The following is a 144,179-nucleotide window of genomic DNA, read 5'->3' on the forward strand; positions in this document are numbered from 1 at the left end:
ATTTAATTTCCCTCGTTTACCAAATCGAACAACGCCTTTCCAAGGTGAAACTTTAAGCATGACCATCTCTCCAATTTCAAATTCTATATCTTTTCTTTTAATGTCAGCGTAGCTCTTTTGTCGACTTTGGGCGGTTTTCAACCGTTGTTGAATTTGGATGATCTTCTCGGTAGTTTCTTGTATAATCTCCGGACCCGTAATCTGTCTATCCCCCACCTCACTCCAACAAATCGGAGACCTGCACTTTCTACCATAAAGTGCTTCAAACGGCGCCATCTCAATGCTTGAATGGTAGCTGTTGTTGTAGGAAAATTCTGCTAACGGTAGATGTCGATCCCAACTGTTTCCGAAATCAATAACACATGCTCGTAGCATGTCTTCAAGCGTTTGTATCGTCCTTTCGCTCTGCCCATCAGTTTGTGGATGATAGGCAGTACTCATGTCTAGACGAGTTCCTAATGCTTGCTGTAATGTCTGCCAGAATCTTGAAATAAATCTGCCATCCCTATCAGAGATAATAGAGATTGGTATTCCATGTCTGGAGACGACTTCCTTCAAATACAGTCGTGCTAACTTCTCCATCTTGTCATCTTCTCTTATTGGTAGGAAGTGTGCTGATTTGGTGAGACGATCAACTATTACCCAAATAGTATCAAAACCACTTGCAGTCCTTGGCAATTTAGTGATGAAATCCATGGTAATGTTTTCCCATTTCCATTCCGGGATTTCGGGTTGTTGAAGTAGACCTGATGGTTTCTGATGCTCAGCTTTGACCTTAGAACACGTCAAACATTCTCCTACGTATTTAGCAACATCGGCTTTCATACCCGGCCACCAAAAATGTTTCTTGAGATCCTTGTACATCTTCCCCGTTCCAGGATGTATTGAGTATCTGGTTTTATGAGCTTCTCTAAGTACCATTTCTCTCATATCTCCAAATTTTGGTACCCAAATCCTTTCAGCCCTATACCGGGTTCCGTCTTCCCGAATATTAAGATGTTTCTCCGATCCTTTGGGTATTTCATCCTTTAAATTTCCCTCTTTTAAAACTCCTTGTTGTGCCTCCTTTATTTGAGTAGTAATGTTATTATGAATCATTATATTCATAGATTTTACTCGAATGGGTTCTCTATCCTTCCTGCTCAAGGCATCGGCTACCACATTTGCCTTCCCCGGGTGGCAACGAATCTCAAAATCGTAATCATTCAATAATTCAATCCACCTACGCTGCCTCATATTCAGTTGTTTCTGATTAAATATGTGTTGAAGACTTTTGTGGTCGGTATATATAATACTTTTGACCCCATATAAGTAGTGCCTCCAAGTCTTTAATGCAAAAACAACCGCGCCTAATTCCAAATCATGCGTCGTATAATTTTGTTCGTGAATCTTCAATTGTCTAGACGCATAAGCAATCACCTTCGTTCGTTGCATTAATACACAACCGAGACCTTGCTTTGATGCGTCACAATAAATCACAAAATCATCATTCCCTTCAGGCAATGACAATATAGGTGCCGTAGTTAGCTTTTTCTTCAATAACTGAAACGCTTTCTCTTGTTCATCATTCCATTCAAATTTCTTCCCTTTATGCGTTAATGCAGTCAAGGGTTTTGCTATTCTGGAAAAGTCTTGGATGAACCTTCTGTAGTAACCAGCTAGTCCTAAAAACTGGCGTATGTGTTTCGGAGTTTTCGGGGTTTCCCACTTTTCAACAGTTTCTATCTTTGCCGGATCCACCTTAATACCTTCTTTGTTCACTATGTGACCGAGGAATTGAACTTCTTCCAACCAAAATGCACACTTTGAAAACTTAGCGTACAATTCTTCCTTCCTCAATACTTCTAACACTTTTCTCAAATGTTCACCGTGTTCTTGGTCATTCTTTGAGTAAATAAGTATGTCATCAATGAAAACAATGACAAACTTGTCAAGGTATGGTCCACACACTCGGTTCATAAGGTCCATGAACACAGCTGGTGCATTAGTTAAACCAAACGGCATGACCATAAACTCGTAATGACCGTAACGTGTTCTGAAAGCAGTCTTTGGAATATCATCTTCTTTCACCCGCATTTGATGATACCCGGAACGTAAGTCAATCTTTGAATAAACAGACGAGCCTTGTAGTTGATCAAATAAGTCGTCGATTCTCGGTAGTGGGTAGCGGTTCTTGATGGTAAGTTTGTTCAACTCTCGGTAGTCGATACACAACCTGAATGTACCATCTTTCTTCTTGACAAACAAAACAGGAGCTCCCCACGGTGATGTGCTTGGTCGAATGAAACCACGCTCTAAAAGTTCTTGTAATTGGCTTTGCAGTTCTTTCATCTCACTGGGTGCGAGTCTGTAAGGAGCACGAGCTATTGGTGCAGCTCCTGGTACAAGATCTATTTGAAATTTAACGGATCGATGTGGGGGTAATCCCGGTAATTCTTTCGGAAATACATCGGGAAATTCTTTTGCAATGGGAACATCATTGATGCTCTTTTCTTCAGTTTGTACTTTCTCGACGTGTGCTAGAACAGCATAGCAACCTTTTCTTATTAGTTTTTGTGCCTTCAAATTACTAATAAGATGTAGCTTCGTGTTGCCCTTTTCTCCGTACACCATTAAGGGTTTTCCTTTTTCTCGTATAATGCGAATTGCATTTTTGTAACAAACGATCTCCGCTTTCACTTCTTTCAACCAGTCCATACCGATTATCACATCAAAACTCCCTAACTCTACTGGTATCAAATCAATCTTAAATGTTTCGCTAACCAGTTTAATTTCTCGATTCCGACATATATTATCTGCTGAAATTAATTTACCATTTGCTAATTCGAGTAAAAATTTACTATCCAAAGGCGTCAATGGACAACTTAATTTAGCACAAAAATCTCTACTCATATAGCTTCTATCCGCACCCGAATCAAATAAAACGTAAGCAGATTTATTGTCAATAAGAAACGTACCCGTAACAAGCTCCGGGTCTTCCTGTGCCTCTACCGCATTAATATTGAAAACTCTTCCACGGCCTTGTCCATTCGTGTTCTCCTGGTTCGGGCAATTTCTAATAATGTGGCCTGGTTTTCCACATTTATAACAAACTACATTGGCATAACTTGCTCCGACACTACTTGCTCCGCCATTACTCGTTCCGACACCATTTGTTCCTTTCGTTCTATTAACCCCTGGTCCGTAGACCTCACACTTCGCCGCGCTATGACCATTTCTTTTACACTTGTTGCAAAATTTGGTGCAGAACCCCGAGTGATTCTTTTCACACCTTTGGCATAGTTGCTTCTGATTGTTGTTGTTGTTGCGGTTATTATTGTTGTTGGGATGATTGTTGTAGTTGTTGTTGTTGTTGTTGTTGTTGTTGTTGTTGTTGGGCCGTTTGTTGTAGTTGCGATTGATGTTGCGATTGTTGGGATAATTGTTGCGATTATTGTTGTAATTGCTGTTGTTGTTGTATTGGTGATTCTTATCACCGTTTTCCTCCCACTTTCTTTTGACTTACTTCACATTGGCCTCTTCAGCAGTCTGTTCTTTAATTCTTTCTTCAATCTGGTTCACTAGTTTGTGAGCCATTCTACATGCCTGTTGTATGGAGGCGGGCTCGTGTGAACTTATATCTTCTTGGATTCTTTCCGGTAATCCTTTCACAAACGCGTCGATCTTCTCTTCCTCATCTTCGAATGCTCCCGGACACAATAGGCACAATTCTGTGAATCGTCTTTCGTACGTGGTAATATCAAATCCTTGGGTTCGTAACCCTCTAAGTTCTGTCTTGAGCTTATTGACCTCGGTTCTGGGACGGTACTTCTCGTTCATCAAGTGCTTGAATGCTGACCACGGTAGTGCGTACGCATCATCTTGTCCCACTTGCTCTAGATAGGTATTCCACCATGTTAACGCAGAACCTGTGAAGGTATGCGTAGCGTACTTCACTTTGTCCTCTTCAGTACACTTACTTATGGCAAACACCGATTCAACCTTCTCGGTCCACCGTTTCAATCCGATCGGTCCTTCGGTTCCATCAAATTCCAAAGGTTTGCAGGCAGTGAATTCTTTGTAGGTGCATCCTACACGATTTCCTGTACTGCTAGATCCAAGGTTATTGTTGGTATGTAGCGCAGCCTGTACTGCGGCTATGTTTGAAGCTAGAAAAGTACGGAATTCCTCTTCATTCATATTCACGGTGTGTCTAGTAGTCGGTGCCATTTCCTTCAAAATAGTTAAATGGAACAAGTTAATCATACAGAATATTAAGAGTAGTTAATAGTATTTCGTAGCATAATATGAACTCATTTATAAAAGCTTTTTCTTCATATTAGCGTTTTATAAGTTTAAATTCGGGTAGTACCTACCCGTTAAGTTCATACTTAGTAGCTAATATACAATTCAACTACTACAATTCTATATGAAAAACTGATTATAATAATATTTCGCGTTCAAACTTTTATACAATATTTTACAAACTTACAATACCGCTTATTTTACATAAAGCATGAAATATAGCACACAATAACTTTGATACAAGATAGTTGTGAAGACAATTCTAGCTAGTACACAAGTCGTTCAGCAAAGGCAATAAATACACGTAATTCATACGTCTAGAAACAAGTCATGCATTCTGGTTTTACTAGGACTACTTCCCATCCTTGGTCTTGTGCAACATAACCGTTATGGCCGTTGATAAGACAGCGTGTTGTAACGTCATCAAAGGGACGAGGGTTACGTAATGTCCAACAGTCCCGTAATAATCTAAAAACCTCATTTCTTACCCCAATTACCGACTCCGTCACTTGTGGAAACGTTTTGTTTAATAGTTGTAGCCCGATGTTCTTGTTCTCACTTTGGTGAGAAGCGAACATTACTAATCCGTAAGCATAACATGCTTCTTTATGTTGCATGTTAGCCGCTTTTTCTAAATCACGAAGTCCAATATTCGGATATATTGAGTCAAAATAATTTCTTAACCCGTTGCGTAAAATAGCATTTGGGTTCCCCGCAATATATGCGTCAAAGTAAACACATCGTAACTTATGGGTTTCCCAATGTGATATCCCCCATCTTTCAAACGAAAGTCTCTTATAAACCAAGACATTCTTGGAACGTTCTTCGAATGTCTTACAAACTGATCTCGCCTTAAATAGTTGTGCCGAAGAATTCTGGCCGACTCTAGACAAGATTTCATCAATCATGTCTCCGGGTAGGTCTCTTAAAATATTGGGTTGTCTATCCATTTTGTATTTTTAAACTGTAAAATAGACAAGAGTTAGATTCATAAAAAAAAATACTTATTAATACAAGCAATTTTTACATATATCATAAAGCATAAGAACACTATATTCCATATATTACACCACACGAATACAACTATCTTATTCCGACTCGCTCGTTTCTTCTTCTTCGGTTTTGGTTCGTTTTGCCAAGTTTCTAGGGATATATGATGTTCCCCTAATACGAACCGTCGTTGTCCACATTGGTTTAGAAAAACCTGGTGGTTTAGAGGTTCCCGGGTCATTGTTACAACTTAAGGACTTCGGGGGTTGACGATACATATAAAGTTCATCGGGGTTGGAATTAGATTTCTCTATTTTTATGCCCTTTCCCTTATTATTTTCTTTTGCCTTTTTAAATTCAGTTGGGGTAATTTCTATAACATCATCGGAATTCTCGTCGGAATCCGATTCATCGGAGAATTGGTAATCCTCCCAATATTTTGCTTCCTTGGCGGAAACACCATTGACCATAATTAACTTTGGTCGGTTGGTTGAGGATTTTCTTTTACTTAACCGTTTTATTATTTCCCCCACCGGTTCTATTTCTTCATCCGGTTCCGATTCTTCTTCCGGTTCCGATTCTTCTTCCGGTTCCGACTCTTCTTCCGGTTCCTCTTCGGGAACTTGTGAATCAGTCCACAAATTATTCCAATTTACATTTGACTCTTCATTATTATTAGGTGAGTCAATGGGACTTGTTCTAGAGGTAGACATCTATCACATAATATCAAACACGTTAAGAGATTAATATATCACATAATATTCATATGTTAAAAATATATAGTTTCCAACAAAAATGTTAAGCAATCATTTTTAAAGAAAACACGGTCGAAGTCCAGACTCACTAATGCATCCTAACAAACTCGATAAGACACACTAATGCAAATTTTCTGGTTCTCTAAGACCAACGCTCGGATACCAACTGAAATGTCCCGTTCTTATTGATTAAAAACGTTCCATATTAATTGATTTCGTTGCGAGGTTTTGACCTCTATATGAGACGTTTTTCAAAGACTGCATTCATTTTTAAACAAACCATAACCTTTATTTCATCAATAAAGGTTTAAAAAGCTTTACGTAGATTATCAAATAATGATAATCTAATATATCCTGTTTACACACGACCATTACATAATGGTTTACAATACAAATATGTTACAACAAAATAAGTTTCTTGAATGCAGTTTTTACACAATATCATACAAGCATGGACTCCAAATCTTGTCCTTATTTAAGTATGCGACAGCGGAAGCTCTTAATAATCACCTGAGAATAAACATGCTTAAAACGTCAACAAAAATGTTGGTGAGTTATAGGTTTAACCTATATATATCAAATCGTAACAATAGACCACAAGATTTCATATTTCAATACACATCCCATACATAGAGATAAAAATCATTCATATGGTGAACACCTGGTAACCGACAATAACAAGATGCATATATAAGAATATCCCCATCATTCCGGGACACCCTTCGGATATGATATAAATTTCGAAGTACTAAAGCATCCGGTACTTTGGATGGGGTTTGTTAGGCCCAATAGATCTATCTTTAGGATTCGCGTCAATTAGGGTGTCTGTTCCCTAATTCTTAGATTACCAGACTTAATAAAAAGGGGCATATTCGATTTCGATAATTCAACCATAGAATGTAATTTCACGTACTTGTGTCTATTTTGTAAAACATTTATAAAACCTGCATGTATTCTCATCCCAAAAATATTAGATTTTAAAAGTGGGACTATAACTCACTTTCACAGATTTTTACTTCGTCGGGAAGTAAGACTTTGCCACTGGTTGATTCACGAACCTATAACAATATATACATATATATCAAAGTATGTTCAAAATATATTTACAACACTTTTAATATATTTTGATGTTTTAAGTTTATTAAGTCAGCTGTCCTCGTTAGTAACCTACAACTAGTTGTCCACAGTTAGATGTACAGAAATAAATCGATAAATATTATCTTGAATCAATCCACGACCCAGTGTATACGTATCTCAGTATTGATCACAACTCAAACTATATATATTTTGGAATCAACCTCAACCCTGTATAGCTAACTCCAACATTCACATATAGAGTGTCTATGGTTGTTCCGAAATATATATAGATGTGTCGACATGATAGGTCGAAACATTGTATACGTGTCTATGGTATCTCAAGATTACATAATATATAATACAAGTTGATTAAGTTATGGTTGGAATAGATTTGTTACCAATTTTCACGTAGCTAAAATGAGAAAAATTATCCAATCTTGTTTTACCCATAACTTCTTCATTTTAAATCCGTTTTGAGTGAATCAAATTGCTATGGTTTCATATTGAACTCTATTTTATGAATCTAAACAAAAAAAGTATAGGTTTCTAGTCGGAAAAATAAGTTACAAGTCGTTTTTGTAAAGGTAGTCATTTCAGTCGAAAGAACGACGTCTAGATGACCATTTTAGAAAACATACTTCCACTTTGAGTTTAACCATAATTTTTGGATATAGTTTCATGTTCATAATAAAAATCATTTTCTCAGAATAACAACTTTTAAATCAAAGTTTATCATAGTTTTTAATTAACTAACCCAAAACAGCCCGCGGTGTTACTACGACGGCGTAAATCCGGTTTTACGGTGTTTTTCGTGTTTCCAGGTTTTAAATCATTAAGTTAGCATATCATATAGATATAGAACATGTGTTTAGTTGATTTTAAAAGTCAAGTTAGAAGGATTAACTTTTGTTTGCGAACAAGTTTAGAATTAACTAAACTATGTTCTAGTGATTACAAGTTTAAACCTTCGAATAAGATAGCTTTATATGTATGAATCGAATGATGTTATGAACATCATTACTACCTTAAGTTCCTTGGATGAACCTACTGGAAAAGAGAAAAATGGATCTAGCTTCAATGGATCCTTGGATGGCTCAAAGTTCTTGAAGCAAAATCATGACACGAAAACAAGTTCAAGTAAGATCATCACTTGAAATAAGATTGTTATAGTTATAGAAATTAAACCAAAGTTTGAATATGATTATTACCTTGTATTAGAATGATAACCTACTGTAAGAAACAAATATTTCTTGAGGTTGGATGATCACCTTACAAGATTGGAAGTGAGCTAGCAAACTTGAAAGTATTCTTGATTTTATGAAACTAGAACTTTTGGAATTTATGAAGAACACTTAGAACTTGAAGATAGAACTTGAGAGAGTTCAATTAGATGAAGAAAATTGAAGAATGAAAGTGTTTGTAGGTGTTTTTGGTCGTTGGTGTATGGATTAGATATAAAGGATATGTAATTTTGTTTTCATGTAAATAAGTCATGAATGATTACTCATATTTTTGTAATCTTATGAGATATTTCATGCTAGTTGCCAAATGATGGTTCCCACATGTGTTAGGTGACTCACATGGGCTGCTAAGAGCTGATCATTGGAGTGTATATACCAATAGTACATACATCTAAAAGCTGTGTATTGTACGAGTACGAATACGGGTGCATACGAGTAGAATTGTTGATGAAACTGAACGAGAATGTAATTGTAAGCATTTTTGTTAAGTAGAAGTATTTTGATAAGTGTATTGAAGTCTTTCAAAAGTGTATAAATACATATTAAAACACTACATGTATATACATTTTAACTGAGTCGTTAAGTCATCGTTAGTCGTTACATGTAAGTGTTGTTTTGAAACCTTTAGGTTAACGATCTTGTTAAATGTTGTTAACCCAATGTTTATAATAACAAAAGAGATTTTAAATTATTATATTATCATGATATTATGATGTACGAATATCTCTTAATATGATATATATACATTAAATGTCGTTACAACGATAAACGTTACATATATGTCTCGTTTCAAAATCATTAAGTTAGTAGTCTTGTTTTTACATATGTAGTTCATTGTTAATATAATTAATGATATGTTTACTTATCATAATATCATGTTAACTATATATATAACCATATATATGTCATCATATAGTTTTTTTACAAGTTTTAACGTTCGTGAATCACCGGTCAACTTGGGTGGTCAATTGTCTATATGAAACCTATTTCAATTAATCAAGTCTTAACAAGTTTGATTGCTTAACATGTTGGAAACATTTAATCATGTAAACATCAATCTCAATTAATATATATAAACATGGAAAAGTTCGGGTCACTATAGAATACCAATCTCTATTATCTCTGATAGGGATGGCAGATTTATTTCAAGATTCTGGCAGACATTACAGCAAGCATTAGGAACTCGTCTAGACATGAGTACTACCTATCATCCACAAACTGATGGGAAGAGTTAAAGGACGATACAAACGCTTGAAGAAATGCTACGAGCATGTATTATTTATTTCGGAAACAGTTGGGATCGTCATCTACCGTTAGCAGAATTTTCCTACAACAACAGCTATCATTCAAGCATTGAGATGGCGCCGTTTGAAGTACTTTATGGTAGAAAGTGCAGGTCTTCGATTTGTTCTCCGATTTGTTGGAGTGAAGTGGGGGATAGACAGATTACGGGTCCGGAGATAATACAAGAAACTACCGAGAAGATCATCCAAATTCAACAACGGTTGAAAACCGCCCAAATTCGACAAAAGAGCTACGCCGACATTAAAAGAAAAGACATAGAATTTGAAATTAGAGAAATGGTCATGCTTAAGGTTGCACCTTGGAAAGGTGTTGTTCGATTTGGTAAACGGGGGAAATTAAATCCAAGGTATATTGGACCATTCAAGATTATTGATCATGTCGGACCAGTAGCTTACCGACTTGAGTTACCTCAACAACTTGCGAATGTACATAACACTTTCCACGTCTTGAATTTGTAGAAATGTTTTGCTAAAGAAGATCTCACTATTCTGTTGGACAAAATCCAAATCAATGAAAAACTTCAATTCATTGAAGAACCCGTCAAAATAATGGATCGTGAGGTTAAGAGACTTAAACAAAACAAGATACCGATTGTTAAGGTTCAATGGAATGCTCGTAGAGGACTCGAGTTCACCTGGGAGTGTGAAGATCAGATGAAGAAGAAATACCCGCATTTATTTCTGGAAGATACGTCAACACCTCTAACTGCTTAAAATTTCGGGATGAAATTTATTTAACGGGTAGGTACTGTAGTGACCCAAACTTTTACATGTTTATATATATATTAAATGAAATTGTTATTCACATGATTAAGTGTTTCCAACATGTTAAGCAATCAAACTTTTTAAGACTTGATTAATTGAAATAGGTTTCATATAGACAATTGACCACCCAAGTTGACCGGCGATTCACGAACGTTAAAACTTGTAAAAACTATATGATGACATATATATAGATATATATATAGTTAACATGATATTATGATAAGTAAACATATCATTAAGTATATTAACAATGAACTACATATGTAAAAACAAGACTACTAACTTAATGATTTTGAAACGAGACATATATGTAACGATTATCGTTGTAACGACATTTAATGTATATATATCATATTAAGAGATATTCGTACATCATAATATCATGATAATGTAATAATTTAACATCTCATTTGATTTAATAAACAATGGATTAACAACATTTAACAAGATCGTTAACCTAAAGGTTTCAAAACAACACTTACATGTAACGACTAACGATGACTTAATGACTCAGTTAAAATGTATATACATGTAGTGTTTTAATATGTATTCATACACTTTTGAAAGACTTCAAGACACTTATCAAAATACTTCTACTTAACAAAAATGCTTACAATTACATCCTCGTTCAGTTTCATCAACAATTCTACTCGTATGCACCTGTATTCGTACTCGTACAATACACAGCTTTTAGATGTATGTACTATTGGTATACACTCTAATGATAAGCTCTTAGTAGCCCATGTGAGTCACCTAACATATGTGGGAACCATCATTTGGCAACTAGCATGAAATATCTCATAAAATTACATAAATATGAGTAATCATTCATGACTTATTTACATGAAAACAAAATTACATATCCTTTATATCTAATCCATACACCAACGACCAAAAACACCTACAAACACTTCCATTCTTCAATTTTCTTCATCTAATTGATCTCTCTCAAGTTCTATCTTCAAGTTCTAAGTGTTCTTCATAAATTCTACAAGTTCTAGTTTCATAAAATCAAGAATACTTCCAAGTTTGCTAGCTTACTTCCAATCTTGTAGAGTGATCATCCAACCTCAAGAAATCTTTCTTATTTATATTAAGATATCTTTCTAATACAAGGTAATACTCATATTCAAACTTTGATTCAATTTCTATAACTATAACAATCTTATTTCGAGTGGAAATCTTACTTGAACTTGTTTTTCGTGTCATGATTCTGCTTCAAGAACTTTCAAGCCATCCAAGGATCCTTTGAAGCTTGATCCATTTTTCTCATTTCCAGTAGCTTTATCCAGAAAACTTGAGGTAGTAATGATATTCATAACATCATTCGATTCATACATATAAAGCTATCTTATTCGAAGGTTTAAACTTGTAATCACTAGAACATAGTTTAGTTAATTCTAAACTTGTTCGCAAACAAAAGTTAATCCTTCTAACTTGACTTTTAAAATCAACTAAACACATGTTCTATATCTATATGATATGCTAACTTTATGATTTAAAACCTGGAAACACGAAGAACACTGTAAAACCAGACATACGCTGTCGTAATAAAACCACGGGCTGTTTTGGGTTAGTTAATTAAAAACTATGATAAACTTTGATTTAAAAGTTGTTCTTCTGGGAAAATGATTTTTCTTATGAACATAAAACTATATCCAAAAATTATGGTTAAACTCAAAGTGGAAGTTTGTTTTCTAAAATGGTCATCTAGACGTCGTTCTTTCGACTGAAATGACTACCTTTACAAAAACGACTTTTAACTTATATTTCCGGCTATAAACCGATACTTTTTCTGTTTAGATTCATAAAATAGAGTTCAATATGAAACCATAGCAATTTGATTCACTCAAAACGGATTTAAAATGAAGAAGTTATGGGTAAAACAAGATTGGATAATTTTTCTTGTTGTAGCAACGTGAAAATTGGTAACAAATCAATATTAATCATATCCTAGCTAACTTATATTGTATTATACATGTATTCTAATATATTATGTAATCTTGGGATACCATAGACACGTATGCAAATGTTTTGACATATCATATCTGAAATGTCCCGTTCTTATTGATTAAAAACGTTCCATATTAATTGATTTCGTTGCGAGGTTTTGACCTCTATATGAGACGTTTTTCAAAGACTGCATTCATTTTAAAATAAACCATAACCTTTATTTCATCAATAAAGATTTAAAAAGCTTTACGTAGATTATCAAATAATGATAATCTAAAATATACTGTTTACACACGACCATTACATAATGGTTTACAATACAAATATGTTACAACAAAATAAGTTTCTTGAATGCAGTTTTTACACAATATCATACAAGCATGGACTCCAAATCTCGTCCTTATTTAAGTATGTGACAGCGGAAGCTCTTAATAATCACCTGAGAATAAACATGCTTAAAACGTCAACAAAAATGTTGGTGAGTTATAGGTTTAACCTATATATATCAAATCATAATAATAGACCACAAGATTTCATATTTCAATACACATCCCATACATAGAGATAAAAATCATTCATATGGTGAACACCTGGTAACCGACATTAACAAGATGTATATATAAGAATATCCCCATCATTCCGGGACACCCTTCGGATATGATATAAATTTCGAAGTACTAAAGCATCCGGTACTTTGGATGGGGTTTGTTAGGCCCAATAGATCTATCTTTAGGATTCGCGTCAATTAGGGTGTCTGTTCCCTAATTCTTAGATTACCAGACTTAATAAAAAGGGGCATATTCAATTTCGATAATTCAACCATAGAATGTAGTTTCACGTACTTGTGTCTATTTTGTAAATCATTTATAAAACCTGCATGTATTCTCATCCCAAAAATATTAGATTTTAAAAGTGGGACTATAACTCACTTTCACAGATTTTTACTTCGTCGGGAAGTAAGACTTGGCCACTGGTTGATTCACGAACCTATAACAATATATACATATATATCAAAGTATGTTCAAAATATATTTACAACACTTTTAATATATTTTGATGTTTTAAGTTTATTAAGTCAGCTGTCCTCGTTAGTAACCTACAACTTGTTGTCCACAGTTAGATGTACAGAAATAAATCGATAAATATTATCTTGAATCAATCCACGACCCAGTGTATACGTATCTCAGTATTGATCACAACTCAAACTATATATATTTTGGAATCAACCTCAACCCTGTATAGCTAACTCCAACATTCACATATAGAGTGTCTATGGTTGTTCCGAAATATATATAGATGTGTCGACATGATAGGTCGAAACATTGTATACGTGTCTATGGTATCTCAAGATTATATAATATACAATACAAGTTGATTAAGTTATGGTTGGAATAGATTTGTTACCAATTTTCACGTAGCTAAAATGAGAAAAATTATCCAATCTTGTTTTACCCATAACTTCTTCATTTTAAATCCGTTTTGAGTGAATCAAATTGCTATGGTTTCATATTGAACTCTATTTTATGAATCTAAACAGAAAAAGTATAGGTTTATAGTCGGAAAAATAAGTTACAAGTCGTTTTTGTAAAGGTAGTCATTTCAGTCGAAAGAACGACGTCTAGATGACCATTTTAGAAAACATACTTCCACTTTGAGTTTAACCATAATTTTCGGATATAGTTTCATGTTCATAATAAAAATCATTTTCTCAGAATAACAACTTTTAAATCAAAGTTTATCATAGTTTTTAATTAACTAACCCAAAACAGCCCGCGGTGTTACTACGACGGCGTAAATCCAGTTTTACGGTGTTTTTCGTGTTTCCAGGTTTTAAATCATTAAGTTAGCATATCATATAGATATAGAACATGTGTTTAGTTGATTTTAAAAGTCAAGTTAGAAGGATTAACTTTTGTTTGCGAACAAGTTTAGAATTAACTAAACTATGTTCTAGTGATTACAAGTTTAAACCTTCGAATAAGATAGCTTTATATGCATGAATCGAATGATGTTATGAACATCATTACTACCTTAAGTTCCTTGGATAAACCTACTGGAAAAGAGAAAAATGGATCTAGCTTCAACGGATCCTTGGATGGCTCGAAGTTCTTGAAGCAGAATCATGACACGAAAACAAGTTCAAGTAAGATCATCACTTGAAATAAGATTGTAATAGTTATAGAAATTGAACCAAAGTTTGAATATGATTATTACCTTGTATTAGAATGATAACCTACTGTAAGTAACAAAGGTTTCTTGATCTTGGAGGATTACTTGGAATGGATTTAGAAAACTTTGAAGTAAACTTGCAATCATGGAAGTATTCTTGATTTTATGAAACTAGAACTTTTGGAATTTATGAAGAACACTTAGAACATGAAGATAGAACTTGAGAGAGATCAATTAGATGAATAAAATTGAAGAATGAAAGTGTTTGTAGGTGTTTTTGGTCGTTGGTGTATGGATTAGATATAAAGGATATGTAATTTTGTTTTCATGTAAATAAGTCATGAATGATTACTCATATTTTTGTAATTTTATGAGATATTTCATGCTAGTTGCCAAATGATGGTTCCCAAATGTGTTAGGTGACTCACATGGGCTGCTAAGAGCTGATCATTTGAGTGTATATACCAATAGTACATACATCTAAAAGCTGTGTATTGTACGAGTACGAATACGGGTGCATACGAGTAGAATTGTTGATGAAACTGAACGAGGATGTAATTGTAAGCATTTTTGTTAAGTAGAAGTATTTTGATAAGTGTCTTGAAGTCTTCCAAAAGTGTATGAATACATATTAAAACACTACATGTATATACATTTTAACTGAGTCGTTAAGTCATCGTTAGTCGTTACATGTAAATGTTGTTTTGAAACCTTTAGGTTAACGATCTTGTTGAATGTTGTTAACCCATTGTTTATTATAACAAATGAGATGTTAAATTGTTATATTATCATGATATTATGATATATAATATATCTTTGTATGATATATATACAGTTAAATGTCGTTACAACGATAATCGTTACATATATGTCTCGTTTCGAAATCATTAAGTTAGTAGTCTTATTTTTACATATGTATTTCATTGTTAATACACTTAATAATATATTTACTTATCATTTAATATAATTAACCAAGTGTATCAATATCTTAATATGATTCATATGTACCTAGTAAGACGTTGTTATAACGATAATCGTTATATATATTGTTTTCGAGTTTCTTAAATTAATAGTCTCATTTTTATGTATATAACTCATTGGTAAAATACCTAATGAGATACATACTTATAATAAAATCATGTTAACTATATATATAACCATATATATGTCATCGTATAGTTTTTGCAAGTTTTAACGTTCGTGAATCACCGGTCAACTTGGGTGGTCAATTGTCTATATGAAACCTATTTCAATTAATCAAGTCTTAAAAAGTTTGATTGCTTAACATGTTGGAAACATTTAATCATGTAAATATCAATCTCAATTAATATATATAAACATGGAAAAATTCGGGTCACTACAGTACCTACCCGTTAAATAAATTTCGTCCCGAAATTTTAAGCTGTTGAAGGTGTTGACGAATCTTCTGGAAATAGATACGGGTATTTCTTCTTCATCTGATCTTCACGCTCCCAGATGAACTCGGGTCCTCTACGAGCATTCCATCGAACCTTAACAATTGGTATCATGTTTTGCTTAAGTCTTTTAACCTCACAATCCATTATTTCGACGGGTTCTTCGATGAATTGAAGTTTTTCGTTGATTTGGATTTCATCTAACGGAATAGTGAGATCTTCTTTAGCAAAACATTTCTTTAAATTCGAGACGTGAAAAGTGTTATGTACAGCCGCGAGTTGTTGAGGTAACTCAAGTCGGTAAGCTACTGGTCCGACACGATCAATAATCTTGAATGGTCCAATATACCTTGGATTTAGTTTCCCTCGTTTACCAAATCGAACAACGCCTTTCCAAGGTGCAACTTTAAGCATGACCATCTCTCCAATTTCAAATTCTATATCTTTTCTTTTAATGTCAGCGTAGCACTTTTGTCGACTTTGGGCGGTTTTCAACCGTTGTTGAATTTGGATGATCTTCTCGGTAGTTTCTTGTATAATCTCCGGACCCGTAATCTGTCTATCCCTCACTTCACTCCAACAAATCGGAGACCTGCACTTTCTACCATAAAGTGCTTCAAATGGCGCCATCTCAATGCTTGAATGGTAGCTGTTGTTGTAGGAAAATTCTGCTAACGGTAGATGTCGATCCCAACTGTTTACGAAATCAATAACACATGCTCGTAGCATGTCTTCAAGCATTTGTATCGTCCTTTCGCTCTGCCCATCAGTTTGTGGATGATAGGCAGTACTCATGTCTAGACGAGTTCCCAATGCTTGCTGTAATGTCTGCCAGAATCTTGAAATAAATCTGCCATCCCTATCAGAGATAATAGAGATTGGTATTCCATGTCTGGAGACGACTTCCTTCAAATACAGTCGTGCTAACTTCTCCATCTTGTCATCTTCTCTTATTGGCAGGAAGTGTGCTGACTTGGTGAGACGATCAACTATTACCCAAATAGTATCATAACCACTTGCAGTCCTTGGCAATTTAGTAATGAAATCCATGGTAATGTTTTCCCATTTCCATTCTGGGATTTCAGGTTGTTGTAGTAGACCTGATGGTTTCTGATGTTCAGCTTTGACCTTAGAACACATCAAACATTCTCCTACATATTTAGCAATATCGGCTTTCATACCTGGCCACCAAAAATGTTTCTTAAGATCCTTGTACATCTTCCCCGTTCCAGGATGTATTGAGTATCTGGTTTTATGAGCTTCTCTAAGTACCATTTCTCTCATATCTCCAAATTTTGGTACCCAAATTCTTTCAGCCCTATACCGGGTTCCGTCTTCCCGAATATTAAGATGCTTCTCCGATCCTTTGGGTATTTCATCCTTTAAATTTCCCTCTTTTAAAACTCCTTGTTGCGCCTCCTTTATTTGAGTAGTAAGGTTATTATGAATCATTATATTCATAGATTTTACTCGAATGGGTTCTCTGTCCTTCCTGCTCAAGGCATCGGCTACCACATTTGCCTTCCCCTGGTGGTAACGAATCTCAAAGTCGTAATCATTCAATAATTCAATCCACCTACGCTGCCTCATATTCAGTTGTTTCTGATTAAATATGTGTTGAAGACTTTTGTGGTCGGTATATATAATACTTTTGACCCCATATAAGTAGTGCCTCCAAGTCTTTAATGCAAAAACAACCGCGCCTAATTCCAAATCATGCGTCGTATAATTTTGTTCGTGAATCTTCAATTGTCTAGACGCATAAGCAATCACCTTCGTTCGTTGCATTAATACACAACCGAGACCTTACTTTGATGCGTCACAATAAATCATAAAATCATCATTCCCTTCAGGCAATGACAATATAGGTGCCGTAGTTAGCTTTTTCTTCAATAACTGAAAGTTTTCTCTTGTTCATCATTCCATTCAAATTTCTTCCCTTTATGCGTTAATGCAGTCAAGGGTTTTGCTATTCTGGAAAAGTCTTGGATGAACCTTCTGTAGTAACCAGCTAGTCCTAAAAACTGGCGTATGTGTTTCGGAGTTTTCGGGGTTTCCCACTTTTCAACAGTTTCTATCTTTGCCGGATCCACCTTAATACCTTCTTTGTTCACTATGTGACCGAGGAATTGAACTTCTTCCAACCAAAATGCACACTTTGAAAACTTAGCGTACAATTCTTCCTTCCTCAATACTTCTAACACCTTTCTCAAATGTTCACCGTGTTCTTGGTCATTCTTTGAGTAAATAAGTATGTCATCAATGAAAACAATGACAAACTTGTCAAGGTATGGTCCACACACTCGGTTCATAAGGTCCATGAACACAGCTGGTGCATTAGTTAAACCAAACGGCATGACCATAAACTCGTAATGACCGTAACGTGTTCTGAAAGCAGTCTTTGGAATATCATCTTCTTTCACCCGCATTTGATGATACCCGGAACGTAAGTCAATCTTTGAATAAACAGACGAGCCTTGTAGTTGATCAAATAAGTAGTCGATTCTCGGTAGTGGGTAGAAGTTCTTGATGGTAAGTTTGTTCAACTCTCAGTAGTCGATACACAACCTGAATGTACCATCTTTCTTCTTGACAAACAAAACAGGAGCTCCCCACAGTGATGTGCTTGGTCAAATGAAACCACGCTCTAAAAGTTCTTGTAATTGGCTTTGCAGTTCTTTCATCTCGCTGAGTGCGAGTCTGTAAGGAGCACGAGCTATTGGTGCAGCTCCTGGTACAAGATCTATTTGAAATTCAACGGATCGATGTGGGGGCAATCCCGGTAATTCTTTCGGAAATACATCGGGAAATTCTTTTGCAATGGGAACATCATTGATGCTCTTTTCTTCAGTTTGTACTTTCTCGACGTGTGCTAGAACAGCATAGCAACCTTTTCTTATTAGTTTTTGTGCCTTCAAATTACTAATAAGATGTAGCTTCGTGTTGCCCTTTTCTCCGTACACCATTAAGGGTTTTCCTTTTTCTCGTATAATGCGAATTGCATTTTTGTAACAAACGATCTCTGCTTTCACTTCTTTCAACCAGTCCATACCGATTATCACATCAAAACTCCCTAACTCTACTGGTATCAAATCAATCTTAAATGTTTTGCTAACCAGTTTAATTTCTCGATTCCGACATATATTATCTGCTGAAATTAATTTACCATTTGCTAATTCGAGTAAAAATTTACTATCCAAAGGCGTCAATGGACAACTTAATTTAGCACAAAAATCTCTACTCATATAGCTTCTATCCGCACCCGAATCAAATAAAACGTAAGCGGATTTATTATCAATAAGAAACGTACCCGTAACAAGCTCCGGGTCTTCCTGTGCCTCTGCCGCATTAATATTGAAAACTCTTCCGCGGCCTTGTCCATTCATGTTCTCCTGGTTCGGGCAATTTCTAATAATGTGGCCCGGTTTTCCACATTTATAACAAACTACATTGGCATAACTTGCTCCGACACTACTTGCTCCGCCATTACTCGTTCTGACACCATTTGTTCCTTTCGTTCTATTAACCCCTGGTCCGTAGACCTCACACTTCGTCGCGCTATGACCATTTCTTTTACACTTATTGCAAAATTTGGTGCAGAACCCCGAGTGATACTTTTCACACCTTTGGCATAGATGCTTCTGATTGTTGTTGTTGTTGCGGTTATTATTGTTGTTGGGATGATTGTTGTAGTTGCTGTTGTTTTTGTTGTTGTTGTTGGGCCGTTTGTTGTAGTTGCGATTGATGTTGCGATTGTTGGGATAATTGTTGTGATTATTGTTGTAATTACTGTTGTTGTTGTATTGGTGATTCTTATCACCGTTTTCCTCCCACTTTCTTTTGACTTGCTTCACATTGGCCTCTTTAGCAGTCTGTTCTTTAATTCTTTCTTCAATCTGGTTCACTAGTTTGTGAGCCATTCTACATGCCTGTTGTATGGAGGCGGGCTCGTGTGAACTTATATCTTCTTGGATTCTTTCCGGTAATCCTTTCACAAATGCGTCGATCTTCTATTCCTCATCTTCAAACGCTCCCGGACACAATAGGCATAATTTCGTGAATCGTCTTTCGTACGTGGTAATATCAAATCCTTGGGTTCGTAACCCTCTAAGTTCTGTCTTGAGCTTATTGACCTCGGTTCTGGGATGGTACTTCTCGTTCATCAAGTGCTTGAATGCTGACCATGGTAGTGCGTACGCATCGTCTTGTCCCACTTGCTCTAGATAGGTATTCCACCATGTTAACGCAGAACCTGTGAAGGTATGCGTAGCGTACTTCACTTTGTCCTCTTCAGTACACTTACTTATGGCAAACACCGATTCGACCTTCTCGGTCCACCGTTTCAATCCGATCGGTCCTTCGGTTCCATCAAATTCCAAAGGTTTGCAGGCAGTGAATTCTTTGTAGGTGCATCCTACACGATTTCCTGTACTGCTAGATCCAAGGTTATTGTTGGTATGTAGCGCAGCCTGTACTGCGGCTATGTTTGAAGCTAGAAAAGTACGGAATTCCTCTTCATTCATATTCACGGTGTGTCGAGTAGTCGGTGCCATTTCCTTCAAAATAGTCAAATGGAACAAGTTAATCATACAGAATATTAAGAGTAGTTAATAGTATTTCGTAGCATAATATGAACTCATTTATAAAAGCTTTTTCTTCATATTAGCGTTTTATAAGTTTAAATTCGGGTAGTACCTACCCGTTAAGTTCATACTTAGTAGCTAATATACAATTCAACTACTACAATTCTATATGAAAAACTGATTATAATAATATTTCGCGTTCAAACTTTTACACAGTATTTTACAAACTTACAATACCGCTTATTTTACATATAGCATGAAATATAGCACACAATAAATTTGATACAAGATGGTTGTGAAGATAATTCTAGCTAGTACACAAGTCGTTCAGCAAAGGCAATAAAGACACGTAATTCATACGTCCAGAAACAAGTCATTCATTCTGGTTTTACTAGGATTACTTCCCATCCTTGGTCTTATGGAACATAACCGTTATGGCCGTTGATAAGACAGCGTGTTGTAACGTCGTCAAAGGGACGAGGGTTACGTAATGTCCAACAGTCCCGTAACAATCTAAAAACCTCATTTCTTACCCCAATTACCGACTCCGTCACTTGTGGGAACGTTTTGTTTAATAGTTGTAGCCCGATGTTCTTGTTCTCACTTTGGTGAGAAGCGAACATTACTAATCCGTAAGCATAACATGCTTCTTTATGTTGCATGTTAGCCGCTTTTTCTAAATCACGAAGTCTAATATTCGGATATATTGAGTCAAAATAATTTCTTAACCCATTGCATAAAATAGCATTTGGGTTCCCCGCAATATATGCGTCAAAGTAAACACATCGTAACTTATGGATTTTCCAATGTGATATCCCCCATCTTTCGAACGAAAGCCTTTTATAAACCAAGGCATTCTTGGAACGTTCTTCGAATGTCTTACAAACTGATCTCGCCTTAAATAGTTGTGCCGAAGAATTCTGACCGACTCTAGACAAGATTTCATCAATCATGTCTCCGGGTAGGTCTCTTAAAATATTGGGTTGTCTATCCATTTTGTGTTTTTATACTGTAAAATAGACAAGAGTTAGATTCATAAAAAAAATACTTATTAATACAAGCAATTTTTACATATATCATAAAGCATAAGCACAATATATTACATATATTACACCACACGAATACAACTATCTTATTCCGACTCGCTTGTTTCTTCTTCTTCGGTTTTGGTTCGATTTTCCTAGTTTCTAGGGATATATGATGTTCCCCTAATACGAGCCGTAGTTTTCCACATTGGTTTAGAAAAACCTGGTGGTTTAGAGGTTCCCGGGTCATTGTTACAACTTAAGGACTTCGGGGGTTGACGATACATATAAAGTTCATCGGGGTTGGAATTAGATTTCTCTATTTTTATGCCCTTTCCCTTATTATTTTCTTTTGCCTTTTTAAATTCAGTTGGGGTAATTTCTATAACATCATCGGAATTCTCGTCGGAATCCGATTCATCGGAGAATTGGTAATCCTCCCAATATTTTGCTTCCTTGGCGGAAACACCATTGACCATAATTAACCTTGGTCGGTTGGTTGAGGATTTTCTTTTACTTAACCGTTTTATTATTTCCCCCACCGGTTCTATTTCTTCATTCGGTTCCGATTCTTCTTCCGGTTCCGATTCTTCTTCCGGTTCCGACTCTTCTTCCGGTTCCTCTTCGGGAACTTGTGGATCTGTCCACGAATCATTCCAATTTACATTTGACTCTTCATTATTATTAGGTGAGTCAATGGGACTTGTTCTAGAGGTAGACATCTATCACATAATATCAAACGCGTTAAGAGATTAATATATCACATAATATTCACATTTTAAAAATATATAGTTTCCAACAAAATTTGTTAAGCAATCATTTTTCAAGTAAACACGGTCGAAGTCCAGACTCACTAATGCATCCTAACAAACTCGATAAGACACACTAATGCAAAATTCTGGTTCTCTAAGACCAACGCTCGGATACCAACTGAAATGTCCCGTTCTTATTGATTAAAAACGTTCCATATTAATTGATTTCGTTGCGAGGTTTTGACCTCTATATGAGACGTTTTTCAAAGACTGCATTCATTTTAAAACAAACCATAACCTTTATTTCATCAATAAAGATTTAAAAAGCTTTACGTAGATTATCAAATAATGATAATCTAAAATATCCTGTTTACACACGACCATTACATAATGGTTTACAATACAAATATGTTACAACAAAATAAGTTTCTTGAATAATATCATACAAGCATGGACTCCAAATCTCGTCCTTATTTAAGTATGCAACAGCGGAAGCTCTTAATAATCACCTGAGAATAAACATGCTTAAAACGTCAACAAAAATGTTGGTGAGTTATAGGTTTAACCTATATATATCAAATCATAATAATAGACCACAAGATTTCATATTTCAATACACATCCCATACATAGAGATAAAAATCATTCATATGGTGAACACCTGGTAACCGACATTAACAAGATGCATATATAAGAATATCCCCATCATTCCGGGATACCCTTCGGATATGATATAAATTTCGAAGTACTACAGCATCCGGTTCTTTGGATGGGGTTTGTTAGGCCCAATAGATCTATCTTTAGGATTCGCGTCAATTAGGGTGTCTGTTCCCTAATTCTTAGATTATCAGACTTAATAAAAAGGGGCATATTCAATTTCGATAATTCAACCATAGAATGTAGTTTCACGTACTTGTGTCTATTTTGTAAATCATTTATAAAACCTGCATGTATTCTCATCCCAAAAATATTAGATTTTAAAAGTGGGACTATAACTCACTTTCACAGATTTTTACTTCGTCGGGAAGTAAGACTTGGCTACTGGTTAATTCACGAACCTATAACAATATATACATATATATATCAAAGTATGTTCAAAATATATTTACAACACTTTTAATATATTTTGATGTTTTAAGTTTATTAAGTCAGCTGTCCTCGTTAGTAACCTACAACTAGTTGTCCACAGTTAGATGTACAGAAATAAATCGATAAATATTATCTTGAATCAATCCACGACCCAATGTATACGTATCTCAGTATTGATCACAACTCAAACTATATATATTTTGGAATCAACCTCAACCCTGTATAGCTAACTCCAACATTCACATATAGAGTGTCTATGGTTGTTCCGAAATATATATAGATGTGTCGACATGATAGGTCGAAACATTGTATACGTGTCTATGGTATCTCAAGATTACATAATATACAATACAAGTTGATTAAGTTATGGTTGGAATAGATTTGTTACCAATTTTCACGTAGCTAAAATGAGAAAAATTATCCAATCTTGTTTTACCCATAACTTCTTCATTTTAAATCCGTTTTGAGTGAATCAAATCGCTATGGTTTCATATTGAACTCTATTTTATGAATATAAACAGAAAAAGTATAGGTTTATTGTCAGAAAAATAAGTTACAAGTCATTTTTGTAAAGGTAGTCATTTCAGTCGAAAGAACGACGTCTAGATGACCATTTTAGAAAACATACTTCCACTTTGAGTTTAACCATAATTTTCGGATATAGTTTCATGTTCATAATAAAAATCATTTTCTCAGAATAACAACTTTTAAATCAAAGTTTATCATAGTTTTTAATTAACTAACCCAAAACAGCCCGCGGTGTTACTACGACGGCGTAAATCCGGTTTTACGGTGTTTTTCGTGTTTCCAGGTTTTAAATCATTAAGTTAGCATATCATATAGATATAGAACATGTGTTTAGTTGATTTTAAAAGTCAAGTTAGAAGGATTAACTTTTGTTTGCGAACAAGTTTAGAATTAACTAAACTATGTTCTAGTGATTACAAGTTTAAACCTTCGAATAAGATAGCTTTATATGCATGAATCGAATGATGTTATGAACATCATTACTACCTTAAGTTCCTTGGATAAACCTACTGGAAAAGAAAAAAATGGATCTAGCTTCAACAGATCCTTGGATGGCTCGAAGTTCTTGAAGCAGAATCATGACACGAAAACAAGTTCAAGTAAGATCATCACTTGAAATAAGATTGTTATAGTTATAGAAATTGAACCAAAGTTTGAATATGATTATTACCTTGTATTAGAATGATAACCTACTGTAAGTAACAAAGGTTTCTTGATCTTGGAGGATTACTTGGAATGGATTTAGAAAACTTGGAAGTAAACTTGCAATCATGGAAGTATTCTTGATTTTATGAAACTAGAACTTTTGGAATTTATGAAGAACACTTAGAACTTGAAGATAGAACTTGAGAGAGATCAATTAGATGAATAAAATTGAAGAATGAAAGTGTTTGTAGGTGTTTTTGGTCGTTGTTGTATGGATTAGATATAAAGGATATGTAATTTTGTTTTCATGTAAATAAGTCATGAATTATTACTCATATTTTTGTAATTTTATGAGATATTTCATGCTAGTTGCCAAATGATGGTTCCCACATGTGTTAGGTGACTCACATGGGCTGCTAAGATCTGATCATTTGAGTGTATATACCAATAGTACATACATCTAAAAGCTGTGTATTGTACGAGTACGAATACGGGTGCATACGAGTAGAATTGTTGATGAAACTGAACGAGGATGTAATTGTAAGCATTTTTGTTAAGTAGAAGTATTTTGATAAGTGTCTTGAAGTCTTTCAAAAGTGTATGAATACATATTAAAACACTACATGTATATACATTTTAACTGAGTCGTTAAGTCATCGTTAGTCGTTACATGTAAATGTTGTTTTGAAACCTTTAGGTTAACGATCTTGTTGAATGTTGTTAACCCATTGTTTATTATAACAAATGAGATGTTAAATTGTTATATTATCATGATATTATGATATATAATATATCTTAGTATGATATATATACAGTTAAATGTCGTTACAACGATAATCGTTACATATATGTCTCGTTTCGAAATCATTAAGTTAGTAGTCTTATTTTTACATATGTATTTCATTGTTAATACACTTAATAATATATTTACTTATCATTTAATATAATTAACCAAGTGTATCAATATCTTAATATGATTCATATGTCTAACGACCCGTCCTAATCCACAAGGACGAATACATTACATTTGGTTACATTGCGAGGTACTAGACCTCTATATGATACATTTTACAAACATTGCATTCGTTTTTGAAAAGACAATCTTTCATTACATCAAAATTTGACGGCATGCATACCATTTTATAATATATCTAACTATAATTGACTTAATAATAATCTTGATGAACTCAACGACTCGAATGCAACGTATTTTGAAATATGTCCTGAATGACTCCAAGTAATGTCTCTAAAATGAGCAAGTGCACAGCGGAAGATTTCTTTCATACCTGAGAATAAACATGCTTTAAAGTGTCAACCAAAAGGTTGGTGAGTTCATTAGTTTAACATAAATAATCCTTTCCTAATTTTAATAGACCACAAGATTTCATACTTCCATTTCTCATAATCATACGTCCCATGCATAGAGACAAAAATATCATTCATATGGATTGAACACCTGGTAACCGACATTCACAATATGTATATAAGAATATCCCCATCATTCCGGGATCCTCCTTCGGACATGATATAAATTTCGAAGTACTAAAGCATCCGGTACTTTGGATGGGGCTTGTTGGGCCCGATAGATCTATCTTTAGAGTTCGCGTCAATTAGGGTGTCTGTTCCCTAATTCTTAGATTACCAGACTTAATAAAAAGGGGCATATTCGATTTCGATCATTCAACCATATAATGTAGTTTCGATTACTTGTGTCTATTTCGTAAAACATTTATAAAAGCGCATGCATTCTCAGTCCCAAAAATATATATTGCAAAAGCATTTAAAAAGGGAGTGATGAAACTCACTATAATGTATTTTGTAGTAAAAATACATATGACGACATTGAACAATGCAGGGTTGGCCTCGGATTCACGAACCTATATCAAGTATTAACACATTATAGTATAAATCAATTAAGTTTATATATTTGTTATGTATTAATTATTCTTATAATATATTATGATACTTATTTGATATTTAATTAATGTTATATCAATAATATTAGTTGAAACATAATTTTTATGTAATATTAGTATATTTTATGTTATAATATATTTACATATATATCTTTTGTTTTGCAAAATTAATAATCGTAGAAATACCTGACTAAGGGTAATAATAATACTAATAGTATGATACTAGTAATAATAATGATAATAATGATTATCATACTTATATGGTGATAATAATATTTATAATACTAATAATAACAATCATAATAACAATACTATTAAATGATCATAAATTCTTATTTTAGTAATAATAATAGTAATAATTATATTACTACTAATAATAACAATAATAATAATAATAATATTAATTTTAGAAATGAGAACTACCTTCAAAGAGCTTTTTTAAAAAAAACTGCCCCAAACAGGGCTCGAACTCGAGACCTCTCGCCCACCCACAAACACCCTTAACCATTCTGCCATCCATGTTTTTTTGACTTATAAGGCAACCCAAACATATATATCTAGTATTTCTTTCATCTTAGTTCATCATCTTCTTCACCAAGTTTAAAATCAAACGGGGGCAAAAACTCAACAACAATCGAACGGGTTTTCATTTATGACTTGTGAACAACATGAAACAAAAAAAATGTGTTCATGATATAAAAAAAATGAGAAAAAAAAACACAAAAAATCCTACTGCTTGCCGGTAGCTAGAAAAAAAAAAATTTTGTTTTCAATTTTGAGTTCGTTTTGGACAATCTTTACAACATGAAACATGTTTCAAATCATTCCTAAAATCTATCAAAATCATCATCATCAATTTAACTTAAAACATCAAAACAAGCTCTAATTTCTCCAAGAACAAAACAGTTGACTTTTGACAATTTAACTTTGACTCGCAAATTCGAATTCGTTATTAAGAATTGGAACTTGAGATTTTGCAGGAAGTTTAAGTAAATGATTCCTAACAACTCTGCATTTTTAGTTTTTGAAATTTGTTTCGAATTTACGTTAGTGTATATTACTGTGAAGAACTCAAGAACTCAAAAATTGATTTTTAGATTAAGAGTGTTATATGTTATGATTACAACATGAATTGTGTTGCAAATCATTCCTATAATCTTTATGGATCATCAAATTAACTGGAGATATCAAAACAAACTCGAATTTGATTCAAGAACACTTAGTTGACTTTTAAAACCAAAACTTTGACTCCAAAATTAGAGATTAATAGAAAGAATTGAGGATTGAAAACTTACAGATAGCTTAGATAGATGATTTCTAACAAGACTGTATTATTACATTTTGAAAATTCATTCAAAATCAAAATATGATGAAAAAGATAAATGTACAGAGTGTGGAGCTTATTTTCTGGGTTTTTCAGTTTTATTTAATCAGTGAATGCAATAGACAATATATAGCAAAGGATTTCTGTTTTGAATTGTGATTGAAGCAGACTCATAACAAACTCCGACAGATACAAAAATCATATACAGTAGGGATGTGGATGTGAAACTGAATGGTACTAGTTCTTGATTTTATTTTTTTTATAATTAAATTAATATTAATAATTGATAATATATTAATAATAATAATTATTATATAAGTACTAATGATACAAAATTCATAAAAATGATAATAATAATACTATTAGTGTTAATAATAATAAATTGTATTAGTTTCTAATAATTTGTACGTTGTCACCCGTCTTACGTCCCGGTTCCGATTTCTCGAACGCATTTTCGTATGCTTAGAAAACTGATACCTTACATTTCGCGAATTGTACCTTTATTAATAATTAGTCTTAAATTAATGGAAAACTAACCCACTCAAAGTGTAACTTAATCTTTTGAGTGTTTTGGTCATTTACTTCTATAAATCATAGTCTCTATTTATCAAAGCATATTTAATAATATTAAATCAAAACGTTTTATGACTAATTTGATATTATTATTCATCACTTTGTAAAATAAAAATATATTTTCATTTAAAATATAAACTTGTACATACCGTATATAATGGAAATATTAATGTAATAATATAATATTTAGTTTTTCAAAACTAATAATAGTTCAAAAGTTTATTTTAAATTCGTTTAGAAAATCTTATAACACGTAACGTTTATACTTTAAACTTAATTTGATATAATTCATTTATGCGCCAACGTTTAGTTTAATTTCCTTAAACTTTCTAAATAATATATCTTAATATCGATCAAATCAAATAACAAGTGTTGCTATCGTTTACATAAATAATTTGTAATCAGATATGTATTTAATATACATAAACACGTTTTAAATACACGTTGCAAGTTATTTAAATATATCTTAACAATTAATATTCAACTTACGTTATTTAACAAAGACATTTTAATAACCAAGTTATATTACATTGGAAAACGTTTTCGCACGTTTGTAAATAGATCAATCAAGTAATATGAAATTCAATTCTCCACTAACATTTGTCTGACACTAGATAAGTGATACTTTGTTTTCATTTGAAAATCACTTTATCATTTATTCCGAATACCGTTAAAAACAAACGATTTCTCAAATCAACGTGGACCTCATAACAGAGACTCGTAATCATAATTCAATGTATCTGATAATTCAATCATATGATATTATCTTTTAATTTCGTCAATAACTATATTAACTTATATTGAAACAAAATACGTTCATGTAAAGTATTATATGTCTAATACTTTGTTAACATTTTCAACTAATAAGTATATATTATATATACATATCAATATACACATAAATGTTCGTGAATCGTTGAGCATAGTCAAAGGGTAATTGATTACATGAATATAGATTTCAAAACTTTCGAGACTCAACATTACAGATTTTGCTTATCGTATCGGAAACATATAAAGATTAAAGTTTAAATTTGATCGGAAATTTTCGGGTCATCACAGTACCTACCCGTTAAAGAAATTTCGTCCCGAAATTTGATCGAGGTCGTCATGCTAACTATAAAAATGTCTTCATGACGAATATGAGTCGATGAATAGAGTTTTATCATCATTGAGTAATATAGATAAAACAATTTGATTATGTGAAGAGTATAAGGGAAGCTATCGCAGGAGAGTGAAATGAGTAATTGTATATTCGTTTTAACCGATGACGTAGTTATGATTTGTTTCCGGATTTCATGGAATTTAAATAAAATCTTTGCGATAAGATTTGGTTCTTCGGAGATTAAGGAAATTTGGATCTTCTTTGATTAAATGCAATAATTTGTTGCGATCGCTCTGCCGGATATTTTACTATAAATCCATCCCCTTTGTTTCCTTATTTTTACAACTCACAACTTTTATTCTTTCTCCTCAATTCATACTTTAAAATATTCGTCAATATGCTCCATCCCGTTTTGATTCTTGATATACTCTTAACTTTCATATCTATCATTCTTCTTTTCCATCCACTGCCGGAAGAATCTATTCACTTATAATATACTCTGGGTTTTATAGTGTTCTTAGTTCTCCCGTGTCTTTATATTGCTATATGCATCGATATATACGATTTATAAATTCTGGGTGGTTGTTGGGTTTTATATCTTTTCTTATATTTCGATGTCCCTACTTCTGTCTCCCCTAATCATTGTCATCCATTGTTAATGCTCTCTCCTATTTGCTGCGATTTATACCCCAATTTCTATTTCAGAGTTTTGTCCTTTCGTTTCTTCTTCTTGTGATTAAGCACCGCTTGTAATGGTCCAGAATTTGCAGATATGAATTTTGGAATGAACATTGTTAATGTTCTAAGAAGAAAATCGTAATGGTACGATCTTAATTTGATAAATTACCAGAATATCCGGAAAGATAGAACTATCAAGAAGATATGTTCTTAATATGTTTAGAGATTGGGTAGAATGTAAGAGTCGTGTAAATGGCACATGATGACGATATGTTCTGTGAATTATCACGTTCCATTAGAAACTCAGCATGAATTACTGTAATATAATCACGTTGATCAAATGTCATTATATTATACTAACTCATGCTTCAGTTCCCAACACTACTTCAAAATCATTTATATTTTCTACTCGAAGGTTTTAGAATTTAGAAACTAAAATAGTTTCTTTTATGATGTAACACAGATAACACGAAGAGATAAACAATTTCGGATAAGAAGAGTTTTGAAAATATCCTCAGAAATATCAAAGATATTTATGATGATATTTTCAGAATTTCTAAGATCAAAGGTTGATGAAGAAAGATTTTCCACAAGATTTAATATGAGTATAGAGCAAGGTTTTCTCTAAAGATTTCATTGGATACAGAATTATCTAGATTCTTTGAATATAGGGTTTGGTCCTTGTATTTATCCTTGGCCTCCTTCATGGTTAGCTCAATCCGTTTTCCAGTTTCAACTTTTCTGAGCTTTTCCAACATGCTATTCTTTATTATCAAACTTCTAGCTGTTAAGATCGTTTACAGTTTTTAATGCTTCATTCAGCTTTTTCAACATTTCGAGTATTGATTCGTAGACTGGGTGCTTTTCATAATTTCAGAATGGAAGGTCATAATTCTAAGAGATAAAGGTTATATGTATACCTATAACTGTTGTTGTAGAATTGTTGCGGGATTCAAAATACTGATTACTGGTTCCCGGTAATTGGTATAACAATACTCGTTACAAGATGCAGACGAATATATGATAAGGTTTTAATGAACAGATATAATGGTTCTTCGAAGGGACTTAAGACAACGTGTAATGAAGTTGCTGGTAAGTTTACTGCTAATGTGGCAGAATATAAAAGGTTCCCCAACAACGATGGCGAAAGGCATATTTATATATCAAGGCTATAATAAGGCTAATCCGAATGAAAGTCGAAGTTGACTTGCTGGAGCTGTGACAAAATTGTTAATTGGGAAAGAGATTGCAAAGTTATTTTCGGCAATAACAACGTTAAAGGAATTAGCACAGCTACGTGTTAAATGTTTACTCAGTTTTCGAGAGTTTTCAGGTGCATAACTATACGCATCAATCTTTTCTTCCGTAGACGAAGTGCGGTTGCTTCATCCTCTCAATTGAGGTGTTTTCAAGAAATATGAAATGTTTGAACGCAGATTGGAATCGTCAAGATACAAACGAGGTTTAAGATGAAATCAAGTGGCAACTTGAAGAATTGTTTAGTTTCATAGGTTATAATCAATATTTTAATTCATTTTAATTGTCCAATGTTTTTAGTCCACAGTCGATAGTCCACAGTTAACAATCCACTGATTCATATATAGTTTAATATATAATATTCGAATTAATTAATAAATATCGTGACCCGTATACGTCTCAGACTCGATCACAACTTAAACTATATATATTATTATAGAATCAACCTCGACCCTGTATAGCTAACTCCCGCATTACTGCATATAGAGTGTCTATGGTTACTCCAAATAATATATATAGATGCGTCGATATGATATGTCAAAACCTTGTATACGTGTCTCGATATTTAAAGTGCGTAAAATAAATAACAGAAATTAAATGACGATAAATAAAGTGCGTAAAGTAAATAACAGAAATTAAATGACGATAAATAAAATTGCGAGAATGTAATTTGCGATAATTAAATTGCGATAAATAAAGTGTAATCAGTTAGCTGGGAACAATTAGTTAGGAACAGTTAGCGTGGATTCTTAACAAAATTTCTCATAGTTAATTTGTTTGTTTCTAACAAATTTTATTTTGTCCAATGTTTTCTTCATTATGCCACTTGTTGGATTATGATAAATCAAAATCCAAATATGAAATTGGATGAATGTGGTTATTCTGTGGTGAACGGATTTGTATATCGGTGGACGTAAGTAGGATAGTAAACGACTGTTGAATTAGATTCGAAGAATGTACAGTGTAACTTATTAATGTGAAATCTAAATATTCCTCGGGTATTACCTACCCGTTAAAATATTTTCACCATTAACAGTTTGTACACAAGAAATTTTTTTTTTATTTACAATCTTTATGAAAATATATATACATATATATCTTCTTTAGATGTAATCATGGATTTAATGAGTCAATATGATATTAAACTCATTTGATTTACCGTTGGAACAAGAATATATAATCTCTAAAACATTAGAGATTACATAATCGCCATGTCGAACGAAGATAAATGATGTAGAACGATACGTAGAATGATAATTATAACAAGGTATAGAATGAGACGTCGACGCATGGGTTGTTGATGGCACTGGTGTTGTTATTGATGGTACTGTTGGTGCCGGTGATATTGTTGAAGCTGGTAATTTTTGCACCATATTCTCCAGATTGATTACTCGAGCGCGAAGTTCATTGACTTCTTCTATTATTTCGGGATGATTGTCGGTCGGCACGAGCGGATGAATAAGGTTTAGAATTTTAGATAGAATATAATCGTGGTGAGATATTTGGGAAATGGGGGTGAAAATGGTGTTTCAGACTGGTTCGCCGGTAAGTGCTTCAGGTTCATTGCCAAGAGGTAAATTCGGTTGGTGGGTGGAAAGGATCGCCTTCCTCTCGTCTCCATCGGTTAAGTCGACTACGAACCCATCAGATGAATTGGGGATGATTGATTGGTTGATTCATTCTGATGACGTTGCCTCTGGAGCTTAGGTGAACATCCGTGTCGGAATAGCTATCGGAATAACTATCGGATTAGCTATCGAAGTCTGAGGGACTCGAACTGGTTGAGGGATTCATATCGTACGATCAGATGAAGTATTTTCGATAAGAAACAGATTATAGGATGTAGATTAGTACCCTGCAATACATAATTCACATATGCGTATACAATACTAAAATCCCATATGTTACGGAGGAATCTACGGAAGTTGTCAGACAAAGTCTACAGTACAAGATATGCTAAGATATGAATTAGCAGATATGCTAAGATACGAATTTTGTCTATACACTATTCATGCAATCATTACAGTAAGATGTGTCTAGACTAAGAATGATAAGCAGGTAATTTCCTAAGGATGATAAATAGATGATTTTCGACAAAAAATGATAAGCAAAACTTTTGACATGCAGCCACGGTCGAAGTCCAGACTCACTATTGCATCCTAACGACTATCAGTTAGACTCACTAATGCAAGACCTGGTTCGCTAAGACCACCGCTCTGATACCAACTCTAACGACCCGTCCTAATCCACAAGGACGAATACATTACATTTGGTTACATTGCGAGGTACTAGACCTCTATATGATACATTTTACAAACATTGCATTCGTTTTTGAAAAGACAATCTTTCATTACATCGAAAGTTGACGGCATGCATACCATTTTATAATATATCTAACTATAATTGACTTAATAATAATCTTGATGAACTCAACGACTCGAATGCAACGTATTTCGAAATATGTCCTGAATGACTCCAAGTAATGTCTCTAAAATGAGCAAGTGCACAGCGGAAGATTTCTTTCATACCTGAGAATAAACATGCTTTAAAGTGTCAACCAAAAGGTTGGTGAGTTCATTAGTTTAACATAAATAATCCTTTCCTAATTTTAATAGACCACAAGATTTCATACTTCCATTTCTCATAATCATACGTCCCATGCATAGAGACAAAAATATCATTCATATGGATTGTACACCTGGTAACCGACATTCACAATATGTATATAAGAATATCCCCATCATTCCGGGATCCTCCTTCGGACATGATATAAATTTCGAAGTACTAAAGCATCCGGTACTTTGGATGGGGCTTGTTGGGCCCGATAGATCAATCTTTAGCGTTCGCGTCAATTAGGGTGTCTGTTCCCTAATTCTTAGATTACCAGACTTAATAAAAAGGGGCATATTCGATTTCGATCATTCAACCATATAATGTAGTTTCGATTACTTGTGTCTATTTCGTAAAACATTTATAAAAGCGCATGCATTCTCAGTCCCAAAAATATATATTGCAAAAGCATTTAAAAAGGGAGTGATGAAACTCACTATAATGTATTTTGTAGTAAAAATACATATGACGACATTGAACAATGCAGGGTTGGCCTCGGATTCACGAACCTATTGTAACATCCCGCGTTTTTCCGTTAAATTTAATTTTAACACCGTCTTTTTTTTTTTAAACATAATCTTTCGTATTTAAATTAATAGTTTCCGTGAGTAACGTTCATTATATTCCCGCTATTTAATTTTGACATCACCCGTTTACTCGAGCGTTTTAAAAATATTCGATCGGTTAAATCCCGCACCCGCTTTGAAACTCGAGGGACCGGAGTTGCCAAATGGGCAAACTAGTTGACTAGGTCAACTAGTCAACCCATTTTTCCACCATTCAATCACCTCCATCTCTCTCTCTTTCTTTCTTTTTTTCTCTCAAGAACACAAACATAATTCATCATCTAAATTCGGATCGGGAAGCAAACTTCAAAACAAATTACATATTCGTGATCCTCTCATCATCCTCTTCGATTTGGTACCAACTTCATCTCGTTTGGGTAACATTTCTAAAACTCTAGATTTCTCTAAATTCGTGTTTTTGATTTGAAATGGTGTTAGTTAGTGTCTATGGCTCGTGTCTAGCATGAATATATGATTTACTTGCTCGATTTGTTGTTTTGAGTAACTAGTTTGAACATTTGAAATGGGTTTGCTTAATCCTTGATTTTGGATGAGTTAATGTTGTTAGATTGTTAAAGTGCATGTTTTAATTGTGTTACTAGTATCATTAGCCACATTTTGATGTGTAGGTTGATTAAGAAAACTTCAAAAACCCGATTAATGATTTTGTGATGTTTGACTAGGGTTTGATAGTTCTTGACATGAACTCTTGATGCTTGAATGCCATGGAATGTTAATTGTTAGTGATTAGTTGTAATGTATGCTTAATTACCTTCGAAACGGCATATCGTATGTGTAAATTGGATTCCCGAATCATAAAATACGTTTTACGAACTTGAAACTTTGAAAATAAACCTTTCTTGATCAATTGACGAGTTTTCGGTTATTGTAAATGATGTTTTTGATTGATGATATGTGGTTAGTTGTATTTCTCGTCAAAATACCTTTTCGACTATATATGATAGGCATTATAAGTGTTTGCGGGTCAAGAGTTGGGTTGGAAAATGTTTTGGTTCGTGCATACTTTGAAAAACTGACCAGAAATCTCTGCTCAGATGGTGGCGCGGCGCGCCCCATCCCCGCGCGGCGCGCGGATTGGCCTGGCCAGATTCTGCTCACTTTGTCGCATTTCACGCGAAATGTTTGACTAGCTATCGACCTCCGATTCACATGAAACTTGTTTTAATATACTTGTATATGAATATTTAGCATAGAAAAATAGTCCGGGACCTGACCCGAACGCGTTGATTTTTTTTCGTTGACTTTGACCAAGTTTGACTTTTAGTCAAACTTAACCAAACTTTTATACAATCATTCTGACATGCTTTTATACTTGATTCTTGCATGAAACTTGACAACGTGATTCACATGCTATACTATTCGAGTCGTAACGAGCCATAGGACTAATTGAACACATTTCACTCGACCTTGTATCGTAACCGGTTAATTGATACAACTTACTTGTTTAGGTCAAGGCTAAGCAACTTTCATGCATACGTTACTTTGTGAAGTACTTTTATACTCGTGCACTCGAGGTGAGATCATAGTCCCACCTTTTCAACAATTTTTTTATACTTTTAAATTGTGGGCTGAGAAACATATACTTTGTTACATTTTGTACTACTTACTTTTATACTTTGAACACAAGTACAAGGAAAACAAACATTCCACAGCGAGTTAGAACAAAAATCCTCAATTCGATTATCATTAGTTACACTTGCAGGGTGTAAGCGAGAACTTATATTGTGTGGCCATACGGGTTTGACAAACCCTCATTACGGACGGTTCGCTACCGTCTACGGATGAAATATATTTTCGAGAAACAGTGTATGTTCTAACACTATTGTGATGGGGTTCTATGGAAGGAAACGTTAAGTCTTGATAATTGGGTGCTCGCGAACAATACTTTTGGAATGCAAACGATTTTGATAATCAACTATGGGAATACTAAATCTTGTGGTTCAAAAACAACGTTTATTACAAACACCTATGATTTCACCAACGTTTTTCGTTGACAGTTTTCTATATGTTTCTCAGGTTCATACTTGGCTATTTGATACATGCTTCCGCGTACACTCATACTTGCTTGGAGTCGAGCATACATGCATACACTCTGATTTCTTGCTTGGGGTCAAGCATACATACATACATACGCTAGGGATAGTACTTTTGGATTCAAACTTTTGTTTACATACTTACGCTATTTATAGCAACTGTGTTTTTCAACTTATATTATGTCGCAAGTTATTTCATTTATACTTTATGACTTTTGTAAACTTAGACTTGTTGTCGAACGGTTTTGTAAACTAAACTTGCAAGTCTTGTACCTTTCAAATGAATGCGACATAATTTTGGTCAAACGAGTCTCATGTAGGGACTACGACCACGCAACGGGACCTAAGTTAACGGCGCCGTCAATGACGATTTGGTCGGGTCGTTACAGATGGTATCAGAGCGTTGGTTGTAGGGAACTAGAACGTGCATTAGTGTGTCTAACAGAGTCGTTAGGACGCATTAGTGAGTCTAGACTACAACCGGATAGTTAGCCATTGCATTCTGACATACATTTGCTATAGATAGCACTTACTTGAATACTTGTGCATTAGGCAAACTTTTTAATGGTACCCAACCTTCATCATACGAACTCGTATTCCGCCACTTTTTGGTAACACACGTGAATTCAAGGTTTATACGCGTACGGATGACCACGACTTCGTTAGTCACTCTAGTTCGGAAATTCTGACTCCTTGGTTGTTATCCACCCCGTCTCAGCTTACTATCCACAAGTGTTGTAAAGTCACTGTCACTACTCTAGGTGAGTATCGTCATCACCATTTATCGCCACGGTTGCGTATTACTTGTTATCATGACTCGTTACTCTTTTCATACCTAAATACAATGTTGTCTGACTCGAACCACATTGACGTGAACAATCATTTATACACTTCCCACGGGGAAACGCTTCTTTAGAGTTGTAGAAACTCTTTCGATTTAATACGAGTCACGTTTGAGACGTCGTTACATTTTGTTCATTTTAGATTTTCGCGATTACACGAACTTGAATCTATAGAGTGATGTGGGAATGGAGGTATGAGTTAGCGTAATATAACGACACTCGATCAACGTGGTTATATTACGGTAAGATATACCAAAGTTCTAGTGACGCGTGATGGTGGTTAGACTCGATCAACCTAAACACCACCATGTGCCATGTACATGACTTCATCTTTTCAGGTTTGGACATCCGAAAACTCCGAGAATATTTATAACAACCATACCGGGGACACACCTTCAATTATTGTCAAATTATATTTATGCTTCCGAATGAATTACCGATTCCATTCGACTTCAACCGTATGTCACACGGGTATACTAGCTCGTCCTCGCGCAGTCTTATTGACTAACTACAATTTACTCGTTATGCTCACATCGGGGCGGAAACTTCTCTTGCATCACCCTCGTACTTCCGGTTCAGGAGGTCCTTATTCTAAATTCTCAATGGAGAGAGACTCTTCACGTCATACAAGTATTCGCCGCGAGGGTGGATAGTCCTAACAATCGTTTTCAAAACCCGATAAGAACTTGCCCCGACGAACGTTTTGGGAAACCGATAAATCTTCCGCGACGCGAATTTTCTTGAGAAACTTGTCCTAGCTAACGTTTTCAATTCCTAGCAAACTTGTTCAATATGCCTTAGGGAAATGTACCCCGTTTCGGATCGAGATCCTCGTTTCACTTCTAGATTTTGGAGTACCTTACAAAAAGCCTCGGGACCGCGTTTAGACATGAGTACCGCGTACCATCCACAGCCCGACGGACCGAACAAACATACGATTTAAACCTTAGAATCCATAATACGAGTTGTATTACTAACTTCAAATTTACTTGAGAAAAGTATTTTCCTTTAGCTTAATCCTCGTACTACAATGATTTTCATTCGAGTTTTAACGTCACACCTTTTGAAACCACATGTGACCGGAAACATCATCCTCCTTTTTGTCGAAACCAAGTAAACGATGATCAATTCACCGGGGCCGAGGTTATTCATGAGCAACCGAGAAAATTTATTCATATTCAAGTAAAACCCTACGCGACTCGTAATCACCAAGAGCTACGCCGATGTTAGACGTAAACATTTCAAATTCCACGTGGGAAACCGCGTCACGTTAAGAGTCGTGCCTTGGAAAGGTGCAATCCGTTTTGGGAAAACGTAGGAAGCTAAATCCGCGATATTTTGATCCTTTAAATTCTTGGGGCGTTTTGGACCCGTCGCTAGCCGTTTAGACTTTTCCGACTCATTTTGGGTCTCCGTTTATCCTACATTCGATGTATCAACTTAAAGACGTGTTTTGTGAAACGAGAACTTATTATCTCCTTTGATGAACTCACTATCGACGATAACCCTCACTTCCTAGGAGGACCGGTTGAAACCATAAATCGTGAAGCCAAACCTTAAAACAACATATGATCCCGACCGTCAAAAATTCGTTGAAATACCCTAGGACGTACTTCTCCCTCACTCGTAGAATTGGCAACGCAAGATCTCGAGGAAGATTCAACAACTACTACTTCCAACTAAATTTCGGGACGAAATTTCTTTTGAGGTGTGGATAATGTAACATCCCGCGTTTTTCCGTTAAATTTAATTTTAACACCGTCTTTTTTTTTTTTAAACATAATCTTTCGTATTTAAATTAATAGTTTCCGTGAGTAACGTTCATTATATTCCCGCTATTTAATTTTGACATCACCCGTTTACTCGAGCGTTTTAAAAATATTCGATCGGTTAAATCCCGCACCCGCTTTGAAACTCGAGGGACCGGAGTTGCCAAATGGGCAAACTAGTTGACTAGGTCAACTAGTCAACCCATTTTTCCACCATTCAATCACCTCCATCTCTCTCTCTTTCTTTCTTTTTTTCTCTCAAGAACACAAACATAATTCATCATCTAAATTCGGATCGGGAAGCAAACTTCAAAACAAATTACATATTCGTGATCCTCTCATCATCCTCTTCGATTTGGTACCAACTTCATCTCGTTTGGGTAACATTTCTAAAACTCTAGATTTCTCTAAATTCGTGTTTTTGATTTGAAATGGTGTTAGTTAGTGTCTATGGCTCGTGTCTAGCATGAATATATGATTTACTTGCTCGATTTGTTGTTTTGAGTAACTAGTTTGAACATTTGAAATGGGTTTGCTTAATCCTTGATTTTGGATGAGTTAATGTTGTTAGATTGTTAAAGTGCATGTTTTAATTGTGTTACTAGTATCATTAGCCACATTTTGATGTGTAGGTTGATTAAGAAAACTTCAAAAACCCGATTAATGATTTTGTGATGTTTGACTAGGGTTTGATAGTTCTTGACATGAACTCTTGATGCTTGAATGCCATGGAATGTTAATTGTTAGTGATTAGTTGTAATGTATGCTTAATTACCTTCGAAACGGCATATCGTATGTGTAAATTGGATTCCCGAATCATAAAATACGTTTTACGAACTTGAAACTTTGAAAATAAACCTTTCTTGATCAATTGACGAGTTTTCGGTTATTGTAAATGATGTTTTTGATTGATGATATGTGGTTAGTTGTATTTCTCGTCAAAATACCTTTTCGACTATATATGATAGGCATTATAAGTGTTTGCGGGTCAAGAGTTGGGTTGGAAAATGTTTTGGTTCGTGCATACTTTGAAAAACTGACCAGAAATCTCTGCCCAGATGGTGGCGCGGCGCGCCCCATCCCCGCGCGGCGCGCGGATTGGCCTGGCCAGATTCTGCTCACTTTGTCGCATTTCACGCGAAATGTTTGACTAGCTATCGACCTCCGATTCACATGAAACTTGTTTTAATATACTTGTATATGAATATTTAGCATAGAAAAATAGTCCGGGACCCGACCCGAACGCGTTGATTTTTTTTCGTTGACTTTGACCAAGTTTGACTTTTAGTCAAACTTAACCAAACTTTTATACAATCATTCTGACATGCTTTTATACTTGATTCTTGCATGAAACTTGACAACATGATTCACATGCTATACTATTCGAGTCGTAACGAGCCATAGGACTAATTGAACACATTTCACTCGACCTTGTATCGTAACCGGTTAATTGATACAACTTACTTGTTTAGGTCAAGGCTAAGCAACTTTCATGCATACGTTACTTTGTGAAGTACTTTTATACTCGTGCACTCGAGGTGAGATCATAGTCCCACCTTTTCAACAATTTTTTTATACTTTTAAATTGTGGGCTGAGAAACATATACTTTGTTACATTTTGTACTACTTACTTTTATACTTTGAACACAAGTACAAGGAAAACAAACATTCCACAGCGAGTTAGAACAAAAATCCTCAATTCGATTATCATTAGTTACACTTGCAGGGTGTAAGCGAGAACTTATATTGTGTGGCCATACGGGTTTGACAAACCCTCATTACGGACGGTTCGCTACCGTCTACGGATGAAATATATTTTCGAGAAACAGTGTATGTTCTAACACTATTGTGATGGGGTTCTATGGAAGGAAACGTTAAGTCTTGATAATTGGGTGCTCGCGAACAATACTTTTGGAATGCAAACGATTTTGATAATCAACTATGGGAATACTAAATTTTGTGGTTCAAAAACAACGTTTATTACAAACACCTATGATTTCACCAACGTTTTTCGTTGACAGTTTTCTATATGTTTCTCAGGTTCATACTTGGCTATTTGATACATGCTTCCGCGTACACTCATACTTGCTTGGAGTCGAGCATACATGCATACACTCTGATTTCTTGCTTGGGGTCAAGCATACATACATACATACGCTAGGGATAGTACTTTTGGATTCAAACTTTTGTTTACATACTTATGCTATTTATAGCAACTGTGTTTTTCAACTTATATTATGTCGCAAGTTATTTCATTTATACTTTATGACTTTTGTAAACTTAGACTTGTTGTCGAACGGTTTTGTAAACTAAACTTGCAAGTCTTGTACCTTTCAAATGAATGCGACATAATTTTGGTCAAACGAGTCTCATGTAGGGACTACGACCACGCAACGGGACCTAAGTTAACGGCGCCGTCAATGACGATTTGGTCGGGTCGTTACACCTATATCAAGTATTAACACATTATAGTATAAATCAATTAAGTTTATATATTTGTTATGTATTAATTATTCTTATAATATATTATGATACTTATTTGATATTTAATTAATGTTATATCAATAATATTAGTTGAAACATAATTTTTATGTAATATTAGTATATTTTATGTTATAATATATTTACATATATATATCTTTTGTTTTGCAAAATTAATAATCGTAGAAATACCTGACTAAGGGTAATAACAATAATACTAATAGTATGATACTTGTAATAATAATGATAATAATGATTATCATACTTATATGGTGATAATAATATTTATAATACTAATAATAACAATCATAATAACAATACTATTAAATGATCATAAATTCTTATTTTAGTAATAATAATAGTAATAATTATATTACTACTAATAATAACAATAATAATAATAATAATATTAATTTTAGAAATGAGAACTACCTTCAAAGAGCTTTTTTAAAAAAAACCACCCCAAACAGGGCTCGAACTCGAGACCTCTCGCCCACCCGCAAACACCCTTAACCATTCTGCCATCCATGTTTTTCTGACTTATAAGGCAACCCAAACATATATATCTAGTATTTCTTTCATCTTAGTTCATCATCTTCTTCACCAAGTTTAAAATCAAACGGGGGCAAAAACTCAACAACAATCGAACGGGTTTTCATTTATGACTTGTAAACAACATGAAACAAAAAAAAATGTGTTCATGATATAAAAAAAAATGAGAAAAAAAAACACAAAAAATCCTACTGCTTGCTCGTAGCTAGAAAAAAAAATTTGTTTTCAATTTTGAGTTCGTTTTGGACAATCTTTACAACATGAAACATGTTTCAAATCATTCCTAAAATCTATCAAAATCATCAGTTTAACTTAAAACATCAAAACAAGCTCTAATTTCTCCAAGAACAAAACAGTTGACTTTTGACAATTTAACTTTGACTCGCAAATTCGAATTCGTTATTAAGAATTGGAACTTGAGATTTTGCAGGAAGTTTAAGTAAATGATTCCTAACAACTCTGCATTTTTAGTTTTTGAAATTTGTTTCGAATTTACGTTAGTGTATATTACTGTGAAGAACTCAAGAACTCAAAAATTGATTTTTAGATTAAGAGTGTTATATGTTATGATTACAACATGAATTGTGTTGCAAATCATTCCTATAATCTTTATGGATCATCAAATTAACTGGAGATATCAAAACAAACTCGAATTTGATTCAAGAACACTTAGTTGACTTTTAAAACCAAAACTTTGACTCCAAAATTAGAGATTAATAGAAAGAATTGAGGATTGAAAACTTACAGATAGCTTAGATAGATGATTCCTAACAAGACTGTATTATTACATTTTGAAAATTCATTCAAAATCAAAATATGATGAAAAAGATAAATGTACAGAGTGTGGAGCTTATTTTCTGGGTTTTTCAGTTTTATTCAATCACTGAATGCAATAGACAATATATAGCAAAGGATTTCTGTTTTGAATTGTGATTGAAGCAGACTCATAACAAACTCCGACAGATACAAAAATCATATACAGTAGGGATGTGGATGTGAAACTGAATGGTACTAGTTCTTGATTTTATTTTATTTATAATTAAATTAATATTAATAATTGATAATATATTAATAATAATTATTATTATATAAGTACTAATGATACAAAATTCATAAAAATGATAATAATAATACTATTAGTGTTAATAATAATAAATTGTATTAGTTTCTAATAATTTGTACGTTGTCACCCGTCTTACGTCCCGGTTCCGGTTTCTCGAACGCATTTTCGTATGCTTAGAAAACTGATACCTTACATTTCGCGAATTGTACCTTTATTAATAATTAGACTTAAATTAATGGAAAACTAACCCACTCAAAGTGTAACTTAATCTTTTGAGTGTTTTGGTCATTTACTTCTATAAATCATAGTCTCTATTTATCAAAGCATATTTAATAATATTAAATCAAAACGTTTTATGACTAATTTGATATTATTATTCATCACTTTGTAAAATAAAAATATATTTTCATTTAAAATATAAACTTGTACATACCGTATATAATGGAAATATTAATGTAATAATATAATATTTAGTTTTTCAAAACTAATAATAGTTCAAAAGTTTATTTTAAATTCGTTTAGAAAATCTTATAACACGTAACGTTTATACTTTAAACTTAATTTGATATAATTCATTTATGCGCCAACGTTTAGTTTAATTTCCTTAAACTTTCTAAATAATATATCTTAATATCGATCAAATCAAATAACAAGTGTTGCTATCGTTTACATAAATAATTTGTAATCAGATATGTATTTAATATACATAAACACGTTTTAAATACACGTTGCAAGTTATTTAAATATATCTTAACAATTAATATTCAACTTACGTTATTTAACAAAGACATTTTAATAACCAAGTTATATTACATTGGAAAACGTTTTCGCACGTTTGTAAATAGATCAATCAAGTAATATGAAATTCAATTCTCCACTAACATTTGTCTGACACTAGATAAGTGATACTTTGTTTTCATTTGAAAATCATTTTATCATTTATTCCGAATACCGTTAAAAACAAACGATTTCTCAAATCAACGTGGACCTCATAACAGAGACTCGTAATCATAATTCAATGTATCTGATAATTCAATCATATGATATTATCTTTTAATTTCGTCAATAACTATATTAACTTATATTGAAACAAAATACGTTCATGTAAAGTATTATATGTCTAGTACTTTGTTAACGTTTTCAACTAATAAGTATATATTATATATACATATCAATATACACATAAATGTTCGTGAATCATTGAGCATAGTCAAAGGGTAATTGATTACATGAATATAGATTTCAAAACTTTCGAGACTCAACATTACAGATTTTGCTTATCGTGTCGGAAACATATAAAGATTAAAGTTTAAATTTGATCGGAAATTTCCGGGTCATCACAATATGTACCTAGTAAGACGTTGTTATAACGATAATCGTTATATATATTGTTTTCGAGTTTCTTAAATTAATAGTCTCATTTTTATGTATATAACTCATTGTTAAAATACCTAATGAGATACATACTTATAATAAAATCATGTTAACTATATATATAACCATATATATGTCATCGTATAGTTTTTACAAGTTTTAACGTTCGTGAATCACCGGTCAACTTGGGTGGTCAATTGTCTATATGAAACCTATTTCAATTAATCAAGTCTTAACAGGTTTGATTGCTTAACATGTTGGAAACATTTAATCATGTAAATATCAATCTCAATTAATATATATAAACATGGAAAAATTCGGGTCACTACAATATCGACCCATGTGTATATATTATTTGGAACAACCATAGACACTCTATATGCAGTAATGTGGGAGTTAGCTATACAGAGTTGAGGTTGATTCCAAAAATATATATACTTTGAGTTGTGATCTAGCCTGAGATGTGTATACACTGGGTCGTGGATTGATTCAAGATAATATATATCAATTTTTTTCTGTACATCTAACGTTGGACAACTAGTTGTAGGTTACTAACGAGTACATCTGACTTAATAAACTTAAAACATCAGAATGTATTAAAAGTGTTGTAAATATATTTTGAACATACTTTGATATATATGTACATATTTGTTATAGGTTCGTGAATCGACCAGTGGCCAAGTCTTACTTCCCGACGAAGTAAAAATCTGTGAAAGTGAGTTATAGTCCGACTTTTAAAATCTAATATTTTTGGGATGAGAATACATGTAGGTTTTATAAATGATTTACAAAATAGACACAAGTACGTGAAACTACATTCTATGGTTGAATTATCGAAATCGAATATGCCCCTTTTTATTAAGTCTGGTAATCTAAGAATTAGGGAACAGACACCCTAATTGACGCGAATCCTAAAGATAGATCTATTGGGCCTAACAAACCCTATCCAAAGTACCGGATGCTTTATTACTTCGAAATTTATATCATATTCGAAAGGTGTCCCGGAATGATGGGGATATTCTTATATATGAATCTTGTTAATGTCGGTTACCAAGTGTTCACCATATGAATGATTTTTATCTCTATGTATGGGATGCGTATTGAAATATGAAATCTTGTGGTCTATTGTTACGATTTGATATATATATATATATATAGGTTAAACCTATAACTCACCAACATTTTTGTTGACGTTTAAAGCATGTTTATTCTTAGGTGAATATTAAGAGTTTCAGCTGTTGCATACTAAAATAAGGACAAGATTTGGAGTCCATGTTTGTATGATATTGTGTAAAAACTGCATTCAAGAAACTGATTTCGATGTAAAATATTTGTATTGTAAACCATTATGTAATGGTCGTGTGTAAACAGTATATTTTAGATTATCATTATTTGATAATCTACGTAATGCTTTTGAAACCTTTATTGATAAAATAAAGGTTATGGTTGTTTTAAAAATGAATGCAGTCTTTGAAAAACGTCTCATATAGAGGTCAAAACCTCGCAACGAAATCAATTAATATGGAACGTTTATAATCAATATGAATGGGACATTTCACAAGTCCATACGGTGCACGTGCTACGGGTGCGGCTACCGAAATAAGATCGATTTGGAATTCAACCGATCGATGAGGTGGAAGACCCAGCAATTCGTCGGGAAATACATCGAAAAAGTCACTAACAATTGGCACATCATCGATATGCTTCTCATCAAACTCGACTTTCTTAACATGGGCAAGGATCGCAAAACAACCCTTACGGAGTAGTTTTCTAACTTTAAGGCTCGAGACGAGGTTGAGTCCGGTGCAACTCTTATCGCCATAGACAATCAAGGGTTCACTGTTCTCGATAGGAATCCGGATTGCATTAAGATCGCAAAGAATGTGAGATTTCATTTTGACTAACGAATTCATACCAATTATTACATCAAAGCTCCCTAGTTCCATGGGTATCAAGTCAATTTCAAACTCATTTCCCAAAATGTTTAACGTACACCCCCGGTAATATGTGTCGGCACTCAATAGGTTCCCGTTGGACACCTTAATGGCATAAGTAGTATCTAGGGGGAGTGATGGAGTGCTAAGAGTATGGACCAAAGTCTTGGATATAAAACATTTATCGGCACCCAAATCGAATAAGCAAGAAACATAAGTTTTGTTGAGAAGAAACGTACCCGTGACTAGTTCATTGTCATCTCGGGCCTCTTGGGCGTTAATGTTGAAAGCTCGGCCGCGAGCTTTCTTCTTCGGACATGCATTTCTAAAATGACCCTTTGGACACATTCAAAACAAGCACCCGGTTTTGGTGAATTGGGCCCCTTTTGAGCGACGAGGGCGGAACTCCTACAATCGTTGGCCACATGACCACTCCTTTGGCACCGGTGGCAAAATGATTTATCACATTTACCATAGTGATGTTTGTGGCATTTGTTGCAAAAAAGTTTATTTCAGCCATAACTTTTGTTGGTGTCGGAGGTGAAAGGCTTTTTGGTGAAGTTGTTGTTGTAGTTGCTTGATGGAGTGGCTTCCCATTTTCTTTTGTTGCTACCCGACTTATCCTTGGCTTTAGGTGCCGGTACTACGATTTTGTCCACTGTTTCTATCAATTTGCGGGCCATGTTCAAAGCTTCTTGATGATTAGTGGGTTTGGATTACATTACCCCATGTTTGATGCTCTTTGGAAGACCATCCATGTAAAGTTCAACCCTTGAAGACTCGGGGTTCACAAGGTTTGGGCACATCAAGGCTAATTTGGAAAAATCGTTGATTATAAGCCTTGAGATCATTTCCGACCGCTTTTAAAGTTCTTAGCTCTTGTTCGAGCTTTCGGGTTTCTTCACGAGGGAAATATTCGATGATCATCTTTTCCCTTAAATCGGCCCAAGAGAGGGCGTGGGCTTCATCGGTACCCACCGATTGTACATAGGTGTTCCACCATGTGAGGGCGACACCGGCGAAAGTGTGAGTGGAGTATTTGACCTTATCTTGGTCCCGACAATCGCTTATGCTAAAAACGGCCTCCGTTTGTTCAAACCATCAAGTGAGAGTAACCGGTCCCCCGGTCCCATCAAAAGTATGAGGTTTGCACCCCATGAAGGCTTTGTAGGAGCACCCTTCGCTTGAGTTACCGGCCCCTTGATTGTTATTGTTGTTGTTGTTGTTATTGTTGTTGTTGTTGTTGTTGGATGAGTGTCCGGCCATGGCCGCATCCACGGCGGTGGCTATCATTCGTTGTAGAGCTTGTTCGGGTGTTTCATGGCGTGGCACACGGCGAGGAGGCATTGTTCCTTCAAAACACAAGAATATCGTTGATTAGTATTCTCAATAATACTAACCGTGATATGGAATGAGGATAAAGAGAAAAATTTTCCTTGACTCGCCTTAAATTCTTTATGTCATAATGTCGGAACGTTCATATGAATCACCGTAATATAATCCCGAAAATTATATTACCCTAATTCATATGTGCATTCGACATTATTTCACGAAGTCAAGGTGGCGTGTCAATCAAATTAAACAACGTGAGATTAAGATGGAATATAAGTTAGATATGAATAGAAGAGTTCGAGTATAAATGCACAAGTAGTCAAGTAATTCCTACTTCAAGTCTATATGTCGGTTGTAGTTTAGACTCACTAATGTACCCTACGACTCGGAGTTGACACCAATGAACTCTAAATCCCTACAACCAACGCTATGATACCATTTGTAGCGACCCGACAAAATCGTCATTGACGGTGCCGTCTACTTAGGTCCCGTTACGTGGACATAAGTCTTTAAAATGACGTTTGACCAAAATATGTCGCATTCAATTCAAATGTAAAAGTGTTTCAAGTTTACAAAGGTAGTTCCACGACTAGTTACATTACAATGTTTAACGTACAAATGAAACCTATGCGACACAATTTTGAAAGTAATCCAAAAGATGCTCCATGTATGCATATATACTCGACATCCAAGCAAGTATCAAAAATACTGCGGAAGCATGTATCACATAGCGTTTAAGGACCTGAGAAAACATATAGAAAACTGTCAACGAAAAATGTTGGTGAAATCATAGGTGTATTAGTAACGTTGTTTTTGAACCAAAAGATTTAATATAGTTGATTATCCAAATCGTTTGTATTCCAAAAGTATGTTCGCGAGCACCCAATTATCAAGACTTAACTGTTTTGTACCCTGTTACGTAGTGTTAGAACATACACTATACTCGAAAATATATTTTATCCGCTAACGGTAGCGAACCGTCCGAATGAGGCTCGTCAATCCCATGTGATCACATAATATAAGTTCTCGTTTACACCCTGCAAGTGTAACTAATGATAATTGAATTGAGGCTTTTTGTTCAAACTCGCACGTGGAATGTTTGTTTTCGTACTTGTGTTCAAAGCATAAAAGTATGATACGTATATGTTTCTCATCCCATAGTTTAAAGTAAAAGTTGTTGAAAAGGTGGGACTATGATCTCACCTTGAGTGCAAGCGTATAAAAGTACTTCATAAGTAAACGTGTGCAAGGATAAATGCTAGTCTTAACCTAAACAAGTAGGTCGTATCAATAACGGTAAACACGATTGGTTAAAGTGTTCAATTAGTCCTATGGCTCGTTTCGACTCGATTATTATAGCATGTGAATCAAATTGTCAAGTTTCATGCAAGATACAAGTATAAAAACATGTTAGAATGGTTGCATAAGTATTTGGTTAAGTTTGGAAAAAAGTCAACTTTGGTCAAGTCAAAGTCAACGAAAAAGTCAACACGTTCGGGTCGGGTCCCGAACTATTTTTCCGAGGTTTTTAATCATATATAAGCATGTTAGAACAAGTTACATGTGAATCGGAGGTGCGTAGCATAACAAACATTTTTCAAAATTTGACCATGTAGGTCAGTCCCTGAATGCGGCTTATGTCGCGCCGCGACCAAGGATTGTCACGCCGCGGCAATCAACGTGAACTGGTGTCTGGCCAGTTTCAATTATTCAAGTCTCAACCAACTTCAATTAAGCACAATTCGCAAACTGTAAACACTTAGAACGTGTACCATACATCGTTGGAAAGGTAATTTAACGAGGAATGCAATTAAACACCTTTCATCAATTAAAAACATCATTTACAAAAATCAAAATTCAAGTTGAATGCTCATTTAATGTTCATCATAAATACTTCCAAGTTCATAAATGCACATTTATGATTCGGGAATTAAATGCACACATATGATACATCATTTCATAGGTAATCAAGCATACAATTCAACTAACCACTTACCAACAACAATTCATGGCATTCAATACATCAAATACACATTTAGGTCTATCAAACCCTAACCAACATCACCAAAATCAATAATCAAGTTTATGAAGTTTTCTAAAGCAACCTACACATCAAATTGAGGCTAGTGATACTAGTAACACAATTAAAACATGCACTTATAACATTTAACAACATTCAAGCAACCAAAATTACCAAATCAAACACACCAAAATTCAAGTTCATGCTAGTTGCTTAAAATAACGAGATCGGACATATAAATCACATATTCATGTTAGACTTGAGCCATAGACACTAATTAACACTTTTATAAGTAAAAATCATCAAGAACACAAAATCTAGTGATTTTGGAAAGTTACCCAAATGAAAAGTAATCGGTATGGATTCGAAGAGGAAGATGCAAGGATTCTAAATATGTATTTTGTTTTGATGTTTGATTGTTAGATTGAAAATGGATGATGAATCTTTGAATTGGTGTTTGAGAGAATATGTTGAAAGTATTTAGAAAAATGGAAAATGGAAAAGATAATGAATGGAGGAGGTGGGTGTTGACCACTTTGACCTAGTCAAAACTTTGGTCATTTGGCAACAATGGTCCCTCAAGTTTGAATCGGGGGTGTGAATTACCTAAACGAGATAATTTAAAACGCGTATCAATGGGAGATGTTATAAATATTTAACGGACTATAAAATAGTTAAACGGAAAGTAAACGGAAAAAGGCGGGATGTTACAAAGGTCGTTACAAAGCCATTGTTTGAAAATAACATAAGTTACGAATGCAAAATAAAAGTTCCATGATTGAGACATCTCTAAGTAATGCAGCGGAAGTCTAACACAGCAAGTCTATAATACCAAGACAGTAAGTCTAACAGCAGAAGCAACAACATCTAAGCACCTGAGAAATACACGCTTAAAAAGTCAACACGAATGTTGGTGAGCTATAGTTTGTTTGTAACCAGTAATGTAATGTAGACCACGAGATTTCAGTGCTTCAACCAGCAGTTTAAATCAGTATTCAAAACAGTATGAAAAGTATATGCTTAACCGTGGGTACTCGGTAACTAGACTTAACGTATGTATATCACACCCTAAAAGTGCACTTGGCGAGTGCATTTATCCTCGAAGTATTAAACACCTGTTGTCTGCTAGCGCGACTAGCCCGAGTGGGGTTGTCAAACCCTATGGATCCATATCTAAGATTCGCGTTCACGGTTAGGAAACCAATGATTAAACATTACCGAGCTAAGGGGAATCTTTGTGCCATTTGTAACCCACACATATATAAAGTTTAAGTACTCGTGTCTAGTATGTAAAATGTAAAAAGTGCATGTATTCTCAGTCCCAAAAATAGTTAAAGTAAAAAGGGATGCTATAACTCACAGTGAATAAGCAGTAAAAGTTGATGTGAAACTTATGCAAGTAGTAAGTCGGTCTGAAAGGTCGTCAACCTAAGTCAAAGGTCACTAGGTCAGTATGTTGTCCCCATAAGTTTAAAAGTGCATAAATTAAGTTTAAGTGTCATCATCATCATCATCATCATTTATAAAAGCTAAGTAAGTTTAACAAGAATAGAGATCGAAACAAAAGGCTGACTTCGATCGGCTGCTACGACCTCTATACAAATCGAAAAGATGCGTAGTCAGTGGCCAAGGCTCCGTATGTGAGTCCTCTAACCGCTGGCAAATTTTTAGAACCTGACTCGTCTTCGTTTGACCGTGGTGATGGTTTAAGTGCGAGTAGGTCAGAATTTTTCAGCACGTCGTTACAAAGGCGTAGTGACTTTCGGAAGGCTATAAATCCTAAACCGTATATCGGATTTAGTCGAGACCTAAACAAAAAGTCATCTACTCGAAACGAAATATCTGAAAATCAATTTTCTAGAAGTCCAGGGGTCAGATCAGACCACGAAAAATAGTAAACAAGTGCTCCAGTGGGATTCTTGGTGCTTGATACTCATCATGGTTCTCATTCTTGATGCTTGTAGCTTCAAGTGTACAACTCATTGATGTGGTAGCATCACTTTGACCAAGATTCAATCATAAACACACAAAATGTTAAGACCAAGTAAGAATATAACTTACTTAAGAGTTTTAGAAGGATGATGAACCAAGGTTACATCATATTCTTAGTCTTAACAAAAATACAAGTTCTATTTACAACTAAAGCTACAAACTTTCATTCAATCAAACAAGTATGAACATAAATTTGATCAAATAAAGTAATGGAACTCTAAGCTAGAGAGCTTGGATCCTTTTCACACAAGTTATGAGATTACAAAGCTAGAAAGCTTGAATCTTTGGTGCTCTTGAAGATCTTGAAGCATAAAGCTTAGATCTTCAAGTTACATGAAGATCATAAACACAAGTTTAGATCTTTATAATAAAATAAAGAGACCATAAGCTAGAAAGCTTAGATCTAACAAAAGTAATGAAGATTCAAAGCTAGAAAGCTTGAATCTTGAATGTTCTTGAAAATCCTTGAAGCATGAAGCTAGATCTTCAAGTTACATGAAGACCACAAACACAAGTTTTGATCTTTACAACAAAATAAAGAGATTATAAGCTTAAAGATTTAGATCTAACAAAATAAGTGAAGATTCAAAGCTAGAAAGCTTGAATCTTCCATGTTCTTGAAGGATTCAAATCCAAGTTTGAATCTACAAGATATAACAAGATCTAAAAGCTAACAAGCTTGATCTTCATATGATGATGATGATGATGTCGTGTGTAATAAGAAGAAAAGAAGAAGAAAAACCAAGAAACTTAAAAGTTTTAGAGTGAGAATGAATAGAGAGAAAATAAACGAACAAGTGTGTGTAAATTGTAAATGAGATCAAGTGTGAAATGCATGGAATTAGCTTGGAATTTATAGAGGGATGGGGTGTGGGGAGGCTCCTTAGGCCGTAGGTTATGGGGGGACCAAAGGGGGGGGACAACTTTGCTTTTTGGTTAATGGTTGTCTAAAGTTGGTGCTTATGTTAGGATCTCATGCAACATTAGAAATAATGGTAATCAAAAATGCTAGTATGTTGGCTCTTATAAATGGGCATTTGTTTTACATATAATTGGGTCATTACCCATTAATAATTGGGCTAATTAAATAGTCCACTAGCTAGATTAGGGTGGGCTATAGTCCAATAAGGTAGAAAGTCCAACAAGACTAACTAGTGTGTTCTAGTAAATTACTAAGCGTAATTAAGCATCCAAAAACCCAAGTAATTGTTATTATAAAATAACAATTAGTATTACGTAGTCATAATATTCCGATTATGACCAAATTTAAACGTGTACCAAGTACATAGCTCGTTTCAAACGTCAAGTGACACCAACGGTCGTAAAAGCATTCGAGGATCAAGTTAAGTGATTACACACTTAATAGCACGTTGTAAGGTATTAATGAAAGTAATTAATCATTAAATAAGATCCCAGAGCATAAACTAACTCAGTATGCACATATACGCAGTTTCGTGAAAGCACAAAGCACAAAAGCAAGTCGAAAAAGTCGGGTCGTTACATTACCCACCTGTTAAAGAAAATTCCTTCCCGAAATTTTAAGGAGTGACCTACAATGGTACCGTATTTGAATAAGAAGGAGTGTATCAAAGTTCCGAGAGACTCGTAGGCTCAAAAGTGAGCGACTTACCTTGAAAGGTACTTGGGCATATAAAAGTAAGAATAGGTATATGTCATTAATTAAGTCTCTTGTCCTAAGAGATCAAAAAATTGATTTCGTTTCTTGCTAACACGAATACGTCATCCGAATATATACCCACAAAAAGAAAGATGATGTTTTTAGCCTTACAAGCATCTTCAGTAAGCTGGATGCATGAAATGCATCATGAATGTCAAACTCATCTAAAACATTGGGCGCTTATGTCGCAATATAAAGGTGACAGATAGAATGGAGAGCATGGTGATCACAACCATGCGATTTGATGTCTGGATAGTGTTAGTCACTGATTTTACTAACCCCCTTAATTTCAGAAGGAGATCATAGGCATAAAGAACCCGATATTTAAGAAACGTTTCGTTTGAATAAATGAATTGAAATTTTTAATTGAAAGTGACTAATCAGAATTACATGCAATGCAAGCCATAACTATTTATAGCGTCTTCAGGACGGTCTGAATGAATAATGAAGGATATCACCCAGTTTAACATACTGCATGTGAACTTATCCTTAGATGAAATGAAAGCACAGTTCCATAATAATCTTTCAGTTACATGTTGAAGTCAGGGTTAACATTGACTAGAACAACATATAGTTGCAACCAATGAAGGAAGAAATATATAAAGTATCCACATCAGTGTCGTAGATGTTTTAAGCAGTCCCCTTTTAAGAGGATAGCAAGATTCATAGACTCTTAAGGTATCTTATATTACATTTCCGAAAGAAAATTTCACGAAAGGTGTGATCTTCGAATGAGAGTGAACTCTTCGAGTGGTTCATTCTGAATTTATCCTTATACTTAAGGGGATGCGCGGATGAGAAGATACGTGAACTCTTGGTCCTAAAGAATCGTTTACTCCAAGTGAAAAGAATCTCCAAAAATGATTTCTTGTACCTCAATATACTGATTCATAGAGATGATGTTTACGAGGGTGTTGCGATTAGTCGTGAAATATTGAGAGTAGAAACCTAACTAGTGCCTATCCTACAATAGGGTGACCACTGAGCGTACCTCAGAAAACTAATTTATCGGCCCACGTTTTTGCCATGTCTAACCTTAAAAGGAACATTTTACGAGCGCAAAGACTTCCTAACAAATTTTATAAATCTGCCATCCAAAGTGGCTCTAGAGTTTTTAATAAAGCTCTTAATAGTAAGCTTTATCCCTAACGGAGGGCGAGAAGAAGTGTGATCCACACATGGTGTAGTCCAATACGAAAACCTTTAGTAAAGTCAACCAAGGAAGTTTTGAAAAACCTTTAAACGTTTGATGTGATAACATAAAAGAAACGAAGTTCCTAGTAAATTTAGAAGTATGTACAACGTGTACCATTTTGAACAAAAGTATTTAACTTAAGTTAAACAGCTCAATAAAGGAGCAATTTTTAAATAATTTGAAGGTATAACTTAGTATATACTAACCAAAATAAGTAAAGGTAAATTTATTAACTTAATTATATACATACACATATGATTTTATAAATCGCATAAGTGACAGAAAGGTTTTTAGCACTTTCATTTGTCCATAAATCTCGTGAGGACCGCACAAATAAGCAACGTGTAAAAATTTTGATAAACATAGTTTTTCGTATTTCAGAGGGTACGATTTGAAAAAGAATGAGTGAAAAATCTTTGAATCAACGGGTGACATGTTACTAGGTATTGAAAACTAATGAATTAAATGTAGTTTTGATAATTATCAGGACACAAGTCTTTGGACCAAAAATGTTCACGTGTGAAGCCGTTGCTAAAAAGTGGGGTACGAGGGATAGAGCATGAGGACGAGACATTAAATGCTTCTTGACTTTGCAAAATGTCAAACAGGTTATGACTAATATTAAAGTCGGAATACTGATGGTGTTAATATCACTAAATGAGAATCCCCTGGAATTAGTCAGGACTTAGAGTTATGTAAGAAAGAGCATTGCTCCAACAGGTGTGGCAAATAAGATCCCTGGTGTAACGCAATATCTTTGAATGGTTTAAGTGTTAGTGGATGCCCAAAGGCTCTGCATGACGTGGCAGTAAGTGCCTTTATCTCACACACATACACACATGAATCTCTCGATTTCGACGGTTGTAAAGTCTTCACGATGACTTGGATACGAATAAGCAACGAAAAATTTTATATGACAAGCAACGAAATTTTTATGGAAATCGTTTAAGGTGACAATGTAAGAAAAGAAACGAAGTTCTTAGTAAACTAGGGTTATGTACCATTGAAGGTAAAATATCTTTTGAATAAACGATTTGATTTGTAAAAGTGAAAGTAAAATTTCATATGTATTAGTCAAAAAGAAGTAATTATTTACTTTAACATATACGGTTTATAAAATTTGCACGTATGGCAAATAAAATAAATTTATTTTTACAAAACTTTGAGAGGATAGCACAGTAAAATAGTGTGTGTGTAAAATTTTGGCACACAAAATTTTCATATGTCGGAGGTTACAAGTTGGAAAAAGATTGATGTGGATTGAGTAAAAGATTTTGAAAATTTCGGGTGATATTTGAGGTAATAAAAACCATTGAATTTAAACGTAGTTGATGACTATTAGTAGGGCATAAGTCCTTTGACTAGAAATGCTTAAGTGTGAAGTTGTTGCTTATAAGTGAGATACGAATGGGAGAGTATGAGGATGAGAATTAACCACTCATTGATTTTGGAAATTTCGAATTGGTATGACTAATATCGACGTAAGAAGGATGATGCGATTATCATCAAATAAGAAATCTCCCGGTATAAGTTAGGATTCAGAGTCGCGTAAGAATGAGTATCAAATAAGATTCTTGGGTGGTCCTTAATATAAAATTCGAATCGCTGAAGTAACGGGATACAATTTCCTTTATGTATCGTTGTGCAGGTTGGTCCATTGTATCAGTTCCTTTCATGGCTAGAAATTAAGCAGATTTGGTGAGATGGTCAACAATAACCCAGATAGTGTCCTAATCGCCTACCATTTTCGGTAGCTTCGTGGTAAAATCCATTGTTATTCCTTCCCATTTCCATAGTGGGATTTCGGGTTGTTGAAGTAACCCATATGGCTTTTGGCTCACCATTCTAGCGAGGTATACGAATAATCTTCTTACTATAAATAACTTTCGCTTTCATCCTTGAAAGACAGTCTGTCCCAACTATTTCATCAAAGTTTCCTAACTTGATGAGTATTAGGTTAATCCTAAAGTTCATTCCAACTTTTACATCAAGCTTCCTAACTTGATGAGTATTAGGATAATCTTAAGGTTTATTCCAACCAAATATTATTATACTGTCGTGAAAAATTCTATCAATCCTCTCAAATAACATCTGCTTGTGCATAGGTAACTAATCCTTTCCAACTACTACATTAAAACTTCCAAGTTTAGTTGACATGAGGTCATCTCCAAATGACCCACCTGTTAATTTTAAGGTACTACCTAAAATTATTCCTCTATCTCTGCCAGCTTACCATCAGCTTGTCCTATAGAATACTTAACTCTCATGGTTGTTAATGGCTTATTAGTCATAACACTAAGGTTCTTAGATATAAGCATTCTATCGCTCTAGTATTAAACAACTCCGAGAGAATAAAATGTTGTGACGAAACATACCCTAACAAAAATCAGGATCCATGCGAGTCTCTATAGTTGAGATAATGATTGCTCTACCGCAAGTAAGTCCAAAGTTTTTCCTAATTGAGAAATTTTTCCTTAAGTGTCCAAGGTGTCTAGATCTATAACAAATTTTTGGCTTATCAATTCTGCAATCAAGGCCCTCCATGTATAGTATCTGGGCTACATGGTTATTCTTTCCCTGCCTCTAACAGACCATAATGCGTATATGTAGTGACCCAAACTTTTCCATGTTTATATATATTAAATGAGATTGATATTTACATGATTAAATGTTTCCAACATGATAAGCAATCAAACTTGTTAAGACTTGATTATTTGAAATGAGTTTCATATAGACAATTGACCACCCAAGTTGACCGGCGATTCACGAACGTTAAAAACTTGTAAAAACTACATGATGTTATATAAATGGATATATATATATGGTTAACATGAGATTATGATAAGTAAGTATCTCCATAAATATGTTAACAATGAGTTATATACAAGCAAATGAGATTATTGATTTAAGAAACTCGAAAATGATATATATAACGATTATCGTTATAACAACGTCTTACTAAATACATATGTATCATATTAAGATATTGTTACACTATATTTAACATGATAAAATGATAATTAAGTAAATCATTAAGTGTGTTAACAATGAACTACATATGTAAAAACAAGACTACTAACTTAAGGATTTCGAAACGAGACATATATGTAACGATTATCGTTGTAATAGTATTTTAACATATATATATGATGTTAAGATATATTTATACACCATGTTATTATGAAAAAATAACAATTTAACATCTTATTTAAGTATTATAACAATGGATTAATTACATTTAACAAGATCGCTAACTTAAAGGTTTCAAAACAACACTTACATTTAACGACTAACGATGACTTAACGACTCAGTTAAAATGTATATACATGTAGTGTATTAATATGTATTAGTACACTTTTGAAAGACTTCAAGACACATATCAAAGTACTTCTACTTAGCAAAAATACTCACAATTACATTCTCATTCATTTTCATCAACAATTCTACTCGTATGTACCCGTATTCGTACTAGTACAATACACAGCTTCTAGATGTATTTATTATTGGTATATACACCTTTAATCATTCATTATTAGCAGCCATCTTAGAGTCAAAAATATATGGAACCATTATTTAACAACTTGTATGACTAATGAGCTAAAAACAAACTTAAGGATCTTTTTTTTTCTTTATAACAAGTAATCCCGTTTTTATGATTTCACCACATTTTTCCATTCCATTTTCTCATACTTACAATCTAAATTCTCTCTCAAAATACTCCTAACATCATACTTGATCATCTCCAAGCATATTCACCATCTTTTAGCTTCAATTACAAGCTTTAATCATCATAAAAATAACTATTCAAGAACACTTCAAGAAATCTTTCAAACTTGCTAGCTTACTTCCAATCTTGCAAATCCATTTCAAGCGATCATCCAATCTCAAGAAATTTTTCTTATTTACAGTAAGATATCTTTCTAATTCAAGGTAATACTCATACTCAAACTTTGATTCAATTTCTATAACTATTACAATCTTATTTCGAGTGGAAATCTTACTTGAACTTGTTTTCGTGTCATGATTCTACTTCAAGAACTTTCAAGCCATCCAAAAATCCTTTGAAGCTAGATCTATTTTTCTCTTTTCCAGTAGTTTTATCCACAAAACTTGAGGTAGTAATGATGTTCATAACATCATTCGATTCATACATATAAAGCTATCTTATTCGAAGATTTAAACTTGTAATCACTAGAACATAGTTTAGTTAATTCTAAACTTGTTCGCAAACAAAGTTAATCCTTCTAACTTGACTTTTAAAATCAACTAAACACATGTTCTATATCTATATGATATGCTAACTTAATGATTTAAAACCTGGAAACACGAAGAACACCGTAAAACCGGACATGCGCCGTCGTAGTGAAACCGGGGGCTGTTTTGGGTTAGAAAAATAAAAATTATCTTAATCTTTGAATTGGAAGTTTGTTTTATGGAAAAATGATATTACATATGAACATGATACTATATCCAAATATCATGGTTAAACACAAAGTGGAAGTATGTTTTTCAAAATGGTCATCAAGATGTCGTTCTTTCGACGGAAATGACTACCTCTTTAAAAAAATGACTTGTAACCTGTATTTCCAACTATAAACTTATAATTTTTCTGTTTGGTTTCATAAATTTCAGTTCATTATGAAACCATAGCAACTTGAACACTCAAAACGGATTTGAAACGAAGAAATGACGGGTAAAACAAAATTGGATAAATTTGCTAGTTTTAGCTACGAAAATTTTGTAACAAATCTAGACTAAACATATCCTAACTAATTTATATTGTATTATACATATTATATAATCTTGGGATACCATAGACATGTATGCAATGTTTTGACATATCATATCGACCCATCTATATATATATTTCGGAACAAGCATAGACACTCTATATGCAGTAATGTTTGAGTTAGCTATACAGGGTTGAGGTTGATTCCAAAATAATATATATACTTTGAGTTGTGACCTAGCCTGAGACTTATATACACTGGGTCGTGGATTGATTCGAGATAATATATATTGATTTATTTCAACACATCTAACTGTGGACAACTAGTTGTAGGTTACTAACGAGGACTGCTAACTTAACAAACTTAAATTATAAAAACGTAATAAAAAATGTTGTGAATATATTTAAATCATACTTTGATATATATGTACATACTTGTTATAGGTTCGTGAATCGACCAGTGGCCAAGTCTTATTTCCAACGAAGGAAAAATCTGTGAAAGTGAGTTATAGTCCCACTTTTAAAATCTATTATTTTTGGGATGAGAATACATGCAGTTTTATAAATGTTTTACAAAATAGACACAAGTGATCAAAATTACATTCTATGTTGAATTATTGAACCGAATATGCCCCTTTTTAGCTTGGTAGCCTAAGAATTGGTGTTTATTATAATTTCCACCAATTGACGCGAATCCTAAAGATAGATCTATTTGGCCCAACAAGCCTCATCCGAATTACGGATGCTTTAGTACTTCGATATATCATGTCCGATGTGAGTCCCGGAATGATGGGGATACTCTATATGCATCCTGTTAAGGTCGGTTACCAGGTGTTCATCATATGAATGATTTTTATGCAGATTGCATGTTGTTTATGAGAAATGGAAATATGACATCTTGTGGTCTATTATTATGATTTGATAAATATATAGGTTAAACCTATAACTCACCAACATTTTTGTTGACGTTTAAAGCATGTTTATTCTCAGGTGATTATTAAGAGTTTCCGCTGTTGCATGCTAATTTTTGGACAAGAGTTGGAGTCAGCATGCTTGTATAATATTGTTTAAAAACTGCATTCGAAGACTTAAATTGATGTGTAATATTGTTGTAAACCATTATGTAATAATCGTGTGAAAACGCAATATTTTAGATTATCATTATTTGATAATCGTCGTAATATTTTTAAACCTTTATCGATAAAATAAAGGTTATGGTTTGTTTTAAAATCGAATGCAGTCTTTGAAAAACGTCTCATATAGAGGTCAAAACCTCGCAATGAAATCAATTAATATGGAACGTTTATAAATCGATATGAACGGGACATTTCAGTTGGTATCCGAGCGTTGGTCTTAGAGAACCAGAAATTTACATTAGTGTGTCTTATCGAGTATGTAGGATGCATTAGTGATTCTGGACTTCGACCATATATTTTTCTTTAAAAACGATTGCTTAACACTTTTTGTTGAAAACTATATATATTTAACATGTAAATATTATGTGATATATTAATCTCTTAACGTATTTGATAATATGTGATAGATGTCTACCTCTAGTCCAAATCCCATCGACTCACCTAATAATAATGAAGAGTCGAATATATTTTGGGAAGATTCACAAATTCCTGAAGAGGAACCAGAAGAAGAGGAACCGGAAGAAGAGGAACCGGAAGAGGAGGAACCGGAAGAAGAGGAACCGGAAGAAGAGGTACCGGAGGGGGAAATTTTAGGAACCACTGAAAAACAGACAAATAAAAGAAAACCCTCAACTAATGGACCAAAATTAATAATGGTCAATGGTGTTTCCGCCGAGGAAGCAAAATATTGGGAAGATTATCAATTTTCCGATGAATCGGATCCCGATGAGGATTCCGATGATGTTATAGAAATTACCTCGACCCAATTTGAAAAAGCAAAAGAAAATAATAAGGGAAAGGGCATCAAAATAGAGAAACCTGGTTCCAACCCCGATGAACTTTATATGTATCATCAGCACCCGTATTTCTTAAGTTGTAACAATAACCCGGGAACCTCTAAGCCACCAGGTTTTTCTAAACAATTTGTGAAAACAACGGCTCGTATTAGAGGAACATCATATATCCCTATAAAATTAGCAAAACGAAACAGGTCCGAAGAGGAAGAACCTAGTGAGTCGAAATAAAGAGTTGTAATCATGAGGTGTATAATATGTAAAATAAGTGTGCTTGTACTTTTCTTGTTGTATGTGAAAATTGCTTGTATTATTATCTTTTACGAATCTAATTCTCGTCTGTTTTACAGTATAAAAACACAATGGACGTTAAGGATAGACAACCAAAAAAGTTTAGAAGACCTACCCAGGGACATGATTGATGAAATCTTGTCTAAAGTTGGGCAGAATTCGTCGGCACAATTATTTACGGCAAAATTAGTTTGTAGAACATTTGAAGAACGTTACAGGCATGCCTTAGTTTATAAAAGGATTTTGTTTGAAAGATGAGGTATATCACATTGGGGACACCGTAAGTTACGCCGTGTTTTCTTTAAAGCGTTAAATGCGGGAAACCCAAATGAAATTTTAAGCTACGGGTTAAGAACCTATTTTGACTCAACATATCCCAACGTAGGACTTCGTGAGTTAGAAACAGCTTCTAACATGCAACATAAAGAAGCATGTTATGCTTACGGGTTAGTGATGTTCGCTTCTCACCAAAGTGAGAAAAATAACATCGGATTACAACTTTTAAATAAAACCTTCCCACAAGTGACTGATTTAGTAGTTGGGGTAAGAAACAAGGTTTTTAGATTGTTACGGGGCTGTTGGGCATTACGAAACCCTCGTCCCTTTGACGACGTTACAACATGTTGTCTTGTCAACGGCCACAATGGTTATGTTACACAAGACCAAGGATGGGAAGTAGTCTTAGTAAAATCAGAATGCATGCCTTGTTTCTGGACTTATGAATTACGTGTTTTTATTGCCTTTGCTGAACGACTTGCGTATTAACTAGGATTGTTGTCACAACTGTTTTGTATCAAAGTTATTGTGTGCTATATTTCATGCTATATGTAAAATAGAGGTATTGTAAATTTGTAAAAATGTTGTATAAAAGTTTGAACGCGAAATATTATTGTATTTAGTTTTTCATATAGAATCGTAGTAGTTGAATTGTATAGTAGCTACTAAGTATGAACTTAACGGGTAGGTATTACCCGAATTAAAACTTATAAAACGCTAATATGAAGAAAAAGCTTGTATAAAAGAGTTCATATTATGCTACGAAATACTACTGACTACTCTTAAATTCTATATGATTAACTCAATTCTTTTGGCTATTTTTGAAGGAAATGGCACCGATAACTCGTCAGAACTTGAACATGAGTGAGGAAGACTTCCGTGTTTTCCTTGCTGCGAACATAGCCGCAGTGCAGGCTGCAATGCAAAATAACAACAATAACTCTGGTTCTAGCAGTGGAACTAATTCCACAAGAAATCGGGTAGGATGCTCCTACAAAGAATTCACTGCCTGTAAACCTTTAGAATTCGATGGAATCGGGGGTCCAATCGGATTAAAACGATGGACCGAAAAGGTTGAATCGGTGTTTGCCATAAGTAAATGTACTGAAGAAGACAAAGTAAAGTATACTACGCATACCTTCACAGATACTGCGTTAACATGGTGGAACACCTATCTCGAGCAGGTGGGATAAGATGCTGCTTACGCACTACCGTGGTCAGCATTCAAGCACTTGATGAACGAGCAGTATTGTAGTGACCCGAACTTTTCCATGTTTATATATATTAATTGAGATTGATATTTACATGATTAAATGTTTCCAACATGTTAAGCAATCAAACTTGTTAAGACTTGATTAATTGAAATATGTTTCATATAGACAATTGACCACCCAAGTTGACCGGTGATTCACGAACGTTAAAACTTGTAAAAACTATATGATGACATATATATGGATATATATATATAGTTAACATGATACTATGATAAGTAAACATATCATTAAGTATATTAACAATGAACTACATATGTAAAAACAAGACTACTAACTTAATGATTTTTAAACGAGACATATATGTAACGATTATCGTTGTAAAGACATTCAATGTATATATATCATATTAAGAGATATTCATACATGATAATATCATGATAATATAATAATTTAAAATCTCATTTGATATTATAAACATTGGGTTAACAACATTTAACAAGATCGTTAACCTAAAGGTTTCAAAACAACATTTACATGTAACGACTAACGATGACTTAACGACTCAGTTAAAATGTATATACATGTAGTGTTTTAATATGTATTCATACACTTTTGAAATACTTCAAGACACTTATCAAAATACTTCTACTTAACAAAAATGCTTACAATTACATCCTCGTTCAGTTTCATCAACAATTCTACTCGTATGCACCCGTATTCGTACTCGTACAATACACAGCATTTAGATGTATGTACTATTGGTATATACACTCCAATGATCAGCTCTTAGCAGCCCATGTGAGTCACCTAACACATGTGGGAACCATCATTTGGCAACTAGCATGAAATATCTCATAAAATTACAAAAATATGAGTAATCATTCATGACTTATTTACATGAAAACAAAATTACATATCCTTTATATCTAATCCATACACCAACGACCAAAAACACCTACAAACACTTTCATTCTTCAATTTTCTTCATCTAATTGATCTCTCTCAAGTTCTATCTTCAAGTTCTAAGTGTTCTTCATAAATTCCAAAAGTTCTAGTTTCATAAAATCAAGAATACTTTCAAGTTTGCTAGCTCACTTCCAATCTTGTAAGGTGATCATCCAACCTCAAGAAATCTTTGTTTCTTACAGTAGGTTATCATTCTAATACAAGGTAATAATCATATTCAAACTTTGGTTCAATTTTTATAACTATAACAATCTTATTTCAAGTGATGATCTTACTTGAACTTGTTTTCGTGTCATGATTCTGCTTCAAGAACTTCGAGCCATCCAAGGATCCATTGAAGCTAGATCCATTTTTCTCTTTTCCATTAGGTTTATCCAAGGAACTTAAGGTAGTAATGATGTTCATAACATCATTCGATTCATACATATAAAGCTATCTTATTCGAAGGTTTAAACTTGTAATCACTAGAACATAGTTTAGTTAATTCTAAACTTGTTCGCAAACAAAAGTTAATCCTTCTAACTTGATTTTTAAAATCAACTAAACACATGTTCTATATCTATATGATATGCTAACTTAATGATTTAAAACCTGGAAACACGAAAAACACCGTAAAACCGGATTTACGCCGTCGTAGTAACACCGCGGGCTGTTTTGGGTTAGTTAATTAAAAACTATGATAAACTTTGATTTAAAAGTTGTTATTCTGAGAAAATGATTTTTATTATAAACATGAAACTATATCCAAAAATTATGGTTAAACTCAAAGTGGAAGTATGTTTTCTAAAATGGTCATCTAGACGTCGTTCTTTCGACTGAAATGACTACCTTTACAAAAACGACTTGTAACTTATTTTTCCGACTATAAACCTATACTTTTCTGTTTAGATTCATAAAATAGAGTTCAATATGAAACCATAGCAATTTGATTCACTCAAAACGGATTTAAAATGAAGAAGTTATGGGTAAAACAAGATTGGATAATTTTTCTCATTTTAGCTACGTGAAAATTGGTAACAAATCTATTCCAACCATAACTTAATCAACTTGTATTGTATATTATGTAATCTTGAGATACCATAGACACGTATACAATGTTTCGACCTATCATGTCGACACATCTATATATATTTCGGAACAACCATAGACACTCTATATGTGAATGTTGGAGTTAGCTATACAGGGTTGAGGTTGATTCCAAAATATATATAGTTTGAGTTGTGATCAATACTGAGATACGTATACACTGGGTCGTGGATTGATTCAAGATAATATTTATCGATTTATTTCTGTACATCTAACTGTGGACAACTAGTTGTAGGTTACTAACGAGGACAGCTGACTTAATAAACTTAAAACATCAAAATATATTAAAAGTGTTGTAAATATATTTTGAACATACTTTGATATACATGTATATATTGTTATAGGTTCGTGAATCAACCAGTGGCCAAGTCTTACTTCCCGACGAAGTAAAAATATGTGAAAGTGAGTTATAGTCCCACTTTTAAAATCTAATATTTTTGGGATGAGAATACATGCAGGTTTTATAAATGATTTACAAAATAGACACAAGTACGTGAAACTACATTCTATGGTTGAATTATCGAAATCGAATATGCCCCTTTTTATTAAGTCTGGTAATCTAAGAATTAGGGAACAGACACCCTAATTGACGCGAATCCTAAAGATAGATCTATTGGGCCTAACAAACCCCATCCAAAGTACCGGATGCTTTAGTACTTCGAAATTTATATCATATCCGAAGGGTGTCCCGGAATGATGGGGATATTCTTATATATGCATCTTGTTAATGTCGATTACCAGGTGTTCACCATATGAATGATTTTTATCTCTATGTATGGGGTGTGTATTGAAATATGAAATCTTGTGGTCTATTATTATGATTTGATATATATAGGTTAAACCTATAACTCACCAACATTTTTGTTGACGTTTTAAGCATGTTTATTCTCAGGAGATTATTAAGAGCTTCTGCTGTCGCATACTTAAATAAGGACGAGATTTGGAGTCCATGCTTGTATGATATTGTGTAAAAACTGCATTCAAGAAACTTATTTTGTTGTAACATATTTGTATTGTAAACCATTATGTAATGGTCGTGTGTAAACAGGATATTTTAGATTATCATTATTTGATAATCTACGTAAAGCTTTTTAAAACCTTTATCTATGAAATAAAGGTTATGGTTTGTTTTAAAAATGAATGCAGTCTTTGAAAAACGTCTCATATAGAGGTCAAAACCTCGCAACGAAATCAATTAATATGGAACGTTTTTAATCAATAAGAACGGGACATTTCAGTTGGTATCCGAGCGTTGGTCTTAGAGAACCAGAATTTTGCATTAGTGTGTCTTATCGAGTTTGTTAGGATGCATTAGTGAGTCTGGACTTCGACCGTGTTTATTTGAAAAATGATTGCTTAACAAATTTTGTTGGAAACTATATATTTTTAACATGTGAATATTATGTGATATATTAATCTCTTAACGCGTTTGATATTATGTGATAGATGTCTACCTCTAGAACAAGTCCCATTGACTCACCTAATAATAATGAAGAGTCAAATGTAAATTGGAATGATTCGTGGACTGATTCACAAGTTCCCGAAGAGGAACCGGAAGAAGAGTCGGAACCGGAAGAAGAATCGGAACCGGAAGAAGAATCGGAACCGGATGAAGAAATAGAACCGGTGGGGGAAATAATAAAACGGTTAAGTAAAAGAAAATCCTCAACCAACCGACCAAGGTTAATTATGGTCAATGGTGTTTCCGCCAAGGAAGCAAAATATTGGGAGGATTACCAATTCTCCGATGAATCGGATTCCGACGAGAATTCCGATGATGTTATAGAAATTACCCCAACTGAATTTAAAAAGGCAAAAGAAAATAATAAGGGAAAGGGCATAAAAATAGAGAAATCTAATTCCAACCCCGATGAACTTTATATGTATCGTCAACGCCCGAAGTCCTTAAGTTGTAACAATGACCCGGGAACCTCTAAACCACCAGGTTTTTCTAAACCAATGTGGACAACGACGGCTCGTATTAGGGGAACATCATATATCCCTAGAAACTTGGCAAAACGAACCAAAACCGAAGAAGAAGAAACAAGCGAGTCGGAATAAGATAGTTGTATTCGTGTGGTGTAATATATGTAATATAGTATGCTTATGCTTTATGATATATGTAAAAATCACTTGTATTAATAAGTATTTTTTTTATGAATCTAACTCTTGTCTATTTTACAGTTTAAAAACACAAAATGGATAGACAACCCAATATTTTAAGAGACCTATCCGGAGACATGATTGATGAAATCTTGTCTAGAGTCGGCCAGAATTCCTCGGCACAACTATTTAAGGCGAGATCAGTTTGTAAGACATTCGAAGAACGTTCCAAGAATGTCTTGGTTTATAAGAGACTTTCGTTTGAAAGATGGGGGATATCACATTGGGAAACCCATAAGTTACGATGTGTTTACTTTGACGCATATATTGCGGGGAACCCAAATGCTATTTTACGCAACGGGTTAAGAAATTATTTTGACTCAATATATCCGAATATTGGACTTCGTGATTTAGAAAAAGCGGCTAGCATGCAACATAAAGAAGCATGTTATGCTTACGGATTAGTAATGTTCGCTTCTCACCAAAGTGAGAACAAGAACATCGGGCTACAACTATTAAACAAAACGTTTCCACAAGTGACGGAGTCGGTAATTGGGGTAAGAAATGAGGTTTTTAGATTATTACGGGACTGTTGGACATTACGTAACCCTCGTCCCTTTGACGACGTTACAACACGCTGTCTTATCAACGGCCATAACGGTTATGTTGCACAAGACCATGGATGGGAAGTAGTCCTAGTAAAACCAGAATGCATGACTTGTTTCTGGACGTATGAATTACGTGTCTTTATTGCCTTTGCTGAACGACTTGTGTACTAGCTAGAATTGTCTTCACAACTATCTTGTATCAAAGTTATTGTGTGCTATATTTCATGCTTTATGTAAAATAAGCGGTATTGTAAGTTTGTAAAATATTGTATAAAAGTTTGAACGCGAAATATTATTATAATCAGTTTTTCATATAGAATTGTAGTAGTTGATGAAATGTCCCGTTCTTATTGATTAAAAACGTTCCATATTAATTGATTTCGTTGCGAGGTTTTGACCTCTATATGAGACGTTTTTCAAAGACTGCATTCATTTTTAAACAAACCATAACCTTTATTTCATCAATAAAGGTTTAAAAAGCTTTACGTAGATTATCAAATAATGATAATCTAAAATATCCTGTTTACACACGACCATTACATAATGATTTACAATACAAATATGTTACAACAAAATAAGTTTCTTGAATGCAGTTTTTACACAATATCATACAAGCATGGACTCCAAATCTTGTCCTTATTTAAGTATGCGACAGCGGAAGCTCTTAATAATCACCTGAGAATAAACATGCTTAAAACGTCAACAAAAATGTTGGTGAGTTATAGGTTTAACCTATATATATCAAATCGTAACAATAGACCACAAGATTTCATATTTCAATACACATCCCATACATAGAGATAAAAATCATTCATATGGTGAACACCTGGTAACCGACAATAACAAGATGCATATATAAGAATATCCCCATCATTCCGGGACACCCTTCGGATATGATATAAATTTCGAAGTACTAAAGCATCCGGTACTTTGGATGGGGTTTGTTAGGCCCAATAGATCTATCTTTAGGATTCGCGTCAATTAGGGTGTCTGTTCCCTAATTCTTAGATTACCAGACTTAATAAAAAGGGACATATTCGATTTCGATAATTCAACCATAGAATGTAGTTTCACGTACTTGTGTCTATTTTGTAAATCATTTATAAAACCTGCATGTATTCTCATCCCAAAAATATTAGATTTTAAAAGTGGGACTATAACTCACTTTCACAGATTTTTACTTCGTCGGGAAGTAAGACTTGGCCACTGGTTGATTCACGAACCTATAACAATATATACATATATATCAAAGTATGTTCAAAATATATTTACAACACTTTTAATATATTTTGATGTTTTAAGTTTATTAAGTCAGCTGTCCTCGTTAGTAACCTACAACTAGTTGTCCACAGTTAGATGTACAGAAATAAATCGATAAATATTATCTTGAATCAATCCACGACCCAGTGTATACGTATCTCAGTATTGATCACAACTCAAACTATATATATTTTGGAATCAACCTCAACCCTGTATAGCTAACTCCAACATTCACATATAGAGTGTCTATGGTTGTTCCGAAATATATATAGATGTGTCGACATGATAGGTCGAAACATTGTATACGTGTCTATGGTATCTCAAGATTACATAATATATAATACAAGTTGATTAAGTTATGGTTGGAATAAATTTGTTACCAATTTTCACGTAGCTAAAATGAGAAAAATTATCCAATCTTGTTTTACCCATAACTTCTTCATTTTAAATCCGTTTTGAGTGAATCAAATTGCTATGGTTTCATATTGAACTCTATTTTATGAATCTAAACAAAAAAGTATAGGTTTCTAGTCGGAAAAATAAGTTACAAGTCGTTTTTGTAAAGGTAGTCATTTCAGTCGAAAGAACGACGTCTAGATGACCATTTTAGAAAACATACTTCCACTTTGAGTTTAACCATAATTTTTGGATATAGTTTCATGTTCATAATAAAAATCATTTTCTCAGAATAACAACTTTTAAATCAAAGTTTATCATAGTTTTTAATTAACTAACCCAAAACAGCCCGCGGTGTTACTACGACGGCGTAAATCCGGTTTTACGGTGTTTTTCGTGTTTCCAGGTTTTAAATCATTAAGTTAGAATATCATATAGATATAGAACATGTGTTTAGTTGATTTTAAAAGTCAAGTTAGAAGGATTAACTTTTGTTTGCGAACAAGTTTAGAATTAACTAAACTATGTTCTAGTGATTACAAGTTTAAACCTTCGAATAAGATAGCTTTATATGTATGAATCGAATGATGTTATGAACATCATTACTACCTTAATTTCCTTGGATAAACCTACTGGAAAAGAGAAAAATAGATCTAGCTTCAATGGATCCTTGGATGGCTCGAAGTTCTTGAAGCAGAATCATGACACGAAAACAAGTTCAAGTAAGATCATCACTTGAAATAAGATTGTTATAGTTATAGAAATTGAACCAAAGTTTGAATATGATTATTACCTTGTATTAGAATGATAACCTACTGTAAGAAACAAAGATTTCTTGAGGTTGGATGATCACCTTACAAGATTGGAAGTGAGCTAGCAAACTTGAAAGTATTCTTGATTTTATGAAACTAGAACTTTTGGAATTTATGAAGAACACTTAGAACTTGAAGATAGAACTTGAGAGAGATCAATTAGATGAAGAAAATTGAAGAATGAAAGTGTTTGTAGGTGTTTTTGGTCGTTGGTGTATGGATTAGATATAAAGGATATGTTATTTTGTTTTCATGTAAATAAGTCATGAATGATTACTCATATTTTTGTAATTTTATGAGATATTTCATGCTAGTTGCCAAATGATGGTTCCCACATGTGTTAGGTGACTCACATGGGCTGCTAAGAGCTGATCATTGGAGTGTATATACCAATAGTACATACATCTAAAAGCTGTGTATTGTACGAGTACGAATACGGGTGCATACGAGTAGAATTGTTGATGAAACTGAACGAGAATGTAATTGTAAGCATTTTTGTTAAGTAGAAGTATTTTGATAAGTGTATTGAAGTCTTTCAAAAGTGTATAAATACATATTAAAACACTACATGTATATACATTTTAACTGAGTCGTTAAGTCATCGTTAGTCGTTACATGTAAGTGTTGTTTTGAAACCTTTAGGTTAACGATCTTGTTAAATGTTGTTAACCCAATGTTTATAATATCAAAAGAGATTTTAAATTATTATATTATCATGATATTATGATGTACGAATATCTCTTAATATGATATATATACATTAAATGTCGTTACAACGATAAACGTTACATATATGTCTCGTTTCAAAATCATTAAGTTAGTAGTCTTGTTTTTACATATGTAGTTCATTGTTAATATAATTAATGATATGTTTACTTATCATAATATCATGTTAACTATATATATAACCATATATATGTCATCATATAGTTTTTTTACAAGTTTTAACGTTCGTGAATCACCGGTCAACTTGGGTGGTCAATTGTCTATATGAAACCTATTTCAATTAATCAAGTCTTAACAAGTTTGATTGCTTAACATGTTGGAAACATTTAATCATGTAAACATCAATCTCAATTAATATATATAAACATGGAAAAGTTCGGGTCACTACAGTACCTACCCGTTAAATAAATTTCGTCCCGAAATTTTAAGCTGTTGAAGGTGTTGACGAATCTTCTGGAAATAGATGCGGGTATTTCTTCTTCATCTGATCTTCACGCTCCCAGGTGAACTCGGGTCCTCTACGAGCATTCCATCGAACCTTAACAATTGGTATCTTGTTTTGCTTAAGTCTTTTAACCTCACGATCCATTATTTCGACGGGTTCTTCGATGAATTGGAGTTTTTCGTTGATTTGGATTTCATCTAACGGAATAGTGAGATCTTCTTTAGCAAAACATTTCTTCAAATTCGAGACGTGGAAAGTGTTATGTACAGCCGCGAGTTGTTGAGGTAACTCAAGTCGGTAAGCTACTGGTCCGACACGATCAATAATCTTGAATGGTCCAATATACCTTGGATTTAATTTCCCTCGTTTACCAAATCGAACAACGCCTTTCCAAGGTGCAACTTTAAGCATGACCATCTCTCCAATTTCAATTTCAAATTCTATATCTTTTCTTTTAATGTCAGCGTAGCTCTTTTGTCGACTTTGGGCGGTTTTCAACCGTTGTTGAATTTGGATGATCTTCTCGGTAGTTTCTTGTATAATCTCCGGACCCGTAATCTGTCTATCCCCCACTTCACTCCAACAAATCGGAGACCTGCACTTTCTACCATAAAGTGCTTCAAACGGCGCCATCTCAATGCTTGAATGGTAGCTGTTGTTGTAGGAAAATTCTGCTAACGGTAGATGTCGATCCCAACTGTTTCCGAAATCAATAACACATGCTCGTAGCATGTCTTCAAGCGTTTGTATCGTCCTTTCGCTCTGCCCATCAGTTTGTGGATGATAGGCAGTACTCATATCTAGACGAGTTCCTAATGCTTGCTGTAATGTCTGCCAGAATCTTGAAATAAATCTGCCATCCCTATCAGAGATAATAGAGATTGGTATTCCATGTCTGGAGACGACTTCCTTCAAATACAGTCGTGCTAACTTCTCCATCTTGTCATCTTCTCTTATTGGTAGGAAGTGTGCTGATTTGGTGAGACGATCAACTATTACCCAAATAGTATCAAAACCACTTGCAGTCCTTGGCAATTTAGTGATGAAATCCATGGTAATGTTTTCCCATTTCCATTCCGGGATTTCGGGTTGTTGAAGTAGACCTGATGGTTTCTGATGCTCAGCTTTAACCTTAGAACACGTCAAACATTCTCCTACGTATTTAGCAACATCGGCTTTCATACCCGGCCACCAAAAATGTTTCTTGAGATCCTTGTACATCTTCCCCGTTCCAGGATGTATTGAGTATCTGGTTTTATGAGCTTCTCTAAGTACCATTTCTCTCATATCTCCAAATTTTGGTACCCAAATCCTTTCAGCCCTATATCGGGTTCCGTCTTCCCGAATATTAAGATGCTTCTCCGATCCTTTGGGTATTTCATCCTTTAAATTTCCCTCTTTTAAAACTCCTTGTTGCGCCTCCTTTATTTGAGTAGTAATGTTATTATGAATCATTATATTCATAGATTTTACTCGAATGGGTTCTCTGTCCTTCCTTCTCAAGGCATCGGCTACCACATTTGCCTTCCCCGGGTGGTAACGAATCTCAAAATCGTAATCATTCAATAATTCAATCCACCTACGCTGCCTCATATTCAGTTGTTTCTGATTAAATATGTGTTGAAGACTTTTGTGGTCGGTATATATAATACTTTTGACCCCATATAAGTAGTGCCTCCAAGTCTTTAATGCAAAAACAACCGCGCCTAATTCCAAATCATGCGTCGTATAATTTTGTTCGTGAATCTTCAATTGTCTAGACGCATAAGCAATCACCTTCGTTCGTTGCATTAATACACAACCGAGACCTTGCTTTGATGCGTCACAATAAATCACAAAATCATCATTCCCTTCAGGCAATGACAATATAGGTGCCGTAGTTAGCTTTTTCTTCAATAACTGAAACGCTTTCTCTTGTTCATCATTCCATTCAAATTTCTTCCCTTTATGCGTTAATGCAGTCAAGGGTTTTGCTATTCTGGAAAAGTCTTGGATGAACCTTCTGTAGTAACCAGCTAGTCCTAAAAACTGGCGTATGTGTTTCGGAGTTTTCGGGGTTTCCCACTTTTCAACAGTTTCTATCTTTGCCGGATCCACCTTAATACCTTCTTTGTTCACTATGTGACCGAGGAATTGAACTTCTTCCAACCAAAATGCACACTTTGAAAACTTAGCGTACAATTCTTCCTTCCTCAATACTTCTAACACCTTTCTCAAATGTTCACCGTGTTCTTGGTCATTCTTTGAGTAAATAAGTATGTCATCAATGAAAACAATGACAAACTTGTCAAGGTATGGTCCACACACTCGGTTCATAAGGTCCATGAACACAGCTGGTGCATTAGTTAAACCAAACGGCATGACCATAAACTCGTAATGACCGTAACGTGTTCTGAAAGCAGTCTTTGGAATATCATCTTCTTTCACCCGCATTTGATGATACCCGGAACGTAAGTCAATCTTTGAATAAACAGACGAGCCTTGTAGTTGATCAAATAAGTCGTCGATTCTCGGTAGTGGGTAGCGGTTCTTGATGGTAAGTTTGTTCAACTCTCGGTAGTCGATACACAACCTGAATGTACCATCTTTCTTCTTGACAAACAAAACAGGAGCTCCCCACGGTGATGTGCTTGGTCGAATGAAACCACGCTCTAAAAGTTCTTGTAATTGGCTTTGCAGTTCTTTCATCTCGCTGGGTGCGAGTCTGTAAGGAGCACGAGCTATTGGTGCAGCTCCTGGTACAAGATCTATTTGAAATTCAACGGATCGATGTGGGGGTAATCCCGGTAATTCTTTCGGAAATACATCGGGAAATTCTTTTGCAATGGGAACATCATTGATGCTCTTTTCTTCAGTTTGTACTTTCTCGACGTGTGCTAGAACAGCATAGCAACCTTTTCTTATTAGTTTTTGTGCCTTCAAATTACTAATAAGATGTAGCTTCGTGTTGCCCTTTTCTCCGTACACCATTAAGGGTTTTCCTTTTTCTCGTATAATGCGAATTGCATTTTTGTAACAAACGATCTCCGCTTTCACTTCTTTCAACCAGTCCATACCGATTATCACATCAAAACTCCCTAACTCTACTGGTATCAAATCAATCTTAAATGTTTCGCTAACCAGTTTAATTTCTCGATTCCGACATATATTATCTGCTGAAATTAATTTACCATTTGCTAATTCGAGTAAAAATTTACTATCCAAAGGCGTCAATGGACAACTTAATTTAGCACAAAAATCTCTACTCATATAGCTTCTATCCGCACCCGAATCAAATAAAACGTAAGCAGATTTATTGTCAATAAGAAACGTACCCGTAACAAGCTCCGGGTCTTCCTGTGCCTCTACCGCATTAATATTGAAAACTCTTCCACGGCCTTGTCCATTCGTGTTCTCCTGGTTCGGGCAATTTCTAATAATGTGGCCTGGTTTTCCACATTTATAACAAACTACATTGGCATAACTTGCTCCGACACTACTTGCTCCCCCATTACTCGTTCCGACACCATTTGTTCCTTTCGTTCTATTAACGCCTGGTCCGTAGACCTCACACTTCGCCGCGCTATGACCATTTCTTTTACATTTGTTGCAAAATTTGGTGCAGAACCCCGAGTGATTCTTTTCACACCTTTGGCATAGTTGCTTCTGATTGTTGTTGTTGTTGCGGTTATTATTGTTGTTGGGATGATTGTTGTAGTTGCTGTTATTGTTGTTGTTGTTGTTGGGCCGTTTGTTGTAGTTGCGATTGATGTTGCGATTGTTGGGATAATTGTTGCGATTATTGTTGTAATTGCTGTTGTTGTTGTATTGGTGATTCTTATCACCGTTTTCCTCCCACTTTCTTTTGACTTGCTTCACATTGGCCTCTTCAGCAGTCTGTTCTTTAATTCTTTCTTCAATCTGATTCACTAGTTTGTGAGCCATTCTACATGCCTGTTGTATGGAGGCGGGCTCGTGTGAACTTATATCTTCTTGGATTCTTTCCGGTAATCCTTTCACAAACGCGTCGATCTTCTCTTCCTCATCTTCGAATGCTCCCGGACACAATAGGCACAATTCTGTGAATCGTCTTTCGTACGTGGTAATATCAAATCCTTGGGTTCGTAACCCTCTAAGTTCTGTCTTGAGCTTATTGACCTCGGTTCTGGGACGGTACTTCTCGTTCATCAAGTGCTTGAATGCTGATCACGGTAGTGCGTACGCATCATCTTGTCCCACTTGCTCTAGATAGGTATTCCACCATGTTAACGCAGAACCTGTGAAGGTATGCGTAGCGTACTTCACTTTGTCCTCTTCAGTACACTTACTTATGGCAAACACCGATTCAACCTTCTCGGTCCACCGTTTCAATCCGATCGGTCCTTCGGTTCCATCAAATTCCAAAGGTTTGCAGGCAGTGAATTCTTTGTAGGTGCATCCTACACGATTTCCTGTACTGCTAGATCCAAGGTTATTGTTGGTATGTAGCGCAGCCTGTACTGCGGCTATGTTTGAAGCTAGAAAAGTACGGAATTCCTCTTCATTCATATTCACGGTGTGTCGAGTAGTCGGTGCCATTTCCTTCAAAATAGTTAAATGGAACAAGTTAATCATACAGAATATTAAGAGTAGTTAATAGTATTTCGTAGCATAATATGAACTCATTTATAAAAGCTTTTTCTTCATATTAGCGTTTTATAAGTTTAAATTCGGGTAGTACCTACCCGTTAAGTTCATACTTAGTAGCTAATATACAATTCAACTACTACAATTCTATATGAAAAACTGATTGTAATAATATTTCGCGTTCAAACTTTTATACAATATTTTACAAACTTACAATACCGCTTATTTTACATAAAGCATGAAATATAGCACACAATAACTTTGATACAAGATAGTTGTGAAGACAATTCTAGCTAGTACACAAGTCGTTCAGCAAAGGCAATAAAGACACGTAATTCATACGTCCAGAAACAAGTCATGCATTCTGGTTTTACTAGGACTACTTCCCATCCTTGGTCTTGTGCAACATAACCGTTATGGCCGTTGATAAGACAGCGTGTTGTAACGTCATCAAAGGGACGAGGGTTACGTAATGTCCAACAGTCCCGTAATAATCTAAAAACCTCATTTCTTACCCCAATTACCGACTCCGTCACTTGTGGAAACGTTTTGTTTAATAGTTGTAGCCCGATGTTCTTGTTCTCACTTTGGTGAGAAGCGAACATTACTAATCCGTAAGCATAACATGCTTCTTTATGTTGCATGTTAGCCGCTTTTTCTAAATCACGAAGTCCAATATTCGGATATATTGAGTCAAAATAATTTCTTAACCCGTTGCGTAAAATAGCATTTGGGTTCCCCGCAATATATGCGTCAAAGTAAACACATCGTAACTTATGGGTTTCCCAATGTGATATCCCCCATCTTTCAAACGAAAGTCTCTTATAAACCAAGACATTCTTGGAACGTTCTTCGAATGTCTTACAAACTGATCTCGCCTTAAATAGTTGTGCCGAGGAATTCTGGCCGACTCTAGACAAGATTTCATCAATCATGTCTCCGGGTAGGTCTCTTAAAATATTAGGTTGTCTATCCATTTTGTGTTTTTAAACTGTAAAATAGACAAGAGTTAGATTCATAAAAAAAATACTTATTAATACAAGCAATTTTTACATATATCATAAAGCATAAGAACACTATATTACATATATTACACCACACGAATACAACTATCTTATTCCGACTCGCTCGTTTCTTCTTCTTCGGTTTTGGTTCGTTTTGCCAAGTTTCTAGGGATATATGATGTTCCCCTAATACGAGCCGTCGTTGTCCACATTGGTTTAGAAAAACCTGGTGGTTTAGAGGTTCCCGGGTCATTGTTACAACTTAAGGACTTCGGGCGTTGACGATACATATAAAGTTCATCGGGGTTGGAATTAGATTTCTCTATTTTTATGCCCTTTCCCTTATTATTTTCTTTTGCCTTTTTAAATTCAGTTGGGGTAATTTCTATAACATCATCGGAATTCTCGTCGGAATCCGATTCATCGGAGAATTGGTAATCCTCCCAATATTTTGCTTCCTTGGCGGAAACACCATTGACCATAATTAACTTTGGTCGGTTGGTTGAGGATTTTCTTTTACTTAACCGTTTTATTATTTCCCCCACCGGTTCTATTTCTTCATCCGGTTCCGATTCTTCTTCCGGTTCCGATTCTTCTTCCGGTTCCGACTCTTCTTCCGGTTCCTCTTCGGGAACTTGTGAATCAGTCCACAAATCATTCCAATTTACATTTGACTCTTCATTATTATTAGGTGAGTCAATGGGACTTGTTCTAGAGGTAGACATCTATCACATAATATCAAACACGTTAAGAGATTAATATATCACATAATATTCATATGTTAAAAATATATAGTTTCCAACAAAAATGTTAAGCAATCATTTTTAAAGAAAACACGGTCGAAGTCCAGACTCACTAATGCATCCTAACAAACTCGATAAGACACACTAATGCAAATTTTCTGGTTCTCTAAGACAAACGCTCTGATACCAACTGAAATGTCCCGTTCTTATTGATTAAAAACGTTCCATATTAATTGATTTCGTTGCGAGGTTTTGACCTCTATATGAGACGTTTTTCAAAGACTGCATTCATTTTTAAACAAACCATAACCTTTATTTCATCAATAAAGGTTTAAAAAGCTTTACGTAGATTATCAAATAATGATAATCTAAAATATCCTGTTTACACACGACCATTACATAATGATTTACAATACAAATATGTTACAACAAAATAAGTTTCTTGAATGCAGTTTTTACACAATATCATACAAGCATGGACTCCAAATCTTGTCCTTATTTAAGTATGCGACAGCGGAAGCTCTTAATAATCACCTGAGAATAAACATGCTTAAAACGTCAACAAAAATGTTGGTGAGTTATAGGTTTAACCTATATATATCAAATCGTAACAATAGACCACAAGATTTCATATTTCAATACACATCCCATACATAGAGATAAAAATCATTCATATGGTGAACACCTGGTAACCGACAATAACAAGATGCATATATAAGAATATCCCCATCATTCCGGGACACCCTTCGGATATGATATAAATTTCGAAGTACTAAAGCATCCGGTACTTTGGATGGGGTTTGTTAGGCCCAATAGATCTATCTTTAGGATTCGCGTCAATTAGGGTGTCTGTTCCCTAATTCTTAGATTACCAGACTTAATAAAAAGGGACATATTCGATTTCGATAATTCAACCATAGAATGTAGTTTCACGTACTTGTGTCTATTTTGTAAATCATTTATAAAACCTGCATGTATTCTCATCCCAAAAATATTAGATTTTAAAAGTGGGACTATAACTCACTTTCACAGATTTTTACTTCGTCGGGAAGTAAGACTTGGCCACTAGTTGATTCACGAACCTATAACAATATATACATATATATCAAAGTATGTTCAAAATATATTTACAACACTTTTAATATATTTTGATGTTTTAAGTTTATTAAGTCAGCTGTCCTCGTTAGTAACCTACAACTAGTTGTCCACAGTTAGATGTACAGAAATAAATCGATAAATATTATCTTGAATCAATCCACGACCCAGTGTATACGTATCTCAGTATTGATCACAACTCAAACTATATATATTTTGGAATCAACCTCAACCCTGTATAGCTAACTCCAACATTCACATATAGAGTGTCTATGGTTGTTCCGAAATATATATAGATGTGTCGACATGATAGGTCGAAACATTGTATACGTGTCTATGGTATCTCAAGATTACATAATATATAATACAAGTTGATTAAGTTATGGTTGGAATAAATTTGTTACCAATTTTCACGTAGCTAAAATGAGAAAAATTATCCAATCTTGTTTTACCCATAACTTCTTCATTTTAAATCCGTTTTGAGTGAATCAAATTGCTATGGTTTCATATTGAACTCTATTTTATGAATCTAAACAAAAAAGTATAGGTTTCTAGTCGGAAAAATAAGTTACAAGTCATTTTTGTAAAGGTAGTCATTTCAGTCGAAAGAACGACGTCTAGATGACCATTTTAGAAAACATACTTCCACTTTGAGTTTAACCATAATTTTTGGATATAGTTTCATGTTCATAATAAAAATCATTTTCTCAGAATAACAACTTTTAAATCAAAGTTTATCATAGTTTTTAATTAACTAACCCAAAACAGCCCGCGGTGTTACTACGACGGCGTAAATCCGGTTTTACGGTGTTTTTCGTGTTTCCAGGTTTTAAATCATTAAGTTAGAATATCATATAGATATAGAACATGTGTTTAGTTGATTTTAAAAGTCAAGTTAGAAGGATTAACTTTTGTTTGCGAACAAGTTTAGAATTAACTAAACTATGTTCTAGTGATTACAAGTTTAAACCTTCGAATAAGATAGCTTTATATGTATGAATCGAATGATGTTATGAACATCATTACTACCTTAATTTCCTTGGATAAACCTACTGGAAAAGAGAAAAATAGATCTAGCTTCAATGGATCCTTGGATGGCTCGAAGTTCTTGAAGCAGAATCATGACACGAAAACAAGTTCAAGTAAGATCATCACTTGAAATAAGATTGTTATAGTTATAGAAATTGAACCAAAGTTTGAATATGATTATTACCTTGTATTAGAATGATAACCTACTGTAAGAAACAAAGATTTCTTGAGGTTGGATGATCACCTTACAAGATTGGAAGTGAGCTAGCAAACTTGAAAGTATTCTTGATTTTATGAAACTAGAACTTTTGGAATTTATGAAGAACACTTAGAACTTGAAGATAGAACTTGAGAGAGATCAATTAGATGAAGAAAATTGAAGAATGAAAGTGTTTGTAGGTGTTTTTGGTCGTTGGTGTATGGATTAGATATAAAGGATATGTTATTTTGTTTTCATGTAAATAAGTCATGAATGATTACTCATATTTTTGTAATTTTATGAGATATTTCATGCTAGTTGCCAAATGATGGTTCCCACATGTGTTAGGTGACTCACATGGGCTGCTAAGAGCTGATCATTGGAGTGTATATACCAATAGTACATACATCTAAAAGCTGTGTATTGTACGAGTACGAATACGGGTGCATACGAGTAGAATTGTTGATGAAACTGAACGAGAATGTAATTGTAAGCATTTTTGTTAAGTAGAAGTATTTTGATAAGTGTATTGAAGTCTTTCAAAAGTGTATAAATACATATTAAAACACTACATGTATATACATTTTAACTGAGTCGTTAAGTCATCATTAGTCGTTACATGTAAGTGTTGTTTTGAAACCTTTAGGTTAACGATCTTGTTAAATGTTGTTAACCCAATGTTTATAATATCAAAAGAGATTTTAAATTATTATATTATCATGATATTATGATGTACGAATATCTCTTAATATGATATATATACATTAAATGTCGTTACAACGATAAACGTTACATATATGTCTCGTTTCAAAATCATTAAGTTAGTAGTCTTGTTTTTACATATGTAGTTCATTGTTAATATAATTAATGATATGTTTACTTATCATAATATCATGTTAACTATATATATAACCATATATATGTCATCATATAGTTTTTTTACAAGTTTTAACGTTCGTGAATCACCGGTCAACTTGGGTGGTCAATTGTCTATATGAAACCTATTTCAATTAATCAAGTCTTAACAAGTTTGATTGCTTAACATGTTGGAAACATTTAATCATGTAAACATCAATCTCAATTAATATATATAAACATGGAAAAGTTCGGGTCACTACAGTTGAATTGTATATTAGCTACTAAGTATGAACTTAACGGGTAGGTACTACCCGAATTTAAACTTATAAAACGCTAATATGAAGAAAAAGCTTTTATAAAGGAGTTCATATTATGCTACGAAATACTATTAACTACTCTTAATATTCTGTATGATTAACTTGTTCCATTTAACTATTTTGAAGAAAATGGCACCGACTACTCGACACACCGTGAATATGAATGAAGAGGAATTCCGTACTTTTCTAGCTTCAAACATAGCCGCAGTACAGGCTGCGCTACATACCAACAATAACCTTGGATCTAGCAGTACAGGAAATCGTGTAGGATGCACCTACAAAGAATTCACTGCCTGCAAACCTTTGGAATTTGTTGGAACCGAAGGACCGATCGGATTGAAACGGTGGACCGAGAAGGTCGAATCGGTGTTTGCCATAAGTAAGTGTACTGAAGAGGACAAAGTAAAGTACGCTACGCATACCTTCACAGGTTCTGCGTTAACATGGTGGAATACCTATCTAGAGCAAGTGGGACAAGACGATGCGTACGCACTACCGTGGTCAGCATTCAAGCACTTGATGAACGAGAAGTACCGTCCCAGAACCGAGGTCAATAAGCTCAAGACAGAACTTAGAGGGTTACGAACCCAAGGATTTGATATTACCACGTACGAAAGACGATTCACAGAATTGTGCCTATTGTGTCCGGGAGCATTCGAAGATGAGGAAGAGAAGATCGACGCGTTTATGAAAGGATTACCAGAAAGAATCCAAGAAGATATAAGTTCACACGAGCCCGCCTCCATACAACAGGCATGTAGAATGGCTCACAGACTCGTGAACCAAATTGAAGAAAGAATTAAAGAACAGACTGCTGAAGAGGCCAATGTGAAGCAAGTCAAAAGAAAGTGGGAGGAAAACGGTGATAAGAATCACCAATACAACAACAACAACAATTACAACAATAATCGCAACAATTATCCCAACAATCGCAACATCAATCGCAACTACAACAAACGACCCAACAACAACAACAACAACAACAGCAACTACAACAATCATCCCAACAACAATAATAACCGCAACAACAACAACAACAATCAGAAGCAGCTATGCCAAAGGTGTGAAAAGAATCACTCGGGGTTCTGCACCAAATTTTGCAACAAGTGTAAAAGAAATGGTCATAGCGCGGTGAAGTGTGAGGTCTACGGACCAGGGGTTAATAGAACGAAAGGAACAAATGGTGTCGGAACGAGTAATGGCGGAGCAAGTAGTGTCGGAGCAAGTTATGCCAATGTAGTTTGTTATAAATGTGGAAAACCGGGCCACATTATTAGAAATTGCCCGAACCAGGAGAACACGAATGGACAAGGCCGTGGAAGAGTTTTCAATATTAATGCGGCAGAGGCACAGGAAGACCCGGAGCTTGTTACGGGTACGTTTCTTATTGATAATAAATCTGCTTACGTTTTATTTGATTCGGGTGCGGATAGAAGCTATATGAGTAGAGATTTTTGTGCTAAATTAAGTTGTCCATTGATGCCTTTGGATAGTAAATTTTTACTCGAATTAGCAAATGGTAAATTAATTTCAGCAGATAATATATGTCGGAATCGAGAAATTAAACTGGTTAGCGAAACATTTAAGATTGATTTGATACCAGTAGAGTTAGGGAGTTTTGATGTGATAATCGGTATGGACTGGTTGAAAGAAGTGAAAGCAGAGATCGTTTGTTACAAAAATGCAATTCGCATTATACGAGAAAAAGGAAAACCCTTAATGGTGTACGGAGAAAAGGGCAACACGAAGCTACATCTTATTAGTAATTTGAAGGCACAAAAACTAATAAGAAAAGGTTGCTATGCTGTTCTAGCACACGTCGAGAAAGTACAAACTGAAGAAAAGAGCATCAATGATGTTCCCGTCGCAAAAGAATTTCCTGATGTATTTCCGAAAGAATTACCGGGATTACCCCCACATCGATCCGTTGAATTTCAAATAGATCTTGTACCAGGAGCTGCACCAATAGCTCGTGCTCCTTACAGACTCGCACCCAACGAGATGAAAGAACTACAAAGCCAATTACAAGAACTTTTAGAGCGTGGTTTCATTCGACCAAGCACATCACCGTGGGGAGCTCCTGTTTTGTTTGTCAAGAAGAAAGATGGTACATTCAGGTTGTGTATCGACTACCGAGAGTTGAACAAACTTACCATCAAGAACCGCTACCCACTACCGAGAATCGATGACTTATTTGATCAACTACAAGGCTCGTCTGTTTATTCAAAGATTGACTTACGTTCCGGGTATCATCAAATGCGGGTGAAAGAAGATGATATTCCAAAGACCGCTTTCAGAACACGTTACGGTCATTACGAGTTTATGGTCATGTCATTTGGTTTAACTAATGCACCAGCTGTGTTCATGGACCTTATGAACCGAGTGTGTGGACCATACCTTGACAAGTTTGTCATTGTTTTCATTGATGACATACTTATTTACTCAAAGAATGACCAAGAACACGGTGAACATTTGAGAAAGGTGTTAGAAGTATTGAGGAAGGAAGAATTGTACGCTAAGTTTTCAAAGTGTGCATTTTGGTTGGAAGAAGTTCAATTCCTCGGTCACATAGTGAACAAAGAAGGTATTAAGGTGGATCCAGCAAAGATAGAAACTGTTGAAAAGTGGGAAACCCCGAAAACTCCGAAACACATACGCCAGTTTTTAGGACTAGCTGGTTACTACAGAAGGTTCATCCAAGACTTTTCCAGAATAGCAAAACCCTTGACTGCATTAACGCATAAAGGGAAGAAATTTGAATGGAATGATGAACAAGAGAAAGCGTTTCAGTTATTGAAGAAAAAGCTAACTACGGCACCTATATTGTCATTGCCTGAAGGGAATGATGATTTTGTGATTTATTGTGATGCATCAAAGCAAGGTCTCGGTTGTGTATTAATGCAACGAACGAAGGTGATTGCTTATGCGTCTAGATAATTGAAGATTCACGAACAAAATTATACGACGCATGATTTGGAATTAGGCGCGGTTGTTTTTGCATTAAAGACTTGGAGACACTACTTATATGGGGTCAAAAGTATTATATATACCGACCACAAAAGTCTTCAACACATATTTAATCAGAAACAACTGAATATGAGGCAGCGTAGGTGGATTGAATTATTGAATGATTACGACTTTGAGATTCGTTACCACCCGGGGAAGGCAAATGTGGTAGCCGATGCCTTGAGCAGGAAGGACAGAGAACCCATTCGAGTAAAATCTATGAATATAATGATTCATAATAACCTTACTACTCAAATAAAGGAGGCGCAACAAGGAGTTTTAAAAGAGGGATATTTAAAGGATGAAATACCCAAAGGATCGGAGAAGCATCTTAATATTCGGGAAGACGGAACCCGGTATAGGGCTGAAAGGATTTGGGTACCAAAATTTGGAGATATGAGAGAAATGGTACTTAGAGAAGCTCATAAAACCAGATACTCAATACATCCTGGAACGGGGAAGATGTACAAGGATCTCAAGAAACATTTTTGGTGGCCGGGTATGAAAGCCGATGTTGCTAAATACGTAGGAGAATGTTTGACGTGTTCTAAGGTCAAAGCTGAGCATCAGAAACCATCAGGTCTACTTCAACAACCCGAAATCCCGGAATGGAAATGGGAAAACATTACCATGGATTTCATTGCTAAATTGCCAAGGACTGCAAGTGGTTTTGATACTATTTGGGTAATAGTTGATCGTCTCACCAAATCAGCACACTTCCTGCCAATAAGAGAAGATGACAAGATGGAGAAGTTAGCATGACTGTATTTGAAGGAAGTCATCTCCAGACATGGAATACCAATCTCTATTATCTCTGATAGGGATGGCAGATTTATTTCAAGATTCTGGCAGACATTACAGCAAGCATTAGGAACTCGTCTAGACATGAGTACTGCCTATCATCCACAAACTGATGGGCAGAGCGAAAGGACAATACAAATGCTTGAAGACATGCTACGAGCATGTGTTATTGATTTCGGAAACAGTTGGGATCGACATCTACCATTAGTAGAATTTTCCTACAACAACAGCTACCATTCAAGCATTGAGATGGCGCCGTTTGAAGCACTTTATGGTAGAAAGTGCAGGTCTCCGATTTGTTGGAGTGAAGTGGGGGATAGACAGATTACGGGTCCGGAGATTATACAAGAAACTACCGAGAAGATCATCCAAATTCAACAACGGTTGAAAACCGCCCAAAGTCGACAAAAGAGCTACGCTGACATTAAAAGAAAAGATATAGAATTTGAAATTGGAGAGATGGTCATGCTTAAAGTTTCACCTTGGAAAGGCGTTGTTCGATTTGGTAAACGAGGGAAATTAAATCCAAGGTATATTGGACCATTCAAGATTATTGATCGTGTCGGACCAGTAGCTTACCGACTTGAGTTACCTCAACAACTCGCGGCTGTACATAACACTTTCCACGTCTCGAATTTGAAGAAATATTTTGCTAAAGAAGATCTCACTATTCCGTTAGATGAAATCCAAATCAACGAAAAACTTCAATTCATCGAAGAACCCGTCGAAATAATGGATCGTGAGGTTAAAAGACTTAAGCAAAATAAGATACCAATTGTTAAGGTTCGATGGAATGCTCGTAGAGGACCCGAGTTCACCTGGGAGCGTGAAGATCAGATGAAGAAGAAATACCCGCATCTATTTCCAGAAGATTCGTCAACACCTTCAACAGCTTAAAATTTCGGGACGAAATTTATTTAACGGGTAGGTACTGTAGTGACCCGAACTTTTCCATGTTTATATATATTAATTGAGATTGATATTTACATGATTAAATGTTTCCAACATGTTAAGCAATCAAACTTGTTAAGACTTGATTAATTGAAATATGTTTCATATAGACAATTGACCACCCAAGTTGACCGGTGATTCACGAACGTTAAAACTTGTAAAAACTATATGATGACATATATATGGATATATATATATAGTTAACATGATACTATGATAAGTAAACATATCATTAAGTATATTAACAATGAACTACATATGTAAAAACAAGACTACTAACTTAATGATTTTTAAACGAGACATATATGTAACGATTATCGTTGTAAAGACATTCAATGTATATATATCATATTAAGAGATATTCATACATGATAATATCATGATAATATAATAATTTAAAATCTCATTTGATATTATAAACATTGGGTTAACAACATTTAACAAGATCGTTAACCAAAAGGTTTCAAAACAACATTTACATGTAACGACTAACGATGACTTAACGACTCAGTTAAAATGTATATACATGTAGTGTTTTAATATGTATTCATACACTTTTTAAAGACTTCAAGACACTTATCAAAATACTTCTACTTAACAAAAATGCTTACAATTACATCCTCGTTCAGTTTCATCAACAATTCTACTCGTATGCACCCGTATTCGTACTCGTACAATACACAGCTTTTAGATGTATGTACTATTGGTATATACACTCCAATGATCAGCTCTTAGCAGCCCATGTGAGTCACCTAACACATGTGGGAACCATCGTTTGGCAACTAGCATGAAATATCTCATAAAATTACAAAAATATGAGTAATCATTCATGACTTATTTACATGAAAACAAAATTACATGTCCTTTATATCTAATCCATACACCAACGACCAAAAACACCTAAAAACACTTTCATTCTTCAATTTTCTTCATCTAATTGATCTCTCTCAAGTTCTATCTTCAAGTTCTAAGTGTTCTTCATAAATTCCAAAAGTTCTAGTTTCATAAAATCAAGAATACTTTCAAGTTTGCTAGCTCACTTCCAATCTTGTAAGGTGATCATCCAACCTCAAGAAATCTTTGTTTCTTACAGTAGGTTATCATTCTAATACAAGGTAATAATCATATTCAAACTTTAGTTCAATTTCTATAACTATAACAATCTTATTTCAAGTGATGATCTTACTTGAACTTGTTTTCGTGTCATGATTCTGCTTCAAGAACTTCGAGCCATCCAAGGATCCATTGAAGCTAGATCCATTTTTCTCTTTTCCAGTAGGTTTATCCAAGGAACTTAAGGTAGTAATGATGTTCATAACATCATTCGATTCATACATATAAAGCTATCTTATTCGAAGGTTTAAACTTGTAATCACTAGAACATAGTTTAGTTAATTCTAAACTTGTTCGCAAACAAAAGTTAATCCTTCTAACTTGACTTTTAAAATCAACTAAACACATGTTCTATATCTATATGATATGCTAACTTAATGATTTAAAACCTGGAAACACGAAAAACACCGTAAAACCGGATTTACGCCGTCGTAGTAACACCGCGGGCTGTTTTGGGTTAGTTAATTAAAAACTATGATAAACTTTGATTTAAAAGTTGTTATTCTGAAAAAATGATTTTTATTATAAACATGAAACTATATCCAAAAATTATGGTTAAACTCAAAGTGGAAGTATGTTTTCTAAAATGGTCATCTAGACGTCGTTCTTTCGACTGAAATGACTACCTTTACAAAAACGACTTGTAACTTATTTTTCCGACTATAAACCTATACTTTTCTGTTTAGATTCATAAAATAGAGTTCAATATGAAACCATAGCAATTTGATTCACTCAAAACGGATTTAAAATGAAGAAGTTATGGGTAAAACAAGATTGGATAATTTTTCTCATTTTAGCTACGTGAAAATTGGTAACAAATCTATTCCAACCATAACTTAATCAACTTGTATTGTATATTATGTAATCTTGAGATACCATAGACACGTATACAATGTTTCGACCTATCATGTCGACACATCTATATATATTTCGGAACAACCATAGACACTCTATATGTGAATGTTGGAGTTAGCTATACAGGGTTGAGGTTGATTCCAAAATATATATAGTTTGAGTTGTGATCAATACTGAGATACGTATACACTGGGTCGTGGATTGATTCAAGATAATATTTATCGATTTATTTCTGTACATCTAACTGTGGACAACTAGTTGTAGGTTACTAACGAGGACAGCTGACTTAATAAACTTAAAACATCAAAATATATTAAAAGTGTTGTAAATATATTTTGAACATACTTTGATATACATGTATATATTGTTATAGGTTCGTGAATCAACCAGTGGCCAAGTCTTACTTCCCGACGAAGTAAAAATCTGTGAAAGTGTGTTATAGTCCCACTTTTAAAATCTAATATTTTTGGGATGAGAATACATGCAGGTTTTATAAATGATTTACAAAATAGACACAAGTACGTGAAACTACATTCTATGGTTGAATTATCGAAATCGAATATGCCCCTTTTTATTAAGTCTGGTAATCTAAGAATTAGGGAACAGACACCCTAATTGACGCGAATCCTAAAGATAGATCTATTGGGCCTAACAAACCCCATCCAAAGTACCGGATGCTTTAGTACTTCGAAATTTATATCATATCCGAAGGGTGTCCCGGAATGATGGGGATATTCTTATATATGCATCTTGTTAATGTCGATTACCAGGTGTTCACCATATGAATGATTTTTATCTCTATGTATGGGATGTGTATTGAAATATGAAATCTTGTGGTCTATTATTATGATTTGATATATATAGGTTAAACCTATAACTCACCAACATTTTTGTTGACGTTTTAAGCATGTTTATTCTCAGGAGATTATTAAGAGCTTCCGCTGTCGCATACTTAAATAAGGACGAGATTTGGAGTCCATGCTTGTATGATATTGTGTAAAAACTGCATTCAAGAAACTTATTTTGTTGTAACATATTTGTATTGTAAACCATTATGTAATGGTCGTGTGTAAACAGGATATTTTAGATTATCATTATTTGATAATCTATGTAAAGCTTTTTAAAACCTTTATCTATGAAATAAAGGTTATGGTTTGTTTTAAAAATGAATGCAGTCTTTGAAAAACGTCTCATATAGAGGTCAAAACCTCGCAACGAAATCAATTAATATGGAACGTTTTTAATCAATAAGAACGGGACATTTCAAGTATCGTCCCAGAAACGAGGTCAATACGCTTAAGGTAGAGCTTAGAGGATTACGAACGCAAGGTTTTGACATCACCACGTACGAACGATGATTCACAGAGTTGAGCCTATTGTGTCCAAGATCGTTCGAAGATGAAGAGGAGAAGATTGACGCATTTGTAAAAGGGTTAACAGAAAGGATTCAAGAAGATGTGAGTTCACACGAGCCCGCCTCCATACAAAAGGCAAGTCGAATGGCTCACAAACTCATAAATCAGATTGAGGAAAGGATTAAAGAACATGCGGCTGAAGAGGCCAACACGAAACAAGTCAAGAGAAAGTGGGAGGAAAACAGTGACAAGAGTTACCAATACAACAACAACAACAACAACAACAACAACAACAACAACAACAACAACAACAACAACAACAACAACAACAACAACAACAACAACAACAACAACAACAACAATCACAACCACAATCGCAACAACTATCCCAACAACCGCAACATCAATCGCAACAACAACAATCGAAATCCCAATAACAACTACAACAAGCATCCCAACAACAATAACTTCACCAAACGTCCCAACAACAATAACAACCACATCAATCCCAATAGCAATCTCAATAACAACAATGACAACAACAATCAGAAAATTCCATGCTATAGTGTGAAGAATATCATCCGGGTAAATTTTGTGAAGTAGTATGTACCAAATGTAATAGGAAGGGTCATGCTGTAGTGAAGTGTGAAGCATTCAGACCAGTGACTAAAAGAACAAATACTGCTTAAATTATTTGTTTCGGATGCGGAAAGAAGGGCAACTACAAAACTACGTGCCTAAACCAGGGAAATAATAATGGGCAAAGCCGTGGGAGAGTTTTTGACATTAATGCGGAAGAAGCGCAGGAAGACCCGGAGCTTGTTACGGGTACGTTTCTTATCAATGAAAAACCTGCTTATGTTTTATTTGATTCGGGTGCGGAGAGAAGTTATATGAGTAGAGATTTTTGTGCTAAATTAAGTGGTCCATTGACGTCTATGAATAATAAATTTTTACTCGAGTTAGCAAACGGTAAATTAATTTCGGCAGATAAAATATGTCGGAATCGAGAAATTAAACTGGTTAGCGAAACATTTAAGATTGATTTGATACCAGTAGAGTTAGGGAGTTTTGATGTGATAATTGGCATGGACTGGTTGAAAAAGGAGAGAGCAGAGATCGTATGTTACAAAAATGTAATTCTCATTGTACGAGAAGAAGGAAAACCCTTAATGGTGTACGAAGAAAAGAGCAACGCGAAGCTAAACCTTATTAGTAACTTGAAGGCGCAAAAGCTAATAAGAAAAGGTTGCTATGCTGTTCTAGCACACGTCGAGAAAATACAAACCGAAGAGAAGAACATCAATGATGTTCCCGTCGTAAAAGACTTTCCCGATGTATTTTCGAAAGAATTACCGGGACTACCTCCACACCGATCTGTGGAATTTCAAATAGATCTTGTACCAGGAGCTGCAGCAATAGCTCGTCCTCCATACAGACTCGCTCCCAGTGAAATGAAGGAACTCCAAAGCCAACTACAAGAACTTTTAGAACGTGGTTTCATACGACCAAGTACATCACCATGGGGAGCTCCTGTTTTGTTTGTTAAAAAGAAGGATGGTACATTCAGGTTGTGTATCGACTACCGAGAGTTGAACAAACTTACCATCAAGAACCGTTATCCACTACCGAGAATCGACGACTTATTTGATCAATTACAAGGCTCGTCAGTTTATTCGAAGATTGATTTACGTTCTGGGTATCATCAAATGCGGGTGAAAGAGGATGATATTTTGAAGACTGCTTTCAGAACGCGTTACGGTCATTACGAGTTTATGGTTATGCCGTTTGGATTGACTAGAGCACCAGCTGTGTTCATGGACCTCATGAACCGAGTGTGTGGACCTTACCTTGACAAGTTTGTCATTGTTTTCATCGATGACATACTTATTTACTCAAAGAATGATCAAGAGCATGAAGAACATTTGAGAAAAGTGCTAGAGTTGTTGAGGAAAGAAAAACTGTATGCTAAATTTTCAAAGTGTGCATTTTGGTTGGAAGAAATTCAATTCCTCGGTCACATAGTGAACAAAGAAGGTATTAAGGTGGATCCGGCGAAGATTGAAACTATTGAAAAATGGGAAACCCCAAAAACTCCGAAACATATACGCCAATTTTTAGGACTAACTGGTTACTACAGAAGATTCATCCAAGATTTTTCCAAAATAGCAAAACCCTTGACTGCATTAACGCAAAAAGGAAAGAAATTCGAATGGAAGGATGAGCAGGAGAAAGCGTTTCAATTGTTGAAGAAAAAGTTAACTACGGCACATATATTGTCATTGCCTGAAGGGAATGATGATTTTGTGATATATTGTGACACCTCAAAGCAAGGACTCGGTTGTGTATTAATGCAACGAACGAAGGTAATTGCTTATGCATCTAGACAATTGAAGATTCACGAGCAGAATTATACGACGCATGATTTGGAATTAGGCGCGGTTGTTTTTGCATTAAAGACTTGGAGGCACTATTTATATGGGGTCAAAAGTATTATATATACCGACCACAAAAGTCTTCAATACATATTTAATCAGAAACAACTGAACATGAGGCAGCGTAGATGGATTGAGTTATTGAATGATTACGATTTCGAGATTCGTTACCACCCGGGGAAGGCGAATGTGGTAGCCAACGCTTTGAGTAAAAAGAACAGATAACCTATACGGGTAAAAGCTATGAATATAATTATTCGTACTAACCTTACTACTTAAATAAAGGAGGCGCAACAGGTAGTTGTAAAAGAAGGGAATTTGAAAAATGAAATACCTAAAGGGTCAGAGAAACACCTTAATATTCGGGAAGACGGAACTCGATATAGAGCTGAAAGAATTTGGGTACCAAGGTTTGGAGATGTGAGAGAAAAGGTACTTAAGGAAGCACATAAAACCAGATATTCAATACATCCTAGAGTAGGAAAGATGTACAAAGATCTCAAGAAACACTTTTGGTGGCCGGGTATGAAATCCGATATTGCTAAATACGTAGGAGAATGTTTGACATGTTCTAAGGTCAAAGCTGAACATCAGAAACCATCAGGTCTACTTCAGCAACCTGAAATCCCGGAATGGAAATGGGAAAACATTACCTTGGATTTCATTACTAAATTGCCAAGGACTGCAAGTGGTTATGATACTATTTGGGTAATAGTCGATCGTCTCACCAAGTCAGCACACTTTCTGCCAATGAGAGAAGATGATAAAATAGAGAAGTTAGCACGACTATACTTGAAGGAAGTTATCTCCAGACATGGAATACCAGTCTCTATTATCTCTGATAGGGATGGCAGATTTGTTTCAAGATTCTGGCAGATGTTAAAACAAGCATTAGGGACTCGTCTAGACATGAGTACTGCCTATCACTCACAAACTGATGGGCAGAGCAAAAGGACGATACAAACGCTTGAAGACATGCTACGAGCATGTGTTATTGATTTTAGAAACAGTTGGGATCGACATCTACCATTAGCAGAGTTTTCCTACAACAATAGTTACCATTCGAGTATTGAGATGGCGTCGTTTGAAGCACACTATGGTAGAAAGTGCGGGTCTCCAATTTATTGGAGTGAAGTAGGGGATAGACAGATTACGGGTCCGGAGATAATTCAAGAAACTACCGAGAAGATCATTCAAATTCAACAACGGTTGAAAACTGTGACGACCCGGGAATTTCTGACCAAATTTAAACTTAATCTTTATATGTTTCCGACACGATAAGCAAAGTTTGTTAAGTTGAATCTCAAGGATTTTAAAGTATGTTCATACATTCATTTAACCTAGACCAAATTCCAATGATTCACGAACCATTATATGAACAGATATGATTATATATGTGTATATATATACAAATATAAATATGTATATAATATTTTAAAAATTAATAAAGTATACTTTAATCATGTGAATTAAAATACAAAATAATATATAAGATAATTAAATGGATATTGAAATAAATATAGATATGTATATAAATATAAACGTAAGTGTAATATGTTGAGTTAATAAGATACACTTTAAATTACTTGAATTATAAATAATATAAATTATTTTGATATCTTATCATCACTTTCTATAATTACTTTTATTACTACGCTTAATATTATTATCATTATTATTAATTTGATTGTCAATAATACAATTATAAGTGTTAATTATTAATATTATTATTATTGGTATTATGAATAATATTATTATTACCTACTATTACTATAATTATTATTAATATAATTTTATTAGTATTATTATTGTTATGGAAAGTATTATTATTATCAATGTATATGTATTTATTAATTATTAATATATATATTAATTATATATAAACCATAATAAATGATACAGAATTCCTAGCATCACTATCTAACCTATTTAAATGTTGTGCTGGATTAATTTATATGTGTAGAATCAAGTTGTACGCTATCCCTATCAAGTTTATTTTTTTTTACTTATCCTGTCTTCTTGTTCTTGGCCAAGCATATGGTGTCGACCACCATCAACAAACAACAAGCAAACTCACTGCTCCAATGATTCGATTAAAGCCTTATTTACCATTTATATACTGCTGATCGAAGAACAACAGAAAAACAAAGAAAAGCACAGTTTATTTTTTTTCTTTCTTTTCTATGCTCGCAACAACTTTTCATCCATAACCCAAATTCGAATCAATTATTAAAAACTAATAATGCAGTTACCTTAGGAATTTGCCATACAAACTATCTTTAAAATCTCAGGTTTCAATTCATTCTATCGAGCCCGAATTAATGAGTCAAAGTTTTTGAAAAATAAAGTCAAACCTGTGTTCATCATTTAAATTCGAATTTATGTTTGTGTTTTAAGTCCAAATGATGATTCCATTAGTTTCTATATATGATTACCAAACTACTTTATGTTATAACCAAAGCCTAATATATATTCGAGTTTAAAAATCAAAATTTTTTTTTTGTTAGTTACAAACAGCGACTGCTGTTACTTTCTTAATTTTTTTTTTATTCTTTTTTGTTAATCCATATTGGAACCTTTGATGTTTATCTTGATGTTGTTATCTGATTAGAAACAAATTGATAAGAACATAGTATTTGATTTGATTGTGGTATTGGGTCGTTCAAAGTATTGAAGAGAAAGAACACAGAACAGATTTATTCAGGTTAAATATAGTTGGATTCAGTAGTATTTCGGATAAGAGGCATAGCCTAGCTGGTTTTAGGAGATGACAGGTTAGCAAGGGGTCGTGGGTTCAATTCCTGCTTGTGACAATAATTATTTTTTTTTTGACAAAGCTATTAAGTTAGTTTCAATACTAGATCTTATTATTATTATCATTATTATTATTATTATTATTATTATTATTATTATTATTATTATTATTATTATTATTATTATTATTATTATTATTATTATTATTATTGTTATTATTGATTAAGATAATTACTATTATTATACAATTAATATTATTATCATTATTAGAATTAGTAATATCATTAATTGTATGAGACTATTAATATAAGTATTACTACTAATATTATCATGGTTATCATTATTATTATTATTATGATCATAGTTAAAATTAAGAGTATTGCTATTATAGTTATTATTATGAAATCTATGGACAAACTAATATATGCATTATCATTATTATTATGTAAACACACAAACAATGAATAAAATTATTATTATTAAGAGAATATTGCAAATTATTATTATTTTCACTAACCTTAGTATTAGTATCTTTTCTATAATTACTAGTATTATTATCATTAACATAATTATCATTGTTAACAATATCCTTATTATTAGTATTATTAGTATTATGAATATAAATAAAGTTGTATTATTATTATTATTATTATTATTATTATTATTATTATTATTATTATTATTATTATTATTAGTAAATCATTAATATCAAAATTATCGTTTTTAAACAAATAAATATTATGTACATAGAACATACTTATTATATATACTACCACCGTATTAATATCCCATATAACAACATATAAACGATATTAATATTTCTTAGATAAAAACTTACATACAACAAATAAGTATTTTTAATATTATACTAAATGTATATATATAAATATTAATATAAACGTACTAATCACTTTAAATACATATACAAATAAATATATATAACATATGATTTAAGATATAACATAAATATATGTTTTAAATGGAATTTATTATAAATCTTATATAACTACAAAATATATATAAATAATATATATTAACAATTGAAATTATGATATTTCAATTATATGTTTTAATAGAAATGCAATTAATATAGGTTCGTGAATCCGAGGCCAACCCTGCATTGTTCAGTTGTTCAATAATGTCGTGATATGTATTTTTACTACAAAATACAGTATGGTGAGTTTCATTTGCCTTTTTACCCTTTATATTTTTAGGCTGAGAATACATGCGCTGCTTTTATAAATGCTTTACGAAATAGACATAAGTGATCGAAACTACATTCTATGATTGGATTATTAAACCGAATATGCCCCTTTTTAGTCTGGTAATCTAAGAATTAGGGAACAGACACCCTAATTGACGCGAACTCTAAAGATAGATCTATCGGGCCCAACAAGCCCCATCCAAAATACCGGATGCTTTAGTACTTCGAAATTTATATCATGTCCGAAGGAGGATCCCGGAATGATGGGGATATTCTTATATACAAATTGTGAATGTCGGTTCCCAGGTGTTCAATCCATATGAATGATATTTTTGTCTCTATGCATGGGACGTATGTTTATGAGTAATGGAAATATGAAATCTTGTGGTCTATTAAAATTATGAAATGATTATTTATGATAAACTAATGAACTCACCAACCTTTTGGTTGACACTTGAAAGCATGTTTATTCTCAGGTACGAAAGAAATCTTCCACTGTGCATTTGCTCATTTTATAGATATTACTTGGAGTCATTCATGGCATATTTCAAAAGACGTTGCATTCGAGTCGTCGAGTTCATCACGATTATTATTAAGTCAATTATAGTTGGATATATTATGAAATGGTATGCATGCCTGTCAACTTTCGATGTAATGAAAGATTGTCTTTTCAAAAACGAATGCAATATTTGAAAATTGTATCAATTAGAGGTCAAGTACCTCACGATGTAATCAACTGTTGTGAATCATTTATAATCGATATGGACTTCGTCGGGATGGATTAGGACGGGTCCTTTCAAAAACCGCCCAAAGTCGACAAAAGAGTTACGCGGACATTAAAAGAAAATACATAGAATTTAAAGTTGGAGTGGTCATGCTTAAGATTTCACCTTGGAAAAGTGTTGTTCGATTTGGTAAACGAGGGAAACTAAATCCAAGGTACATTGGACCATTCAAGATTATTGATCGTGTCGGATAGGTAGCTTACCGACTTGAGTTACCACAACAACTCGCGGCTATACATAACACTTTCCACGTCTCGAATTTGAAGAAATGTTTTGCTAAAGAAGATCTCACTATTCCGTTAGACGAAATTCAAATCAATGAAAAACTTCAATTCATCGAAGAACCCGTCGAAATAATGGATCGTGAGGTTAAAAGACTTAAGCAAAATAAAATACCAATCATTAAGGTGCGATGGAATGCTCGTAGACAACTCAAGTTTACCTGGGAATGTGAAGATCAGATGAAGAAGAAATACCCGCATCTATTTCAAGATGATTCGTCAACACCTTCAACAGCTTAAAATTTCGGGACGAAATTTATTTAACGGGTAGGTACTGTAGTGACTCGAACTTTTCCATGTTTATATATATTAAATGAGATTAATATTTACATGATTAAATGTTTCCAACATGATAAGCAATCAAACTTGTTAAGAGTTGATTATTTGAAATGAGTTTCATATAGACAATTGACCACCCAAGTTGACCGACGATTCACGAACGTTAAAAACTTGTAAAAACTACATGATGTTATATAAATGGATATATATATATGGTTAAAATGAGATTATGATAAGTAAGTATCTCCATAAATATGTTAACAATGAGTTATATATAAACAAATGAGATTATTGATTTAAGAAACTCGAAAATGATATAGATAACGATTATCGTTATAACAACGTCTTACTAAATACATCTGTATCATATTAAGATATTTTTACACTATATTTAACATGATAAAATGATAATTAAGTAAATCATTAAGTGTGTTAACAATGAACTACATATGTAAAAACAAGACTACTAACTTAAGGATTTTGAAACGAGACATATATGTAACGATTATCGTTGTAATAGTATTTTAACATATATATATGATGTTAAGATATATTTATACACCATGTTATTATGATAACATAACAATTTAACATCTTATTTAAGTATTATAACAATGGATTAATTACATTTAACAAGATCGTTAACTTAAAGGTTTCAAAACAACACTTACATGTAACGACTAACGGTGACTTAACGACTCAGTTAAAATGTATATACATGTAGTGTATTAATATGTATTAGTACACTTTTGAAAGACTTCAAGACACATATCAAAGTACTTCTACTTAGCAAAAATGCTCACAATTACATTCTCATTCATTTTCATCAACAATTCTACTCGTATGTACCCGTATTCGTACTCGTACAATACACAGCTTCTAGATGTATTTACTATTAGTATATACACCATTAATCATTCATTTTTAGCAGCCATCTTAGAGTCAAAAACATGTGGAGCCATTATTTAACAACTTGTATGACTAATGAGCTAAAAACAAACTTAAGGATCTTTTTTTTCTTTATAACAAGTAATCCCGTTTTTATGATTTCACCCCATTTTTCCATTCCATTTTCTCATACTTACACTCCAAATTCTCTTTCAAAATACTCCTAACATCATACTTGATCATCTCCAAGCATTTTCACCATCTTTTAGCTTCAATTACAAGCTTTAATCATCATAAAAACAACCATTCAAGAACACTTCAAGAAATCTTTCAAACTTGCTAGCTTACTTCCAATCTTGCAAATCCATTTCAAGTGATCATCCAATCTCAAGAAATATTTCATATTTACAGTAAGATATCTTTCTAATTCAAGGTAATACTCATACTCAAACTTTGATTCCATTTCTATAACTATAACAATCTTATTTCGAGTGGAAATCTTACTTGAACTTGTTTTCGTGTCATGATTCTACTTCAAGAACTTTCAAGCCATCCAAAGATCCTTTGAAGGTAGATCTATTTTTCTCTTTTCTTGTAGGTTTATCCACAAAACTTGAGGTAGTAATGATGTTCATAACATCATTCGATTCATACATATAAAGCTATCTTATTCGAAGATTTAAACTTGTAATCACTAGACCATAGTTTAGTTAATTCTACACTTGTTCACAAACAAAGTTAATCCTTCTAACTTGACTTTTAAAATCAACTAAACACATGTTCTATATCTATATGATATGCTAACTTAATGATTTAAAACCTGGAAACACGAAGAACACCGTAAAACCGGACATACGCCGTCGTAGTGAAACCGGGGGCTGTTTTGGGTTAGAAAAATAAAAACTATCTTAATCTTTGAATTGGAAGTTTGTTTTCTGGAAAAATAATATTAGATATGAACATGATACTATATCCAAAAATCATGGTTAAACACAAAGTGGAAGTATGTTTTTCAAAATGGTCATCAAGATGTCGTTCTTTCGACGGAAATGACTACCTTTTTAAAAAATGACTTGTAACCTGTATTTTCGACTATAAACTTATACTTTTTCTGTTTGGTTTCATAAATTTCAGTTCATTTACCATAGCAACTTGAATCACTCAAAACAGATTTAAAACGAAGAAATGACGGGTAAAACAAAATTGGATAAATTTGCTAGTTTTAGCTACGAAAATTTTGTAACAAATCTAGACTAAACATATCCTAACTAATTTATATTATATTATACATGTTATGTAATCTTGGGATGCCATAGACACGTATGCAATGTTTTAACATATCATATCGACCCATCTATATATATATTTCGGAACAACCATAGACACTCTATATGCAGTAATCTTTGAGTTAGCTATACAGGGTTGAGGTTGATTCCAAAATAATATATATACTTTGAGTTGTGACCTAGACTGAGACTTGTATACACTGGGTCGTGGATTGATTCGAGATATTATATATTGATTTATTTCAGCACATCTAACTTGTAACATCCCGCCTTTTTCCGTTTACTTTTCTGTTAAACTATTTAAAACTCCGTTATATGTTTATAACATCTCCCGTTAATACGCGTTTTAAATTATCATGTTTAGGTAATTTAACGCACCCGCAACCGAACTCGAGGGACTAGTTTTGCCAAAACACTAAAGTGGTGACTAGCCTTTTGACTAAGTCAACCACCTCCCCACCATTTTCCATTTCATTTTCTCTTTTTCCTAATTACTTCCACTCTTTCTCTAAATTCATCAAAAAGCAAATCTTCATCCATATTCAATCGATCAAGCTTCGGGCCAAACAAATTACATATTTGAACTCCTCGTGATCTCCTCTTCGATTCCATACCGATTTCATCAAATTTGGGTAACTTTCTAAAATCACTAATTTTATGTGTTCTTGAGATTTTTCAGTTAAAAGGTTGTTAATTAGTGTCTATGGCTCAAGTCTAGTATGATTATGTGTTTTGTATGCTTGTTCTTGCTATTTTGGTGTAACTAGTTCATATTGAAAGAATGCTTGCTTAATCTTGAGTTTTAGGTGTTCATATGTTGTTTAATGATGAAAGTTCATGATTTAATTGTGTTCCTAACATCACTAGCTTCAAATTGGTATGTAGGTTGACATAGATTAGTTTCATATGCAAGATTGTTAAATTTGTGATTTTGAGTTAGGGTTTGATAGAAGTAAATTGAATTTTGATGCTTTAAATGCTTGATAATGTTAATTGTAAGTGTTAGGTTGTGTTGTATGCTTAATTACCTTCGAAACGGCGTATCGTTCATGTAATTTGGTTGCCAAATCATTAAATTGCATTTATGACTTGTATGCATTGAATGGGGAACATTAATTGCGGTTTTTGGTTGTTGCAAGTAGAAGTTTGATTGATGAGATGTGTTTAGTTGCATTCCTCGTCAAAATACCTTTCCAACGATGTATGATAGGCGTTATAAGTGTTTGCGGGTCAAGTGTTGTGTTAGAAAAGGTTTTGGTTCGTGCACACTTGGAAAAACTGACCAGAATTCTCTGCCCAGGTAGTGGCGCGGCGCGCCACATCCCCGCGCGGCGCGCAGAATCACCTGGCCAGATTCTGACCTCTTGGACCCATTTCACGTGAAATGTTTGACTAGCTACCGACCTCCGATTCACATGAAACTTGTTTTAATACACTTGTATATGAATAATTAGCATAGAAAATTTGTCCGGGACCCGAACCGAACATGTTGACTTTTTCGTTGACTTTGACCCGACCAAGTTTGACTTTTTGTCAAACTTAACCAATTAATTATGCAATCTTTCTAACATGATTCTATACTTGTATCTTGCATGAAACTTGACAATTTGCTTCACATGCTACATAATCGAGTCGTGTCGAGCCATAGGACTAATTGAACATCTTTGACCCTTCGTGACTATCGTTATTGATACAACCTATTTGTTTAGGTCGAGACTAGCATTGTTCTTTGCACGTTTACTTGTTGAAGTACTATTACACTCTTGCAATCAAAGGTGAGATCATAGTCCCACTTTTACTCTTTTTGAACTTACTTTTGGGATGAGAATACATAAACGTTCTTTTAAACTAAGTGAACACAAGTACAGGAAAACAAACATTCTACATACGAGTTTGAACACAAATCCTCAATTCGATTATCATTAGTTACACTTGACGGGTGTAAGCGAGAACTTATGTTATATGGCCATATGGGTTTGACAAACCCTCACTTCGGACGGTTCGCTACCGTCTACGGGTGAAATATATTTTCGAGAAACAGTGTATGTTCTAACACTATTATGATGGGGTTCAATGGAAGGAAACGTTAAGCCTTGATAATTGGGTGCTCGTGAATATTAACTTTTAGAATGTATTACTACTTTATCAATGTTGCAAATCTTGTGGTTCGACTTACCTTTATTAACTTACTTATTTAAACCTATGATTTCACCAACGTTTACGTTGACAGATTCTCTATGTTTTTCTCAGGTCCTTGAACTTAGGTGATACATGCTTCCGCTCATTCTTTTTGATACTTGCATTGGATGTCGTGTATACTTGCTTACGTGGAGCGTCTTTTTGGCTACTTTAAACTATGTCGCACGTGTTTCATATGAGCTATAACATTTGTTATGTACTTGTCTTGGGAATTACTTTTGTAAACATTGAAACATCCTTTTATGAAATGAATGCGACATATTTTCGGTCAAACTTTGTTATAAAGACCTATGACCATGTAATGGGACCATACGTAGATGATGCCGTCATTTGACGATTTGTCGGGGTCGCTACATAACTGTGGACAACTAGTTGTAGGTTACTAACGAGGACTGCTAACTTAACAAACTTAAATCATAAAAACGTAATAAAAAATGTTGCGAATATTTTAAAATCATACTTTGATATATATGTACATATTTGTTATAGGTTCGTGAATCGACCAGTGGCCAAGTCTTATTTCCAACGAAGGAAAAATCTGTGAAAGTGAGTTATAGTCCCACTTTTAAAATCTATTATTTTTGGGATGAGAATACATGCAGTTTTATAAATGTTTTACAAAATAGACACAAGTGATCAAAATTACATTCTATGTTGAATTATCGAACCGAATATGCCCCTTTTTAGCTTGGTAGCCTAAGAATTGGTGTTTATTGAAATGTCCCGTTCTTATTGATTAAAAACGTTCCATATTAATTGATTTCGTTGCGAGGTTTTGACCTCTATATGAGACGTTTTTCAAAGACTGCATTCATTTTTAAAACAAACCATAACCTTTATTTCATAAATAAAGGTTTAAAAAACTTTACGTAGATTATCAAATAATGATAATCTAAAATATCCTGTTTACACACGACCATTACATAATGGTTTACAATACAAATATTTTACATAGAAATCAGTTTCTTGAATGCAGTTTTTACACAATATCATACAAACATGGACTCCAAATCTTGTCCTTATTTTAGTATGCAACAGCGGAAGCTCTTAGTATTCACCTGAGAATAAACATGCTTTAAACGTCAACAAAAATGTTGGTGAGTTATAGGTTTAACCTATATATATCAAATCGTAACAATAGACCACAAGATTTCATATTTCAATACACATCCCATACATAGATATAAAAATCATTCATATGGTGAACACCTGGTAACCGACATTAACAATATGCTTATATAAGAATATCTCCATCATTCTGGGACACCCTTCGGATATGATATAAATTTCGAAGTACTAAAGCATCCGGTACTTTGGATGGGGTTTGTTAGGCCCAATAGATCTATCTTTAGGATTCGCGTCAATTAGGGTGTCTGTTCCCTAATTCTTAGATTACCAGACTTAATAAAAAGGGGCATATTCGATTTCGATAATTCAACCATAGAATGTAGTTTCACGTACTTGTGTCTATTTTGTAAATCATTTATAAAACCTGCATGTATTCTCATCCCAAAAATATTAGATTTTAAAAGTGGGACTATAACTCACTTTCACAGATTTTTACTTCGTCGGGAAGTAAGACTTGGCCACTGGTTGATTCACGAACCTATAACAATATATACATATATATCAAAGTATGTTCAAAATATATTTACAACACTTTTAATATATTTTGATGTTTTAAGTTTATTAAGTCAGCTGTCCTCGTTAGTAACCTACAACTAGTTGTCCACAGTTAGATGTACAGAAATAAATCAATAAATATTATCTTGAATCAATCCACGACCCAGTGTATACGTATCTCAGTATTGATCACAACTCAAACTATATATATTTTGGAATCAACCTCAACCCTGTATAGCTAACTCCAACATTCACATATAGAGTGTCTATGGTTGTTCCGAAAAATATATAGATGTGTCGATATGATAGGTCGAAACATTGTATACATGTCTATGGTATCTCAAGATTACATAATATACAATACAAGTTGATTAAGTTATGGTTGGAATAGATTTGTTACCAATTTTCACGTAGCTAAAATGAGAAAAATTATCCAATCTTGTTTTACCCATAACTTCTTCATTTTAAATCCGTTTTGAGTGAATAAAATTGCTATGGTTTCATATTGAACTCTATTTTATGAATCTAAACAGAAAAAGTATAGGTTTATAGTCGGAAAAATAAGTTACAAGTCATTTTTGTAAAGGTAGTCATTTTAGTCGAAAGAACGACGTCTAGATGACCATTTTAGAAAACATACTTCCACTTTGAGTTTAACCATAATTTTTGGATATAGTTTCATGTTCATAATAAAAATTATTTTCCCAGAATAACAACTTTTAAATCAAAGTTTATCATAGTTTTTAATTAACTAACCCAAAACAGTCCGCGATGTTACTACGACGGCGTAAATCCGGTTTTACGGTGTTTTTCGTGTTTCCAGGTTTTAAATCATTAAGTTAGCATATCATATAGATATAGAACATGTGTTTAGTTGATTTTAAAAGTCAAGTTAGAAGGATTAACTTTTATTTGCGAACAAGTTTAGAATTAACTAAACTATGTTCTAGTGATTACAAGTTTAAACCTTCGAATAAGATAGCTTTATATGTATGAATCGAATGATGTTATGAACATCATTACTACCTCAAGTTCCTTGGATAAACCTACTGGAAATGAGAAAAATAGATCTAGCTTCAAAGGATCCTTGGATGGCTTGAAAGTTCTTGAAGCAGAATCATGACACGAAAACAATTTCAAGTAAGATTTCCACTCGAAATAAGATTGTTATAGTTATAGAAATTGAATTAAAGTTTGAATATGATTATTACCTTGTATTATAAAGATAACCTACTGTAAGTAACAAAGGTTTCTTGATCTTGGATGATTATTTGGAATGGATTTAGAAAACTTGGAAGTAAACTAGCAATCTTGGAAGTATTCTTGATTTTATGAAACTAGAACTTTTGGAATTTATGAAGAACACTTAGAACTTGAAGATAGAACTTTAGAGAGATCAATTAGATGAAGAAAATTGAAGAATGAAAGTGTTTATAGGTGTTTTTGGTCGTTGGTGTATGGATTAGATATAAAGGATATGTAATTTTGTTTTCATGTAAATAAGTCATGAATGATTACTCATATTTTTGTAATTTTATGAGATATTTCATGCTAGTTGTCAAATGATGGTTCCCACATGTGTTAGGTGACTTACATGGGCTGCTAAGAGCTGATAATTGGAGTGTATATACCAATAGTACATACATCTAAAAGCTGTGTATTGTACGAGTACGAATACGGGTGCATACGAGTAGAATTGTTGATGAAACTGAACGAGGATGTAATTGTAAGCATTTTTGTTAAGTATAAGTATTTGGATAAGTGTCTTGAAGTCTTTCAAAAGTGTATGAATACATATTAAAACACTACATATATATACATTTTAACTGAGTCGTTAAGTCATCGTTAGTCGTTACATGTAAATGTTGTTTTGAAACCTTTAGGTTAACGATCTTGTTGAATGTTGTTAACCCATTATTTATTATAACAAATGAGATGTTAAATTATTATATTATCATGATATTATGATATATAATATATCTTAGTATGATATATATACAGTTAAATGTCGTTACAACGATAATCGTTACATATATGTCTCGTTTCGAAATCATTAAGTTAGTAGTCTTATTTTTACATATGTATTTCATTGTTAATACACTTAATAATATATTTACTTATCATTTAACATAATTAACCAAGTGTATCAATATCTTAATATGATTCATATGTACCTAGTAAGACGTTGTTATAACGATAATCGTTATATATATCGTTTTCGAGTTTCTTAAATTAATAGTCTCATTTTTATGTATATAACTCATTGTTAAAATACCTAATGAGATACATACTTATAATAAAATCATGTTAACTATATATATAACCATATATATGTCATCGTATAGTTTTTACAAGTTTTAACGTTCGTGAATCACCGGTCAACTTGGGTGGTCAATTGTCTATATGAAACCTATTTCAATTAATCAAGTCTTAACAAGTTTGATTGCTTAACATGTTGGAAACACTTAATCATGTAAATAACAATTTCATTTAATATATATATAAACATGGAAAAGTTCGGGTCACTACAGTACCTACCCGTTAAATAAATTTCGTCCCGAAATTTTAAGCAGTTGGAGGTGTTGACGTATCTTCTGGAAATAAATGCGGGTATTTCTTCTTCATCTGATCTTCATGCTCCCAGGTGAACTCGGGTCCTCTACGAGCATTCCATCGAACCTTAACAATCGGTATCTTATTTTGTTTAAGTCTCTTAACCTCACGATCCATTATTTCGACGGGTTCTTCAATGAATTGAAGTTTTTCATTGATTTGGATTTCGTCCAACGGAATAGTGAGATCTTCTTTAGCAAAACATTTCTTCAAATTTGAGACGTGGAAAGTGTTATGTACAGCCGCGAGTTGTTGAGGTAGCTCCAGTTGGTAAGCTACTGGTCCGACACGATCTATAATCTTGAATGGTCCAATGTACCTTGGATTTAGTTTCCCCCGTTTACCAAATCGAACAACGCCTTTTCAAGGTGAAACCTAAAGCATGACCATTTCTCCAATTTTAAACTCTATATCTTTTCTTTTACTATCCGCGTAGCTCTTTTGTTGACTCTGGGCGGTTTTCAATCTTTGTTGAATTTGGATGATTTTCTCGGTAGTTTCTTGTATTATCTCTGGACCCGTAATCTGTCTATCCCCCACTTCACTCCAACAAATCAGAGACCTGCACTTTCTACCATAAAGTGATTCAAACGGCGCCATCTCAATGCTTGAATGGTAGCTGTTGTTGTAGGAAAATTCTGCTAACGGTAGATGTCGATCTCAACTGTTTCCGAAATCAATAACACAAGCTCGTAGCATGTCTTCAAGCGTTTGTATCGTCCTTTCGCTCTACCCATCAGTTTGTGGATGATAGGCAGTACTCATGTCTAGACGAGTTCCCAATGCTTGCTGTAATGTCTGCCAAAATCTTGAAATAAATCTGCCATCCCTATCAGAGATAATAGAGATTGGTATTCCATGTCTGGAGACGACTTCCTTCAAATACAGTCGTGCTAACTTCTCCATCTTGTCATCTTCTCTTATTGGCAGGAAGTGTGCTGACTTGGTGAGACGATCAACTATTACCCAAATAGTATCATAACCACTTGCAGTCCTTGGCAATTTAGTAATGAAATTCATGGTAATGTTTTCCCATTTCCATTCCGGGATTTCAGGTTGTTGTAGTAGACCTGATGGTTTCTGATGTTCAGCTTTGACCTTAGAATACGTCAAACATTCTCCTACATATTTAGCAATATCGGCTTTCATACCTGGCCACCAAAAATGTTTCTTAAGATCCTTGTACATCTTCCCCGTTCCAGGATGTATTGAGTATCTGGTTTTATGAGCTTCTCTAAGTACCATTTCTCTCATATCTCCAAATTTTGGTACCCAAATTCTTTCAGCCCTATACCGGGTTCCGTCGTCTCGAATATTACGATGCTTCTCCGATCCTTTGGGTATTTCATCCTTTAAATTTCCCTCTTTTAAAACTCCTTGTTGCGCCTCCTTTATTTAAGTAGTAAGGTTAGTGTGAATCATTATATTCATAGATTTTACTCGAATGGGTTCTCTGTCCTTTCTGCTCAAGGCATCGGCTACCACATTTGCCTTCCCCAGGTGGTAACGAATCTCAAAGTTGTAATCATTCAACAATTCAATCCACCTACGCTGCCTCATATTCAGTTGTTTTTGATTAAATATGTGTTGAAGACTTTTGTGGTCGGTATATATAATACTTTTGACCCCATATAAGTAGTGCCTCCAAGTCTTTAATGGAAAAACAACCGTGCCTAATTCCAAATCATGCGTCGTATAATTTTGCTCGTGAATCTTCAATTGTCTAGATGCATAAGCAATCACCTTCGTCCGTTGCATTAATACACAACCGAGACCTTGCTTTGATGCGTTACAATAAATCACAAAATCATCATTCCCTTCAGGCAATGACAATATAGGTGCCGTAGTTAGCTTTTTCTTCAATAATTGAAACGCCTTCTCTTGTTCATCCTTCCATTCAAATTTCTTCCCTTTATGCGTTAATGCAGTCAAGGGTTTTGCTATTTTGGAGAAATCTTGGATGAATCTTCTCTAGTAACCAGCCACTCCTAAAAATTGACGTATATGCTTCGGAGTTTTTGGGGTTTCCCACTTTTCAACGGTTTCGATCTTTGCCGGGTCCACCTGGATACCTTCTTTGTTCACTATGTGACCGAGGAATTGAACTTCTTCCAACCAAAATGCACACTTTGAAAACTTAGCGTACAGTTTTTCTTTCCTCAATACTTCTAGCACTTTTCTCAAATGTTCTTCGTGCTCTTGATCATTCTTTGAGTAAATAAGTACGTCATCGATGAAAACAATGACAAACTTGTCAAGATATGGCCCACACACTCGGTTCATAAGGTCCATGAGCACAGCTGGTGCGTTAGTCAATCCAAACAGCATAACCATAAACTCGTAATGACCATAATGCGTCCTAAAAGCAGTTTTTAGAATATCATCCTCCTTTACTCGCATTTGATGATATCCAGAACGTAAATCGATCTTCGAATAAAACGACGAGCCTTGTAGTTTATCAAATAAGTCGTCAATTCTCGGCAGTGGATAACGGTTTTTGATGGTAAGTTTGTTCAACTCTCTGTAGTCAATACACAACCTAAATGAACCATCCTTCTTCTTGACAAACAAAACAGGAGCTCCCCATGGTGATGTGCTTGGTCGAATGAAACCACGTTCTAATAGTTCTTGCAGTTGGCTTTGCAGTTCTTTCATCTCGCTGGGTGCGAGTCTATAAGGAGCACGAGCTATTGGTGCAGCTCCTGGTACAATATCTATTTGAAATTCAATAGATCGATGTGGAGGTAGTCCCGGTAATTCTTTCGGAAATACATCGGGAAATTCTTTTGCGACGGGAACATCATTGATGCTCTTTTCTTCAGTTTGTACTTTCTCGACGTGTGCTAGAACAGCATAGCAACCTTTTCTTATTAGTTTTTGTGCCTTCAAATTACTAATAAGATGTAGCTTCATGTTGCCCTTTTCTCCGTACACCATTAAGGGTTCTCCTTCTTCTCGTACAATGCGAATTGCATTTTTATAACATACGATCTCTGCTTTCACCTTCTTCAGCCAGTCCATGCCAACTATTACATCAAAACTCCCTAACTCTACTGGTATCAAATCAATCTTAAATATTCGCTACCCAGTTTAATTTCTCGATTCCGACATATATTATCTACTGAAATTAATTTACCGTTTGCTAATTCGAGTAAAAATTTACTATCCAACGGCGTCAATGGACAACTTAATTTAGCACAAAAATCTCTACTCATATAGCTTCTATCCGCACCCGAATCAAATAAAACGTAAGCAGATTTATTGTCAATAAGAAACGTACCCGTAACAAGCTCCGGGTCTTCCTCTGCCTCTGCCGCATTAATATTGAAAACTCTTCCGCGGCCTTGTCCATTCGTGTTCTCCTGGATCGGACAATTTCTAATAATGTGGCCCGGTTTTCCACATTTATTACAAACTACATTGGCATAACTTGCTCCGACACTACTTGCTCCGCCATTACTCGTTCCGACACCATTTGTTCCTTTCGTTCTGTTAACCCCTGGTCCGTAGACCTCACACTTCGCTGCGCTATGACCATTTCTTTTACACTTGTTGCAAAATTTAGTGCAGAACCCCGAGTGATACTTTTCACACCTTTGGCATAGCTGCTTCTGATTGTTGTTGTTGTTGCGGTTGTTATTGTTGTTGGGATGATTGTTGTAGTTGCTGTTGTTGTTGTTGTTGTTGTTGTTGTTGTTGTTGTTGTTGTTGTTGTTGTTGTTGTTGTTGTTGTTGTTGTTGTTGTTGATGTTGTTGGGCCGTTTGTTGTAGTTGCGATTGATGTTGCGATTGTTGGGATAATTGTTGCGATTATTATTGTAATTGCTGTTGTTGTTGTATTGGTGATTCTTATCAGCGTTTTCCTCCCACTTTCTTTTGACTTGCTTCACATTGGCCTCTTCAGCTGTCTGTTCTTTAATTCTTTCCTCAATCTGGTTCACTAGTTTGTGAGCCATTCTACATGCCTGTTGTATGGAGGCGGGCTCGTGTGAACTTATATCTTCTTGGATTCTTTCCGGTAATCCTTTCACAAACGCGTCGATCTTCTCTTCCTCATCTTCGAACGCTCCCGGACATAATAGGAACAATTCTGTGAATCATTTTTCGTACGTGGTAATATCAAATCCTTGGGTTCGTAACCCTCTAAGTTCTGTCTTGAGCTTATTGACCTCGGTTCTGGGACGGTACTTCTCGTTCATCAAATGCTTGAATGCTGACCACGGTAGTGCGTACGCATCATCTTGTCCCACTTGCTCTAGATAGGTATTCCACCATGTTAACGCAGAACCTGTGAAGGTATGCGTAGCGTACTTCACTTTGTCCTCTTCAGTACACTTACTTATGGCAAACACCGATTCGACCTTCTCGGTCCACCGTTTCAATCCGATCGGTCCTTCGGTTCCATCAAATTCCAAAGGTTTGCAAGCAGTGAATTCTTTGTAGGTGCATCCTACACGATTTCCTGTACTGCTAGATCCAAGGTTATTGTTGGTATATAGCGCAGCCTGTACTGCGGCTATGTTTGAAGCTAGAAAAGTACGGAATTCCTCTTCATTCATATTCACGGTGTGTCGAGTAGTCAGTGCCATTTCCTTCAAAATGGTCAAATGAAACAAGTTAATCATACAGAATATTAAGAGTAGTTAATAGTATTTCGTAGCATAATATGAACTCATTTATAAAAGCTTTTTCTTCATATTAGCGTTTTATAAGTTTAAATTCGGGTAGTACCTACCCGTTAAGTTCATACTTAGTAGCTAATATACAATTCAACTACTACAATTCTATATGAAAAACTGATTATAATAATATTTCGCGTTCAAACTTTTATACAATATTTTACAAACTTACAATACCGCTTATTTTACATAAAGCATGAAATATAGCACACAATAACTTTGATACAAGATAGTTGTGAAGATAATTCTAGCTAGTACACAAGTCGTTCAGCAAAGGCAATAAAGATACGTAATTCATACGTCCATAAACAAGTCATGCATTCTGGTTTTACTAGGACTACTTCCCATCCTTGGTCTTGTGGAACATAACCGTTATGGCCGTTGATAAGACAGCGTGTTTTAACGTCGTCAAAGGGACGAGGGTTACGTAATGACCAACAATTTCGTAATAACCTAAAAACCTCATTTCTTACCCCAATTACCGACTCCGTCACTTGTGGGAACGTTTTGTTTAATAGTTGTAGCCCGATGTTCTTTTTCTCACTTTGGTGAGAAGCGAACATTACTAACCCGTAAGCATAGCATGCTTCTTTATGTTGCATGTTAGCCGCTTTTTCTAAATCATGAAGTCCTATATTCGGATACATTGAGTCAAAATAATTTCTTAACCCGTTGCGTAAAATAGCATTTAGGTTCCCCGCAATATATGCGTCAAAGTAAACACATCGTAACTTATGGGTTTCCCAATGTGATATCCCCCATCTTTCAAACGAAAGTCTCTTATAAACCAAGACATTCTTGGAACGTTCTTTGAATGTCTTACAAACTGATTTCGCCGTAAATAGTTGTGCCGAAGAATTCTGACTGACTCTAGACAAGATTTCATCAATCATGTCTCCAGGTAGGTCTCTTAAAATATTGGGTTGTCTATCCATTTTGTGTTTTTTATACTGTAAAATAGATAAGAGTTAGATTCATAAAAAAATACTTATTAATACAAGCAATTTTTACATATATCATAAAGCATAAGCACACCATATTACATATATTACACCACACGAATACAACTATCTTATTCCGACTCGCTCGTTTCTTTTTCTTCAATTTTGGTTCGTTTTGCCAAGTTTCTAGGGATATATGATGTTCCCCTAATACGAGCTGTCATTTTCCACAACGGTTTAGAAAAACCTGGTGGTTTAGAGGTTCCCGGGTCATTGTTACAACTTAAGGGCTTCGGGGTTTGACGATACATATAAAGTTCATCGGAGTTGGAATTAGATTTCTCTATTTTTATGCCCTTTCCCTTATTATTTTCTTTTGCCTTTTTAAATTCAGTTGGGGTAATTTCTATAACATCATTGGAATTCTCGTCGGAATCCGATTCATCGGAGAATTGGTAATCCTCCCAATATTTTGCTTCCTTGGCGGAAACACCATTGACCATAATTAACCTTGGTCGGTTGGTTGAGGATTTTCTTTTACTTAACCATTTTATTATTTCCCCCACCGGTTCTATTTCCTCCTCCGGTTCCTCCTCTTCCGGTTCTGATTCTTCTTCTGGTCCTGATTCTTCTTCCGGTTCTTCTTCGGGAACTTGTGAATCAGTCCAATATATATTCGACTCTTCGTTATTATTAGGTGAGTCAATGGGATTTGTGCTAGAAGTAGACATCTATCACACAATATCAAACATGTTAAGAGATTAATATATCACATAATATATACATGTTAATAATATATAGTTTCCAACAAAAATGTTAAGCAATCATTTTTAAAGAAAACACGGTCGAAGTCCAGACTCACTAATGCATCCTAACAAACTCGATAAGACACACTAATGCAAATTTTCTGGTTCTCTAAGACCAACGCTCGGATACCAACTGAAATGTCCCATTCTTATTGATTAAAAACGTTCCATATTAATTGATTTCGTTGCGAGGTTTTGACCTCTATATGAGACGTTTTTCAAAGAATGCATTCATTTTTAAAACAAACCATAACCTTTATTTCATAAATAAAGGTTTAAAAAGCTTTACGTAGATTATCAAATAATGATAATCTAAAATATCCTGTTTACACACGACCATTACATAATGGTTTACAATACAAATATTTTACATTGAAATCAGTTTCTTGAATGCAGTTTTTACACAATATCATACAAACATGGACTCCAAATCCTGTCCTTATTTTAGTATGCAACAGCGGAAGCTCTTAGTATTCACCTGAGAATAAACATGCTTTAAACGTCAACAAAAATGTTGGTGAGTTATAGGTTTAACCTATATATATCAAATCGTAACAATAGACCACAAGATTTCATATTTCAATACACATCCCATACATAGAGATAAAAATCATTCATATGGCGAACACCTGGTAACCGACATTAACAAGATGCATATATAAGAATATCCCCATCATTCCGGGACACCCTTCGGATATGATATAAATTTCAAAGTACTAAAGCATCCGGTACTTTGGATGGGGTTTGTTAGGCCCAATAGATCTATCTTTAGGATTCGCGTCAATTAGGGTGTCTGTTCCCTAATTCTTAGATTACCAGACTTAATAAAAAGGGGCATATTCGATTTCAATAATTCAACCATAGAATGTAGTTTCACGTACTTGTGTCTATTTTGTAAATCATTTATAAAACCTGCATGTATTCTCATCCCAAAAATAATAGATTTTAAAAGTGGGACTATAACTCACTTTCACAGATTTTTACTTCGTCGGGAAGTAAGACTTGGCCACTGGTTGATTCACGAACCTATAACAATATATACATATATATGAAAGTATGTTCAAAATATATTTACAACACTTTTAATATATTTTGATGTTTTAAGTTTATTAAGTCAGCTGTCCTCGTTAGTAACCTACAACTAGTTGTCCACAGTTAGATGTACAGAAATAAATCGATAAATATTATCTTGAATCAATCCACGACCCAGTGTATACGTATCTCAGTATTGATCATAACTCAAACTATATATATTTTGGAATCAACCTCAACCCTGTATAGCTAACTCCAACATTCACATATAGAGTGTCTATGGTTGTTCCGAAATATATATAGATGTGTCGACATGATAGGTCGAAACATTGTATACGTGTCTATGGTATCTCAAGATTACATAATATACAATACAAGTTGATTAAGTTATGGTTGGAATAGATTTGTTACCAATTTTCACGTAGCTAAAATGAGAAAAATTATCCAATCTTGTTTTACCCATAACTTCTTCATTTTAAATCCGTTTTGAGTGAATCAAATTGCTATGTTTTCATATTGAACTCTATTTTATGAATCTAAACAAAAAAAGTATAGGTTTATAGTCGGAAAAATAAGTTACAAGTCGTTTTTGTAAAGGTAGTCATTTCAGTCGAAAGAACGACGTCTAGATGACCATTTTAGAAAACATACTTTCACTTTGAGTTTAACCATAATTTTTGGATATAGTTTCATGTTCATAATAAAAATCATTTTTCCAGAATAACAACTTTTAAATCAAAGTTTATCACAGTTTTTAATTAACTAACCCAAAACAGCCCGCGGTGTTACTACGACGGCGTAAATCCGGTTTTACGGTATTTTTCGTGTTTCCAGGTTTTAAATCATTAAGTTAGCATATCATATAGATATAGAACATGTGTTTAGTTGATTTTAAAAGTCAAGTTAGAAGGATTAACTTTTATTTGCGAACAAGTTTAGAATTAACTAAACTATGTTCTAGTGATTACAAGTTTAAACCTTCGAATAAGATAGCTTTATATGTATGAATCGAATGATGTTATGAACATCATGACTACCTCAAGTTACTTGGATAAACCTACTGGAAATGAGAAAAATAGATCTAGCTTCAAAGGATCCTTGGATGGCTTGAAAGTTCTTGAAGCAGAATCATGACACGAAAACAATTTCAAGTAAGATTTCCACTCGAAATAAGATTGTTATAGTTATAGAAATTGAATTAAAGTTTGAATATGATTACCTTGTATTAGAAAGATAAACTACTGTAAGTAACAAAGGTTTCTTGATCTTGGATGATTACTTGGAATGGATTTAGAAAACTTGGAAGTAAACTAGCAATCTTGGAAGTATTCTTGATTTTATGAAACTAGAACTTTTGGAATTTATGAAGAACACTTAGAACTTGAAGATAGAACTTGAGAGAGATCAATTAGATGAAGAAAATTGAAGAATGAAAGTGTTTGTAGGTGTTTTTGGTCGTTGGTGTATGGATTAGATATAAAGGATATGTAATTTTGTTTTCATGTAAATAAGTCATGAATGATTACTCATATTTTTGTAATTTTATGAGATATTTCATGCTAGTTGCCAAATGATGGTTCCCAAATGTGTTAGGTGACTCACATGGGCTGCTAAGAGCTGATCATTGGAGTGTATATACCAATAGTACATACATTTAAAAGCTGTGTATTGTACGAGTACGAATACGGGTGCATACGAGTAGAATTGTTGATGAAACTGAACGAGGATGTAATTGTAAGCATTTTTATTAAGTAGAAGTATTTTGATAAGTGTCTTGAAGTCTTTAAAAAGTGTATGAATACATATTAAAACACTACATGTATATACATTTTAACTTAGTCGTTAAGTCATCGTTAGTCGTTACATGTAAATGTTGTTTTGAAACCTTTAAGTTAACGATCTTGTTGAATGCTGTTAACCCATTGTTTATTATAACAAATGAGATGTTAAATTATTATATTATCATGATATTATGATATATAATATATCTTAGTATGATATATATACAGTTAAATGTCGTTACAACGATAATCGTTACATATATGTCTCGTTTCAAAATCATTAAGTTAGTAGTCTTATTTTTACATATGTATTTCATTGTTAATACACTTAATAATATATTTACTTATCATTTAACATAATTAACCAAGTGTATCAATATCTTCATATGATTCATATGTACCTAGTAAGACGTTGTTATAACGATAATCGTTATATATATCGTTTTCGAGTTTCTTAAATTAATAGTCTCATTTTTATGTATATAACTCATTGTTAAAATACCTAATGAGATACATACTTATAATAAAATCATGTTAACTATATATATAACCATATATATGTCATCGTATAGTTTTTACAAGTTTTAACATTCGTGAATCACCGGTCAACTTGGGTGGTCAATTGTCTATATGAAACCTATTTCAATTAATCAAGTCTTAACAAGTTTGATTGCTTAACATGTTGGAAACACTTAATCATGTAAATAACAATTTCATTTAATATATATATAAACATGGAAAAGTTTGGGTCACTACATTTATTATAATTGCCACCAATTGACGCAAATCCTAAAGATAGATCTATTTGGCCCAACAAGCCTCATCCGAGTTACGGATGCTTTAGTACTTCAATTTATCATGTCCGATGAGAGTCCCAAAATGATGGGGATATTCTATATGCATCCTGTTAAGGTCGGTTACCAGGTGTTCATCATATGAATGATTTTTATGCAGATTGCATATTGTTTGTGAGAAATGGAAATATGACATCTTGTGGTCTATTATTACGATTTGATAAATATATAGGTTAAACCTATAACTCACCAACTATTTGTTGACGTTTAAAGCATGTTTATTCTCAGGTGATTATTAAGAGCTTCCGCTGTTGCATGCTAATTTATGGACAAGAGTTGGAGTCAGCATGCTTGTATAATACTGTTTGAAAACTGCATTCGAAGACTTAAATTGATGTGTAATATTATTGTAAACCATTATGTAATAATCGTGTGAAAACGCTATATTTTAGATTATCATTATTTGATAATCGTCGTGATATTTTTAAACCTTTATCGATAAAATAAAGGTTATGGTTTGTTTTAAAATCGAATGCAGTCTTTGAAAAATATCTCATATAGAGGTCAAAACCTCTCAACGAAATCAATTAATATGGAACGTTTATAAATCGATATGAACGGGACATTTCAGTATACTCAAGTAGTTCCTAAATTTTCTTTGAATCACTTCATATTCCTTATCTAGTAACATTGGGACTTCTGCATGATTCACTTCAATATAATCACGCTGGCCTGGTGTCATTATATTGTACTAAATCATACGTTCATTCCAATATCACTCCATATGGTCAATGTAACGAGATCTGTGACGCCCCGTACAAAACCATCGTGTACGGTTCGTCATCAACAGGATCTTTACACGGTCAAACACTATATGCTGTTTGAAAACCGGTTTGCATTAATAAAAGATAACGTTTTTACAAAAGATAGCTTGCATCTTATGAATAGGAGCATAAACATAATTATTTGACCCTAAGGTCGTTACAAAGCCATTGTTTGAAACTAACATAAACAACGAATGCAACAGAAAAGTTCCATGAATGAGACATCTCTAGTAATGCAACGGATAACTAATACAGCAGGTCCTTAACAGCAATTCAATAACAGCATGACATCAAGTCTAACAGTGGAAGAAATAAACCTCTAGGCACCTGAGAAATACACGCTTAAAAAGTCAACACGAATGTTGGTGAGCTATAGTTTAAGTTGTAATAGTAACGTAAGATAGGCCACGAGATTTCAATGCTGCAACAGCGTATCAAAACAGTATGAAAAGTATATGCATAACCGTGGGCACCCGGTAACTAGACTTAACATTTATAACCCCCTGAAAGTACATTTGGCGAGTGCGTATGTTCACGAAGTATTAAACACCCGTTAAATGCTAGCGCGACTAGCCCGAGTGGGGATGTCAAACCCTATGGATCCATATCTAAGATTCGCGTTCACCGGTTCAAAGACCAATGACTAAACGTTACCGTGCTAAAGGGAATGTTTATGCCGTTATATACCCCATGAAAGGACCCGTCCTAATCCATCCGGTGAAGTCCATATCGATTATAAACGATTCACAACAGTTGATTACATCGCGAGGTACTTGACCTCTATATGATACATTTTACAGACATTGCATTCGTTTTGAAAAGACAATCTTTCATTTCATCTAAGTTGACAGACATGCATACCATTTCATAATATATCCAACTATAATTGACTTAATAATGATCTTGATAAACTCAACGACTCGAATGCAACGTCTTTTGAAATATGTCATGAATGACTCCAAGTAATATCTTTAAAATGATCAAATGCACAGCGGAAGGTTTCTTTCGTACCTGAGAATAAACATGCTTTCAAGTGTCAACCAAAAGGTTGGTGAGTTCATTAGTTTAGCATAAATAATAATTTCATAATTTTTAATAGACCACAAGATTTCATATTTCCATTTCTCATAAACATACGTCCCATGCATAGAGACAAAAATATCATTCATATGGATTGAACACCTGGTAACCGACATTCACAATATGCATATAAGAATATCCCCATCATTCCGGGATCCTCCTTCGGACATGATATAAATTTCGAAGTACTAAAGCATCCGGTACTTTGGATGGGGCTTGTTGGGCCCAATAGATCTATCTTTAGAGTTCGCGTCAATTAGGGTGTCTGTTCCCTAATTCTTAGATTACTAGACTTAATAAAAAGGGCATATTCGATTAGATAATCCAACCATAGAATGTAGTTTCGATCACTTGTGTCCATTTCGTAAAACATTTATAAAAGCAGCGCATGTATTCTCAGTCCCAAAAATATATATTGCAAAAGCACTTAAAAAGGGAATAATGAAAACTCACGCATATAAATATTGTAAAACAGTTAATAAAGCATTTGCATGTATTCTCAGCCCAAAAACGTAAAGAGTAAAAAGGGCAAATGAACTCACCTAATGTATTTTGTAGTAAAAATACATATGACTATATTGAACAATGCAGGGTTGGCCTTGGATTCACGAACCTCAAAGAAGTAGTCCTAAAGAAAATGCCCAAGTCCGGGTTTGAACCCGCGACATCCCACTAACCCGATAATATTTATGTCTTTCTTCATCATACCATCATCTTTTCATTTCATGATCTCATTCATTATTGTCATTTGATTAACATCTTGGTTAACATAATCATCCTTTTTCTTAACCACATAAAATCACAATCACCTATACTATCATCAATATCATCTCATCATCATCGCTTCTTATTATTTCATCCGTATTATATTTTCATCACCCTTCATGTTATAATCTAATTATCATAATCCTAGTACAATATCATCACCCATTATTTATCATCATAAACCTCATCAATCATATTATGGTTTACCACTAACATAATCTTTGTCATCTATTAGGATTATCATCATCATTATCATTATACACCATCATCATCTAATCTAACCATTTATACGTATACCCTAATCACCACACACCATCATCATTCTCGTCCATCATCAGTAACATGTGTCATGTTTTCAGCCCAACTGGATGCCAATCAATTCTCGGCCCAATATCACCTCAAGAACCCAATCGAAAATAATTAATCTCGGCCCAATGGACTAATAGGATCACGGCCCGACCTCTAGTAACAAGTTCTCAGCCCAACTATTAAAATCAAGTTTACGACCCAAATTACAAAATCAAATCTGCAACAATCAATTTTCTTTCTTTATACTATGTTTTCTAAAACGCAACAGTAGCACAACATCAACATTATCGTGTTATTCATTGTTAACATCAATATTCTCATGTTTTTGTATCATAGTATTCATCATCAACACTGTTTTTGTATAGTTAAATAACCCAACTTTCCTTATGTACTTTACCCTACCATTACAACAAAGGTACCAATTTATAACTCATTAAAGTCGACCCCTTTTCCTTTCAATAAGCATTTGTCGGCTAGAATTTGCAAAAGTGGTTCATAAGTTTATGGAGTAGTTGACATTGCTTTATGTATCTTTACACATGTAAAGATAATTGATTCCACATGTAGGGATAAATGGGTGTATATATATTCTATATCAAGTTGCTTAAACTCTAACTATGATCTCACATTATCAACTTTGCATAATATTTTCGTTTTCAATATGCATCGAATAAAAAAAAATACTACGAAGCAGAAGCAAAATCACTTCCTATTCGAAGCAGAAATTGGAGATCAGTAGCATGGGACGGTTTGGTTTAGTGTTGAAGTAGCAATGGTTTGATCGAAAAGAAAGTAACAATAACAGTTTAAAGGTAATCAAAAGTGTTGATTTTTTTTTTTTCATGCATAAAGACTGCAGTAATATATCAAAGAGTAGACAGATGGTTTGTTGGTTGTTATCAGATGCTAGAAAAACAGAAGAAAATTACTTGGTTGATGGTTTGTTGGGGATGTCTCGATGGTTATGTGATTTGATCATCGTAAATCAGTAGCAGATTTATTGGTTACTTCGAAAAGAAATAGCAGGCGACTAGTAGCTAGGAGATTGAAGATGATTGTTGTAGTGATTATCCGTAGTGTTGTAAAAGTGGTGATAGATGATGGTTGTTATAAAAGAACAAAAGAAGGATGGTTCAATTTGAAGAAGAAAGTGATGGTGGTGTTCAAGCTTGGTGGTGTTCAGAAGACAGGGCAAGAGAAGAATTGAATGATTTCTGTCTAATGAGATAATCGCTTGTTTTAATATGAAGATGGTCGACAGGTAGAATTTAGACAGATAGAATCAATCAAGAGGATAAATCTAAAAGAATAAAGTAGATAGAGATGTTAAACAGAATTTGATTATGTTAGAGATTATATTCAATTTGGTTAACAAAGTCATATACTGGAACAAAATTTCATAAAGATTGATAGAGATGTTAGATAATTTCGCGTAACCTATATCTGATATTTTATAATTTATTATTAAATATAAACATATAAATGATAATATTGTTATTATTAATAATACGGAGTAATAATTACTATATACAGGGTTTTGATATACTATATGCAGGGTTGTTTGAAATATAAGCTACTGGTCCACTTAAGCTCTAAGGATATAATACCATAGGTGGTAAAGTATATTACTATATAACTATATACTTCATTATTAAGTATATACTTCATTAATAGTGAAGAATTAAGATGGTTCCATAATACATAATACCACAGATATCGAATTATATACATATATATAATCATATCTAATTATATAATAGTTTGTAAATCGTTGAGCATAGTCGAAGGGTAATTGACGACATGAATATAGATTTTAAAACTTTCGAGACTCAACATTACAGATTTTACTTATCGTGTCGGAAACATAAAAAGATTAAAATTAAATTTGGTCGGAAATTCCCGGGTCGTCACAGTACCTACCCGTTAAAGAAATTTCGTCCCGAAATTTGAGTGAGGTGGTCATGTCTAACAATAAAAATGTTTTCATGACGAATATGAGTTGATAAATGAAGTTTTCATCATTATTGATTAATATTGATAAAATACTTTGATTACTTGAAGCGTACGAGGGAAGCTATCACAAAAGATCGAGATGAAGAATTGGAGATTTTCCATAACTTTTTGACGTAGTCGCGATTGAATTCCGGAATTCAAGGGATTTAAAGAAAATCTTCTAAATCTAAAAGATTTGATTCTTCGGCGAGTAAGGGAAATTAAGATCTCTATAATTAAATACGACGATCTGCCTCGATTACTCTGTCTGACATTTCCATTATAAATTAAACTCTTCCGTTCCATTATTCTCACCATTACCATACTTTCTTTCTTAGTTCATACATCTAAAAAAAATGCTTAATCCAGTTCTAATCCTTGTCGTATCCTTACTATCACAACAATCATTCTCCTTTTCCAACTTCCACCGGGGGAATCTGTTTTCTTCTTCGCCCTTGTGTTTATAGTGTTTTTAATTTTCCCGTTGTCTTTACGTTGCAATAAACATTGATATACACGGTTTGTAATTTCCATGTTGTTATTGGGCTTTATATCTTCCCTTATGCTTCGAAGTCCTTGCTTCTGTTTTCTATAATCATTGTCATCCCCAGTTAATACTTCCCCCTATTTGCTGCGATTTATACTCCAATTTCTGTTTCGGAGCTTTGTCCCTTCGTTTCTTCTTCTTGCGATTGGGCCTCTCTTGTAATGGTCCAGAATTCGTAGATATAAGTTTCAGAATGAACATTGTTGATGTCCTAAGAAAGAAACGGTAATAGCGCAATTTGACTTGTCAAATTACCAGAATATCCTGGAAAAATAGATTTATCAAGAAGATATATTCTCGATATGTTTGAAGACTAGATAGAATGTAAGAGTCGTGTACATGGCACGTGATGATGTTAGAGTCTGTGAATCATCACGTTTTATTAGAAACTCAGCATGACTTACTGTAATATAATCACGTTGATCAAGTGTCATTATATTATACTAACTCATGCATCAATTCCCAACATTACTTCAATAACATTCATATTTTAAGCTCGAAAGTTTACAGAATATAGAAACTAACAGTTTCTATATGATGTAATACTGATAGCACGAAGAGATTAATAATTTCAGATAAAAATAGTTATAAAAATATCTTCAGAAATATGGAGGATATTTATAATGAAAGATATGATAATATCTCGGAATATCTAAGATCAGAGGATGATAGAAACTATTGTCTGCAAGGGTTTAGAGTAAGGAGCAAGATATTCACTAAAGACTTTAGCAGACATTGAATCATTTGGATTCTTTGAAGTCAAACTTATTCTTTGTGATTTGTCCACGGCTTTCTTCATAGTTTCGCATAATCTTCTTTTCGGTACTAAATTTTCTATTGAATGTTTCCAATATATGATACACAGGAAGCACGAAGAGGTATATAATTTTGGACGAGAATATTTATGAAAATATCCTCAGGAATATCGAAGATATTGATGATGATATTTTAGAATTTCTAAGTTCGATTGTTGATGGAGAAAGATTTTCCGCAAGATTTTAACATGACTTCGAACAAGATAATCTCTAAAGATTTCAACGGATCCAGAGTTACCTGGATTCTTTGAATATAGGGTATGGTCCTTGTATTTGTCCTTGGTCTCCTTCATGGTTAGCTCAATCCGTTTTCCAGTTCCAACTTTTATGAGCTTTTCCAACATACTATTCTTTATCATCAAACTTCCGATGATTAAGGTCGTGTACAGTTGTCAACGGTTTCTGCTGCTTCATTCAGCTTTTTTTTTAACATTCAGAGTATTGATTTGTAGATTGAGTGCTTTTCAGAATTTCAGAAAGAAAGAACATAATTTTCAGAGATAAACTTCATACATATAACTGTTGTAGTAGATATGCTGTGAGTTTTCAAAGTACTGATTGCTGATTCCCGGTAATTGGTATGGCAGTTCTCGTTACAAGATGCAGATGAGTATATGATAGGGTTTCAATGAATAAATATAATGATTTATTAGGGAGATTTAAGCCAAGAAGCAACGAGGTTGCTGGTACGTCTACTGGTAATATGGTGGAATATAAAAGGTTCCCTGGTAACAATAAAGGAGCACACACATATATATCAAGGTGTTAATAAGGTTGTTTCGAATGAAAAATCGAAGTTGACTAGCTGGGGCTGTGACAAAATTGGCTAATTTGAAAAAAAAAATACAATGTTATTTTCGGTAATAACAATGTCAAAGGAGCTAGTACGGATACATGTTAAACGTTTACTCAGGTTCCGAGTGTTTTCAGGTGCCTAAATATATGCATCAATCTTTTCTCCCGTAAATGAAGTGCGGTTGGTTCATCCTCTCGGTTGAGGTGTTTTCAAGAATCATGAAAGGTTTGAACGCAGATTGTAATTGTCAAGATACAAATGAGGTTTAAGATGAAATCAAGTGGCAAACTTGAAGAATCATTTAGTTTCATATGTTATAATCAATATTTTAATTCATTTTAATTGTCCAAAGTGGGTAGTCCACAGTTAGCAATCCACAGTTACTAATTCAATAATTCATATACAGTTTATAATATTCGAATTAATTATTACGTATCGTGACCCGTATACATGTCTCAGACTCGATCACAACTCAAAGTATATATATTATTATAGAATCAACCTCAACCCTGTATAGAGAACTCAATCATTACGGCTCATAGAGTGTCTATGGTTATTCTAAATATTATATATATATATATATATATATATATATATATATGCGTCGATATGATATGTCAAAACCTTGTATACGTGTCCCGATATTTAAAGTGCGTAAAATAAATAACAGAAATTAAATGATGATAAATTAAATGCGTAAAGTAAATAACAAAAAATAAAATGACGATAAATAAAATTACGAGAATATAAATTGCGATAAATAAATTGCGATTAAAAAAATTGTAATACGGAATTAACAGTTAGCTAGGAACAGTTAGCGTGGATTCTTAACAAAATTCCTCATAGTTAATTTGTTTGTTTCTAACAAATTTTATTTTGTCAAATGTTTTCTTCATTATGCCACTTGTTGGATTCTGGTAGGTCAAAATCCAAATATGAAATTGAATGAAAATAGTTATTTGGTGGTAAACGGGTTCGTATATCCGTGGATGTAAGTAGAATAGTAAATTATCGTTGAATCAGATTCAAAGAATGTACAGTGTAACTTATTAATGTGGAATATAAATATTTTCTCGGGTATTACCTACCCGTTAAAATATTTTCACCATTAACAGTTTGTACGTTACAACTTTTAATTACAATCCTTATGAAAACATATATACATATATATTTTCTTTAGACGTAATCATGGATTTAATGAGTCAATGTGATATTAAACTCATCAGATTTACGGCTAGAACTAGAGTACATAATCTCTAAAACATTAAAGATTACATAATCGCATGTCGAACAAAGATAAATGATATAAAATGTCATGTAGAACGATGATTATGCTCGAGGTATAGGATGAGATGTTGAGGCACGGATTGTTGATGGTACTGGTGCTGTTACTGATGGTACTGTTGGTGCCGGTGATGTTGCTGAAGCTGGTACATTTTGTACCATATTCTCCAGATTGATTACTCGAGCGCGAAATTCGTTGACTTCTCCTATTATTCCAAGATGATTGTCGATCGGAACGAGTGGATGAATAAGGTTTAGAATTTTAGATAGAATATAATCGTGACGAGCTACCCTGGAAATGAGGCTGAAAATGGTGTTTCAGATAGGTTCGCCAGTAAGCGCTTCAGGTTCATTGTCAAGAGGTGAATTCGGTTGGTGGAAGGGATCACCTTCCTCGCGTCTTCATTGATTAAGTCGACTACGAATGCATCAGATGAATTGGGGATGGTTGATTGATTGATTCCTTCTGGTGACACCTCTTTCGGAGCTTAGGTGAATATCCATGTCGGAATAGCTGTCGGAATAACTATCGGAATAGCTATCGAAATTTGAGGGACTCGAACTGATTGAGGGATTCATCTCGTACAATCAGATGAAGGATTTTTGATAAGAAATAGATTATAGGATGTAGATCAGTACCCTGCAATACATAATTTACATATGTATATATAATACTAAAATCCCATAAGTTACAGAGGAATCTACGGAAGCTGTCAGGTAAAATCTACAGTAATAGATACGCTAAGATATGAATTTATCTATACACTGTCTATACAATAGAGGCAGTAAGACGTGTCTAGACTTTAAGGATGATAAGTAGGTAATTTTCTAAGGATGGTAAACAGGTAATTTTCGACACGAAATGATAAGCAAAACTTTTGACATGCAGACACGGTCGAAGTCCAGACTCACTAATGCATCCTAACGACTATCAGTTAGACTCACAAATGCATGACCTGGTTCGCTAAGACCACCGCTCTGATACCAACTGAAAGGACCCGTCCTAATCCATCCGGTGAAGTCCATATCGATTATAAACGATTCACAACAGTTGATTACATCGCGAGGTACTTGACCTCTATATGATACATTTTACAGACATTGCATTCGTTTTGAAAAGACAATCTTTCATTTCATCTAAGTTGACAGACATGCATACCATTTCATAATATATCCAACTATAATTGACTTAATAATGATCTTGATAAACTCAACGACTCGAATGCAACGTCTTTTGAAATATGTCATGAATGACTCCAAGTAATATCTTTAAAATGATCAAATGCACAGCGGAAGGTTTCTTTCGTACCTGAGAATAAACATGCTTTCAAGTGTCAACCAAAAGGTTGGTGAGTTCATTAGTTTAGCATAAATAATAATTTCATAATTTTTAATAGACCACAAGATTTCATATTTCCATTTCTCATAAACATACGTCCCATGCATAGAGACAAAAATATCATTCATATGGATTGAACACCTGGTAACCGACATTCACAATATGCATATAAGAATATCCCCATCATTCCGGGATCCTCCTTCGGACATGATATAAATTTCGAAGTACTAAAGCATCCGGTACTTTGGATGGGGCTTGTTGAGTCCAATAGATCTATCTTTAGAGTTCGCGTCAATTAGGGTGTCTGTTCCCTAATTCTTAGATTACTAGACTTAATAAAAAGGGGCATATTCGATTAGATAATCCAACCATAGAATGTAGTTTCGATCACTTGTGTCCATTTCGTAAAACATTTATAAAAGCAGCGCATGTATTCTCAGTCCCAAAAATATATATTGCAAAAGCACTTAAAAAGGGAATAATGAAAACTCACGCATATAAATATTGTAAAACAGTTAATAAAGCATTTGCATGTATTCTCAGCCCAAAAACGTAAAGAGTAAAAAGGGCAAATGAACTCACCTAATGTATTTTGTAGTAAAAATACATATGACTATATTGAACAATGCAGGGTTGGCCTCGGATTCACGAACCTCAAAGAAGTAGTCCTAAAGAAAATGCCCAAGTCCGGGTTTGAACCCGCGACATCCCACTAACCCGATAATATTTATGTCTTTCTTCATCATACCATCATCTTTTCATTTCATGATCTCATTCATTATTGTCATTTGATTAACATCTTGGTTAACATAATCATCCTTTTTCTTAACCACATAAAATCACAATCACCTATACTATCATCAATATCATCTCATCATCATCGCTTCTTATTATTTCATCCGTATTATATTTTCATCACCCTTCATGTTATAATCTAATTATCATAATCCTAGTACAATATCATCACCCATTATTTATCATCATAAACCTCATCAATCATATTATGGTTTACCACTAACATAATCTTTGTCATCTATTAGGATTATCATCATCATTATCATTATACACCATCATCATCTAATCTAACCATTTATGCGTATACCCTAATCACCACACACCATCATCATTCTCGTCCATCATCAGTAACATGTGTCATGTTTTCAGCCCAACTGGATGCCAATCAATTCTCGGCCCAATATCACCTCAAGAACCCAATCGAAAATAATTAATCTCGGCCCAATGGACTAATAGGATCACGGCCCGACCTCTAGTAACAAGTTCTCAGCCCAACTATTAAAATCAAGTTTACGACCCAAATTACAAAATCAAATCTGCAACAATCAATTTTCTTTCTTTATACTATGTTTTCTAAAACGCAACAGTAGCACAACATCAACATTATCGTGTTCTTCATTATTAACATCAATATTCTCATGTTTTTGTATCATAGTATTCATCATCAACACTGTTTTCGTATAGTTAAATAACCCAACTTTCCTTATGTACTTTACCCTACCATTACAACAAAGGTACCAATTTATAACTCATTAAAGTCGACCCCTTTTCCTTTCAATAAGCATTTGTCGGCTAGAATTTGCAAAAGTGGTTCATAAGTTTATGGAGTAGTTGACATTGCTTTATGTATCTTTACACATGTAAAGATAATTGATTCCACATGTAGGGATAAATGGGTGTATATATATTCTATATCAAGTTGCTTAAACTCTAACTATGATCTCACATTATCAACTTTGCATAATATTTTCGTTTTCAATATGCATCGAATAAAAAAAAATACTACGAAGCAGAAGCAAAATCACTTCCTATTCGAAGCAGAAATTGGAGATCAGTAGCATGGGACGGTTTGGTTTAGTGTTGAAGTAGCAATGGTTTGATCGAAAAGAAAGTAACAATAACAGTTTAAAGGTAATCAAAAGTGTTGATTTTTTTTTTTCATGCATAAAGACTACAGTAATATATCAAAGAGTAGACATATGGTTTGTTGGTTGTTATCAGATGCTAGAAAAACAGAATAAAATTACTTGGTTGATGGTTTGTTGGGGATGTCTCGATGGTTATGTGATTTGATCATCGTAAATCAGTAGCAGATTTATTGGTTACTTCGAAAAGAAATAGCAGGCGACTAGTAGCTAGGAGATTGAAGATGATTGTTGTAGTGATTATCCGTAGTGTTGTAAAAGTGGTGATAGATGATGGTTGTTATAAAAGAACAAAAGAAGGATGGTTCAATTTGAAGAAGAAAGTGATGGTGGTGTTCAAGCTTGGTGGTGTTCAGAAGACAGGGCAAGAGAAGAATTGAATGATTTCTGTCTAATGAGATAATCGCTTGTTTTAATATGAAGATGGTCGACAGGTAGAATTTAGACAGATAGAATCAATCAAGAGGATAAATCTAAAAGAATAAAGTAGATAGAGATGTTAAACAGAATTTGATTATGTTAGAGATTATATTCAATTTGGTTAACAAAGTCATATACTGGAACAAAATTTCATAAAGATTGATAGAGATGTTAGATAATTTCGCGTAACCTATATCTGATATTTATAATTTATTATTAAATATAAACATATAAATGATAATATTGTTATTATTAATAATACGGAGTAATAATTACTATATACAGGGTTTTGATATACTATATGCAGGGTTGTTTGAAATATAAGCTACTAGTCCACTTAAGCTCTAAGGATATAATACCATAGGTGGTAAAGTATATTACTATATAACTATATACTTCATTATTAAGTATATACTTCATTAATAGTGAAGAATTAAGATGGTTCCATAATACATAATACCACAGATATCGAATTATATACATATATATAATCATATCTAATTATATAATAGTTTGTAAATCGTTGAGCATAGTCGAAGGGTAATTGACGACATGAATATAGATTTTAAAACTTTCGAGACTCAACATTACAGATTTTACTTATCGTGTCGGAAACATAAAAAGATTAAAATTAAATTTGGTCGGAAATTCCCGGGTCGTCACACCCCACACACATATAAAGTTAAGTACTCGTGCCTAACACATAAATCGTAAAAAGCTCATGTATTCTCAGTCCCAAAAATAGTAAAAGTAGTAATAAGGGATGCTATAACTCACAGTGATAAAAGCGGTAAAGTCGGTAATGAAAGTACGCAAGTAGTAAGTCGGTCCGAAAGGTCGTCAACCTAAATCAAATGTTACTAGGTCAGTAGGTTGTCTTTATAAATTCTAATAGTGCATAAAATAAGTTTAAGTGTCATCATCATCATCATTCATCATCATAAAAGCTAAGTAAGTTTGACGAGAATAGAGATCGAAACAATAGGCTGACTTCGGTCAGCTGCTACGACCTCTACGTAAATCAAAAAGACACATAGTCAGTGGCTATGGCTCCGTATATGAGTCCCCTAACAGCTGACCAATTTTTAGAATCTAACTCGTCTTTGTTTGACCGTGGCGATGGTTTAAGTGCGAGTAGGTCAGAAATTTCAGCACAACATTAATAGGGTGTAGTGACTCTCGGAGGGCCATAAATCCTAAACCGTAACTCGGAATAAGACGAGGCCTAAACGGAAAATCATCTACTCGAACCGAAATAACTGAAAATCAACTTTCCAGTAGCCTAGATGGTCTGATCAGATACGAAAATCGGTGGACAAGTGCTCCGGTGGGGTTCTTGGTGCTTGATGCTCGTCACGGTTCTCATCCTTGATGCTTGTAGCTTCAAGTGTACAACTCGTTGATGGTTTAGCATCACTTTTGACCAAGATTCACCATCAATACACAATATGTTAAGACCAAGTAAGAACACAACTCATTCATGAGTCTTAGATGGATGATGAACCAAGGTTACATCATATCCTTAGTCTTAACACAATTTCAATTCACAATAACAACTAAAGTTACAAACTTTACATTAATTCAACAAGTAATAGTACAATCTAAGTCAAATGAGGTGATGGAACCCTAAGCTAGAGAGCTTGGATCCATTTCACACAAGTTACAATGTTGCAAAGCTAGAAAGCTTGAACCTTTAAGTGTTCTTGAAGATCTTGAAGCATAAAGCTTGGATCTTTAAGATATATGAAGATAACAAACACAAGTTTGAATCTTTTTCACAAAACAACATGATCAAAGCAAAAAGAACTTAGATCTAACAAAAAGATATGAAGATCCAAGCTAGAAAGCTTGCATCTTGTTTGTTCTTGAAGATCTTGAAGCATAAAGCTTGGATCTTGAAGATGCATGAAGATTACAAACAAAAGTTTGAATCTTTATCATAAAATAGAAAGATTAAAGTATAAAAGAAGTAGATCTACAAAAGATATGAAGATTCAAGCTAAAAAGCTTGAATCTTCCATGTTCTTGAAATATTCATGCTTGAATCAACAAGATATAAGTAAGATCAAAGCTAGAAGGAACTTGATCTCCATAGATGAATGATGATGATACACGAAAATATTGAAGGAAAAGAGGAAGAAAAAGAAAACTTACAAGTATGGAAAGAAAGAAAGAACAAGTGTGTGAAAAACCAAAATGATCAAGTGTTGGAATGAAGGACTAAAGGCTAGTATTTATAGGCATAATTTCACTTGGATTGATGACATGGCAAAGCCATTTGGTCGAAATTTTGAGGAGGGGAGGGGGAGACACCATGTTGCTTTATGGATCATGGTTGTCTAAAGTATGTACTTTTGCTAGAATCTCATGTGACAATTAGATAAACCTTATCCATTATGCTAGTATGACTCATAATTAATTAATTATTTATTTATTTATTATTATGGGTCACTAGTAATAATACTTGGGCTAATTAATTGGGTCACTAGCTAGAGTAGGGTAGGCTTGAGCCCAACAAGGTAGAAAGTCCAACAAGACTATCTATTGGGCTTTAGCAATTAAATAAATAAAATTAAGTATCCAACGGCCCAGGTAATTATTATTATAAAATAATAATTAATATTTCGCAGTCCAAAAGTTCCGGTTCCGACAAAAGTCAAACGTGCGTGCAGTCCGCGGTTTTTTCGTAACGGCAAGTAACACTAACGGTTATAAAGCATCCAATGGACAAGTTAAGCATTCCACATATACCAAGGCATGTTTTTAAGCATATATGAATATAAAACACGTGTGCCAAGGTTCCGGAGTAATAAAGTAACACAGTACGCACAAATACGTAGTTTTGCTAAAATACAAGGCATAAAAGCAAGTCGAAAAAGTCGGGTCGTTACATTACCCACCTGTTATTGGAAATTTCGTCCCGAAATTTAAGCTGATGGTGATGGAGTTAGGAAAAGGTGAGGATACTTCTCCATCATTTGATCCTCTCGTTCTCAGGTAAACTCAGGTCCACGCTTGGCATTCCATCGAACTCGGACAATTGGAATCTTATTGCGTTTCAAGGTTTTGACCTCACGGTCCATAATTTCGACAGGTTCTTCTACGAAGTGGAGTTGGTCATCAATGGTATTTTCTTCCAATGGTATGATAAGTTCCGGTGGAGCAAGACATTTCTTCAAATTTGATACATGAAAGGTAGGATGAACGGCACTCAACTGAGTCGGAAGATCTAAACGGTAAGCAACGGGTCCAACACGTTCCAAAATTTCAAAAGGACCAATATATCGCGGGTTTAACTTTCCGCGCTTTCCAAGACGGATTACACCCTTCCAAGGTGCGACCTTCAACATTACTTGGTCACCCACGTTGAATTCGAAGTCTTTACGTTTAAGATCAGCATAACTCTTTTGACGATCGCGGGCCGTCTTAAGTCTCGCTTGAATCTGAGAAATCTCCTCCGTCTTTTCATGGACTATCTCGGGTCTGGTGATTTGCACTTCACCTAACTCAGCCCAACAAATGGGAGAACGGCACTTGCAGCCATACAATGCTTCAAAAGACGCGGCTTTAATACTCGAATGATAACTGTTGTTGTAAGAGAATTCGGCTAGTGGCAGATGCCTTTCCCAAGACTTTCCAAAGTCAATAACACAGGCACGTAACATGTCCTCTAGAGTCTGAATCGTTCGTTCGCTCTGACCGTCGGTCTGGGGTGATACGCGGTGCTCATGTCGAGACGAGTTCCTAAGGCTTCTTGCAATGAACGCCAGAATCTGGAAGCAAAACAGGGATCGCGATCTGAGAAAATTGATAGAGGCACACCATGACGAGATACAACTTCTTTGATGTACAGTTTCGCAAGTTTCTCCATTGTGTCTGTTTATTTCATCGCTAGAAAATGAGTAGATTTGGTAAGACGGTTAACGATAACCCAGATTGTATCGTATCCGCCCACCATCTTTGGTAGCTTCGTGATGAAATCCATTGTAATTGCTTCCCATTTCCATTGTGGGATTTCTGGTTGCTGAAGTAATCCAGATGGCCTCTGATGTTCAGCCTTAACCTTCGAACAAGTTAAACACCTTCCAACATAAGTTGCAACATCCTTCTTAAGATTTGGCCACCAATACTATTCCTTGAGATCGTGGTACATTTTTTCGGCTCCTGGATGAATCGAATATCTCGACTTGTAGGCTTCATCAAGTATAAGGCTTCGTAAATCCCCATAACGAGGTACCCAAATTCTTCCGGCATAACATCGGAGTCCAGACTCCTTAACCTCGAATTTAGAGACCAGAATGTTCAGGTATTCACGAGATAAGTTCTCCTCCTTGAGAGCCTCTTCTTGGGCTACTCGAATCTGACTGTGGAGGTTCGAATGGATGGTGATGTTCAGAGCCCGAACGCGAAGAGGTACCGTCCTCTCCTTTAGACTTAAGGCGTCAGCTACAACATTGGCCTTGCCCGGATGGTAGCGAAGTTCACAATCGTAGTCATTTAGCGTCTCAATCTATCGACGCTGTCTCATGTTTAGTTGCTTCTGATCGAAGATGTGCTGGAGGCTTTTGTGATCGGTAAATATGGTACTCTTTGTTCCATAGAGATAGTGTCTCCACAGCTTCAATGCGAAGACGATGGCTCCAAGTTCGAGATCATGAGTAGTGTAGTTTCGCTCGTGGACTTTCAGTTGACGAGATACATAGGCAATAACCTTCGTTCTTTGCATCAATACACAACCAAAACCATTCTTCGAAGCATCGCAGTACACAACGAAGTCGTCACTACCTTCGGGAAGAGATAAGATAGGTGCGGTGGTTAACTTCTACTTCAGGGTTTGAAATGCTGCTTCTTGTTCGGTTCCCCAAACGAACTTCTTTCCTTTATGAGTAACGCAGTCAAAGGATGCGAAATCAAAGAGAAACCTTCAATGAACCTTCGGTAATAACTGGCAAGACCTAGAAATTGGCAGATGTGAGTCGTAGTAGTGGGTGTCTCCCACTTGCTGATAGCTTCAATCTTGGCGGGGTCAACTTTCATACCTTGATCACTCACAATATGACCCAGAAATTGGACTTCCTTCAGCCAAAATTCACACTTGGAGAATTTGGCATAAAGCTGCTCTCGTCTCAAGAGTTCAAGCACTAACTGAAGATCACTTGGAGAATTTGGCATAAAGCTGCTCTCGTCTCAAGAGTTCAAGCACTAACCGAAGATGTTGCTCATGTTCTTCTTCGCTCTTGGAGTAGATGAGGATATCATCTATGAAGACGATAACGAATTTATCCAGATAAGGCTTGCAGACACGATTCATGAGGTCCATGAATACATCGGGTGCGTTGGTTAAACCGAATGGTATCACGAGAAACTCATAATGACCATAACGGGTTCTAAACGCAGTCTTCATCACATCACTCTCCTTCACCCTCAATTTTTGATAACCTGATCGCAAATCGATCTTAGAATAAACGCTTGATCCTTGCAGCTGATCAAAAAGATCGTCAATTCGGGGAAGAGGATATCGATTCTTGATCGTCAATTTGTTGAGTTTGCGGTAGTCGATACATATGCAGAAAGATCCGTCCTTCTTCTTATTGGGGAAATCATTCCTAAAGTGGCCCTGTTGTCCACACTCATAGCATTTCCTTGGCCCGTTCTGGTTTGTCCTTGCAGCTGGGACGGGAATCTTGCAGTTCTTACCAACATGTCTGATCCTGTTGCACTTTTCACAAACCGCATTACAGTACCCAGTGTGGTGTTTGTAACACCTCTTGCACTGCGGTAGAGTGCCCTTGTAGTTCGGGTTTGAACTTATTCCGGGGTTGGGGTTTCCACCATTATTGTGTCTCTTAGTGGGGGTTTAATCATAGGTCCTCCCCTTACTGTTATCCCACTTTCGCTTGTCACTACTACCCGCTTCAGACTTAGCCTTCTCTGGTTCATCAATGAGAATCTGATTCATGAGTGTATGCGCCATGCGCATTGCTTCGGGAACATTCGGTGGCTTGGACGAGGTGACATTACCCTTGACGGACTTAGGGAGTCCCCAGAAGTATCTCTCCATACGCTTGAATTCCGGGGTGACCATGGTAGGACACATAAGAGCTAACTCAAGAAACCTCCGATTTTAACCATCGAGATCGTTGCCAACAGCTTTCAATTGCATAAACTCTATTTCCATCTTTTATATCTCGGTTCTCGAACAATACTCATCAATCATAGCCGCTTTGAACTCCTCCCATGGCGTATCATATGCCTCATCAATACCTTGTGCCTGAGCCATGGTGTTCCACCACGTGAGGGCGCCATCAGATAGCGTGCAGGAAGCAAATTTGGTTTTGTTGGACTCGGAACAGTTGCTGACTCGGAATACTGATTCAAGCTTTTCAAACCATCTTGTGATACCAACAGGCCCCTCTGAAGTTATGTGGTTTACAGCTCTGGAATTCCTTGTAGGTGCACTCTTTTCGAACGGGTTGGATAACCGGCGGTGGTTCAGGTTGAGGGTTCATTTCCGCCAAGGCTGCGGTGACTCATTCATTAATCATCTCTTCGATTTGAGCTACTGTGGGTGTTGTTCGTGTGTTTGCCATTGCCCTTCGAAACAGAAATTTTAACTTAAGTCATAATCCAGCATTTAATATATAATAATATAGTATATAGTAAACAGGGAAACAACACAACGCATGTCAATATAGTAACGCAACCAGGTATAAATACCGCAAAACCAACATACAGTAACGTAAATAGAACACTATACAAGGATTAAACAACGCAAAGTTCCATTAATAAAGAGTTGCATACATAAGTTCGTACATTACATAAGGAAAACATGGAACTACAAACGAGATTACAAAATGAAACCTACTACAAAGCTCTATGGTGATGGTGGGTAAAGGATGTCCAGCACATGGGACATCTGCTCCTCGAGCTCAGTTACCCGAGCACGGAGGATCTCTACCTCCCTTGCCAGTTCCTCGATAGAGGGAGGGGCTGGCAGAGCAGGCGGTGCTGCTGGTGCAGGTGGTGCTGGTGGTGTAGATGGTCCGGCTCTAGAGGTAGATGCTGCACGGCGGTAAGACTTACGCACGAACGGATCAGCCGGGTAAGGCACGACCCGCTTACGGGAGGTAACCCTACAACGCTGACCATGTTCGTTAGTGAATGCTCGTCCTCCGTTGATCCCCGAAATAACGGTACCATCGAAACAGTACCGCTTCTTCGGCGGGGTGGAGGGTGGCTGCACAGGTGCATCATCAAGGTCCTCCTCGTCGGAGTCATTATCGCTAGAGTCGTCTGTGGATGAGCCGTCGGATGATGAATCAGCTGGGAGTGGCTGCACGGGTGGCTGTACTGGCTGTCCTCGGGCGGCCATCATCTGTCAGTATCTGCCGGGCGGAATTGGCACAAGATGTCCATCAGGAGCGCGTCGGCACCACATGCGTAAATGGTTACGGAATGGACCTTCCCCAAATTCCGCGGGAATCACAACACCACCGGGGCAGGGCTGTGGCTCCTGAGGTACCGGGGCAACTGGAGCTGGAATCCCCGTAGGGTCCTGGGTTCCGACTGCGGTAACCACTGGTACAGGTGTATGGCTGCTGGTTCTGGAGGATGAAGCGTCGGGGTTACTGGTTTACGGGATCTGTGTGTCGATAGCAGCAGTAGGTGAGGTGGCTGACGAGTCTGAATCGCCATCCAAAATGATGACAGGTGGAATATCCGACATCTGAACAAGGAAAATAACTTTTCCATATCAGTAAGTCATAAGCAAGCAAGTATTTGGCACTATAGCAACCTAGCATGGCAATCAGTACTAATCAGAGATAACATGTGAAAGCAGATAGTAATCGTGCAAAGGTAGAAATAGGCATACAGCAAGTTCGCATGGCAGTAAAGATAAGCAATAGTATGCAGTAAGATCACATAGCAGTAAAAGTAAGCAGTAGCATGCAGTAAGTCTCGCAAAAACAAGTAAACTAGCAAGTTGTAGATTAGTCCTATTAGTGAATCCTACTTACGTCCGGTCTAGACTCACTAATGCAACTTAATTCCCTACAACCAATGCTTTGATACAAACTGTGATGCCCCGTACAAAACCATCGTGTACCGTTCGTCATCCACAGGATCTTTACACGGTCAAACACTATATGCTGTTTGAAAACCGGTTTGCATTCATAAAAGATAACGTTTTTACAAAAGATAGCGTGCATCTTATGAATAGGAGCATAAACATAATTATTTGACCCTAAGGTCGTTACAAAGCCATTGTTTGAAACTAACATAAACAACGAATGCAACAGAAAAGTTCCATGAATGAGACATCTCTAGTAATGCAGCGGATAACTAATACAGCAGGTCCTTAACAGCAATTCAATAACAGCATGACATCAAGTCTAACAGTGGAAGCAATAAACCTCTAGGCACCTGAGAAATACACGCTTAAAAAGTCAACACGAATGTTGGTGAGCTATAGTTTAAGTTGTAATAGTAACGTAAGATAGGCCACGAGATTTCAGTGCTGCAACAGTGTATCAAAACAGTATGAAAAGTATATGCATAACCGTGGGCACCCGGTAACTAGACTTAACGTTTATAACCCCCTAAAAGTACACTTGGCGAGTTCGTATGTTCACGAAGTATTAAACACCCGTTAAATGCTAGCGCGACTAGCCCGAGTGGGGATGTCAAACCCTATGGATCCATATCTAAGATTCACATTCACCGGTTCAAAGACCAATGACTAAACGTTACCGTGCTAAAGGGAATGTTTATGCCGTTATATAACCCACACACATATAAAGTTAAGTACTCGTGCCTAACACGTAAATCGTAAAAAGCGCATGTATTCTCAGTCCCAAAAATAGTAAAAGTAGTAATAAGGGATGCTATAACTCACAGTGATAAAAGCGGTAAAGTCAGTAATGAAAGTACGCAAGTAGTAAGTCGGTCCGAAAGGTAGTCAACCTAAATCAAATGTTACTAGGTCAGTAGGTTGTCTTTATAAATTCTAATAGTGTATAAAATAAGTTTAAGTGTCATCATCATCATCATTCATCATCATAAAAGCTAAGTAAGTTTGATGAGAATAGAGATCGAAACAATAGGCTGATTTCGGTCAGCTGCTACGAAATCTACGTAAATCTAAAAGAAGCATAGTCAGTGGCTATGGCTCCGTATATGAGTCCCCTAACAGCTGACCAATTTTCAGAACCTAACTCGTCTTCGTTTGACCGTGGCGACGGTTTAAGTGCGAGTAGGTCAGAAATTTCAGCACAACGTTAATAGGGTGTAGTGACTCTCGGAGGGCCATAAATCCTAAACCGTAACTCGGATTAAGACGAGGCCTAAACGGAAAATCATCTACTCGAACCGAAATAACTGAAAATAAACTTTCCAGTAGCCCAGGTGGTATGATCAGATACAAAAATCAGTGGACAAGTGCTCCGGTGGGGTTCTTGGTGCTTGATGCTCATCACGGTTCTCATCCTTGATGCTTGTAGCTTCAAGTGTACAACTCGTTAATGGTTTAGCATCACTTTTGACCAAGATTCACCATCAATACACAATATGTTAAGACCAAGTAAGAACACGACTCATTCATGAGTCTTAGATGGATGATGAACCAAGGTTACATCATATCCTTAGTCTTAACACAATTTCAATTCACAATAACAACTAAAGTTACAAACTTTACATTAATTCAACAAGTAATAGCACAATCTAAGTCAAATGTGGTGATGGAACCCTAAGCTAGAGAGTTTGGATCCATTTCACACAGGTTACAAGGTTGCAAAGCTAGAAAGCTTGAACCTTTAAGTGTTCTTGAAGATCTTGAAGCATAAAGCTTGGATCTTTAAGATATATGAAGATAACAAACACAAGTTTGAATCTTTTTCACAAAACAACATGATCAAAGAAAAAAGAACTTAGATCTAACAAAAAGATATGAAGATCCAAGCTAGAAAGCTTGCATCTTGTTTGTTCTTGAAGATCTTGAAGCATAAAGCTTGGATCTTGAAGATGCATGAAGATTACAAACAAAAGTTTGAATCTTTATCATAAAATAGAAAGATTAAAGTATAAAAGAAGTAGATCTACAAAAGATATGAAGATTCGAGCTAAAAAACTTGAATCTTCCATGTTCTTGAAAGATTCATGCTTGAATCAACAAGATATAAGTAAGATCAAAGCTAGAAGGAACTTGATCTCCATAGATGAATGATGATGATACACGAAAATATTGAAGGAAAAGAGGAAGAAAAAGAAAACTTACAAGTATGGAAAGAAAGAAAGAACAAGTGTGTGAAAAACCAAAATGATCAAGTGTTGGAATGAGGGACTAAAGGCTAGTATTTATAGGCATAATTTCACTTGGATTGATGGCATGGCAAGGCCATTTGGCCGAAATTTTGAGGAGGGGAGGGGGAGACACCTTGTTGCTTTATGGATCATGGTTGTCTAAAGTGTGTCCTTTTGCTAGAATCCCATGTGACAATTAGATAAACCTTATCCATTATGCTAGTAAGACTCATAATTAATTATTTATTTATTATTATGGGTCACTAGTAATAATACTTGGGTTAATTAATTGGGTCACCAGCTAGAGTAGGGTGGGCTTGAGCCCAACAAGGTAGAAAGTCCAACAAGACTATCTATTGGGCTTTAGCAATTAAATAAATAAAATTAAGCATCCAATGGCCCAGGTAATTATTATTATAAAATAATAATTAATATTTCACAGTCCAAAAGTTCTGGTTCCAACAAAAGTCAAACGTGCGCGCAGTCTGCGGTTTATTCGTAACGGCAAGTAACACTAACGGTTATAAAGCATCCAATGGACAAGTTAAACATTACAGATACACCAAGGCATGTTTTTAAGCATATATGAATATAAAACACGTGTGCCAAGGTTCCGGAGTAATAAAGTAACACAGTACGCACAAATACGCAGTTTCGCTAAAATACAAGGTGTCAAGACCCGTCCTAATCCATCCGAACAAAGTCCATATCGATTAAAAATGATTCACAATAGCTGGTTACATCGTGAGGTACTTGACCTCTATATGATACATTTTACAAACATTGCATTCGTTTTTAAAAGACAAACTTGCTTTATATCAAAAATTGACGGCATGCAAATCATTTCATAATATATTCAACTATAATTAACTAAATAATAATCTTGATGAACTCGACCACTCGAATGCAACGTCTTTTGAAATATGTCATGAATGACTCCAAGTAATATCTTTTAAATGAGCAATTTCACAGCAGAAGACTTCTTTCATACCTGAGAATAAACATGCTTTAAAGTGTCAACCAAAAGGTTGGTGAGTTCATTAGTTTATCATAACAATCATTTCAATGTTTTAATAGACCACAAGATTTCATATTTCAATTTCTCATAAACATACGTCCCATGCATAGAGACAAAAATATCATTCATATGGATTGAACACCTGGTAACCGACATTCACAATATGCATATAAGAATATCCCCATCATTCCGGGATCCTCCTTCGGACATGATATAAATTTCGAAGTACTAAAGCATCCGGTACTTTGGATGGGGCTTATTGGGCCCGATAGATCTATCTTAGAGTTCGCGTCAATTAGGGTGTCTGTTCCCTAATTCTTAGATTACCAGACTTAATAAAGAGGGGCATATTCGACTTCGATCATTCAACTATATAATGTAGTTTCGATTACTTGTGTCTATTTCGTAAAACAGTTATAAAAGTTGCGCATGTATTCTCAGCCCAAAAATATATATTGCAAAAGCATTTAAAAAGGAAGCAAATGAAACTCACCATACTGTATTTCGTAGTAAAAATACATATAACATTATTGAACAAGTGTAAGGTTGGCCTCGGATTCACGAACCTATATCATATGTATATTTATTAATACACATATTTGTAATCGAGTAAGTTTATATATTATTATTAGTGCTGTACATGTTATATTTAAGAAAAGTTTGTAAGTTTTATTAATTATTTATATATTTTCATTTTATATATATCTATATAACTATTAATTTAGTTAAGTTATGTAAATTAAATATAATTTTATATCTATGCTCTTTATTTTAATACTTATAACCTTAACAACGTCATTTAAAACTTTTATTTTCATAATTAATATTAGCTTAATAATAATGATATAGATAATACTTGATAATAATAATATTAAGAGTTTTATTGATAACAAAACAATAATTTTTGTAAAAAGGATAATAATGATAATAGTTTTTAATAATAACAATACTATTAATGATAGTCATACTAATACTAATAATGATAATATCAATAATATTTTGTTGATAATAATAATAATACTAGTAATTATGAAATGATACTTATGATAATATTAGTGATAATACTTATAATAATGTTTCAACGCTGTGTTATATGTATATGCATAATTCATGATCTTCGGTAAATTTCATACTTATTCTTAATATTATCTATTGTCAATACTGATGATTTTATTTCTAGTAATATCATACTTATCGTTCTCATAATCCAATCTCATCAAAATTCCTAATATTACAATTACTAGCATTTACATATATTCACTTTAATTTTATTCATTATCTTTTGTATTCAATAATTTATTTTACTAATAATAGTAATAATATTAATGATAATAGTAATAATAATAATTTAATGATATTAATGATAATAATACTTCATCTTTGTATCTACACTTACTTACAAGTTTAACCATAAATACAACAACAACAACAACAACAACAACAACAACAACAACAACAACAACAACAACAACAACAACAACAACAACAACAACAACAACAACAACAACAACAACAACAACAACAACAACAACAACAACAACAACAACAACAACAACAACAACAACAACAACAACAACAACAACAACAACAACAACAACAACAACAACAACAACAACAACAACAACAACAACAACAACAACAACAACAACAACAACAACAACAACAACAACAACAACAACAACAACAACAACAACAACAACAACAACAACAACAACAACAACAACAACAACAACAACAACAACAACAACAACAACAACAACAACAACAACAACAACAACAACAATAATAATAATAATAATAATAATAATAATAATAAAAATAAAAATAATAATAAATAAATTAACTACCTTAGTGAAATAGCTCAGAAAAAGAAAAACTGCCATCTGCCAGGCTCGAGCCCGAGACCTCTCAAACACACACAAACACCTTAACCATCTACTCTGTCTCGTCTTTCTGTTTTATTATTGAAGTTTGATTCATTTAACCCTTCTTCAGTTCTCTCCTTCTTCTTCCTAACTTAATCGACCAGAGACCATAACTATTATGACCATGAATTAATTTGTTAGTTTTAGGTGTGTGAGTTTGGCACAGAAACGAAATGAAGGTGGTTGTTATCAAATTAACAGAAAAAAAAAATTGAACATAAACTGCAACTGCAGTTTTCGCGACAAAACAAGAACTCCAAAATTGATTATGAAATTGGGACTGTTTCAGATGATATTTTCTACATGAATTGTATTGTATTTCATTCATAAAAACTGTATGAATCATCAATTGTTCCAGAAATCTTAAAACGAACACGAATTCGATCGGTGTTCTTATGTTTGACTTTTTAAAACGAAACTTTGACCCTCAAATTCGATCTCAATATGAAGAATTGAAAACTGAGCTTTTTCAAAAAGTTCGTTTACATAATTCTTGACAAGACCACACTAATATATTTGAAGATTTCATTAAAAATCGAATTAAAAAAAAAACAAGTTACAGAGTAGTTTCTGGTTTCTCTTTCTTTCTTTTTTATTTGTGAACTGCAGTGATGAAATAGATATACTGTGATAGATTGATTGGTGCTGTAACAAGATTCTATTTAGATTGTATCCTAGTGATTATTGATTGACAATAAACAAAATCGTATATAGGAGATGAAGAAAAAAATAAACCGACAGTGATGTTTAACAGATTCCTCCATCTGATTTTTATAATTCATATACAATTAATAATAATATTTATTAGATATATTAATAATAATACCTAATAGTAATACAAGTAGTAAAAATATATATATATATATATATATATATATATATATATATATATATATATATATATATATATATATATATATATATATATATATATAACAAGTTACATGTATTAAATTTTTCATCTATATATTATATAATAATAATAATACTGATATCGATATTAATATTATTATTTATGTTAATGATACTTAGAAAATTAGTAATAATAATTTTAATATATTAATTATATTTTAACTTGTAATTACATATATTTATTTTATATACTATTAATTTTATAATATTAAATGTTTACATAATATATATTAATATTTATACATGTTAACAATATACATATAATAATGATTATGTATAGAATTTATATATTCATATTACTATATATAACTAGGTTTCAAACATCAAGTTGTATTACTTAAATAAATATTAATTATTAAAACAAATAAATTCAAGGTATAACGTCGTACATTTAATACTTTGTTAACGTTGCCCAATTATGTTCGAAATCCTTTATATTCAATTTACCCTATATATTAAAATAATAGTTTTAATTGTTTTAGTTATTTTTTATAATAACTGAATCCTATAACAGTTCATTAATATATTTAATTTATTATATATGATTGTTTACATCTATAATTATTTATATGTACAATTCTATTTAAAATTATAAGGTTCGTGAATCGTCGAGAACAGTCGAAGTTAAATGAATGTGATGAAAACAGTTCAAAAATTTGAGACTCAATATTACAGATTTTGCTTATCGTGTCGGAAACTTATAAAGATTAAAGTTTAAATTTGATCGGAAATTTCCGGGTCATCACAGTACCTACCCGTTAAAGAAATTTCGTCCCAAAATTTGATCGAGGTCGTCATGGCTAACTATAAAAATGTTTTCATGACGAATATGAGTCGATGAATAGAGTTTTATCATCATTGAGTAATATAGATAAAACAATTTGATTATGCGAAGAGTACGAATGAAGCTATCATAAAGAGTGAGATGAGTAAATAAAGTTTCGTCTTAACTTTTGACGTTGTCTAGGTTGAATTCCAGAATTCAAGGGATTTGAAGAAAATCTTCGAAATGTAAAAGATTTGATTCTTCGGCGAATAAGGAAATTAAGATCGCTATAATTAAATACGGTGATCTGCCTCGATTACTCTGTCTGATATTTCCATTATAAATTTACTTCTTCCGTTCCATTATTCTCACCATCCCTATACTTAATTTCTTTCTAAGTTCATACATCCAAAATATTGTGAAAATGCTTAATCCAGTTTTAATCCTTAATATTTTCTTAATTATCATTTCTATCTTCCTTCTTTTCAATCATCCACCAGAAGAATATGTTTACTTCTACTATTACCTTGGGGTGATACTATTCTTAATTATACCGTGTTTTTATATTGCTATTCGTATTAATATCCACGGTTTGTAATCTCCGTGTTGTTATTGGACTTTATATTTTCTCTTATATTTCGAAATCCCTGCTTCCGTTTTCTATAATCATTGTCATCCACAGTTAATGCTCTCTCCTATTTTGCTGCGATTTATACTCCAATTTTCTATTTCTTTTGGAGCTTTGTCCCTTAATTTCTTCTTTTTACGATTGGACATCTCTGGTAATGATCCAAAATTCGTAGATATGGAGTTTCGAATGAATCTAACGTTCTAAACAAGAAAGAACGTTATAGCATGATTTGATTTGTTAAATTACCAGAATCACTGAGAATAGAACTATCAAGAATATATTTTCTTGATATGTTCAGAAGTTAATCAGAATGAAAGAGTTATGTAACATGACACCTGATGACGTTATAATCTGTGAATCATCATGTTCCATTTAGAAACTCAGCATGACTTACTGTAATATAATCAAGTTGATCAAGTGTCATTATATTATACTAACTTATGCATCAGTTCCCAACACTACTTCAAAAACATTCAT

The sequence above is a fragment of the Rutidosis leptorrhynchoides genome, chromosome 2, assembly GCF_046630445.1.
Source record: "Rutidosis leptorrhynchoides isolate AG116_Rl617_1_P2 chromosome 2, CSIRO_AGI_Rlap_v1, whole genome shotgun sequence".
Lineage (NCBI taxonomy): Eukaryota > Viridiplantae > Streptophyta > Magnoliopsida > Asterales > Asteraceae > Rutidosis > Rutidosis leptorrhynchoides.